Source organism: Lutra lutra, chromosome 4, assembly GCF_902655055.1.
Source record: "Lutra lutra chromosome 4, mLutLut1.2, whole genome shotgun sequence".
NCBI classification, from domain to species: Eukaryota; Metazoa; Chordata; class Mammalia; order Carnivora; family Mustelidae; genus Lutra; species Lutra lutra.
Genome location: NC_062281.1, coordinates 91,118,586 through 91,262,764, shown reverse-complemented (window position 1 = coordinate 91,262,764; position 144,179 = coordinate 91,118,586). Strand labels below are relative to the sequence as shown.

The 144,179-nt window shown below is 40.6% G+C and overlaps 2 protein-coding genes, 2 long non-coding RNA genes and 2 pseudogenes across 6 annotated transcripts; 3 read left to right on the top strand and 3 right to left on the bottom strand.

Moving 5' to 3' along the window:
• Positions 1-35,091: 35,091 nt before the first annotated feature.
• Positions 35,092-103,983, top strand: VPS45 (vacuolar protein sorting 45 homolog). Of its 3 annotated transcripts, none has more exons than XM_047723727.1 (15): positions 35,093-35,383; positions 36,019-36,153; positions 38,906-38,966; positions 42,813-42,892; positions 43,996-44,064; positions 44,186-44,323; positions 45,431-45,541; positions 49,034-49,168; positions 49,614-49,727; positions 50,130-50,297; positions 58,931-59,089; positions 59,512-59,619; positions 60,405-60,526; positions 73,149-73,280; positions 101,321-101,381. In XM_047723727.1, the coding sequence occupies exons 1-15, from the start codon at positions 35,291-35,293 to the stop codon at positions 101,364-101,366; spliced, it is 1,671 nt and encodes a 556-aa protein (XP_047579683.1). In that variant the 5' UTR covers positions 35,093-35,290; the 3' UTR covers positions 101,367-101,381. The 3 variants fall into 3 exon arrangements, with proteins under 3 accessions (XP_047579684.1, XP_047579683.1, XP_047579682.1); XM_047723726.1 differs by lacking the exon at positions 101,321-101,381 and adding an exon at positions 103,345-103,983 and having other exon boundaries at positions 35,105-35,383; XM_047723728.1 differs by lacking the exons at positions 50,130-50,297; positions 101,321-101,381 and adding an exon at positions 103,345-103,983 and having other exon boundaries at positions 35,092-35,383.
• LOC125096786 (60S ribosomal protein L35a-like) lies at positions 46,164-46,513 on the bottom strand (annotated as a pseudogene).
• LOC125096788 (uncharacterized) lies at positions 98,720-100,106 on the bottom strand. The gene is made up of 2 exons (XR_007126392.1): positions 99,780-100,106; positions 98,720-99,745 (listed from the first exon to the last, which is right to left on the bottom strand). It is a non-coding gene; the product is annotated as an uncharacterized LOC125096788 (long non-coding RNA).
• LOC125096787 (uncharacterized) lies at positions 100,765-110,475 on the bottom strand. Its single transcript, XR_007126391.1, has 3 exons — positions 109,881-110,475; positions 107,120-107,256; positions 100,765-101,362 (listed from the first exon to the last, which is right to left on the bottom strand). It is a non-coding gene; the product is annotated as an uncharacterized LOC125096787 (long non-coding RNA).
• An 83-nt stretch (positions 110,476-110,558) lies between these two features.
• Positions 110,559-119,329, top strand: PLEKHO1 (pleckstrin homology domain containing O1). Its single transcript, XM_047723729.1, has 6 exons — positions 110,559-110,829; positions 111,401-111,547; positions 116,017-116,157; positions 116,822-116,926; positions 117,299-117,400; positions 118,508-119,329. Exons 1-6 carry the CDS (start codon positions 110,800-110,802, stop codon positions 119,207-119,209), a joined length of 1,227 nt encoding a protein of 408 aa, XP_047579685.1. The 5' UTR covers positions 110,559-110,799; the 3' UTR covers positions 119,210-119,329.
• Positions 119,330-127,130: 7,801 nt separating this feature from the next.
• On the top strand, positions 127,131-127,565 carry LOC125098575 (translocon-associated protein subunit gamma-like; annotated as a pseudogene).
• The last annotated feature ends 16,614 nt before the right edge of the window (positions 127,566-144,179 follow it).

Genomic DNA, 144,179 nt, shown 5'->3' with positions numbered 1-144,179 from the left:
TATTTATTTATTTATTTGACAGAGATTATGCGCAGGCAGAGAGGCAGGCAGAGAGAGTGGGGGAAGCAAGCTATCCACTGAGCAGAGAGTCCATGGCGGGACTCGATCCCAGGACCCTGAGGCCATGACCCGAACCGAAGGCAGAGGCTTAACCCACTGAGCCACCCAGGTGCCCCAAGTTACAGGTTCCTTATGACTTTTCATTGCACATTTGTACCTAGCAAGGAGGAATCTAATGAATATTTGTTAATAAATTTTTAAAAAATCTACGTGACATGAAAGTGATATATTAAATAATATTGTCATATTTTAAATGAGGTATAGGGTCAGTTCCAAATAATACTTGTCGGTGGTGACAGCCACCCGCATTGCACTCATTAACCTAGTCTTACTGTCTCTGGCTCAATGCTCTTGGCTGTCCCACAGAGCCTGTTATTGATGTACTCTTCCTTCCACCTCCATAAAATGTATCTGTCCTATTTTTTATTTCCTCAGGGCCTAAGGTTTCAGGTAACAAATCAGACAAACTAATTTTCATTAATAGAGAACAGTAATTGGAGAAGCCAAAGGGAGCACAAGCCTAGGCAATAAATGTGCACTTTTCATAAAACATGGTGCTTTTTCTGATTATAAAATACATGCACCTTATAGAAAAATTTTAACCACAAAAAAATAAAGAAAATAAACACTACGCCACAAAAACCTCATACAAGTCAAATCTTTTTGGTTTTAATATACTGTGACTCAACTGCCTCAGTTTGAATCCCACTTCGGCTACTTTTGAGCTGTGCGACCTTGGACAGATTACTTCACTTCTCTGTGCCTCAGCTTTAGCATCTGTAAAATGGGGGTAGTGATAGTATCGGTTATTGCTCTGAGGATTAAATGAGTCAACATGTGGGGGCACCTGGGTGGCTCAGATGGTTAAGTGTCTGCCTTTGGCTTAGGTCATGATCCCAGGGTCCTGGGATGGAGCTCCAATCAGGCTCCGCACTCAGCAGGAGGCCTGCTTCTCCCTCTCCCACTCCTCCTGCTTGTGTTCCCTCTCTCACTCTGTCTCTCTCTGTCAGATAAATAAAGAAAATCTTTTAAAAAAATAAAAATTTAAAATAAATGAGTCAACATGTGTAAGTGCTTAAAACAATCACTGGCACATAGTAAAGTCTATGTAAGTAAACACTTACATAGTGTTTACATAGTTTTAACACTTACTACTATTGTTTTGACAAATATACTCCCAGACAGATCAGACAGACCAACCAACAGACAGCAAAGGGGTATGTGTATAAACACACATATGTTAAAAAAATACGGAAATCATCCTTTACCTGTACTTTTCTTATTTGTTTTTATCACTTAAAAGAATAGCATGTAGGGGCGCCTGGGTGGGTCAGTTGGTTAAGTGTCCTACTTTTGATCTCAGCTCAGGTCTTGATCTCAGGATTGTGAGTTCAAGCCCTGCATTGGGCTCCATGCTGGGCATGGAGACTACTTAATAAAAAATAGATAGGTAGATAGATAGATAGATAAAAGGTAAAAAGGATGCCATGTATATTTTCCTACATTTTAATATTCTCCATCAGTAGCTGTTTCAAGCTTTTAAACCTGTGGGCAGAATTCAGACTTTGCCTTTTGTCCACCAGAATAGCATTATTTTATAATTTGAATGTTAGTGCTTTCAAGTGGAGCACGAACACTCCAGTTTAATACAGACCATTCACCAGCATTTTACGCTCAGGTACATCACATACTTGGTCTGCTGGCTAAGCACTTGAAGACATTTGAGATTTTACCCCCAAGATGACTTTTAATAGTTACATATTCTTTCATTCTATGACTAGGCTATACTTTACTTAAGCAATCTCTATTATTACACATTTGACTTGTTGTTGTTGTTGTTTTAAGACTTTATTTATTTATTTATTTGTTTGAGAGAGAGAGAGAGCGAGCGCACAAGCAGAGGGAGCAGCAGGCAGAGGGAGAAGCAGGTTCCCCACTGAGCTGGGAGCTCAGTGTGGGATTCAGTCCAGGACCCTGGGATCATGACCTGAGCCAGAGGCAGCCAGCCACTTAATGAATGAGCCACCCAGGTGCCCCTGACTTCTTGTTTCTATCTCACTATCATAAATAATGCTGTGAAGAACATCCCCAAATACAAATCTTTCTTATACATCTTGGTCTCTTTTTCTTAGAAAAATTTCCCAAAGATAGAAATGCTGGGTCAAAGTTTGAATCTGTTTAAGAGCTTTAATACAATTTACTGAATTTTCTGACAAAATATTGTACTACTTTACATTTCCACCAGCTCATTTCCTTGTCCAGTTATGGATACTGGTATTTGCCCAGAAAAGGTCTACTAATCAATAATATGCATCTTTCAAATATGGCCTTTTTGAGGACAAAATATTTTTTCCTCTGGCCATCAAACTTCATTCTTTTCCCTGCTATCTGGCCAAGTAAGCCAAATAGTTGGGGGAAAATAGGAATCCGAGCTATGTCCTCAAATGATATCCAATATTACCCAAGTGACTCTATGCCTCAAAGAACTTGCTTGTTGTAAATAACAGGCTAAGATACGAGACAGCTTCAGCCTCTGCTAACCGCTATGATTAAGGCATAAAACTAACATTAGTGTAATTATTATTGTGGGTGATGATAACTGCAGGAGCTATCATCGCTGCACACTTTATTATAGTTAGGCACGATTACTACATAATAAGCACTTCATTAATCCTCACAGTAACCCATGAGATAAGTAGTATTACAAGTATTATAATGGGCAAAACTGAGGGTCACATAGATTAAAGATACTTGTCTCAAGTTGCACTATCAGCAGCAGCAAAGCCAGAATTTAAGGCTTGACTAGTCTTAAGTCCAAAAACCATAATACTAAAATGTCTCTAAGCATATTATTATCATTAATAATAAATCCTTCATTTAACACTTTTCTTTTCTCAAAAGGCTTTCATATACATAGTTTGGTGCTGTTGATGATATGTCTGTGGGATTTGATGAAGAGGAATCATGATCAATTCATTGATTAAGTAACTGAAGCAGTCCGTTGAAGTATAATAATAAACACAAAATCTCCCAGGTCCCTTGCTGTCCATTAAAGTCATAACACATACCATACCTGCATTTAGAACTTAAAAAGTACTCACATAAGCACTTCTAGTTTGATGTAGATGGCAGCACTATAGATCTCCCACACACTTAGACTTCTCCTAGCTGCAGCCGGAATGCCAATTACAGAATTAAGACGGGAGTTCTGGTCTACTCCAACCCATCCTTGTTCAGCAAGTTTGTTCTTTTTCTGTTCTCCAGCTGACAGAGCTACTTTAAAAAAAGAAATCATTTCTGCAAACATTTGAAGTGGCTCATCCCTCTAGCTTTTAGCATAATTGGCCTCTGTCAAAATCTTCTAGAAATCTGTTTTCTAATGCTTGAGTGCAAGTTCTTGAGTCATTATATAAGTTTTATGGGGTTGTTATGGCATTAGATCAGGCCAAAAATATAAGCATGAATGTAGGCTTTGACCTATCAGAAATAATATATATTAAATATTGCAGTTTTAGTGTTTTGTATTTACTTAACTGCCTTTTTATTTTTTTTATTTATTTTTTTTTTAAGATTTTATTTATTTATTTCACAAAGAGAGATCACAAGTAGGCAGAGAGGCAGGCAGAGAGAGAGAGGAGGAGGAAGCAGGTTCCCTGCTGAGCAGAGAACCTGATGCGGGGCTCGAACCTAGGACCCTGAGATCATGACCTGAGCCGAAGGCAGACGCTTTAACCCACTGAGCCACCCAGGCACCCCTTAACTGCCTTTTTAAAATGTCAACCGGATTTAAAGTACTAGTAAGATTCGTAGCATAACTTATTTTAGCAACTTTCACCATAAGATCAACTGCAATAAAAGCCTCTGTTCTGGGATGCCTGAGTGGCTCAGTCAGTTAAATGTCTGCCCTCAACTCAGGTAATGACCGCAGGATCCTGGGATTGAGTCCCGCATGGGACTCCCTGCTCAGCCTGCTGCTCCCTCTGCCTCTGCCTGCTGTTCCCCCTGCTTGTGTGCTCGCGCTCGCTCTCTCTCTCTCTCTCTCTCTGACAAATAAAGTCTTCTAAAAAAATAAAATAAAATTTTTTTCAAAAAAAGCCTCTGTTCTGGTAGCTCTCAACCTTTTTGGTCTCAGGACCCCTTTACATTGAGAACCCCAAGGAGTTTTTGATTATGAGGGTTAGACCTATTGATATTTACCATGTTAAAAATTAAAACTGGGACTTTTTTTTTTTTTAAGATTTATTTATTTATTTATTTGACAGAGAGAGATCACAAGTAGGCAGAGAGGCAGGCAGAGAGAGAGGGAAGCAGGCTCCTCGAAGAGCAGAGAGCCCAATGCGGGGCTCGATCCCAGGACCCTGAGATCATGACCTGAGCTGAAGGCAGAGGCTTTAACCCACTGAGCCACCCAGGCGCCCCGTGGAACTTTTTTTTTTTAAGACTGATTTATTTACTCGAGAGAGAGCACAAGTGTGAGCGGGCAGAGCGGCAAATGGAGAGAGAGAGAATTCTTAAGCAAACTCCCCACTGAGCACCTCAAAAGTGAGATATTTTTAAAACTATATATTAATTCATTTAAAAATAAATTCATTATATGCTAACATAGATAACATTTTAAGAAAAATAATTATATTTTACAAAATAAAATTTTATAAGAGGATGGCACTATTTTATATATTTTTAAATTATTTTACATTTTTGCAAATCTCTTTAATATATGGCTTAACAGAAGATATCTGGATTCTCTCTCCTATCTGCTTCTACAATCAATTTGTTATGATATGATATATTGTTTGAAAAGACTGAAATATTTGAAGAAAATCCAGCCTCACAAAGATATGTAGTTAGAAAGAGAAGGAATATTTTAATGGCCTTTTCAAATAATTGTGGGTATTCTTCTTTGATACTACCCCAAAACTTAACAAGTAGTAGGGGTTTTTTTGTTTTTGTTTTTAATATTTTGTTTGTTTACTTGAGAGAGAAAGCTTAAGGGGGATGATGGAGAAGCAGGCTCTCCACTGAGTAGGGAGCCTGATCCCAGGACTCTGGGATAATGAGCTGATTTGAAGGCAGACACTTAACCAACTGAGCACCCAGGTGTCCCAACAAGTGGTAGTGGACTCCGGGAACCAAACGGAGGTTTACAGAAGGGCGGGGGGTGGGAATATGGGGTAACCAGATGATGGGCTTTAAGGAGGGCGTGTGTTGTGATGAGCACTGGGTGTTATACGCAACTAATGAATTGCTGAACACTACATCAAAAACTAATGATATGCTGGCTAATTGAACATAATAATAAAAGAAAAAAAATAAAGTTATGGTATAAAAAAATAAATAAAAAGGAAAATGTTAGTTGCAATGTGGAATCTGAAAGCGTATCAGTGAACTTTTCATACTGTTACATTAAAACCCATTAGTCCGGGGCACCTGGGTGGCTCAGTGGGTTAAGCTTCTGTCTTCAGCTCAGGTCATGATCTCAGGGTCCTGGAATCGAGCCCTGAGTCGGGCTCTCTGCTCAGCGGGGAGCCTGCTTCTCCCTCTCTCTCTCTGCCTGCTGCTCTGCCTACTTGGGATCTCTCTCTCTGTCAAATAAATAAATAAAATCTTAAAAAAAAAAAAAAAGAAAAAACCATTAGTCCAGGGGCACCTGGGTAGCTCAGTTAGTTAAGCGTACAACTCTTGATTTTAGCTCCAGTCATGATCTGGTCTTGGGATCAAGCCCTGTCTTGGGCTCCCTGCTTATCGGAAAGTCAGATCAGGGATTCTCCCCCTTTTCCTCTGTTCTTCCCCCTGATTTCTCTCTCTTGCTCAGACTCTCTTTCAAGTAAACAAATTAAAAAAAAAAAAAAAATTAGCCCACTTTGTTCTTTGTATAGATCTTTTACTCATGCTTATTTTGTAACATCATGCTTTGATCTTTTCAAAAATATTGGGTCACTGAATTATGCAGATCTTCCAAATAAATGTTAACACATTTCATTTTACAACATCAAGATATTATGTTTATGAAAATGATCTGATTAGAAAATCTGTAAGTATTAGGAACCTGTCAAGTTCACAATGACAGCATAATTTTTTCTAAAATTGCTACATTTGTTCGGAAGCCCAGAGTTTATAATTGACAACAAATGTGATCAGTTGTTTACCTTGAAGTGGCAGGCTCAGTTTGTTAGTTTTCAAGAAAGTGTCCACCATATACTTGTCTCAACCATAGACTCATCAGTTAGTCATTCCTCAAGTAAAAATGGCGTCCATGGCCAAAAAAGTAGCTAGTTCAGCCCACAATTCAAGCAAATGCACAAATGTTTTTCCACAAGACAACCATCGCACTTTGGTATACAGCAGAAGTGTTTATGTGTTCTTATTTCATCCCCCAAAATATCAAAAATAAACCTACTCAGGGATCAACATTTAATAAAATAATTTCTTCGGGGCACCTCGGTGGCTCAGTGGGTTAAAGCCTCTGCCTTCGGCCCAGGTCATGATCCCAGGGTTCTGGGATCGAGCCCCGCATCGGGCTGTCTGCTCCGCAAGGAGCCTGCTTCATCTCTCTCTCTCTCTCTGCCTGGCTCTCTGCCTACTTGTGATCTCTGTCTGTCAAGTGAATGAATAAAATCTTAAAAAAAAAAATTTTTTTTTAATAAAATAAAATAAAATAATTTCTTCTGCTTCATCAAGATCAGTCTCAAGTGAAACTTGTCTTTCTGTTTTTTATTCTTCTTCCTTTCTTCCCTTCCTTTCTTCCTTCTTCCCTTCTTTCTTTCTCTCCTCCTTTCTCCTCTTTTCTTCTTTCTTTCCCTCCTTCCTCCTTTCTTTCTCCTTCCCTTTCTTTCTACAAGTGACTGGCACTAAAGAGTACAATGACCACTGAGTCATATCGTTTGGGGCCACTGTTAATTTGTGTTAAGGGACTAGCAGTTTTACCTACCACTGCTATTGCAACATCAATGTAATATCAACAGGAGTTGGGGGGGAGACCTAGCATGTCTAAAAATTTTTTGAAAATAATTTTTCACCTTGCAACTCCCCTTTAAGGGTCTCAGGGACCATCACTCTATTTATTGCTTAGTTCAAAAGTATTTTGCTTAAGAAATTACACCCTAACTCAGCACATATTAACTTTTTGGTTATTTCATCAGAAATATTCCATCAGAATCATTCCTACAATCTTTTCCAATTACTGAAAACTTTTCTTTAAAAAGCCACTTTTTTAAAAATACCAGAATATTGTTTTAGGCAACTCTATGACGCTACTTACATTGTCCTATCATTCTCTGATCCTCTCTTCTACTTCCTTCATCTACCTTTAAGGACTCTTGTAATTACATTGGGCCCACCTAGATAGTATTCTTGCTATCTCTTTTTAACTATAAAAATTTTATTTTTGCTTTTTCCTATTTTATTGAGATATGGTTGACGTATAACAATGTATTAGTTTTAAGGTGTAAAAAACAATGATTAGATATACATATACATTGTAAAATGATTACACAATATAAGTCAACTAATAAATTTAGTTAACATTCATCACCTCACATAGTTACATTTTTTTTCTCGTAATAAGAACTTTAAAGATCTACTCTCTTAGGAACTTTCAAATATATAATACTGTATTATTAACTACAGCCTCATGTACTCTTTTATATTTAGAGTCAGCTGATAACAGCCTTAATTCCACCTGCAAACTTCATCTCCTTTGCCATCTAACACGACATAGTCACAGGTTCTAAGGATCCTAATCCTAATGCAACCTCTTTGGGGAGTTGGGCGTTCCTCTGCTTATAACGGGAAGCTTCACCTCTGAGTTAACCATGTCAAAAGGAGGCAGGCACCAGGGCCCAAAGGTCCTGTAAAACCTTCATGTGCTTTGTAATTTCTCAGTTCTTCTTTCTGGTAAGTCCCCAAAGTGGTTTATAATAGCATCCTTAAAATGAAAAAGGCCTGTGAGGAGTGAGCCATGGGGGGGACACAGTATTCCAGCCCAGAGCTAGACTCAGGAGGGATTGAGCCCAAGCGTGTAGCATCTGGGGAGAAAAAGGCAGCCCATCTCTCTGAAGCCTGAGCCTCAGAGAGAAGAGCATGGGGTGTAAGTGTGAGTGGCATGGGCACACTCACTTGCAAAATACAGTGACATTTAGAATATCTATTATCCTCTAACACAGATCAGTCAGCTGCCAGGGCTGCAGTTCCCAGAAAAGAGAAAAAAACAACATGCCAACTATACCCTTAGCATTGGGGCTGTCGTGTATATATGTATATTTCTACTGTCTTCCTTTAAGGCTTAAGTCTGGTTTGTGGTAGGTACTCTATTAATATTACCACGGTGTGCCAAGGGGTTCAAGTCACATCTTCACAACAAACTTGCAGAGCAACTAACAATATACCCATTGGATGGATGGGGACACTGAAGTCTAGGGAGTCAAGACACACAATTGGTGTAGTTGTAAACCCAAGATTGAGATCTCAGCTGCTTTGGGTTCAACGTTGGTGTCTTTCGGTGACATCACACTGCCTCCCTCATGAAATATCTTTGCCTGATACTTGCTCACCCATTGTTCTCTTTCGAGACTTCACCATTTAACTATGTTCATCACTATAACTTTTGTGACTGTTCAATATTCAGAGGGATAAAGCCATCATTATGTAATCAATCACTTTTGTGTTGATCATAAAGCAAGCTGTGGTGAATATAAGAAACATTGTTTTAATGGAATGATTCACAAGGGAATGAATCCAGAAAGCAAAAGTATGAAATTAAGATATGCTTTGGTGATTTTCATATGGATTAAAGTCATTAACTCATCTTACTTAAAAAACATTTGTCCCACAACAATTTAACAATACCCACAAAACTGAAGAATTTGAGCTCAGATGTCTTTAATTCCTTCCTAGAGTTGAATTATTCATCAGGTTTTAATGGAAGAAACATAAACACTGCTGTCCGGGCCTTTAAAAATAAGAGCGAACCACTTTTCTGTTGCTCATAGACATCCTATAGATACAAAATACAGCAATTTTTAAATAAAGGATTTTCTTTACTTATGGCTATTTTCAAGCATATATGAGAAAATAAGGGCTAGCAAAAATTACATCAGATATGGCCCATTCAACTCAACATTTTATTTACTTATTTATTTATTTATAGATTTTATTTATTTATTTGACAGAGAGATAGAGAGCGCAAGTAGGCAGAGCCCAGGCAGAGGGAGAAGGAGAAACAGGCTCTCCACTGAGCAGGGAGCCTGATATGGACTAGATCCCAGGACCCTGGGATCATGACCTGAGCCGAAGGCCGCCACTTAACTGACTGAGCAACCCAGGCACCCTCAGCTCAACATTTTATGTAATGAAAATAGTACTGCAGATCAGTTCCCAAGAAAGCAGGCTAGCTGTCCCTGATTGATCTCAAAATATTCAAGAAGTAGCACAAAATGCCATTCCCTTGTTGTTGTTGTTTTTTTCAATAAAAGTTGTTTATCTTACTGCTCATTCCTTAATCTGAAGAAAAGGACTGTTTATGGATTGTGAATTGAACACAAGAATTAACCTTGTGTAAATGCCACTAAAGGGACAATAAAGATATACACCTACAAGAACAAATAGAATGGGAGAAAAGATAACAGCAACTAAAATTTGAAGGTTGGATAATAAATATCTATTTTAGCAGACTTGACACCTTAATACACCAGTTTCAAACCTCATCATACATTTTCATTTTTTTAGTTAAAAAATTACATGACTATTCCCTAATTATGAAAAACTCAATATGCTGGGTATAATCAGGACAGAATAGAGTTCTGGACCATGTTCTTCTCACACTATGACTGAAGTTGGCATCTGCTTCTCTTTTGTAAGCCAGATCAAATTATTGCCTCACGGTCTTTACCTAAATATTGCTCATAAATCAGATATTTCCCCATCCTGGGCCAACTAAACGAAACAGAGGATTCTACGCATTCATCCATTTTCAATTTTACCTGTTTTGCAAGGTGTTTTAGGTATCCTGGATACTAACCCTTTCAGATGTAAACTCATACACACAACCCCCAAACACACCCTTTGCAAGTGTCTTCTAGTATGTGGCCGTTTTTCCTCTGTTTATGGGGCTTTTGTTGGAGATGGGGTTTTACTTTAATGTAGTAAAATTAATCTTTCTTTTTCTTTAAAGTTTGTGCTTTTGGTGTTTGATTTAAGAACACATCTTTGGTTTAAGAACAGAGCTTCCTAGTCTTGAACTCAAAATTTTAAGTTTTACTTCTTATTTTTCACATTGATGTCTTAATTCTTTTTGCCTTAACATGTGTTGTATAGCTTTTAATTTGGTTAGTGTTTGCCTACTGTAGCTTTTCCTATAGTTTTAGTTTGAAACATTCTTTGTTATTTTTTAAAATAAAATCTTTATATTTTACATGTATTGTAAACATCATATAGCTCTTTTTAAAAATCTAATGTTATTATTTTTAAACATTTTTTATAATATAAATATAATATGAAAATAATATGTTCTTAGGTATGCCTGTTAAGTGTCTGCCCTGGGTTCAGGTCACAATCCCAGGGTCCCGGGATCAAGTCCTGCATGGGGCTCCTTTCTTGGTGAGGAAACTGCTTCTCCCTCTGCTTCTGTCCCTCCCCCTTCTTGTGTTTTCTTTCTCTCTCTCTAACAAATAAATTAATTAAATCTTTTTTTTTTTAAAGATTTGTTTATTTGACAGACAGAGATTACAAGTAGGCAGAGAGTCAGGCAGAGAGAGAAGGGGAAGCAGGCTCCCTGCTGAGCAGAGAGCCCGATGCGGGGCTCGAGCCCAGAACCGTGGGATCATGACCTGAGCTGAAGGCGGAGGCTTTAACCCACTGAGCCACCCAGGTGCCCCTAATTAAATTTTTTTTAAAAAGAAGATAATATGGGGGCGCCTGGGTGGCTCAGTGGGTTAAAGCCGCTGCCTTTGGCTCGGGTCGTGATCCCGGGGTCCTGGAATCGAGCCCGCGTCGGGCTCTCTGCTCAGCGGGGAGCCTGCTTCCCTTCCTCTCTCTCTCTGCCTGCTCTCTGCCTACTTGTGATCTCTGTCTGTCAAATAAATAAATAAAATCTTAAAAAAAAAAAGATAATATGTTTTTAAACATAGGAGCTTAGTTTATTTATTTTGATTTTTGCAATCATTGATATATTTTGGTTACTTTCCACCACCTTATATTTTTGCTCTTTAGACTTTTTTTCCGTATCATTTTCCCCTCACTTCCTATTCTCTATTGTATTGAATGGGTTTTCCTTATTTCTTCTTTCTCCTGGTTTAGTTTCTAAGCTATACATTCTATTTCCATTTTTGAAAGTTGTTATACTTAATAATTTTTCATGCATACTTTTAAAAAAGATTTTATTTATTTATTAGACAGAAATCATAAGTAGGCAGAGAGGCAGGCAGGGTGTGGGGGGAAGGCAGGCTCCCTGCTGAGCAGAGAGCCCCATATGGGGCTGGATGTGGGGCTGGATTTGGGGCTCCATGCTGGGCTCGTTCCCAGGAGCCTGGGATCATGACCTGAGCCAAAGGCAGAAGCCTTAACACACTGAGCCACCCAGGGTCCCCTCCTCATGCATACTTAACTGACAAAGTCTAAAATCATGATGCTTTATAGTTTTTGATTTTTAAGTTTTGCTTAGGGAGGTTATTACCAGTACAAGAATAAAAATATTCTTTATTTCCTTGTAGTACTTTAATGATTTTTATACATTTTGATTGTTAATTCAGCTATAGTTCTTTCTATATAGGGTTTCAAGGAGGGACTCTACCTTTATTTTCCAAATGGATAGCTAATGGTCTCAACACCTCTTATACTGTCCGTTTTCCCCCATTGATTTAAAATATAACTTTTATCATAGAGCACATTTCCATTTATACATGGGTCTCTTTCTGTACATTCTACTCTATTCCAATCTATTTTTCTTTCTTTGCCATTATGAAAGTATCTTAATTACTCTTCACAGTCTAATATTTGAGACAGCAAGTCCTTGCAGCTTTATCTGCTACCCACTGTTCTCTTAAACAACAACAACAAAAACCGTTCTTTATTGTTTCTTCTTGTCTATATTCTCTCTTCATATGTCAAGTCCTTACCCTCCCAAAAGGTCCCATCAAGTTTGATTGCGATCACATCAAATTTAGAGATTAATAGGAGAGATTGACATCGTTATAATATTGAATTTTCCCATCCAAGATTATATCATCCCTTCATTTATTCAAAATGTCTTAAATTGTCTTTCATGAAATATTTACAGTATTTTTAAGGTAAGTCATGTATTTCTTGTTGGGTTTATACTCTTGTTATTCTTATCAATGGAATTTTTTCCCACTACATTTTTTCATTAGTTATTGCTGGAAAGATGTCGATTTGTTTACCTTATATGGAGCCATTTTATTGCACTCTCTTGTTAATTCTAGTTAATGTTTCATTTGTTGCCTTACATTATCTAAATAGACAATCATGTTGCCCGCATATAATGATTTTTGTCCCCTCTGTTCTAATACTTATTTATTTTTGTTTACATCAGCTAGGGGGGAGTAGGAGAGAGAGAAGCAGACTCTCCAAGGAGTAAGGAGAGCTCGATGCAGGACTCGATCCCAGGACTCTGGGATCATGACCTAAGCCAAAGGAAGCCACTTAACCGAATGAGCCACCCAGGCGGCCCTTAACTAAATTTTTTAACAGATGGCTCTCAGTTGAGGCAATTTCCTTTCCCTAGGTTAGAACAACTTTTATCAGGAATGGAAGTTGAAATTTATCAAAAAAATTTTGAGCATCTTAGAAAATTATCTTTTTATTCTTTATTCTTCCAACATAATGAACATATTCCCTAATGTCAACCACACATTCTACATTGCCTCCCTGGAATTAAACCTATTTGGTTAATTTGACTCATTCAATTCGACAAAAATGTATGTACCTAATATATGCCCAAGCACTTGGCATGTTTTAGGGAAACGGCAATGATTTCTCATAGAGCTTATGGTCTAGCAGATGTCTACGATCTATTTTCCTTTTAATCCACTGCTGAATTTAAATTACTAATATTTGATTTAGTGTTTTTATATTTATATTCATAAATGAGATTGATGTGAGTTTTTCTTTTTTGTGCTGTGCTTTTTCCTTTCCTTGTCTTGGTTAGGTTAACCTTATAGAAATATATTGCAAGTGTTTCCTTATTGTCTATGCTACAGGAATGTGTAAGTAACAAATGAATTACTCTCTCTTTTTTTTAAGATTTTATTTATTTATTTGACACAGAGAGAGAGAGCACAAGTAGGCAGAGAGGCAGGCGGGGCGGGGGGAGCAGGCTCCCTGCTGAGCAGAGAGCCAGAAGTAGGGCTGGAAGTAGGATGGATCCCAGGACCCTGACACCATGACCATGATCATGACCTGAGCTGAAGGCAGAGGCTTAACCTCTGAGCCACCCAGGCACCCCTGAATTACTCTCTTTCTTAAAGCTTTTCTATAACCTGCCCATAAAATCACTGAGACCTGGGGTCTTTTCTTCTCCCTTAAATTTTTTTTTTCATTTGTGGTAAAAAATACATAAATAAAATTTACTATCTTAAACCATCTTTAAGCATACAGTTCCATAAAGTATATTCACATCAATTGTGCCCTTTTTCTTTCAAATACATTTCTTTTACTATTCCTATTTTAAGTTCATTATTTTACTATTCCTTTCGCCATTCCTATTGTAAATACATTTCTTTTAGTTCCTAACTGCTTCTATGATTATTGGTCTGTTAGATTCTCTACCTCTTTGGGGGGTTACTTTTGGCTTGTATTTCCCTAGAAATTCCTTTTTCACTTAGATTTTAAATGTATTTGCTCTAAAGCAGTACACAATAAATTCTTATGCTTTTTAAGTCTTTACTATTTCCATGACTATGTCCCCTTTTCATCACCAATGCTATTTTTTTTTTTTTGTATTTTCTCTCCTTCTTCATCTGTTTTTCTCTTTTCATCAGACTTGCCCAAGGTTTGTCTATTCTCTTGGTCTTTCCAAGAATCAGTTTGGATACTCAAATCAAGTATACGCTTAATTGCTTTCAACTTCATTATCTCTTTTCATTCCATCACTCTGCTTTTTTAGGTTTGTTGTTGATGTTCTTTGCTTATTGAGTTCAATATTTGGTTCATTGATTAACATTGATATTTCATGTTTTCTAAGTGCATTTCTAAAGCTGTATGTTTTCTTTTTAATACTACTTTCTGTATGCTGTAGGCTTTGCTATGTAATATTCTCTGTGTTGTCTTTAATTTCAATTTTTATTTTCTTTTAACCCAAAAGTTATTTATCATAAGAGTTCTGTTTATCTTACAAGCAGATAGTATTGTGGGTTTTTTTTAGCTACTTCTTTTTGGAGATTATATATATATCTCCAAAGGAGATATCTCCAAAGGAGATATATATATATATATTCTTCCACCCCTCATACTCATTTCCACCCAGAGAACCATCCCCCCACTTTGGGGCAAACTATTCCCAAGACCTGCCCCTATTGTTGGCCTAAAGATCAGTATGTCCTCTCCAGCCGGTGGACCTCACATTCATTTCACCCTGCTCTGTCTTCTAAGAGTCATTTTACATATTTGTCTTTCTCACCAGCTGAGGTCTGTGGGGAAGGAATCCAGAGATCTGTTAGTACTACATTTTGAAACAATATTTCTCAACGGGAGGTCCAGAGACCTTTTGCATCAGAATTACCTTGTGATACTAATTAAAAGTATAGTTTCCAGAGCCTGTCTCAGATCTATGAAGTCAGAATCTCCATTTTTAACAAGCATGTCAAGTACATCTATTCTAGCACAGTAAAGTTGAACAACGACTGGTCTACACGATTCCCTGGTAAGCTTTAGTAAGTTCAGAGCATGTAGTTCAACATTTAGTAAGTTCAGAACTATGCCATACAAAGAATATTGAACAAACCTAGGATGTTTAAAACTAGAAAAAAGACCTGGTGGAAGAACACAAGAGATGCCACTCCTATAAAAGATAATTTAAATGTATTTCATATAGCTTTTATTTTCTTTTTTAAAGATTTACTTATTTTAGAGAGAGAGTAGGGGAAGAGGCAGAGGGGGTGGGAGAGACAGAATCCTCAAGCAGGCTCCCCCACACTGAGCATAGAGCCCGTCGAGGGGCTCCATCCCCTGAGATCATGACCCAAGCTGAAATCAAGAGTCCGCCAGTGGCCACTTAACTGACTGAGCCACCCAGGCACCCCTCCATATAGCTTTCAAAGGGTAAGTCCAACGGTAAAAATTAGACAAAAACAGTTCTTGGCTCTAAAATAAAGAATAGATTTTTAACAATTTGAACTCCTCAAAAATGGCATAGACTTCTTATGGATTAGTGAGTTCACTCCTATTTGATTATCTTAGATAATAAATGACTTTGTGCCAGAGATGAAGAGAGACTCTTACATCAGACCAGATGATTTCTACATTCCCTTCCACCTCTTAGGATTCTTCAGATTCTCTAATTTTAGGTTCATGAGCTCAGTAACAGTTAAAATCATTATAACATTTCCAGATGATACAGGAGGCATGTTTCTTCATAGGGAAGGGTCCAGATGTACTTGGTGATTTAATACAACATATACAAAAAAATTGGTCTAAAAACATTAGTTTCCCACAATTATATTTTATCAAATTTGAGAGTTGTTAAAGGTTTAATTTGGATCATATTTCTGCACCTATATGTGACGGCTAATTCTAAGAGTTAAAAACACAAAACTTATCAAAATCAGGTGTGCAGTGACCAAATAAACTCATTCATTGCTTACCTGAAAGTCAAGGATATGTGGCAAAGAAAACTACTTATAACAATCCAATATTACAATCTGTCTACAAGATAACTCATCTACTCCATCCATCATCATAAAGGTGAAAAAATGTGATTTTAAAAAATCTGAAGCAGACCGGGCACCTGACTAACTCAGAAGATCTTTCTACTCTTAATAACGAAGTGGCAAGTTTGAGCCCCATGTTGGGTGTAGAGGTTACATAAATAAAAGTTTATATATATTTTTTTTTAAATATTTTATTTACTTATTTATTTGACACATAGAGAGACAGCGAGAGAGGGAACACAAGCAGGGGGAATGCCAGGGAGAGAAGCAGGCTCCCCGCTGAGCAGGGAGCCCAATGTAGGGTTTGATCCTAGGACCCTGGGATCATGACCTGAGCGGAAGGCAGACACTTAATGACTGAGCCACTCACATGCCCCACATAAATAAAATTTTAAATAAATAAATAAATAAATTCTGAAGCAGAGACAAGATGTATTAACCTGTGAAAATGGTTCTTCTATCGGGTGCCTTTAACTTGATTTAAAGAAAGAAAGAAACTCAGTATCAACACAGATAAATTATATATCACTATATATATGTAGTGGTTGTAGTCAAGATCCCTAAACTGAAAATTATCCAGCATTGCCAAGGGGGATCAGTAATAATATCAAGGATTTTTAGATTCAGATTTCAAATTCTCATTGAAAAAAAAAGTTATTACTTGTTTTTTAAACTAACTTCTCAAAATTAGAAATATTATTCAATAGACACATACCAAAGTTGAGAGAAATTTTTGGGAAAAGGAGACAGAAAAGCATTGTAATTTTCTAGAGAATTCTGCTAATATTAGAATTAAAACTTTTTATTCAATTAACTAACATATAATGTATTACTGATTTCAGAAGTAGAGGTAAGTCCTATAGAATACCCAGTACTCTTTACATCATGTGCCCTCCTTAATGCCCATCACCCAGTTACCCCCATTCCCCATCCTCCTCCCCTCCAGCAACCCTGTTTGTTTCCTATGATTGAGTCTTTTATGGTTTCCCTCCCTCTCTGATTTTGTCTTTATTTTTTTCCTCTCTTCCCCTACGATCCTGTTTTGTTTCTTAAATTCCATTTATGAGTGAGATCATATAATTGTCTTTCTCTGATTGACTTATTTCACATAGCATAATACCCTCTAGTTCCATCCATGTCATTGCAAGTGGCAAGATTTCTATTTTTTTTTTTTGATGGCTGAGTAGTATGCCATTATGTATATATACCACATCTTCTTTATCCATTCATCTGTTGATGAACATCTGGGTTGCTCTATTTTCAACTTTTTGAGGAATCTCCATACTGCTTTTCAGAATGGCTGCACCAGCTTGCATTCCCACCAACAGTGTAGGAGGGTTCCCCTTTCTCCGCAACCTCGCCAACATCTGTCATTTCCCGACTTGTTAATTTTAGCCATTCTGACTGGTGTAAGGTGGTATCTCACTGTGATTTTGATTTGTATTTCCTGATGCCGAGTGATTTTGAACATTTTTTCATGTGTCTGTTGGCCATTTGTATGTCTTCTTTGCAGAAATGTCTGTTCATGTCTTCTGCCCTTTTCTTGATTGGAATATTTGTTCTTTAGGGATTGAGTTGATTATGTTCTTTATCGATTTTCGGATCCTAGCCCTCTATCTGATAAGACATTTGCAAATATCTTCTCCCATTCTGTCAGTTGTCTTTTGGTCTTGTGGACTATTTCCTTTCCTGTGCAAAAGCTTTTTCTCTTGATAAAGTCTCAATAGTTCATTTTTGCCTTTGTTTCCTTTGCCTTTGAAGACATAGAATTAAATGTTTTAATCAGATAGTAATTTAAGTACTTTCTTCTTTTTTTTTTTAATTTATTTATTTATTTGACAGATAGAAATCACAAGTAGGCAGAGAGGCAGGCAGAGAGGAAGCAGACTCCCCACGGAGCAGAGAGCCTGATGCGGGGCTCGATCCCAGGACCCTGAGATCATGACCTGAGCTGAAGGCAGAGGTTTTAACCCGCTGAGCCACCCAGGCGCCCCTAAGTACTTTCTTCTTGTACCTTATATCATCTCCAGTTTGTGTTGTTACAGCCCTGCATATGTTCAATAACAAAAGCAAACGAATTATATATCTTGCATAATCAGTATGTTGCAACATTAAGATCAGACTAATAATACAAATCCACTCCAGTGCCAATTTTTAAACTTCCTGCAATCCTACAGCAAGTCCTTAAGAATATAAAAATGTGAACAAAAAGCCTTTATAGTTATCTTACAGAAGGTATAAACATCAATTACAAAGAGATATAAGGTAGTATAATTAACATGATTACAAAAGCATTTCTAATAAAGCAGAGAGAATAATTATATTGCTTGTAGTTCTACTCTGAGTTCACTGAACCATTAAAAACAACTTCAAAAACAATCCAATACAAAGGCAAATCCCTATTATGGAAAAACAATAAATGTAAAGTATGTTTACCTTTTGAATATTGATCTGGCCTTCACTTTTCCCCAACCCGCACAGCCTGGTCTTAATTCCTATAGCACACAGGATGCATTGGAAAAGAAAGAAGCTAAAAGAAGCTATTGCAGTGTTTTAGGTGAGCGGCTCATGCGTGATGCGTGATAGCAGAGGAAGTGAAGGGGCAAAGGCTGCTTTTCCTCAGTTAATGGCAGCTTCATCCTTCTAGCTGTTCAGGCTAAAAACCTGGCATCTTGCTGGGACCCCTCTCTCACATATCCTTTATCCAAACCGTCAGCTAATACACTGTCCCAGTCCCCGGGATCCATCCTCCCTCACTATCTCCATCTCCCTGGCTAAGACCTCCTATCGCTCACCTGGATTATTGTAATGCTCCTAACTAGTCTCCCTGCTTTATACCTTTGCCCTCTGCACTTTAGTCTCAACCCAACGGCCAAATTGATCCTGTCCTCAAAGCTCTTCCATCTCATTCAAAATTTTTAAGTCAGGGGCGCCTGGGTGGCTCAGTGGGTTAAGCCTCTGCCTTCAGCTCAGGTCACAATCCCAGGTTCCTGGGATTGAGCCCCCCATCGGGCTCTCTGCTCACCGGGGAGCCTGCTTCCTCCTCTCTCTCTGCCTGCCTCTCTACTTGTGATCTCTCTCTCTGTCGAATAAATAAATAAAATATTTTAAAAAAAATTTTAAGTCAATGCCCTGACAACAGGGTCTACACACAGTTTCCCATTATCTATCTTTGCCCCTCACAGTCGCAGATCCAGCTATACTGACCACTTTCTGCTTCCAGGAACAGGCCACTCCCACCTCGGGTTTTGCAATTGTTCTTCTTTTTAATTGGAAGATTCTTTACTTAGAGAGCACTTAGGTTATTCCTTTCATCTCCTTCAGGTTTTTGCTCAATGACTACTGTTCAGTGAATAATTCCCTAGACATCCTATTTATAACTGCAAATCTTATTCATCCCTATCCCACCATGTCCCTTTGTAAAACCTGTTTTGTTTTTCTCTGTATAATGTATCATCATCTAACCACCATAAATTTTAGTTATTTTCTTTGTCTGATTATCCTAAGTTGTAAACTTCATGAGCTTAGGAATTTTGTCTGTTTTGTTCACTGCTCTATTTCCACAGCTAGCACATAGTAGGTGTTCAGTAAATGCTGGTTGAAAGAACAAATATCCTCCACAAATCCTCTAGTAATGAGTGTTGAGAACTAGGTGCTTCCACAGATGCACCTATGGCAGGTGGGGTGGGGGGACTTCATACCAGTGCTAAAGTAGATGTATGACATTATTAGATTTATATGAATATACTGCTCCCAGAAATTGTACAAGACATGTACAGTATGCAGATACAAAATGAAGAGAATGATTTCCGTATGCAAAATCTAAAACTCACAGATTTACCAACTAAGTTTTCTAGTCCATTCCCTTCATTTGAAAGACAGAGGTCCCGTGAGCTTAAATCATTTCTGAAGTGCACTCAGATATTAGTAGTAAAATATACTATAAAAAGATTATCTGGCTCTCAAATCAGTGTTCTTTTCACTCTATCATGGCAAATTTGAGTGCTCCTCTGACCGGGAGTTGAAGCAGTCTATAGCATCTAAATTTAAATTACTATATTACCAGGAAATAAAGAGCTTAATTTCCCAAAATTACTCCTAAATTAAGCCATGGGTGAGTCTGAATGTTGCTGTATTCCTTCAATGATAATTGGAAATTTAAGAGGGTAAAAAAAACAATTTCACCATTAATTGTATATTTTGTGCCATAAATAGAGGAGACTCATTTGTAGTCTAGTATTCCTGCTAGAAGTGTGGATTCTGGTGTTCACACCTCCAGATTCAAATCCCAGTTTTATCACTTATTAGTGGAAACCTTCTTAATCTCCCTAGACTTCAATCTTCTCCTTTTTTAAAAAGAGGGTAACAGCACTACTTACATCATTGAGTTGTTTGTAGGAATAAGGCACAGAAAGTACTCAGCACATAGCCTAACACATATATATTCACATTGACAGACCTATTGTCAATGGCAATCAGACATGAATAGAAGTTATAATCATATTTCCACCCTTTGAATTTTCAATGTGATATATTTATCAAACAAATCTCCCAAATTGAATGCTTGTTGATTTGAACCTTACAGCGTTTGTCTATTGCCTTAAGAAATGAAAAAACTGGAAAGCAGTCAATTTATGCAACAATTCAGTAAGATTTAAAGCCAAAATCAGATTAAACTCAACATTATAGCATCTTCTAATCTATTTTGACCAAAACAATACATTTTTCCTCAATCATGTAACCATTACTCAGTGGGCCAGCATCAAATGTTGGAGCCTCTGTGGTTATTGATACCTTCATTGTGGTCCAAGGGCGCCCTCTGTCGGATACTGAAGACATTCAAAGCTCAATTACATGCTTTTTGAAAGCTAACGCTTTCCTCCGGTAAATAATTAACCAACAATTTTACGACGCTAATTCTCTCTAATCACAGCTAGCGCATAAAAAAAAAAAAAAAAGTCATGTCATTTGTTACGAAAGCAACAGATCAGTAAAGTCTACATCCCTGTAATTTACCTAGGAATTTGGAAAGAAAACCCATGATACTTTTCCCAGAATTTATCCCGTATCATTCAGTAAAAATTATTGGCATACATTATCTGGATCTGTATTTTGATCTCTTTGTACTGTCCATGTAAAACTCTACACTTTACTTAACATGCCACTGTAGAAGTTAGCCCAGTAATGAGTATCACCAACATTAAATATTCAGTGGGTATCTTCTGTGTACAGGACTGTACTGGGTAAAAAAGGAGAGAAAAAAAAAATCTATCCTCAAAGAAAGGACAATCCACTTTCTAAAACAGGATGTACAGAAAGGATATGTACAAAGAAACGTAGTAAAATGCCCACTGAAAAGGTATGCTTCTCTAGAGGTTTCAGGCTGGCTCAGTCAGAATAGCATGCGACGCTTGATCTCAGGGTCTTGCGTTCAAGCCCCACATGGGATGTAGAGATTACCTGAATAAAAAAACTTAAAAGAAAAAAAAGGGGGGGAGCACCTGGGTGGCTCAGGATATGATCTCAGGGTCCTGGATCAAGCCCCACATTGGGCTGAGTTATCTGCCTACTTGTGATTTCTCTCTCTGTCAAATAAATAAATAAATCTTAAAAAAAAAAAGAAGAAGAAAGAAAAAAGAAAAAAAAAAGGTGAGTTTCTCTCAACTTGCTCCTGTGTCACCTTAGAGAAGTTACTCAACTCAACTTCTCTGAACCTGTTTCTCTGCAACATGGAGACAATACCTCAAGGTACTGAACTTTCCTCAAGGAAAGTTGCAAAAGCTGAGATATTTATAAAGGCCTCGGCACATAGTAAAAGCTCAGTAAAAGGTGATTGCTTTTATTTATTAATATTATTATGAGATAGGGCGCCTGGGTGGCTCAGTTGAGCACTGGGCTCTTGATTTTGGCTCAGGTCATGATCTCAGGGTGCTAGGACAGAGCCCCAATTTGGGCTCGGGGCTTAGCATGGAGTCAGATTGTCCCTCTGTCTCTCTCAGTCTCTCTCACTGTTAAATAAATAAACAAAATTTTAAAAAATATATTAAGGGAAATCCTGAATAACCTCTACATTAAATTTGTTTCAAACAGATTTTTAAACAAAATATTTTGTATCTTATTTTTCAAAACTAAATATTCTTTTTTTTTTTTAAGATCTTATTTATTTATTTTACAGACAGAGAGCACAAGTAGGCAGAGAGGCAGCAGAGAGAGAGAGGAAAGCAAGCTCCCTGCTGAGCAGAGAGCCCAATGTGGGGCTCGATCCCAGGACCCTGGGATCATGACCTGAGCTGAAGGCAGAGGCTTTAACCCACTGAGCCACCCAGGCGCCCCTAAATATTCTTTCTAGTGCAGAAAAACAAGTAATCCTGATCAAATGCTTGATCAAGTCAATAATGAGCCATTGCTAAAGGAATTATTTCAATATAAAAATATAATTAAAATTCCTTTACCACTAATGAAATTTAATGATTTATAAGAACATGTATTTTCTGGTACTTACTTCGCATGGCTTGAAACATCTAAAATCTTAAAAAATAATTTCATCACATTTCACAGTCATTTATGTTTCTAACACAGAGAGTAACTCAAGAACAGAATTATGATCATAAAAGAGATCTTAGCAAAATTCTAGTTCAATCTTTTTTTTTTGAAATAAGACTTTATTATGCATCTCATTAACACTACACTTCTAAGCTCACTTTGTGAATTTTAATAATTTCTCAGGGAGGCAAGCTCCTGAAAATGTGTCTGTTTATTGCTATTTTACCTTCATTACCTCCCTCTCTAATGTTCTTCCTTTTTAAAAATTTTTTTATTTTTTTAAGATTTTATTTATTTATTTGACAGAGAGAGAGCACAAGCAAGGGGAGTGGCAGACAGAGGGTAAGGGAGAGGAAGGCTCCCAATTGAGCAAGGAGCCCGATGTGGGGCTTGATGTCAGGCCCCTGAGGTCATGACCTGAGCCAAAGGCAGATGCTTAACCAACTGAGCCACCCAGGCACCCCTCTTTTTTTTTTTTTTTAAATTGACGTATCACTGACACATGTTCCATTGGTTTCAGGTGTATAACATAGTGACTTAACATGTCTGTACCTTATGCTATGATCACCACAAGCACAGCTCTCATGTGTCAAGTATTTTTATATTCAGTTTGTAGGTGGGGAAGTTGTAAACAGTAAAACTTAACATCATTCAAAATACTTGCGAAGAGGGACGCCTGGGTGGTTCAGTGGGTTAAAGCCTCTGCTTTCAGCTCAGGTCATGGTCCCAGGGTCCTGGGATGGAGCCCCGCATTGGGCTTTCTGCTCAGCGGGGAGCCTGCTTCCCTTCCTCTCTCTCTGCCTGCCTCTCTGCCTACTTGTGATCTGTCTGTCAAATAAATAAATAAAATCTTAAAAAAAAATACTTGCGAAGAAAAAGTAAATCTAGGCTAACAACTGCATGTATTATCTCACTTAATACTCCTCCTCAGCCTGAGGTAGGTGTTATTTTCTCCATCTACAAATGAGGAAACTGAGGCAAGGAGTGGTTATGTAACTTGCCAAAGTCCCACAGCTGGGATTCAGCAGAACCCAGTCCAGTCTGCCTGATTCCAGAGCCTGCACTCTTAACCTCTACATATAGTTTTCTTAAATATCCCTGAGTCTAACAAATAAATCATTGAATAAATTTAAAAAATGGGGGGAGAGTATAGCTCTTTTTTACAGAGGAATTCCAAACAATAACTGCAGAAGAAATGAGGAAAATAATTACCATCAGGTAAATATCAATGGTGACAGGCAAGAACCATTAATGAATTCCAGTTAAAATTAGGTATAACACGTATGATGAAGAAATAGGATATCCGCAGCACGTCAAGGAATCTCTCCGTACATTTTTATTGATTTTTGCTTTAAGTATATATTTTTTAATTGAAGTATAATTAACATACCACATTGCATTAGTTTCAGATGTACAACATATTGAATCAAGTCTATACATTCCTCAGCGCTCATAATGGCAGGAGTCACCATCTGTCACCATACAACATTATTACAATATTGTTGACTATATTCTTTATGCTGTACTTTTCATCTCCATGACTTGTTTATTTTATAACTGTAAGTGTTTACCTCTTAATCCCCTTATATCTATTTTCATATATTATTTACAAGGAGAAAGATAATTTTAATGGAGAAACCCAGCAGACACCACCTAAGGAAGTGATCAAAGTTGATATCATCACAGAAAGATGAAATCACCCAAACTATTGAATGTGCAGACAGAGCCCTTCATGCAAATAAATTTTTACTTAATGATTTATTTTTTTAAAAGATTTTATTTATTTGACAGGCAGAGATCACAATTAGGCAGAGAGGCAGGCAGAGAGGAAGGGAACCAGGCTCCTTGCTGAGCAGAGAGCCAGATGTGGGGCTCCATGCAGGGCTCAATCCCAGGACCCTGGGATCATGCCCTGAGCCCAAGGCAGAAGCTTACCCCACTGAGCCACCCAGGCACTCCTTACTTAATGATTTAAAGTGATTCATTGTTTTTGCTACTATAAAGTTCAGTACTAAACCACCATCTGTGACGAAAGCTTAACAAATTGTTTGATTTGAGGATGGGCAATCACTAAGCCTCTGAAGGAACTTGAAGCATATTTTTCCCCAGTTTTATCTCCATGAAAATTGTATGCTTTACAAATTATGAAGCAGTCCAATTCTTCCCATCGACACTTCTGTTATTGTATAGTAATGCAAGATAAACTGATTATGGAAATTATATTCAGAAACCATAGTTTACAGATTCTGAAACTGATTATACTTTAACATTTTCTTGTCAAAGGGGAATAAAGTATGTCGTATGTAAAAAATAAGCCAAAGGTGTATCTTGTGATTTTTTTTAAAAAAAGACTTTATTTATTTATTTGCCAGAGAAAGAAAGCAAGCACAAGCAGGGGGAGCAGCAGACAGAGGGAGAAGTAGGTTCCCTGCTGAGCAAGCTGGACATGGGACTCGATCCCATGACTCCAGGATCATGATCTAAACCGACGGTGGACTCTTACCTGACTGAGCCACTGAGGCTTCCGTACCTTTTTAATTTTAAATAATCAAAGCTGGGGACACCTGGGTGGCTCAGTTGGTTAAGATCTGCCTTTGGCTAAGGTCATGATCCCAGGATCCTGGGGCAGAGCCCCACGTCCTGGGATCCCTGCTCAGCTGGGAGCCTGCTTCTCCCTCTCCCTCTGCTCCTCTTCCCATTCGTGCTCTCTCTCAAATAAATAAAATCTCTAAAAATAAATAAATAAAGTTGCTTTTTTTTTTTTTTTTTAAGATTTTAGTTATTTATTTATCAGAGAGAGAGAGAAAGCACAAGCCAGGGGAGCGGCAGGCAGAGCAGGCAGAGAGAGAAGCAGGCTCCCCACTGAGCAAGGAACCCCACATGGAACTCCATCCCAGAATTCTGGGATCATGACCTGAGACAAAGGCAGTGGCTTAACAGTCTGAGCAACCCAGGTGTCCCTAAAGTTGCTATTTACTGAGCATTTAGCATGTTCCAGGCACAATTTTTCTGCATATTATTTCATTTAATTCTCATAATAGGCTCACAAACTTTAGGACTATCACATTTTTTTTTAAGATTTTATTTATTTATTTGACACACAGAGCGAGATCACAAGTAGGCAGAGAGGCAGGTCGGGGGGAGGGGGAAGCAAGCTCCCTGCTGAGCAGAGAGCCCCATCGGACCTTGATCCCAGGACCTGAGATCATGATCTGAGCCGAAGGCAGAGGCTTCACCCATTGAGCCACCCAGGCGCCCCTATCACAGCATTCTATAAATATATAACTATTTTATACAGAATGTTTACATTCTGCATCTTAACAATGTACAAAATATCACTACCACTGACTTCAATGGAACTTCAAGGGCAATGGAATGAATTACTAAGCCTTAAGTAGGCATTTTCCTTCTCCTCTAAAATGTTATAATTGTCCAACTATAGATATAAAAGAATGCAGTTTCTTGACACATATTATTTAGATTGATTACTGTCTAAAAAAGCACAAATTTCATGGACAAGATTTTCTCTCATTTTTTCTTAAAAAATGCATAAAATGGAAAACAATCTTATACAGAAGTCTAAATTATAGGTAAAGAAAACAGAAGTGTCACAGGAGAGTGACAGTGAATTTTCAAATATTAATAACTTACAGGATTTGCACGTGTTTCACTGGTTCACTGTTTTCTGTATTTTAAATTGTAATGTATTTTAAATATATTTAATATATTTAAATTAAGTAACATTTTAAGTTAATAGAATCTTACATAGATTTTTCTCATATGTATCCATTTAAAGTTCACATTTTCATTTTAATATAATGTAATTGTCCCTCACAATATATTATTTAAAATATAACTTCTAAGAAACTGTACCAGTCACACAAGCATGCTTAAATACAGCCTTAAGAAAAGCATGCATTAGCAACAGGCCTCTGAGGGAGAAGATGATTTATGTATTGGAAGCCGAGCAGCTGGGAACGCCTGGCCGGCTCCGGGTGGAACGCCGCCTGCTTCATGTTTTCCTTGTCTCCCTCGCCTCAGAAGCAGCCTGTAGTTAATCAAGATAATCCCTTTAAATGTGCTTGCCTCAACTCTAAATTCTATACTGCTTGATGGGGCATATCCTACTTTTCTTGCTTATCTATAAGACTTATAATTGACATATAACTCACATTCCTTCTTGTTTATCTACAAGACATATGGTTAATGTTTAACCTACTTCTTCTCTGTCGGTTGTTATCTTGTATCTAATAAATAGGGGACTGAGGAGTTGTTCTTGGCGGCAATCCTTTTCGTGGTTGTGACCTGCTTGCTTTCTCTGGCAGCTGAGTTGTCTGTGCCTCATTCTCCTCTGTGCTGTGAGGAAGCAGCAAGCGGCACCTGACCAGGGACCAGAAACCAAACAGGAGAAGAAGCCCCAACGTGTTCGTCTGCACAGGTCTGCATGGGTCCGCACGGGCGGCTGCACGGGCGGTGCCTTTTTCCCTGCTGGTGACTGTGGGTACTTGGTGGCAGGGTATGGGTAATCTAGAGAGCAGAGACCAATATCACCCTTAATTAAGTACGCTTGCTGAGACAGCTCCTAAAGGCGGGAGGAGCAAAAGTCAGCAAGGGCCAACTTTTGGAGCTCTTAAAAGTAATCAAAGAACACTGCTCCTGGTTCCTGACTTAGGGACTTTAGGCTTACAGACTTGGGAGAAAGTAGGTCATGAGTTAAAACTTTTGCATGCTAAAATGAAAGCCAGTTCTGATTACTGAGACCTATTTCGCTCCGTTCTGGATCCTTTACAATCCTCTGATTCGGAGAGCAACAATGAGTGTTCAGGAGAAACTAAGAAAGAGGAACCTGAACATGCCATCCTGGAGGGAAAAGAAATTACTAACGTCATGATGGAGGAGGAATTTCTTCCCCCTCCTCCTCCAATAACAGAAAAAAAGGAGGGACCGGTTGTTGCTGTGCCACCACCATGGGCTCTGCCATCCTGCCAGAAGGTGCCATTTAGTGAAAAGAATGAAAAATCCATGCTATCAGCCATTCAGAAAGGCCTCCTTGAAGCAAAGCGAGCAGGAGACCTGGATGCCTTACATATTAACGTCCCAGTTGCTATTAGAGAACATGTCGCTCCAGGACATGATCCTAACAACCCTAATGGTATCTTATGAGGCCGTACATGAGCCATTTCCCTTCAAATTACTGAAAGAACTAAAACAGGCTGTGCAAAACTATGGAATTAATTCCTCATTTAAAACGGGAATCATCCAAGACATCGCAGAAGGCAATCGATTTATTCCGATTGATTGGTCATTACTAGCAAAAACAGTCTTATCCTCAAGTGAGTTTTTATAATTTAAAACATGGTGGCAAGACCATGCGGAAACAGCGGCTGCCCATAACAGCTAATAATGTTCCTATTTCCATTGAGTAGCTCATGGGTGTTGGGCCATGGGCCCAGGTGCAAGATCAGGTACAAATGAATGATCAAGCTGTTGAGCAGCTCCAGCATTGTTGTTTGAGAGCCTGGGAGAGAAAAGAAGCCCGGGGAGAGAATTGCTCTTCTTTTCAAAAAGTGGTACCGGGTCCAAAAGAACCCTATACTGATTTTATTGCGAGATTACAAGAAGCTGTTAAAAGACAAACCATTTCAAAGCTGCTGATACTGTTCTTCAGCTGTTGGCAGAGGAAAATGCCAACGCTGATTGTAAGAAATTGATAGCACCCTTTAAAGGAAAGGGAACATTGACAGATTATATTAAGCTATGCCAATTGGGAATAGAGACCTATAAAGCTGATTTGTTAGCTCAGGCAATGGCTGCTCTGATCACAGGAAAATTTAAAGGACAGTGTTTCAACTGTAGGCAGACAAGGCATACTAAAGTTCAGTATAGGCAAAAAGGAAAATTCCCTCCACAAAATGCAAGAAACAAACCACTAGGTCTCTGTCCTAAATGTAAAAAAGGAAATCACTGGGCAAATCAGTGTCATTCCAAATTTCATAAGGATGGCTCCCCTCTTTCGGGAAACTTCCTTTGGGACAACCCCTCAGCCCCAAAAGAAAAGGGGGCCAATTCTCCCTTAACACCCAACTTCCAGATAAATGTACCATTTTCAATTTATTACATGCTATGCCTGGTAGTGCTGGATTAGGTATTCCTATTCCCAAAGATCATCTCTTAATGCCTGCCAAGCTTCCCACTAAAATTCCAACCAATATTTTGGCCCTTTACCAAAGGGAACCACTGGGTTACTTTTGGGGAAATCTGGCCTTACTTCAAAGGGAGTACTAGTTCACACTGGCGTTACTGATTCAGATTATACAGGTGAAATTTCAGTGATGTTAACTACTGCGGCTCCACACAGTTTTCAAAAAGGAGATTGCACTGCCCAGTTGCTACTTTACCCTATTTCCAGGGTCAGTTTAAAAAACAAGCAAAGCAGGGCGCCTGGTGGCTCTGCCCCACATCGAGCCCCACATTGGGTTCTCTGCTCGGCAGGGAGCCTGCTTCCACCTCTCTCTCTCTCTCTCTCTCTGCCTGCCTCTGTGCCTACTTGTGATCTCTGCCTGTCAAAAAAAAAAAAAAAAAATCTTTAAAAAACAAGCAAAGAAACTCCAACAGGTTTGGGAGCACTGGAAAAACTGGGGCATAATTAACTGAGAAAATCTATCTAGATACACTGATTTGTCTTTTTAAATATAATTTGTCTTTTAAAATACAAGGAAAAGAATTTTCAGGTCTAATTGATACCAGAGCTGATGTCTCTATTACAAGCTCATTACACTGGCCTAAGAAATGGCCATATAATATAACTTGTCTTCTGTTAATATCATGGGATTAGGACACGCTAGCAATGTGTGTGACAGCTCCAATATTCTTTTCTGTGAAGGACCAGAGGGTCAAAAGGGCTATCTGCAGCCATATATTGCGGACTTGCCCATTAACCTTTGGGGGCGAGATTTACTAAGTCATTGTGGAGTCTCTCTGGTTAGACCTTCCCCTAAAGAGGATTCCCAGATTTTTCACGAAGGGCCACTGATCCTGAACCCATTAAGTTAACCGGAAGAGTGACAAACCTATTTGGGTGAAGCAGTGGCCCTTAACACAAGAGAAATTACCTGCTTTACAAGCCCTAGTTGAGGAAGAGATATGAAAAGGGCATACTAAAGAATCGCACAGGGCGCCTGGGTGGCTCAGTGGGTTGGGCCACTGCCTTCGGTTCAGGTCATGATCTCAGGGTCCTGGGATCGAGTCCCGCATCGGGCTCTCTGCTCAGCAGGGAGCCTGCTTCCCTCTCTCTCTCTCTGCCTGCCTCTCCGTCTACTTGTGATCTCTCTCTGTCAAATAAATAAAATAAAAATCTTTAAAAAAAAAAAAAAAGAATCGCACAGTCCTTGGAATTCGCCTTTGTTATTTAAAACAAAACAAAACAAAAAAAACCAGGAAAGTGGAGACTTCTAACAGACCTGCATGTGGTTAATTCTGTTACCAACCCATGGGGTCTCTCCAAACCCGTATTGCCTTCACCTAATACAGTTCCACTAGAATGGGCAGTGATTCTCACAGATTTACAGGGTTGCGTTTATACTATACCACTTGCTAGGGAAGATTGTCCCCATTTTGCTTTCACAATTCCCAGTGTGAATTTAAAAGAACCAGCCAAATGATACCAATAGAAAGTTTTACCACAGAGAATGTTAAATAGCAGGAATCTGTGGCCAAAGTTACACCGCCGGTCAGAGGTCAGTTTCCACAAATTTTATCTTACCCATTATATGGATGATATATGATGTGAAGCCTCTGATAACGTACAATTGCAGGACGCATTTAATACGCTTCAATTACAACTGGAAAAATAAAAACTAATTATAGCTCCAGAAAGAAATACAAACCACCTCACCTTTCTCATATTTGGGGTTCATTATGAACAGGACCTCAATTAAACCACAAATAGTTCAAATGCGTAGAGATAAAATTACGACCTGAAATGATTTGCAAAAATTATTGGGAGATTGGATAAGACCTAAAATTGGAATTCCCACTTAACCTTTGCAGCATCTGTTTGCCTCTCTGAAGGGAGATCCTAATTTGAACAGCCTTAGGACCCTATCAAAAGAGGCCTTAAAAGAATTACAATTTGTCGAAACCCAAATTCAGTCAATGCAGACGGATAAAGTCCAACCTAAAATACCCTTAAATCTTACTTTTCACACCCCACATACACCCACCAGATTAATTATACAGGAAGAACTAATCATAGAATGGATTTTTCTTCTAAATAATACTGCTAACACACTCACTATTTACATAGACTATATTGGTAGCATTATTCAATTAGGAAGAAAAAGAACTTGCCAAATACAGGGATATACAATCCAAAGGTTATTGTTCTGCCTTTAAATAAGACACAAATTGAAACAGCATTCCAGATAATTTAAATTGGCAAATTGCCCTCAGTGGCTTTACTGGAAACACTTCTTCTCATTATCCCTCTTTACTTATTGTTTCTTTTTTTAAAACGTAATGCTTTTGTCCTTCCTAAAATTACTTCTAAAAATCCAATAACTAATGCCCCTACTTATTTTTCTGATGGCTCTGTCAAAGGCAAAGCCTGTTTCTATGGTCCTACCTCAAAAATCATATTTACTATAGGTCTTTCAGCACAGAAATCAGAATTAATGACAGTTACTGCATTATTTCATGTTTCTTCTGCATTTAATCTGTTACCTGATGCTTTATACGCAGTATATGATTTTTTTTTAATCATTTTTTTCAGTGTATGTTTTATAGCATATAGAAACTGTCACTGTTTCTACATCTGATATACTATGATGGCCCTCATCACAGTAGCTGTAAGTCTTCGGGGATGTTATGCACAAACAACTTCACTTACTGGGCTCATATCCCTAATCCTCCCCTGCTCTGTCCAGTAGAATGGGGAGAAGATATAATACCAATTTATCTGAATGCCTCAAAATGGGTACCTGGAATTTTGGGTCCTAGATTGCCATTATTGCCCCAAGAGGAGAACACAAACATTAATCTTGGGATATTGGAGCAGACCAATATGTATGGCAATCATTTCAGTTGCCTTATCCTTGATGATCAAAGATTGGTTGGTGACCTCTCTACTAACAGTGGTCTGACTAAAGTCCAGTTACATTTACTCTTCATTAAAGGATTCCAAGCCAATGAATATCAGGGTCCAAGCTATAGCATAGCAGCAACCACCCCTCCCCCCCACCCAATGCAGACTGACACAGATGTGGTCTGATGAGGGAATTTTTACCAGAGGGTAGTCGAGCTTCTTACCCCAGGGTCCTTATTAATAACCTGCGGAATTGTATGGGACTGGTCCCCTAAAGGGATGGCAGTCACCAAATGCAGACCCTATTTCTCTCAACGGAATTTAAAATGACAAGTTTTTGAACACCTCATCTTAACCACAAACCTTAACTTGGGGAGATGCACCTCTGGTCTGGCATGGGCAAGGACTTTTGGCGCCATCCCCTTTTGCTGATTATCATAAAAGACAAGAATTTATGGAAGGTCATCACCGCTTTAAGTCACCTTAGAGTCTGGAATGGCTCTTATATTTATCAGTCCACTAGCTATGCATTCATCTTTTTCCTGGTGAGAAGAATGGGTGAGAGCATGTGTTAGAGATCCCTACGTTTTTTGTCATTGGAAAAATGACTTTCGAGTATAACAAAAGAGAAATAAACTGTCCCAAATGTAAAATGTTCACCTGTGTGAACAAGAATGTTTACACAGACAATTCCATTATTCTCAAAGCTAGAAGAATAAGCATCCGGTTACCAGTGAAACCACTGTTTGGGAAAGCTCTCCAGGTAGGCATGTACTTTTTAACAGTTTTGAAGGCCTGGGTACGTAGAACAAAAAGATACCCCGGGCTGTTTATAGCAGCTGTTTTAGGAATTAGAGTCATTACTGCTATGGCTACCACTGCAGGAATGGCCTTGCATCAGACTGTACAAACCACACAGTTTGTACAAAAGTGGCATGAGAATGCTAGCAAAGCTTGGAATCAATAATCACTGATCAAGGATTAGATGTAAGAATCTCTGATTTAGAATCAGCCGTAATGTATATGGGGGATGGTCTTCAAAATACAAAGCTTAAGGGCACCTGGGTGGCTCAGTGGGTTAAAGCCTCTGCTTTCGGCTCAGGTCATGATCCCAGAGTCCTGGGATCGAGCCCCGCATCGGGCTCTCTGCTCAATGGGGAGCCTGCTACCTTTCCTCTCTCTGCCTGCCTCTCTGCCTGCTTGTGATCTCTGTCAAATAAATAAATAAAATCTTAAAAACAAAAACAAACAAAAAAAAAGCTTAGGCTCCACCTTTCCTGTGACTGGAATGTTTCTTCCTTCTGTGTTACTCCCTAACGCCTATAACGAATCAGAAATATCGGGGAACAAGATTTGCTGTCATATTACCAATTATTATGCCAATAATTTAACTTTAGATTTAAAACAGCTTCAAGATCCTATTCAAGGCATTACTCACTCATCATTACAATCAGTTCCAGGCATGAGTTTTGCACAAAGTATTGATGATAATCTGTCTGATCTAAACCCTTTGGATCAGACAAACTGTGGTTTTGGCCTTATAGGTAGAATGATTATTCTGTTTATCGCTTTAATCTTTTTATGCTTAGTCCTCAGATGTGCACAAAAATCCTTCCAACGACCGATAAATCGGGAAGTTGAAAAACCGACTTTCCTGCTTCTGCACAAGCAAAAAGGGTGGAAATGTAACTGTCCCTCAGAACAGTGTATAACTTAAAATATAAGAAATTGTACCAGTCACGCAAGCATGCTTAAGTATAACCTTAAGAAAAACACGCACTAGCAACAGGTCTCTGGGGGAGAGGACGATTTACGTCTTGGAAGCCGAGCAGCCCTGGGGAACCCTGGCCCACTCAGGGTGGACGGCCGCCTGCTTCATGTGTTCATTGTCTCCTCTGCCTCAGAAGCAGCCTGCAGTTAATCAAGATAATCCCTTTAAATGTGCTTGCTCAACTCTATTCTATACTGTTTGACCAGGCATAGCTTGCTTTTCTTCTTGCTTATCTATAAGACAAATCAACAGAACACATTTTCTTGTTTATCTACAAGACATGGTTAATGTATAACCTTCAGCTCCTCCGTTGGTTTTCTTATATAGAATAAATACAGGACTGCAGAGGAGTTAGGTGGTGGACCCCTGCTCCCTTTCTCTTGTAGCTAACTTGTTCGTGCCTCATTCTTTTGTGCGGTTGGGAAGCCACAATAAGACTTTTCTTTCAAAATATAATTCAAAAATTGATAAAAAGCCCAGTGCATCCCTCTCTTGCTGTCTCTTCAAAAATATTTTAAAAAGCCTAATGAGAAGTTTTATTTACACGGTAGAAAAATTGAGAACATTTTTCACAATTTCAGAGGTGATGAAAGTACAATATTTTATGTGGCTTCTGAGCTCCCTTAAAGGATTTGATAACTGCATAAAAAATTTTATAATCTTGATAGCCAGACTAATGTTAACGTGCTCTCGGTTTAGTTTTAATTGTATACTTCTTAAAACATAATAGAACGACTGATTTGGTAATGTTGAATCTATTGATAAAAGTGACCCCAACAAACACTGGTCATTATTTAGTGGAAACATTTACAAGCAATTACAGGTGCTGATGCCCTGCAGTTGTCCTTTTTCTCTGATTTTTCAATTCCCTAACATTGTCCCCCCTTTTCGAGAAATGGCATAATGGAGAGAAGACCCTCGGGGTACTAAACACAAATGCAGACATTTAAACATTGATGGCTTTAAGATTCATTTTGTGGTTAAGTTTTTGTTTCTTAAAATTTGTGAGTTTTCCCTTAAAATCCTCGCGCTACATTGCTTTAGCCCCACCGGCCACGTGCCCCCTCCCCAACCCATTTCCGACTTAACTGGGCTTCTGCCCACAGTTTCAGGGACCCGGGTTCCTCGCACCAGCTCAGCAGGACCCCGCACAGTCCAGTCGCCCAGAGCGCCAAACCCGGGGTCCCTCGCGCACCCCGCCAAGTACCCGCCGCGGACTCTGCTCCCCGCCCTCGGGGTGGGGGGTGGATCAGAGGCCGCTCCCAAAACATCCTTAAGGGCATTCCCTTTGTTCGTTCATTCAACAAATACTCCGGTTCACTCGCCCCTCAGTCTTCAGAAAACCAATTCGGGCCTCGCTCTGCAGGAGTACCGTCTTCGCTTTGTTAACGACACGATGAAGCCAGGGAGGACGAATCTCGGCCATTACTTAGCAAATACCTTCTCGAGCGGCCGGTAGCATTGCGCCAGCTCTCTTCCCTTAATCCTTCACTTAATGGCAAACAGTGACCACGGCTGCACTCTGCGGTTTTTGCCTCCAAGTCTGCTTTACTCCAAGTTCCTCCACGACGCGAGAGGCTACCCTCTCTCCAAGCCAGCAGGAGAGACTTCCGGGGGGCAGCCGGGGCAGCCGGGGCACCCCGGACTCAAGACCCGCCGTGGTCTGGGTCCAGGCTTCAAACAGCTCCAGGCTGGAGGTAGGGAGAGAATCACTTCCGAGAGCGGCGACCCAGAGGGGGGTCTCAGCTGGATTTTTCCATTCAGGCGGGAGGCCCCCTCAACCGCCTAGCGCAGCGGAACTACAACTCCCAGCATCGTAGTAGCTGCCCGGACTTCCGGAAGCCAAGGCCCGGCGGGGAGGAAGCAGCCGAGACCCGGCCAAAAAGGCCGGGGGTTAATTTATCAAGAAAAAAGGGGGCGGGAAGGACTGTAGGGTTAGCCTGTCAGTTCGCCACCATGAACGTGGTTTTTGCTGTGAAGCAGTACGTTTCCAAAATGATAGAGGACAGCGGACCGGGTATGAAAGTACTTCTCATGGATAAAGAGACGGTGAGTTTGCTTTTGCTCAGTATTTGTTTGTGAGGGAGCTTTCTCTCATAACAGCTACTCCCACTCCGCTGTAGGATTTAGTGTTTAAAGGTTTTGAAGCGAGGGTCAGTTCTGTGTGGAACTAAAAGGTGGTAATAAAGCTTGTCTAGTAGGTTTGAAGTGTAAATAGCTGTAACTACCACCAGAGATTTCTTCATCTATCCGGAACAATTTATTGGAATCAGAAGTCCTTTCCTAAATGTCTCTGCCAAGAAATAATATGTGAGACAGGACACTTGGAAGACTTTTATTTCCAGTCAGCGTTCTGTTTTTAAAACAAAGCTGTTAGTGTTCAAGCTGAGATGACAGGTTATTACTTGTTGGTCACAGAATTATTTAAAAAAAAAAAATCACACTCTAAGGTGATGGGAAAAAAATTTTTTTTTAAATTTATGGATTGTCTGTGTTGAGAGAGAACATGTTTTTCATTCTGGTACATTACCTACATGTTTTGGATGTTCAGTAAATGTTACTACATGTTAGTATTTGCCTTATCCAGCCAAGTATTAATGGAAAAAAAATTAAGTCTTAGGTGTTGCTGCTTGTTTATATTATTTTGACTAGCATAATGATTAGTTAATTCTTCTTCTTTACAGACTGGCATAGTGAGTATGGTATACACACAATCAGAGATTCTTCAGAAGGAAGTGTACCTTTTTGAACGCATTGATTCTCAAAATCGAGAGGTCATGAAACACCTGAAAGCAATTTGTTTTCTTCGTCCTACCAAGGTACTGAGCTGTCATTTGCCCAGGCAAACACAGAGCACCCTGATATGAAAGCATTAAGAAAGCAAAATAAATTTGTATTATCATTTGTGGCATCATAATTAACCTGGTTCATCAGAGTTATAACCTTGACTCTCCTGCTTTCCACATCTCAGTTTACTCCTTAAAATCAGTTTTTCCTCCAAGATGCCTTTTGGGTTCCCAGCTACTTCCTAGACCACTAACTATCCTAGCAGAGACCCACTTCACTTAATTTCTGGATTAACCTCCATAACCATCACACTGAACACCATTGCCACTTAATCTTATATACTTAATGTACCTACACCAATATCTTGAGTCTGTATCATTTTATTCACGTGTATGCACAGGAAGATACATATAATGGCTCAATTTTACTTCCATGATTAAATCAATATTTAGTAGCCCAGCGCTCAGATCCCTGCTTTAGCTGGTTTGCCCTGCCCTTATGTATCCAGCCTCCTGTGTCCAATCTCTGCACCTCCACTCTTGCCAACTAGGCCTTTTTATCATCCCTCTATATGCTCGTTCCTCTTCTCTATTTGTTCTCTTCCCCTAATTAAAGGTTCTTTAGCCTTCTGTCCATTTTCATCCATCATCTTCTAAATCTAGGTTGAGTCCTCCTATAAAACTCCTATAGTATTTCAATCTTATTTTGTATATTCTCTTTACATACATGATCTTTAACTCCAGTGCACTCTTTTACCATGCTTGTATATTATGTACTTTCTGAAATACAAATGTCATGTCATGTCATGACACCCCCACTTGAAATCCTTGAATGACTTGTTGTTTTTATGCTAAAGGCAAAACTCTTTAATTATGGTTCTGTGTGGTCTGGTTCCTGTCATTCCTACAGCCTCATTTCAAACCATTGCCCCTTTTGGTCTTGGCCACATTAATCTTTCAGTTCACTTTATTCCATCATGCCACAGGACCTTTGCACAGGCTTTTCCCTCTGCTTGGAACTTCTTTACTTCCTCTAGCAGATCTTCCCTGGTTTTGCTGACCAAGTCAAACCCTCCTCTTGTTAGCACTTACAGCACCATCTTCTTCTCCCTTTTGCTTTTGAAATTGTATATGGTTTGATCAATATTTGTCTCACCTACCAGCAGTAAGTTCCATGAGAATAAAGATGTTATCTGGTTGGTTTTGGGTTTTTTTTCCACACTATTATGTCTCCAGTGCCTGCTACATGGTGGACCTTGATAAATAGTTCCTAAATTAATGAATATATTAATACTGTGTTATAGTCATTTCCAGTTGTTTCACATTTGTAGCTCATGAAATTTTGGTGCTGAGAGGGATCTTAGAGATCATCTGGTCCATCATTTCCTAAGATTTTTCATTAGAGAACCTCTTTATACATATATAGATAGATAGACACACTCTCTGAAAATAAAAATGTCAGGTTTTCTTAAGATTTTATTTGTTTATTTGAGAGAGAACACAAGCAGAAGCAGGGTGAGGCACAGAGAGGGAGAAGGCTCCCTGCTGAGCAGGGAGCCCAATGCAGGGCTCGATCCCAGGCCCCTGGCCCCTGGGATCATAACCTGAGCCAAAGGTAGACACTTAACCAACTGAGCCACCCAGGTGCCCTACTAAAAATGTGTTCTTAAAAATGACTTTTCTTTGGGGTGCCTGAGTGGCTCAGTCGGTTAAGCAGCTGCCTTTAGCTCAGGTCGTGATCCCAGGGTCCTGGGATCGCGTCCTGCATTAGGCTCCCTGCTCAGCAAGGAGCAGGCCCCCGTTTTGTGCTCTTTTTCTCTGTGTCAAATAAATAAATAAATAAATACTAAAGAAATAAAAATGACTTTTCTTTAATATTATGTTGTAAAGTTCATTTTAATGTATTTTTAAATCTAAATGAGTTTTCAAAAACTTTTCCCATTTAATAGGCATTAATAGGCAATGTGCATTTCTTATATTACTTTTAGTTCTTTAAGGAAATGTATGATTTTTTAAATATTCAAAACTGTATTGCATATCATGTTTAGACTAGGGACCAAATTCATGTTGAAATTTAACTGTGTTAATAGTATCAAAAATAGATAAAACCTGCATTATGATCTTGTGTAATTGGAATTCTTATGTTTTGGCCATATAAAAATCAACTTATTTTTACTTCTAAATTTCATATTTTACCTTTTTTTAAGATATATTTATTTTATTTGCGAGAAAGAGAGAAAGTGTCAGGGGAAGGGGCAAAGGGAGAGGGAGAAAAAGAATCCCAGGCAGACTCCTCGCTGAGTGTAGAGCCTGACACCAGGCTTGATCTCATGACCCATGAGATCGAGACCTGAGCCGAAGGCAGCAGCTTAACCCACTGAGCCACCCAGGCGCCCCTCGTTTTGATATTCTATCTAAGAATTTTGATTAGATGAATAATTTATAGACATAATTTATAATTTATAATTTATTATAAGTGGCCTGAGGCAAATATGCAGAATTATTATTAGTTTTATGTTATACTTCAACATTTGTATTTTTAATACTTTTAAATCTTAATTTGGCCACAATGGTGCAGCTCATTAATATTATAGATGATTCCAGATCATTATTTAACATAACTCTTTTTCACTTCCAGCCCTTAGCCCTGCAACATACACTTGAAATCTAGACTTCAGCACTCAGTAGATTCTCAGTAAATACTTAAATAAATCAATGAACAATATTATTTTTTCAGTTAAACAATTCTCACATATTATTTGTTTATTTATTTTTTCCTTTCTAGGAGAATGTGGGTTATCTGATTCAAGAGCTCCGGAGACCAAAATACAGTATATATTTTATTTGTAAGTATATTATTTCACTTATTCCATCATGTAACTGTATCCTAGCTAATTTGTTCTGTTGGACACTTCATATCATTAATAAAGTAACTGAATCAGTCACTATACGAGCCTGATTTTTTTATATCCTTTCCAAGTATTAAAAGTCCTGTAACCAACCAATATTCTGTTTTAGAGAGCTAAGTGGGATTTTCTTCGTCATTGACTGATTAGGTAAAAATTACTTTTTAAGTTTTACTTTGCCTATCAGTATTCTTTATGAGTCAAAATTACAAGTAGCCAAATTTCACATCCCAACCTCTGCAAAAAGAAAACAAAGCAAAAAGTGTATACTTATTCCTGTTTTATACTTTTATGAACTGAGGCATAGAAGCTGATTTCTTTATATGGAGGAGGATATGCTTGAGTTTGTTGGAAAAGCAGAGATTTACTTTACATCATACCAGATGAAAACATTCCACTTCTCTTTGCTACTTTATGTAATACTTAAAAGTACAAGTCATCCAGTAAATATCTCTTATGTACATAACTTTTGGGAGGGAATGGGGGGAAGACAGAGTCCTGGAAATAAATTAGGTTTGTGGTTACTGTACATTTTACATGATTTTTTTTTTCGATGTAACACATTCTGCTTTGGAAGTTACATCCATTCTCCTCTAGATGTCATTATTGATCTTCATGGATGAGTAAGTCTAATTTATTTGGTGCCATTTCCAAAACCAGGGATAAACCTTAACTCTCAGTATGTAGGACATTGCAAAATTTTAAAGCTTACTTGAAGGCTTTGGAGTTTTAGGGTTTAGATTATACTCTAAAATGTACTTACTTTCTACACTATATGCTACAATTAAATGATAGTACCAAAAATTAACATTTGTGATAAGACAGTATTTTATAAAGAACTTTCTCATATAATTATTTCATTCAGCCCTTACAACAACCTCAAGAGGTAAAAATTGGCAATTTAATTATTTTCTGCCACCCTAGTGGTGTTATTGTTGTTTTTCTTTTGGCTAATAGTCACAGGCTTAGTTTTATAATTTAACTTTTTATTTGAGGCAATTGTAGATTCACATATAGTTGTAAGAAATAATACAGAGATCCCATTTATTCTTAAACCCATTTCCCCCACTGTAGCATCTCACATAACTATAGTACAATACCACATCCAGGATATTGACATTGATACAATTAGGATACAAAACATTTCCATCTCCATAAAGATCTCTCATATTGCCCTTTTATGCCAGATGCACTTCCCTCCCACCCAACCCCATTATGAGCCCCTAGCAACCACTACTCTGTTCTCTATTTCTATAATTTTGTCATTTCAAGAATGTTACATAAATGGAATTATATAGTATATAACCTGTTGGGATTGGCTTTTTTCACTCAGCATTCTTGAGTTTCATCGAGGTTGTGACATATATCAATAGTTCATTCCCTTTTATAACTGAGTGGTATTCCATGGTTATATGTAGTTATACCAAAATTTGTTTAGCTACCCATTGGAGGATATCTGAGTTGTTTTCAGGTTTGGCTACTACAGATAAAGCTGGTATAAACATTTGTGTATAGGTTTTTGTGTGAGTATGAGTCTTCATTTCTTTGTAGTACATAATGTCCAGGAGAGCAAGAGAGCAGTTGCTGGGTCATATGGTAGTTCCATGTTTAGTGTTTTAAGAAGCTGCTAAATGTTTTCTAGAGTGACCATACCATTTTACTTTCCACTAGCAATGTACAGGTGATCCAGTTTCTTTGTATCCTTATGAGCATTTGGTATTGCACTTATTTTTTATTTTAGCCTTTCTAATAAGTGTGTAGTCATTAGAGTATTTTTAGATAGTCACAAGCTAGATACTTAGGAAAGTGTAGAAACTTCTACTTAGAGATGTGTGCGTATGTGTGTGTGTACGCACACATATGAATATATGAGAGATTCCCTGTGCTGTCGAATTTAAGTAGACATATAATGGAATCACTTCTTGTGCTGAGTCTCTCAGTTTAAAATTGAGCAGGTCATGAGATGAAAGTCTACTTCTTTGAGGCAGCAGTTGAAATTAGTAACCAGTAACACGATGTCTTTTCTTCTGGTTCTAAAGGTTGTTTGATTTGCACTGTGAATCTGTGAAGTAGAAGAAAAAAATGATATATATTAAAGTAGCACTAAAGCCTAGGAAAAACAGGCTCTTGGGACTTGGGTAAAGCAATCAATTTCACAATTTTATTTGATTAAAATAAACTAAATGAGTTTATATGTAGTGATTACATTCATTACAAACTTTCAACACAATTTATATCAACACTAAATTGGCCTTCTGCTCATATAACTTTTTTATAATTTCATTTTTGTATTTCTATGTCTACTAAATATGTTGTTTAATAGGTTCTTCCCTTCCTTTATTTAAAAAAAAAAACCCTCTTATGGACTTCTTCAAATGTATACAAATAGTGTAATAAATCCCAGTGTACCCAACACCCAATTTCAAAAGTTGCTTTGCCCATGGTCTGTCTTCTTTTAGCTATACTACTGCCTATTCCCCGACCAGTGTTATTTTGAAGGACATCTAAGGCATCATATGAGTTCATCCCTAAATATTTCAGTATGCATCTCTAAAAGATAAGGACTTATTTTACAAAATACCATTATTAATAAAAAATAAAATCCATTATTATACATATTGAAATAATGAAAAATAATTCCTATTTTCAAATACTCAGTGTTCAAATTTCAGATTCTCTTACAGTTTTGTTTTTTTCTTACTGTTTTTGTATTGGAATTATGATCGTAATAAGATCCACACATTGCTGTTAATTGATACGTTGTTTAAGTTTCTTTAATCTTCTATAGGTGTTTTTTCTGTCTCTCTCTCTATCTCTCTCTCTCTCTCTCCAGTGCAATTTATTTATTGAAGAAGCTACGTTGTACTGTTATAGTATCTCACAGCCTGGGTTTTGCTAATTGCATCCTGATACGGTAGTTTAACATATTCTTTGCATTTTAAAATATTCCTGGGTCACCTGGTTGGTGCAATTAGTTAAGCATTGACTCGGCTTAACTAATTGCAGCCGGCTTAACTAATTGTTTCGGCTCAGGTCACAGTCTCAGGGTCATGGGATCAGGCCCCATATCGGGCTTTGTGCTCAGTGTGAAGTCTGCTTCAGATTCTCTCTCCTTCTCCCTCTGTCCCTCCCACGTGCGTCCTCCCTCTCTCCCTAAATAAATAAATCTTATAAATAAATACACAAATAAATAAATAAAATATTCCTCTGCCCTTTAGTTCTATAGATTGGTACTTAGATATAGAAGCTTAATTAGATTCAGATTTGAGTTCTTCTTGGCAAGAATATTTCATAGTCAGTGCTGTGTGCTTTCACTGATTGTCTCTTATTGTGATATTAGCATCAGTTGATGCTCAATACCTAGGTATTGATCCATTAGTGGTTGATAAAAATGAAGATGTTTTAATTCTGTCATGATCATTCCTTCTTTGTTTTTTAGCTGGAATATTTCCATAAGGAGAAATTTCTCCTCATCTACTATTTGGTTATCTGTGGTATAGTTTGTATTTAAAAGAATAAAAACTCACTTCTTTCCCTTTATTTGCTATTTTCAGTATAATGACTTGGTTTCCTGGCATCCTCCAATGCCTACATGGTGGTCTTTTTTTGAAGTATTATGAATTTATGGATTTGAATATATTTGTGCTAATTTCAGTTCAGAGGTGTTCGACTGTGACATATGCCACAATGTATACCAAACTTCACTTAATCATTAGGCTCTTTTATGTCTAATTGGAGCAAAAGTGATCTCCTTTGAGTCAGCCACAACTCATATATCTGTTTCAGATTTCAGTAATGTGATCAGCAAGAGTGATGTGAAGTCATTAGCTGAAGCTGATGAACAGGAAGTTGTGGCTGAGGTTCAGGTAAATGTATTAGTCCTCTAACACATCTCTTATATTGGCCCTTTTTAAAGATTTGAATCTAACATAAGAAAGGTGCTGTCTCAAAAGAAGGGAGGCTATTGATCAGACATTATAAATGTGCATTGCACCAAACTATACTCAGAAAGTTTGTAAGAGGTATCAAATTGAGTGGGAACAGAATTAAAGGAGTCAGTGGGAGTAAGGGGATTGGACTGGTACTAGATCCTACTGAATGGATAGAGAGAGTTTCACAGGGTTGGGAACAGAGTCAGGTATATTCTGTGCTAGCTTTTTTTTTTTTTCCTATGCTAGTTTTTTGAACCACATTATAAGAATGTTCATCTTCAGGGCTATGTCTGATTGGAAAAGAACAGGAAGTAAAGGATGTGAATGAGGTTTGTTAAAGTTCTGTTTGTGATTATCTTGCTCTGGGAAGGAAAAAGTAGACTTTGTTGTTAGGTTAAAACTTGGTAACTCCTAAATATTCTGCATGCTTTATAATACATCACATCAGAACATGTCATGTTACCTTTTACTTCTTTAATGCTTTAGTGTTCTTGAATACATTTATCACCTCATAAATGATAGAAGAATAGAATAGGACAGCAAATAAACAAGTTTTGGATTTTAAAAAGGATGTGCTAAGTCATAAATGAATAATAATAATAATAATAATAATAAAAGGAATGACCTATTTTAAAACATATTCTCCCTCATGTTAATACACTGTACAAAAAAAAGAATAGACTGAACAATGAAGTTCCTTTTCATCTGTGTGTAACATTGTATATCCTGTAGCAGTGTCTTATTTTTACTAATTGGTAAGTGTACACAGGTCTCCAGAAATGTAGTGTACACACTTCTACAGCTTTTTTTTAGAGGATTTATTATTATTATTATTGCTGCCCTTTTATAATTATTTTATTCCCCCACATTGACTATTGCTAGACAGTTATTAATTAATCAGTTTTTTATCTCTTTTATACCTGCATTTCCTCAAATTTGATTATACCACATAGTATCATATCACATATGAAAATATTACTGTCTGATACAGTTGGAATTTATGAAATAACTGACTAATCTTGGTGCTTTGTTTGCAGGAATTTTATGGTGATTATATTGCTGTGAATCCACATTTATTTTCCCTCAATATCTTGGGTTGCTGCCAGGTATGGAAGAAAAAGATAAAAAAATAAGTTTATTTATCAGGTGGGAGTTAATTCAGCAAGTAATTGGACTTGTAAGAAAAAATTCAAATCTTTTCTCTGAATATGCATTTTTAACAAAAAGGGTCGAAATTGGGATCCAGCCCAGCTATCCAGAACAACTCAAGGACTGACAGCTCTCCTTTTATCTCTGAAGAAATGTCCCATGATTCGTTACCAGCTTTCATCAGAGGCAGCAAAGAGACTTGCAGAATGTGTTAAGGTATGGCTTTCCCTATCCCCAGTTCCAAAGCATCAAGACCATTCATTCCCTTATCATATTTCAGAAACTATAGCAATATTTTTTCTACAACCAAGGAGGTGATGTGTTAGGTTTACTGGCAAAGAGGTAGATCTTTGTAATTAAAAAAGCAACAAACTAGGGCTAAAATTTTTAGACTTAACTCAAGAAACATTTGCAAGCTAAATAAGCTAAATAGTTATTTTGATCCAATTAAGCCATTTGTAAAGTAGAGTTTTAAATCCTAACCTCTTAAACAAGATGCTACCAAACTTTTTTAAGCCTTTGAATCCTTTTCGGAAGGCCTATGAATGTGCAAAGAACTATTGTTAAATGTGTTTTTTATGTATTAATTTTCTGGTTTTCGTTATGGAGTTTTCTCAAAAAGTTGAAAATAGAGCTACCCTATGATCCAGCAATTGCACTACTGGGTATTTACCCTAAAGATACAAATGTAGTGATCTAAAGGGGCATGTGCACCCCAACGTTTATAACAGTGATGCCCACAAAAGCCAAACTATGGAAAGAGCCCAGTTGTCCATAAACAGATGAATGGATAAAGAAGATATGGTATATATATATTATTTGTATATATTGTATATATATAAAAAATACATACATACACATAATGGAGTATTATGCAGCCATCAAAATGAAATCTTGCCATTTTCAATAGCATGGATGGAACTAGAAGGTATTATTATGCTAAGTGAAATTAGTCCGAGAAAGACAGTTATCATATAATCTCACTGATATGTAGAATTTGAGAAATAAGGCAAAAGATCGTAGGGGAAGAGAGTTAAAAATGAAACAAAATGAAACCAGAGAGGGAGATAAATCATAAAAGACTCTTAATCTCAGGCACACTGAGGGTTGCTGGAGTGGAGGGGGGTGGGAGGGGGGTGGCTGGGTGATGGACATTGGGGAGAGTATGTGCTATGATGAGTGCTCTGAATTGTGTAAGACTGATGAATCACAGACCTGTACCCCTGGGGCAAATTATACATTATATGTTAATTAAAAAAAAAGATTTCTGTTTATATTACCAACTAATTGGTTGACCAAACCATCTTCCTCTCTCATCCACAGCAAGTAATAACTAAAGAATATGAACTGTTTGAATTCCGGCGGACTGAGGTGCCTCCATTGCTGCTTATTTTAGATCGTTGTGATGATGCCATCACCCCGTTGCTAAACCAGGTGCAGAACCCTTTATTAGCATAATAGAAGCATGATTTCAAGTGGTATTCATCAAAATGCAGATGTGGAGTAAACAGAATGGTCCATGTACTTGCCTCTTTATTTTCAGTTTTGTGGGGTTTTTTTGTCTTGTGTTTCCTGGTGGTTTGGTATCCCTATTCTTCCAGCCACAGTCATCTTTGGTTCTTTCTTCTGCTTCATCTTTCCTGTCTCCTCCTGCCACCACCTTCACCCCAGTCAAGACAACTTCTAGATTCTGTAGCTTCTCCTTTTACAGTGTCTATCTGTAGTTTTCCATTCTTACTACCAGTACCTTTGTGTAGCCCTAATCTCTTAAAGGAATACTGAAATAGTCATTTACCCATTCCTCACTTTTAATTTTTATTTTATTTTATTTTTAAAGATTTTGTTTGTTTGTTTGACAGAGAGAGAACACAAGCAGGGGGAGCAGCAAGCAGAGGGAGAGAGGGAAGCAGGCTCCCCGCCGAGCAAAAAGCCTGATGCAGGGTTCGATTCCAGTACCCTGGGATAATGACCCGAGCTGAAGGCAGACGCTTAACCAACTGAGCCACCCAGGCACCCCTTATTTTATTTTTTTATACAAGATCAAATCTACACTTTTATTTATTTACTTTTCAATAAGTTTAAATCCTTGAGGATATAGCATCGTATGGATTCTATGTCCAGTGACCTTAGCATGAAGGTTGCTTAAGAATTTGACGTGAGTCATGCCATTGTTTCCATGATTATGAGTTACCTTCTCCAGATTTCTCTGGTTTTGCTCAGTTTGCCACCAGGAGTCACTGTGTTATTCTTTGCTTTGTATACATAAGCACATCTCTTGCCTAGATAGAACTTAGTTTCATCTTGAGCATGAACACCTTCAATTTTAAGAGCTGTATGCTCCCTCTGGTCCTGGAGATCCTGCTTATACCCAGCAAAAATGGCCTTATACCATAGCCTTCCAGACATATTTATTATTTTAGGAGTCCTGTTCCCAGCAGACCTCCACAGGCTCCAAGATGGCTGAAACAGGCCTTGATTCCCCTCTTTTAATTTCTTTCTACTCTAATATATTTCATTGACACACTGCTGTTAAATCATTTTTCCTAAAGAACAGTTCTGATCTTACTACTCCTGGCTTAAAAATCTTCGTTGGTTCCCATTTGCCTACTAGCTTAAATACAGATTCCTAAACTTGGCATCCAAGAGCCTTCACAATATGGGCCCAGCCTTAACCTACAGCTCACTACTGTGCAGATATGTTGTGTGGTTTCTGGCCATCATTTTATTCACTTTGTGACTTATGCCTAAATGTTGGAATGTTTCGAATATCTTCTCTCCCTATCTTCACCTATCAATATTCTTCTCCTTTAAAACCACTCAAAAATCTCCTTAAAGCCTTTTATTCTTTTAGTCAGACATGTTCTTTTTCCATAAAATTACTGCAGAACTTTGTCTTTCTTATGTCTTTTGCTTTATTTACCATGTTGTACCTTTGATTGTTTTCACACAGTCCTTCAAGGCAGACTCTGTCTTACTGTGTTTGTTCTTCAAGTATAAGAATTGTACTTCATACAAAGTAGAGGCTTTATTAATAGTGACTTTGAATTCGTAGGGAAAGACATAGTTAATATTTCAGTTTCTTCCCAGCTTATCTTCATGTTAATGCTAGGAGAACTCTGTAGCTGTGGAGTGCAGCTTCTCTATAATAGGATAGCCTTATAGTCCTAAAATACAAAGTAATATATGTTCACTCAAGAAGTTTTGAAAATATAAAAAAGTGGAAAGATAAACGAGTGCCTGTGAATCTATTTTCTAAAGAAAAACAACCATTGGGGCACCTGGGTGGCTCAGTGGGTTAAGCCTCTGGCTTTAGCTCATGTCATGATCTTAGGGTCCTGGGATCGAGCCCCACATCAGGCTCTCTGCTCGTTGGGGAGCCTGCTTCCCTTCCTCTCGCTCTCTGCCTGCCTCTCTGCCTACTTGTGATCTCTGTCTGTCAAATAAATAAATAAAATAAAATCTTTAAAAAAAAAGAAAAACAACCATTTATTCAACCAATTTCACTGAAGACCTATTATGTGCCAGATATTGTGTTAAGTATTGGAGGTAATGGGCTCAGTCAATTCAGTGACTCATGATCTCTGCTCAGATCTTGACCCCAGGGTCATGAGCTCAAGCCCTGTGTTGGGCTTCATGCTGGGTGTGCAGCCTACTTAAAAAAAAAAAAAAGTATTGGAGGTAAAAGATTAAAAGATGCAGTCTCTATTCTTAAAGAGCTCATGATGGGGAGAGAAGTAACTGATCATTTTAATAATAGAATAAGTACTAATGGTAGAAGCATGAACAGGATGCTGTGTGGAAGCATAAATATTTTGTTATACATATTTTGTGTGCTCCCACAAAACTTGCTTTTTTCTGAAGATATTATTTACTATTTGAGAGAGAGAGAGTGCATGTGCACACGTGCACAGCAGGGAGATGGGTCGAGACAGAGAATCTCAAGCAGACACCTCGCTGAGCACCAGGGCCCTACTCTGGGCTTGATCTCACAACCCATGAGATCATGAACTGAGCGAAAACCAAGAGTCAGACACTTAACCAGTGAGCCACCCAGGTGCCCCTGAAACTTGCCTTTTTAAGGATTCATTTGGCAAGTATTTTAGGAAATGAAGCACCTTCTCTTATAACCTTAAGTTCTTCCTTAATAAATCTAGTGTGCTTAAGATGAAGTAAAAGTATATAAATATTTCTGGCATTTAGATTCTAGATTTAGAAGCTAATTTGTTGGAAAATACTTAGTTTTGTATAATGGACTTATGACTAAAAAGAACCCATTCTCCATAAATGGTGAGGAGGCAAAATTTGGGGTTTCCCCATTCCATTTTCACCAAATATGTTCACATTTTGTAAAAAGGAAACCAATCCTTCTTCACAATTCATATTAAGTAAAAATATGAAATAAAATGGATTCAGAGGCGAAGCTTCCGAATATGTGTGTTTTGATCAACTCACAAGGTTTGTTTCTGATAATATTAGTGTTCCCAGGATAAATATAGCACCACTCAGATCTGCAAGAACACACTTCTCATGCTGCAGAAAACCACAGAAGCGTACAGGAAATGGTACAGCTTGTAACTGCAGTACCAATATAGCCCTATCTGTGAAGCCAAAAATATACTCTTAATTCACAGGCAAAAACTGAAGCTAATGATAGATCTAATTTGTTTTCTTTCTATCAGGAATATTAATCTTGTTGCCCTTCTTCTGAAAGTGTAAAATCTACAAGTATTTTGACTTTTAGTTTAACCAAATTATGAGTCTTAATGCTTAGTAGAACACAAAATATTAATAAAAGTTGAACTAAATAAAGAAACTCTGTGTAAGGAAGACTAGTTGCTAAGAATGTTATCCATTTTTGTTTTCCTGAACATTTACTATTTGCATGTTTTGTCAGTTACCAATTTTTTGTCATAATTCTTCATTTAGTGGACATATCAGGCCATGGTCCATGAACTACTGGGCATAAACAACAATCGGATTGATCTTTCCAGAGTGCCGGGGATCAGTAAAGACTTAAGAGAGGTGGTCCTATCTGCTGAAAACGATGAATTCTATGCTAACGTAGGTGGTTAAAATTTTTTTTAATTGTTTTTAGTTGTTTTTATGTAAGAAGGCCAGTATTGACTTGTTCGAATGAGAACAGATTTAGGATTTTATGTGGAAGGATGATAGACGCATCCTGTAGATAAACTATCTCAAGAGAAGCTGGAAGACTTGGATTCCGACCCTTTAACAGTGTTTTTTTTCTTCATAGAAATCACATATTTAGCTTTGTATTTTTAAAATTAGAACCCAATTTATTTACTTCCTTCCCTTCTGTAGCCCTTTGTGAGAATAGTAATGGTATTCATCACCAGTGTCCTGGCCAAATGTCCAGATTTGGTCATTATAATGGAATTTCTTGCCCTTCGATTCTGCCTTCGGGATTCTTTTTCTCTATTTCTTTTAAATGGCCTGAAAATCAGACTCATTGATAGAAATGTGTTTCCAACTTCCTTTTTCACAGAATATGTACCTGAACTTTGCTGAGATTGGTAGCAATATAAAGAATCTCATGGAAGACTTTCAGAAGAAGAAACCAAAAGAACAACAAAAACTAGAATCAATAGCAGACATGAAGGTAAATTGAACATGTTCATGGATGACTAACATGCAAGACTTTGGAACTATTCATGTAAGCAACATTTCTGGAATATTCTCAGTCTGATTTCTGACTTGATTCATTTTGTTTGGTTTGAGACAATTTTCTATACTATTTCTCTTTAGGAAACAGTATAGTGGAAACTTCATCACAAGCCATGTACTTCTTTCCATTCTTCATTAACCTTTGGACTACTTAAAGGGTCAGTCTACGACATGTACCAGTTCTTCTCTCTTAAAGCAGAAACAAAATGCCATGGGATTGAAAGTCATAGATGCCTTAGTCTGGGCAGAACAATTCCTCCTTATTTTTTCCCTTCATGCATGTCTGTCCTCAGTCAAGAAATAACAGAACCCCCAATTGCTGTTTTTCCCATGGCAGGCCTTTGTTGAGAATTACCCACAGTTTAAGAAGATGTCTGGGACTGTGTCAAAGCATGTGACAGTGGTTGGAGAGCTGTCTCGGTTGGTCAGTGAGCGGAATCTGCTGGAGGTTTCAGAAGTTGAGCAAGAACTGGCCTGTCAAAATGACCATTCTAGTGCTCTCCAGGTATCTATTCAGTCCAATTTGATGAGCACCTACTATGTGTAAGGCACTGTGCCAGGCAGAGCAAGAGATACAAAGGCAAGTAATCCTTCTTCACCAACATGGAATTTATAATCTAACAAGAAGTTGAGCCAAGAACACAGATTAACTTTATTTAAGATAGATATAGGAACCACAGGAGAAGAATAATGTGCAATAGCAAAGGTTTCAGGCAGTTAACTGGGTATTTAGGAGGGCATCCTAATCTATTAGGAAGAATACGAGACTAAAATCAGAACATCTGGATTTTAGCCACTTGCCACCTTCTGGCTTTGTGACCTGGAGCTGTTGGCTTAATTTCTGAGCCAGTTTCTTCATCTGTAAAGTAGGTGTAATGATATTTATCTCACAGTGTTGTGAGGAAGATTTTAAAAGATACAATATATGTTAAAATGCACTAAGTCTTTTATTATTGTACACCTGCTCTTCATTCCATGAACATGTAAATGCCTGCTACATGTACATTGTGCTATAAGGATCCAGAAGTATGAAGAAGAAAAAGATACCATCTTTTTCCTCAAAGAGTTCACACTATATAGTAGGGAAGAAAGAAATTTAAACCAGGAATTACCATGCTGTAAGTGCTATGATACTAGAGGTATTTACAAAGGGATATGGAAATACAGAGGAAGGACAACTGTTTCCCCTAAGGATGATGCTTCTTGAAGAAAATGACAGTAGATTTGGGTCTGGACAAATAAGGAGGAGGGTACCAAACAGAGTAAAAGTGCACCAGCCAGAGAGAAGAGGGGAAATTCTTGGCAGAGAGAATGCAAGCATGGATATGTGAGGGGAGAAAAGTAAGGGAACAGAGAATAGTGCTGTGTAGCTAGTGCAGGGTACAAGATGAGGAATGGTCTTAGATAAGCCAGAAAGACAGCCTGGGGCCTGATTATGGCTATTGAAAGGACTTTGGGCTTTAATCTTAAAATGTTGAGAACTACCAGAGCATTTTAGAAGAAAAGGAACATAATCAGAACCTTGCCGCAAGAAATTTACAGTGTTGTTGAAGGGAAAAAACTAAAGCACAAGAAACATTTATGAGGTGTTTCAAGGTAATAGTTAATTAAGTCAAAATTGTGATGCTGACTATAATTAGATTTGAGGTTATCAGGGACAGTTCCGTAGAGAGGTGATATATTAAGATGGACCATCAAGAATGAATAGAATCTGGGGGAGGATTTCAGTCAGGGATAACAGCAAAAGCAAAGAGGCTGAAGTATGCAGAAAATAATAAACTGTGACCTGTTGAAGAGTGGGTGTGGAAGAGAAATAGGAGATAAATTGAATCGGTAAACAGGAACCAGTTTATGAAGAAGCTTGTAAGAGGAATTTGCACTTGCTGAGATAAGCAGAGAGATCCATTGTAGGGCCATATGTAGAAAGTCGATATGATGAAAGCAGTATGTAAGGAAATTTAATCTAATAAGGATGCTTTGGAAGTGAAAAAACTGAAGTTAGGGTAGTAGACTCATAGTGATAGTACTAAAAATGTTCCGTAAGGGCAAATCTGAGAGACAGTTCAAAGGGAGAAAACAACTTAGCAACAGATTGGATACAAGGATAACTAGACAGAACAAATCTAATAATTCCAAGGTTCCTGAGAAATGACATTGTGGTATCACTCGCAATAAGTCGCTTGGGAATGAGAGTCCTTTGGGAGGTAGCCATTTCTAAAGCACTCACCATAAGACCATAAGAAGTGCATTTTCTTATTAATAGGACCCAATATTCTACAACTTAGTCTCTTTCTTTCCCTGCTGCAATTCGATTTGACTTTATAAAATAAAACCAGCCTGGTATAATGGAAACAACACAGGCTTTGGAGCCAAACTGTCCTGGCTTTTATCCTGTCTCTACATACCAAAGTTTTTTTTGAAAAAAAAATTACTTATTTTGCCCAAGCCTCAAAGATAAAGATTTCAAACTAATAGACTGTTACCAGGATTCAGTGAGATCTGTAAAATGCTTCACATGCAGTAGGTGCTTGGTAAATGTTGGTTCCCTTCCTCTAAGCATAATGCTTTAAATATATCATGTAGCTAAAATAAATAAATCTACCCACCTGTGGTTGCTTTAGTTATAGTGAGGTCTTTACTGGGATTTAGAATTTGTTACTTTTTGATGTTTATTAAGATTTCCTCTGAAAACACCATCAGTTTGATAATTGTAAAGATTCTACTTGCTTATCTTTATGAAAAGTACTTTTGTTAACACTTTGAATTTTATCCCTGTGTTCTTAAATCCTTTCAAAGAACTTTTAGGCCGATTTTATTATTTTTTAAATTGTATTGAATTCTAATTCTTAAATAGATGATATAAGTACTTGGTGAAAGAGTATGTAGTAAAAACTCAGTCTGTTAGTGATCTCACCTGCATCCTTACAGTTATTCTGTATATGCGCAAGTCTGGGGGAGTGGATCTTCCTCTCTTTTTTAAATTCAAATAACAGCATACTTTACACATAGTTCTGTATATTTTGATTTTTCACTTAACCATGTATCTCAGAGACTGTTCCAGATCAGAACCCAAACACTCATTCTTTTTAATCACTAAAATAGTATTCCTTTATAAAGATGGCAATCTGTTTAACTTGACCAACTTACTTGAAACAGTACTTACTAATAACAGTTTGCAGTTTTGTGGGCCTCATAGAAGTATTCCTATGAAAACTTTTTTTTTTAAGATTTTATTTATTTATTTGACAGAGAGAGAGTTCACAAGTAGGCAGAGAGGCAGGTAGAGAGACGGGGAAGCAGGCTCCCTGCCAAGCAGAGAGCCTGATGTGGGGCTGGATCCCAGGATGCTGGGATCATGACCTGAGCCGAAAGCAGAGGCTTTAACCCACTGAGCCACACAGGCGCCCCCTATGAAAACTTCTTATTTATTTTTTCCAAGAAAAAAAAATTTTCTTTTCTAATTTATTAAATAAAAACAAAATGTTGTCCTATAATTATATATAATATATATTATACATATTAAATATAATTATAATTAAATATAAATTTCCTTCTGTTTCTTTATCTTTTATTTTTCCCTTTCAAACAATAAAACCAAACTTAACCGCCTGCCAGTTTTAGTATCTTTATTTGTGTCTCTCTACCATACAAAAAGCAGTTAGACAAGGTTACTATAATTCCTTGCCTGGGTATTTGAACTCTAACTCATAAGAAATATGAATATTTCTTATTCACTTTAAAAGAAAAAAAATACTTTAAAATATGAATTCCATTTGTAATCCACTTTATATTTTAAAAAGTTATCCTTTGAAGGTTTTCTTGCCCATGTTATTAGGGTTTTACAGTGAGCAGTTGATTTGGACTCCCCCACCATAAAGGATTTCTTTGGTAACATGATTTAAATAGTCTATAAAGGGAGCTTTTGTTTGATAATGAGTACATGCCAGGGGCCTGACCCCTAGATGGGTTATAGCATTCCTTGGCTTGACCTTAGATGATAATACGTCATGAAGTAATGAATTGAGGTTTTTGAGCAGAGATGACGTTTGCTTTACTGAATAGTAACTATATCATGATGAAGGGAAAAAAATTCATATATTGCTAAAAAGTAACTTATAAATTGCTGCCACTTCTAACCAGTTATCCTACAGGCTAACAAAAATTTTATTTAGAAGAACTTTCACTAGAACCAAACTGCAACATTCTACCATTAAAACATATCTACAGCCTTGGAAAAGACTCATTTGATCAGTGAGGAAGATTTTTTTTTTTTTCATGCCCTGAAGAGATATATCTTCAGAAAGTAAGCAGTTTTCCCCCCATTGTGTGTCATATCATAGCTTTTCATTTAGAAGGAAGAACTATTTTTATATCCTCCTTTCCTGACCTTGGGTAAAAGACCTCAAATCATCCTGTTAAAGATACATAGTAAAGATTCAATAAATACTTATTAGAAAAATGAAGAGGAAGAGTTCTATTTGAAACAGTATAGAGCAGTGGCTAAGAGCTTGGGACTTTGATGGCTTGGGTTTGAAAATTTTATTAGTCTTTTTGCCTTTAAAATGGGGGAAAATTACAGTACTTACCTTAAAGATTTTTGTGAGGGTGCAGTGAGCTAGTATGTGTAAAGCACTTAATATGGCACCTGGTTCTTACAACATTCAATAAGTAATAACTGTCACATTATCTGTATTATTATTTGATGATACATTCTGTTTTCTTTATGACATCCAGGACATTGTTTTCTAATCTACTCATCACCTCAGATCTCTTTCTCCCTGATTTCAGAAGGGTTTTCTGCTTCTCATTAAAATCATGAGAGGGGCGCCTAGGTGGCTCAGTGGGTTAAGCCTCTGCCTTCGGCTCACATCATGATCTTGGGATCCTGGGATCGAGCCCCGCTTTGGGCTCTCTGCTCAGCAGGGAGCCTGCTTCCCCTCTCTGCCTGTCTCTCTGCTTGCTTGTGTTCTCTCTGTCAAATAAATAAAATCTTAAAATAAATAAATAATTTTTAAAAAATAAAATCATGAGAAAATTATTTGGGACACATTGAGATGACAATTTTACTTTCATCAGTTAAGGATAAAAATGATCATTTTCTCTTTAAACTAACATTTTTCCAGTGTTTCAGACAGTGTTGACCAGCAGAAGACCTACAATAAAGCTAAATTTTATGTTGACTAGTCATTAAGGAAAAGAATACTGACTCAGATGTATTTACCAGGCAGTGGAATTGGGTCCTGCCTACTTTCTGTCATTTCTATCATTTTTCCTAGATAAGCTCTCCCACAACCCTGTTCTCTCAAACTGTTAGGCTCATTTTTTATCATATCAGCATGTTGAAGGCTTCTGCCAATTTTGTCTTGCTATTCTAATCTGCTGGCTTATAATGTTATTCATTGATGATTTTACTACATTTATGTGCTAGTAGATAACAACAAGAAAGGGTTCCTGTTCTGGAGGTCAAATTAAAACAAAAAATAATAAAGACTATTTTTTCTTGTGACTTCATCTGTAATTATAAAAATTTGTTCTTGTGCTGCTTCATCATAGTTTTGGCAGAAGAAAACAGAAGAGTAGCCCAAAACAATGGAAGGATCTTTAAATATCAGAAAAGAATTGTTTTTTAATTGATATTTTTTGAGTGAGCATTAGCTCCTTTTTGAAACTTGACCTTCAGAGAATGAGTTTTTGCTTTTCTTTTCCTATTCATTGATTAGGCATATATGAATGTTAGAATTCAGTGAATTCTGTGTTTGAATCCTATCTTCTTAAGAGGACAATAGTTTTCTTTCACTCTTTACTCAGCCTCTGTATTGTGAAATGTACTTTTCTCTCTTGAAAGTCTCAAGGCTTATGGAAAATTTAATAAGAAAAGAGAAACCAATAGTTCATTATGTAATTCACTCATATTTCCAACATATAAATACCACCATGTAGCAGATATCTGCTGTGTAATTAGAAGTCTCAGATTGTTTTCTCCTCTTGTCTGGTTAGTACCCTGGAATGTCAATATAACGTATGCCACTGGCAGGCAAGTTGATGAGTCAAGTAGCCATGAGTGAAATCTTCAAAATCAAGTCAGAGGATAACATGGGATTCAGGCAAACAAAAATGCCCTTCTTCAAGGACTTACATAACTGAAAGAGAAGAAAAGAACTTAGCTTGTACCTACATGTTTCCTTTCATGAGTAAATAGATAAACCTAGCTGGAACCCTGACCTGAGTCATGGGTTGGGCCCTAAGGGATCAAAAGTAAGCAAAGTAATCTACTCAAAGTAATCTTGGATCATACCCCGCTACATCCTCAAGAGAGAGTGAAGAGTCAAGCCAGGGACTCTAAATACAAGCACCCGTTCTCAAGGAAGACAAGTGTATTCTTTACTGGGAAACAGCAAAGAGTGAAGATGCGAGTGAAAGTAGTTAGAAAGGGAGCAAGAAGGGTGCAGGCTGATTGGGGCAGTCTTTGTCCCTATACCAGTTTTGTGGTTTCAGCAAATCTGAGAAATTGAGTAGATTTAAGGTAAAAAGAGAGTGATCCCAAGGGCAGGAATTGAAACATTGTGCTATTTAAAAAGTGGCAAAAGAGATCCCACTTTAAAAGATGTTTTAAACTGGGTGCCTGGGTGGCTCAGTGGGTTAAGCCTCTGCCTTTGGCTCAGGTCATGATCTCAGGGTCCTGGGATCGAGTCCTGCATCAGGCTCTCTGCTCTGCAGGGAACCTGCTTCCTCTCTCTCTGCCTGCTGCTCTGCCTACTTGTGATCTGTCAAATAAATAAATAAAAATCTGTTTAATTTAAACAAAAAAGATGTTTTAAACTTAGGCTAAGTTGATTGAGAGACATAAGACATAGGGTATTCTTACTTGATAATAATTTGTACTCTGAAATTTCTTCATATTATGATAGAAACACAAAGTGGCAAATTTGAGCAGATATTCTAAATAGTCTGTATTCTGTGATTGCGCTGGAAAGGGTACTGCAAAAGAAAAAAAAGTAAGGAAATTCTTTTGACTGTAGGGTTTAAATCTAAAAAAAAGAAATAAATGTCTTTCCTTTTGATTCCTTAAAGACAATGCTAGGGAAATATTCACTCAGAAAAGCAACAATAGAAATCCTACCCAGAGACCTTCCTACTTGAGAGCCACCTGGGAGCTTTCCCATGTCATCATAGTCCTCTTTGGTGTGAACAGAAGAGTTCTTAAACATTAGGCCTGGTTGTTGTAAAGATCAGGTATGTGAAGGCTTCTCATAAGTTGTAAAGTTCCATTTGGATGTATGTCCTCAGACTCTAGTGCCCTCCAAGGCTCTTGCCAGTCTTTCAACCCAACCCATTCCTTTCTCTGATTTCCATATTCCTGTGAAGAGCATCTCCTCTTTTAGTCTCGCAGACTAATTCTAACACTTAACTGATTCTTTAGGGTCTTTTGCAAATGTCACCTTCTTCATGAAGTCTTTCTTGATTCCTCAGAAACCAGATGTACTTTTCTTCACTCTGTGTCCCCTTCCCTGCATTGTGCTGATTCTTTCTGTTTCTTGGGGTTTTTTTCCCCCCTGCATATATATATTTCTGTTATAATACCACATATGTTTTCCTGAAAAACCTCCTCCCATTCTGTAAAATTATGTACTAAAAATAAACAAGTGTTATGGGAAAATAGGTTTATAAGCAGGTCACTTAAAATCTATGTAACTAAAAAAAATCTATATAACTTTGTAATCAAAGCCCTAATAAAAGTAGTGACAATCCTAACAAAAATTTAATGCAGTTAAATCTCCACAGGCATTTGCACCTAGAAATATACTCCGTCCACCTTTTGTAGCCTTCCTTATTCCTGGGATTTACATTTTATTCTTCAAGATGTAAAGTCAGAAAAACTTTTGCTTCTCATACAAACTAGTTTCACCAAAATTAAAAATACAATATGGGAATATCAGTCAGTTTTTCACTGTCATTTTGTTGCTTTTTAACTCAGAGAAATATCTTTGCATCCATTTTATTTGCACTTGCCCTTTCCCCAGATAGCTTAATACAGTGGAAAATACAACAGTTCTTCAAGCTACAAAACCAGCTACTTCTTGCAGAAAACTCTCGTATAGGATTTACATCCTTTTTTCTTAACATAGAGTTAAAGCTTCCTCTTAAAGAGGAAGCTTGACCCTATTCCCTTCTTAATACTAACATGCTGGAAAAACTGCATATAAACCATTATACCTTCTGTGTTAAACTGACACCATTCCCATATTTAATGATCTCGTACAGTTAAAGTGCATTCAAGAAGTGTGCTTTGTAGCAGAATAGGCTATAATTGTTTCATTCCCCTCACCTCCTTGTCTGTGAACTCACTAAGCACAGAAACTGTGTCTAACTCACCTCTCTATCCCCTCCAGTGCCTGACATAGTGCCTTATCCTTAGAAGGGAATAACAAAGTAGTTCTTGGCTTGAATTAATTTGTTCTGCTGCATAGTAAACATAAATATTATACTACGGGGAAGTTCCTTAATGTGAGGATTGGCAAAACCTAAATGATTTTGTCTGGCTTCCTTTGCTGTCAATACCTGCCCTGTTAGGATCACAGGTGTTCACTTTAGAGATTACATGCTACATACTCATATCTCTGAAGGCCATAAGGAGACATATTGTTACATCCGATGGTTCTTGGAGATTAAGCCCCATCAAAACTCTACCAACTTGTCTCCCATTTCACTGGTCAGTCACTAATGCTAAGCAATAGTTTTGCAAGGCAGTGGGTCAGTTCTCTTATGTGCTTTGTTGATTGAAATGGTGGAAATTGTATATGTTCCTTGTTTCAGCAAGGAAGCTGTAGGCTTTCCCACCTGAGACCATAGACTATCTCATCAAAGGAAAGAAAGAAGGAACTATCCATAGTTAAGTTCATTTTTGTCCTAAAGCAATTGCAATGGGAATTTTTTTCCTTGTTTAATTCTTATCTTAGGCAAAGGCATTCAATTTTCTGTAGTTGAAACTAATGCTAAACCTATAACCTGTACATTGCCATAGTAGTAATCTTAGTCATGAACTCCAATGCATCACTGCCATTCAATAATTATTAGACCTAAGATCTTATACATCACTTAGGTGAAGGGGGGATAAATATCAGCTCTTTCTTTTTTCAGAATGTAAAGAGGCTCCTGCAGAACCCCAAAGTGACAGAGTTTGATGCTGCCCGCCTGGTGATGCTTTATGCTCTACATTATGAGCGACACAGCAGCAATAGCCTACCAGGACTAATGATGGACCTCAGGAATAAAGGTGTTTCTGAGAAGTATCGAAAGGTAACCATTTCTATATTAATCCCCACCAAATAGCTAGCAACTCGATTATTATATTCTTAGCTCTGACAAATGAGAACTCATACTGGGTTTTTTTTTTTTAAGATTTTATTTATTTACTTGACAGACAGAGATCACAAGTAGGCAGAGAGGCAGGTAGAGAGAAAGGAAGGGAAGCAGGCTCCCTGCTGAGCAGAGAGCCTGATGCGGGGCTCAATCCCAGGACCCTGAGATCATGACCTGAGCCGAAGGCAGAGGCTTTAACGCACTGAGCCACCCAGGCGCCCCCCCATAATGCTTTTACTTACAGAAATATATAACTTTGTCCTCTCATGTCTTCATTTCCTTAATAAAGGCATTTTCTTATGAAGTGAGTTTCCTGATCCCCAAGCAATAAGAGGTGGTTTCCCTTTTTTTCCTAATAGCTTGTGTCTGCAGTAGTTGAATATGGTGGTAAGCGGGTCAGAGGAAGTGACCTCTTCAGCCCCAAAGATGCTGTGGCTATTACCAAGCAGTTCCTCAAAGGATTGAAGGTATGGCATGTTCTCTGTACTTTCCTAAATGTGAATCAGTGGAGGCCCCTGCATCTGAGGGTGAATAAGTAAGATCTTCAGAGTAACTTCAGGATTGCTGCTGATTTAGTACTATGTCAGTTAAATTAAAGCAGACATCCTCCCAAACGCTTTCTGTATTGGAACAGTATCAGCACTGGACCAAACAGCTGAACAGGGAATAATAGAATATTTCCAGGAAATATCCCAGAGTAGAAAACAGTTCCGTTAGTTATAGCTGTTTTACTCCATTTGTTTATCATTTAAGATTTGTTTGGTAGTTTTCTTGGAAGGATATTAAAGATGAAGCAAACAACTGTAGATCTTTTTAAATTACTATTTTCTTAAAATGGCAAAAAAAAAAAAATTAGTTTTAATCTGCAAGCCTTTCCTACGTTTCCAGAAATGTTTCCATTTTCTTGAGTGTTTCCAGACTCCTTTTCTATGTGGTCTTTTCCTCCTACTTGCTCTACCTATCATATAACATTTTCACAAAAGGGTAAGAATCACTGAGAAAATGATAAAGGATTTAAGCAATTCCATTTTTTAAATTCTTTTATAATAGCTAGGCTTAAATTACAAAGTATTTTTATGAGATTAGAACATTTCTAATTGATGAAAAGAAAATTTTAAATTATTTAACCGTAAAATTCCCATTTGAATCCATCCTGTGAAATCCCTATTGAGTGCCTGTCCTTCTCTGATGAGTATCACTGTTATTCCAAGTTTCCCGAAAATGATATAAGAATCATCTTCCCCTGTCTTAGGGAGTAGAAAATGTGTATACTCAACATCAGCCTTTCCTTCATGAGACACTGGACCATCTCATCAAAGGGAAGCTTAAGGAAAATGTGTACCCTTATCTAGGCCCCAGCACACTCAGAGACAGGTAAGATAACCAAGATATCAATAATGAAAACCAGAAACACTAATAATATAGGAAACGTGGAGTATGGTAAGAAACAACTAAGATGTTGCTGCTCTACTCCTCCTTCCACTGTTGTTTCAGTTCTGAGAATCTTCTGGTTTTACGTGTGTCAGGGTTAGATATAAATTCACCTGCTAAGCCTGCAAGATTATTTCTTTTGGAATAAAGAAACAGGTGTTTTGAAGTATCCCAAATACTTGTATTCTGTCCTTTGGTATCAGATGAGTTTACTTATGCCATTTAAGGTTGAGTTCCATGGCATTTTAACATTTGGAGTTTCAAACATAACAGCCAAATATAGATCTGCTGCTTGGTTGCCTTCCAGAGCAGGTTGTTACTATTTTTGGTGAGGACTAGATTTTGCCAAATGTGGCCAGCATACAACTGAGACCTAATTAACAGAGGCCATTTGTTATACAGAATCAAAGGATGGCTTGCTTTTGGGGTAATAACTGAAGGAAGCAATTAATTGTCATTTTAATCCAGTGGTCTGTCAGGTTTGGTTTTGTTTTGTTTTAAAGATAGTATTTATTTATTTGACAGGGAGAGACACAGTGAGAGAGGGAACACAAGCAGGGGGAGTGGGAGAGGAAGAAGCAGGCTTCTTGCCAAGCAGGGATCCTGATGTGAGGCTCGATCTCAGGACCCTGGGATCATAACCTGAGCTGAAGACAGACACTTGAGCCACCCCAGGTCCCCCGGTCTGTCAGTTTTAGTAAAAGAAAACTCCAGATCAACTTACGTAGACCAACCTGAAATTTTAAATGTGCACAAAGTCTACTTTGTTACAAATTATATTGTGTATTTTTTTTTAAGTGGAACCACATATTACAAAGAGCCTAATATATGTAATGGAATCCTATCGGATAGATTGATGTGTGAATTATTACTATTGGTAGAATTCTTCTATTATTTCAGCTAATCATAACCTAAGAGTCTTGGAAGAATAGTGTTTTATATATATAATAAACTTCTGAAAGGAAAAGATGACTCTTTCATACGATAAAATGTATTTTTTTTTCCAATTTGTTCTTTTACAAAAAACAAAACAAATTTGGTAACAGAACAGAAAAGAAAGATCTTTTTAAAAATCCAAGGTTGAGAGGCAGAATATCTGGAGTTAAATTCAGACAGTACATTCATTCAGATAAAATGTTTAAGGACCTTGATGTCAAGATTCAGAAATACCAACTAAGTGAAAAGTACACAAACCAGCCTAAAGCTATTTACCTATCATAGAGGCTTTTCAAAAAATAGTATCACTCTTTTAACTGGCCTTCTAATTAATGTATGACAAAAGTAAAAATAGTACTTTTTTATGAATTTCATTTAAGAATTATCAAACAGGAAATTTGCTATGTATTGCTAAAGAGACACCATAGACCACCAGAAAAGTATATTGTGTACGTTAGTTCATAACAGCAAACCTTTCTAATTTGGGTGATTCGTTTCCAAATAAAGCTCAAAATGATGCTTTTCCAACAAAATGCACATTTATCAGTTGTCAGCATCTGTTCGCATTTGTCACTATTACCTAAATACAAATATAGTTAATAATTCAATTGCTCTGTCCTTTTATATAACAAATATTTTTTGAGTGTCTTCAATATGTCAAAAACTGTTGTAAATGCTGGGGAAATAGAACAGGAGAGACAGGTTACCTGACCTTAAAGGAACTTACATGAAGGAGACAATAAGCTAGTAAACAAACAAAGAATATAATTTGAATGAAATAAGTACTATTGAGGAAATAAGCTACAAAGTAACTTTATAGAGGTCAGGGGCCTGCTTTTAATGGAGAGAACCTCTCTGAGGAAATGCTATTTAAGATGAGCTTTGAGGGGCGCCTGGGTGACTCAGTCATTGGGCGTCTGCCTTCAGCTCGGATCATGATCCCAGGGAGGGTCCCGGGATCGAGGCCCCCATCAGGCTTCCTACTCAGCAGGAAGCCTGCTTCTCCCTCTCCCACTCCCCTTGCTTGTGTTCCCTCTCTCACTGTGTCTCTCTCTGTCAAACAATAAATAAGATCTTGGGGAAAAAAAAAAAGATGAGTTTTGAATTAAAAGACAGAGCCAATCACAAAACAATTAAGAGAAAAAGCATCCGAAGCAGAGGGAACATCTGAGCAAAGGCCTTGAAGATAGAACTTGGCAAGTTCATGGAAAGGAAAGAAACCCAGTGTGGTTGGGGCATAGTGAGTAAGGAGGAAATAAGTTAAAAAAATAAGTAGGGGCTGGATTACATAGGGTCTTAAGAAGGGTTTTAAATTTTAAATGTCAGAGTAAACCACTGAAGACCTTAGCATGTAGGTGACATGAACTGAATTACTTATTAAAGGATCACCCTCTAGAGAGAGTTGGGTTTTTGGGGGGTTTTTGGTTTTTGGTTTTAGAATGGATTTTTGAAGGCAAAAATAGAAGCAGGGAGACTACTTAGGAAGCAGTTGTAATAGTCCAGGTAAGGAATGAAAGAGGTTTAAATAAGGAGGCTAGGAGAGAAAGAATCAATAGACTTATTTAATAGAGTCATCTACTCCACTAAAGAGACTATATACTCTTACCCTCTTACCGTAGAGTAAGAGAAAAGTCAAGAATAACTCTCAGATTTGGGAGGGGTAGGTCAGGAATCAAGTTGTTAAGTTGTAGATGTAGATATATAACTTGTAGATAACAATTAGAAATGTTAGATAATAAATTGGGAGTCAACAAGATTTTGGTGATATTTAAAGCTATGGGATATAAGATAGATAAGATCACTTAGGGAGAGAGCATAGAAAGAGAAAAGAGAGCCCAGGACTGAGCACTGAGTGGAAGACATGGAGACTGAGGAGGAGACAGAAAGGTAAAAGGAAAACCAGGAGAGCATAGTGTCATAAAGACCAAGAAGCAAGTGGTAACCTGAGTCTGGTCTTCTGAGGTAAATGTGCAAACAGTGAGGAATCCATCATATATGGCAACATGAAGGTCTCTGGTGACCTATTCCCTAGTTTCCACGAGACTGGAAATAATTATAATACAAATTACAGTTACAGGATGTAAGATAAAATAGAGATAACAAATGTATGTAACACTTTTAAAGAAATTTTGCATGAAGATGTCAGAGAAACGGGTGGTAGCTAGGAGAGAGTGTGTGCTCAAGGGAAGAGATTCTAGAGCATATCTGATGAGACTGTAATCTACTAAGAATTACCCTAAAGAAAGAAAAGTTGAAAATGCAGAAGAGAAAGAGGAACTGCGCAAGTGAAGTCTGTACTGGATCCAGAGCATAAGCAGAGGAGCCTTTGATAGAAACAGAAGTACTTTCTTCTTTTTAACAATTTTGATGGTGAGAATATGGGACCATCTAAGCTGATTGCTTCTATTTTCTCAGTAACATACTCTGTCCACTTATCAACAAGGTAGTGGGTAAAAAGAGGAAACATTGTGAAACTGTCATCTTGCAGACCAGGAATTTAATTTACTAAAGAAATTTAAGTAGGACTTCTAGCCAAATTGAGTGCCCATTTGAGTTTTATGGTCATAAATTTAAAATGGTGGGGTGCCTGGGTGACTTAGTCAGTTAAGTGAGAGACTGTTTATTTCAGCTCAAGGCATGATCTCAGGGTCTTGAGATCTAGTCCCAAGTGGGCTCCACGCTTGGTACAGAGTCTGCATGTCCCTCTCCCTCAGCCCTTCCCTCCCCAAATCAATAAAAAAAATAAACAAAAATCTTTAAAATAGAGCCCATGAACCTAGTTGTGTGGTTTTCTCCAGCAACTTTTGGCTGTACTGGATTAAATGAGGATAAGGCTGGTAGCTAGGCACAACCTGGATTTGGGGAATTGAAAACAGAAGGAGGGTATTGGATGATAAAGTATTGTTGAGTGAATTAGTGGTCTTGATGAGGTCAAGAAATATTATAGTAGAAGTATTAGTTTAGGTGAAGTAGAAGTTGAGGAGGTGGTTATTGAAGAAAGAGATCTTGAGGGCGCCTGGGTGGCTCAGTGGGTTAAGCCGCTGCCTTCGGCTCTGGTCATGATCTCAGGGTCCTGGGATCGAGTCCCACATCGGGCTCTCTGCTCAGCAAGAAGCCTGCTTCCCTCTCTCTCTCTCTCTGCCTGCCTCTCTGTCTGCTTGTGATCTCTCTCTGTCAAATAAAAAAAAAAAAAATCTTAAAAAAAAAAAAGAGATCTTGAATTCAAGATGTCACAGTGCAGATGCTTATAGTGAAAGAGTTTATGTTATAATCATGGGTGTTGGTTATGAGGGATAGAAGAACAGATCATCTTGGGTGAGAAGACCAGGCTGTGAGATGAGTAATCCACATCGATGTGAAAGTCACTGAAAATCCTGAAAGGAATAGCAGTGACAAGGAGGACAGTAAACCAGAGCTAAAGTCTTCAGGGAATAAGAGAGTGACCAGGAAAGGAGGTCAGGAGAAAAGAGTGCAACTGCATCATGAGCTTCTAACATAACGGAGACATTGAAGAAGGCAGCGAAGTTGGTTGCGAAACAACAGGAGGGAACACAGAAGATACCTGTGCCACCTTCTGGCCCTGCTTTACAGCAGGTAGACCGCAGAGGCCTTGAAAAGACCTACTGAACAATTCTGCTTCTATAAGTTTGCTGTTTAGATATATTGTGCAAGTACACAAAGACATATAAATAAGGATAGTTACCAAAACATTATTTGTAACAGTTAAAAAAAAAAAGCCCAAAACAAGCTAAATATCCATCAATAGAGAACTGGTTACCTAAATTACAGTATTACAGTAGAGTGCTATGCATTCTTAAAAAATGCAAAACTCTTCATGGGGTGATCTAAAAAATTTCTAAGATATATTGGATAGAAAAGCAGAATGCTATAATATCCCTTTTGTGTAAAAAAAACCAACAACAACCCAGTCTAAGCATAAATGCTATTAAATACACATGTGTATATAAGCAAGTCTGCTCAACTGTACATATATACATTGTATGTAATATATATGCAAGCACACATATGTTTATGTATACTGTGAATATTTTGGAAAGAACAAGAAGGTGTTAATAGTGGCTACCTCTGAATATTGAGGCAGTAGTTAGTTGTATACATACCTGTTTTGCCCATTAGATACTGATATTGTATTAAGTATCATAATCTTGAAGTAAGAACTAGGTTTTATAATATTTGGTTTTTCACAATATTTAACACAGGTATTCGATAGGTGTCAAGTTTCTCACGTAGGCATCTATAACCATTGCTATGACAAGGTTTACAGTTGGAAGATTTAAACCAGAGAATAAATTTGGTTGATGTTACCAGAAAATTTGGATTTTTACAGTTTGCCAGTGATGCTCCATAGTATTTTGGCTCTACATCCCCTTGGCCTCACTCTCAGTTCTAGCCATTGTCTTGGATCATCACTTTGAGGATAGTCATTGATTTTAGTCATCTTTGTGGTAATTTAAGTCTCATCATGATAGAATTCCTTGTTTGTGTTGTTATTAGGAAGTATCAAAAGAGATGTGGCAAGAATACAACTTTGAAATCAGGAACGCCTATAGAATTGTTTTAGCCCTTAGCTATTAAATATGTGGTTAACCTGTTTGGCAGTATAGCCATATCTACAAATTGAGTTTTGATCTTTCTTCTGCAGATGGGACTCCCACATATCCTATTTAGCAGGCTCATTTTTCTTTCTCACTCCAGAATTGCTCCTTGTCCCTCATAAAAACAAGCAACTCAAACATTTGGTGAGAAAACGGAAGCTCTCTGGTCAGGCATTCCACAGTCAATTCAAGAAGGAAGTACTTTTTTACATTTACACAAATGTAGTGGAATCTTTTGCAGCAGTTCATTTTGTTTCTATAAAGACAGCAGTCCTTTTCCATCAGCCTGTTCTCCTATAGTAAATGCTCATAAGATCTTTATTATCTCTAAGAACTCAAAATTTTTAATTTTAGCCGTAAGTGTAATGGTCCACAAAGTAGATAAAATATTGCCTCTTAAAAGTGTAAGATTTTCTACTTAGTTTATTCATGTATAGAAGTAATGATTTCCAAAACTTTCATATGGGGAAAAATGTTTTTTTTTAATAAAACAAGATGTAAATTGGTTGAGTTCTCAAGGTGTCCGTGTATATCTATATGCAACATGAATTGGCTGCTGTTTTCTATCTAATGTATGCTGCCTGCATTAATTAATGCTTTCAGTTGCAATAATGAATTGCAGAGCACAGGAACATGTGTACAAAGAATTGAACTTCTGTATTCCACGTAGTTTCAGTCATTGTGTAAAAATGATTTGTTGTGTATTTTGCCATTGGCCTCATCAGAACATCTACTTTTAAAATTCACCAGGGAAAGGAAATAAAAGGGAAAATGTTAGGGTTGGTTGTTTTTGTTTTTGTTTTTTTAATTTCTCCATCAATGTTCCTCGTTAAGCCAACTTGAATAAGTAGTAGGAGGTTCAGGAAAACATTTATTAATGTTTTCATAACCAAACGTGACACAGTCATCTTTGTTAGGTACACAATTAAGTCAAGCTGTAAGTCTATCCCAGTGTCTAAGTTTTGTCCTTATATTAATATAACCTACACCCACAGTTACCATCTGCAACATTTTTCTTCCCTCTCCAGTAATATGAAAACACTCTGGCACCCTGAATTATCAGACTAAAGGATAGAGTTCTTGCACTCTTCCAGGAGCCTGCTTGAGTTTCTTCCTTCCCAGTGCTTGCCTTTCTTTTCCACAAGAGACAGACGTACTCTTCCAGCAGATTATGGGGAGAGGGCAGCTGTAGAGAAGCCACATCTCTTTTCCAGGATGATCCTTGTCCTTGTGCTCTGCTGGTTTTTAAATTGACTTCCCAGATCAGGAGCTCAAAAATGTTACTGTCTGCTTCCTCTCATCCGTCCCTGTACCCCTGCAAGGGAGAAACTTCCTTCCCTTCTTAATGAAATAATCTATGCAATTCATGAGTATGTACTCAAGGTAAACTGCATAATGAGTGTCAGCCTAGGGTTGCCCCTCAACATAAAGAGTATTGCATATGGAATCTCACAGTAAAAAAATACTCATTTTCTGAGAATAGAATTTCATTTCAGCTTTGAGGATTTTATTACTCCTGAACGCCACTGCCTTTTTTTTTTTTTTCTGTTTCCACCTAGGCTGACACCCAGATAGTTACAACACAGACCAAACAATTGACAGAATGTCTTCGGTCTTTTTGGTAGCACATTCTTGCAACATTGGATTTTTTTTTCTCCATTCTCCACATCCTTTAATGAATATTAAACCAATTATGTCTATATTTGAGAAGTCAGTATTATCTCAGCTCATTGGTACTTCTAGAACCAACATAATGGGAAGAATTAAAAATTGAAATTTGGTGTGGAAAAGAAATTGTATCTATCCATGAGGGTAATACTATGATAAAGGTTGCAGAGACTCTTGTCAGTATTTAAAATTATAGCCAAATGTGGCTTCGTTGATCCCCTTACGAAGTCTATCCCTGAAGAGTCTGACAAGAGCTGAATTTGAGTTTTAGCTGTTATTCCCTTTCCCCTTCCGTAGAAAGATTAGTCAGAACTGAAACAACACCTATCAGTTGGAGAAAAAGAAGAGAACCTGTATTTTGCCTGAGTATTCAGTCCCTGAGTAATTAAGAGTTCATCATACTCAGTGGAAAAATATTACTATCATAATCATGCAACATTTCCTAAGCAAATGACCTTTCTCAGCAAGAGAAAGCTGGCCAGTAACTGGAGGCAAGGACTTGAAGGAAAAAAACCTTGATGGTGTAGAGTATTTTAGTGATTGAGGTAATGCTTTCCTGTAAGCTACAAAGAGCCTCTCTCCCTGCAGCCTAAAGCACTAGATTACTATTAGATTAATAACTTAGCTTTAAGGTTGGTAGCTACTCCTCTATGATACTAGAGGAAATCACACAATTACAGAATAGTGCCACTACAGATTCATTGTTTCTAAACTCACTTGGGCCTTCCCAGATACTCAAACTTCTATGCATCCTTAATTCTTTCTCTTTTTCTCTTTCTCCACATCAGTTTTGAATGTTTGCCATTTTCTCCAAATCACCTAACCCACCCCAGCCCATAGCAGTGTTTCCTAGAGGAAAAAAATGAATCTGCCAGACATTAACTCCTTCAGTGTCTAGCCCCCATATTTATAAACTTATTTACATACACCTACCTTTATGTCCTTCCTCCATTCTAAAGGAAATACATCCTTTTTTTTCCTATTTAGAGCTAATCATTCTGTCAGTGCTCTAGTTTTAGACTCCTACCATCTCTTCTGAAGCCTTCCTATGTTGATTATTTGCTTGCACCCTCTCTCTCCCTGCCTCCTATATTTTCAACTTCTCATCTAACTACTTTCCCACAGACTACAAGCATACTTGGGTTTCTCCTATTAAACAAACAGTAAGTATAAGACCCTTGAACCTGGATGTTCCTCTAACCTTTCTCCTTTCTTTCATAGTCAAGCTTCCTGGATAAAGTCACTGTCTTCTTCAGTCCACGCACCCTGGCTTCTAACTCCACTATAATACACCAAGACTTCTCTTACAAATTCATATACAACAGCATGTGCAGTGTCTCTTTCAGTCCTCACCTTATTTACCCCACTGTTCATTTCCACAGTTAACCATTCAGTTCTTCTTGAAAGTCACTTGTCCCTTGGCCTCTCGCTTCTGGTTCTCCTCCTACCTTTCTGACAGTTTCCTTCTCAGTTACCTTTGCTGGCTCTTCATTGTGTTTGGCCTGTAGCTGTTAAACACTCTCCAAAGCTCTGTCTTTTGATTCTCTTCTCACTGTACGTGATCTCCCTAGATCAAACTCATCTATTTCCATGGCTTCAGCTGTCACCTATATTCAGGGAAATCATTGGGCCTCAATGTCCAGATACATGTTTAGTAGACATCTCTGCTGAGATGTTCCACAGGTATCTCCAACACATGTTTTTTTCTTACTTTCAGGAAATCAATCTTGCTTTTTTTCCCCTCAAACCTTAACCACTACACCTAGTCACCAAAACCAGAAAACTTAAAGTTATCATAGACTGATCCTTTATTCTCATCTTCCACATTTAATCATTGACCAAATATTGAAGAGTCCCCCCGCCCTTTTTTTTTTTTTTTTTTTTTTTTTTTGGTCTCCTATATCCAGTCCCTCCTCTCTACTCCTGGTATTTCTTTAGTCCCATTTTTCATCATATCTTTCTGGAAGTATTACAGTGGCCTTTTGTTCTCCAGCTTTTCCCACCTGCTTCCCCCAATTCATTCTCACAGAATTGCCAAAATTGTCCTTCAAAAACAAATTCGAGGCAACCCTCTTGAATCCCCGTCCCTCTTCGGGAGCTTTGTACTGTCACTCAATAAACTTTGCTTTGTGGATCTCCAAAAAAAACAAATTTGATCGCGGTAACCTGTTAAAACCCTTTAATGACTCCCCCATGACATATAAGACTCAAGGCCTTCCATGGTCTGGCCACTGCTTATATCTCCCTCTCGTTCTCTCACTATGTCTCTGATTTATCTGCTTCATTCCACAGGAGTTAAGACAACTTCAAAGTTTTTATCCTAAGCAACTGAAAAGATAGACTGGCTATCAACTAAAATGGGAAAAGCTATAGGTGAAACAAGCTTGGGGGAGATTAGGAATTTGAACATTTGAATTGAGAAATTTCTTAAATATCCAAGTAGAAATGTCTAGTAGATAGATATTTAAGCCTGGCATTTAGGAGGCAGTGCTCTATCCAAGAGAGACAGAGATAGAGATTTGGGTGTCACCAGCAGAGAAATGTATTTAAAACCATACAACTTGGGTGTGATCATCTAGGAATAATCAGTAAGTTTAATAGAACTTTCTACAATGATGGAAATGTGCTCTATCTGTGCTATATTATAAGGTAGTCATTAGCCACATGTGACTGTTGAGCACTTGAAATGTGGCTAGTTCTACTGAGGAACTGAATATTTTATTTTAATTAATTTAAATTTTAAATAGCCATATGTGGCTAATGATAACTACATTGGGCAAAGTAGATCTAGAGAGTAAGTGTAGATGAAGAAGAAAGGAAGACCAGTGACTCCACCATTAAGATGTCAGGGAGATAAGATGAAGCCATCAAGGGACACTGAAAAAGAGCAACTAATGAAGTGAGAAATCCAAGAATGTGACGTCTTGGAAACCAAGTGAAGAAGGTATATTGAGGAAGAACAAGTGATCAACTTAGAAGGACCAAAAGCCTTGATAATACATGGTGCTGAAAGGATGTGGAGAAACAGGCATTTTCCTGAGTTGCTGGTGGAATGACCTCTGTGGAGCAATTTGGTGATATCCACCAAAATTTAAAATGCACACTAGATCCAAGATAAGGGCAAGGAGCGGAACAATGCACATAAAATGCTTTTATCTGTGTACGTGTGTGTGTGTGTGTGTGTGTGTGTGTGCGCTCTATATGTATATGTACGTATGTGTGGTGTGTATATGTGTTTGTGAATATGTATTTATACATATATTTATGTATTATACATATATTTACTTACATATACACATATATAAAGGACACATAAGAGACAAGTGGTAGTGTTTGCCTTTACATTGCCTCTACATTGAAACTGAGGTGCAGGAGCACCATGGTGGGAGGGAAACTCACTTTTTTTTATAGTATACCCTTTTGTGTTTTATATTATATGCAAACATTTATCTAGTCAAAAATAGTGTATTTTAAAATAATAGGGGTACCTGGGTGTTTCAGTTGGTTAAGCTTTTGCCTTCAGCTCCAGGCATGATCCTGGGGTCCTGGGATCAAACCCCACATCAGACTCCCTACTCAGTGGGGAGCCTGCTTCTCCCTTTGTCTCTTCCACTACCACTGCTTGTGTTCTCTCTCTCACTCACTCACTCTTAAATAAATAAAATATTTTTTAAAAAATAAAATAGTAAAAATGATTATAGAATATATAACAGTAGGTAACTCCTAAGCATTGTAGTACTAAATACATTGTTTCAAGTAAGTAGTCTTAAATGTTTATTTTTTCTTAAATGTTTATTTTTTCTTAAAAAGAAAATTTGTGGGGTCCCTGGTGGCTTGGTCAATTGGGCATCCGACTTTTGATTTCAGCTCAGGTCATGATCTCAGGGTTGTGGGATTGTGCTCCATGTTGGGCTCCATGCTAAGCATGGAACCTGCTTGGGATTCTCTCTCTCCCTTCTGCCCCCACTCCCCTGGCCCTGCTCATGCGCTCACACTCTGTCTCTTTTTCTCTCTCTCAAAAAAAGGTAAGTTTAGTGTTTAAAGGCATGATTTTAAGTTTCAGGCATTTCACACAGAAATGCCATGGTTGATTCTCTACCTAATTAATTGCAAAATCTACCTAATTATTTGCAAAATAACCACCTCTTCATCATTGGGCGCCTTTTATTGGGTATCTCTGCAATTCAGAGATTATCTGAACATTTTTAATTTTGGCCATAATATCTGATTCTGTTTCTGTGAAGTACCAGAAGAATAAATACTCTCAGTTAATCCCTTCAAGGTGTTTTAAAAAGAGACAAACAGAAAGGAAATGCAGAGGTTTCCATGATTTATACATAAACCTGTACTATTAAAGAGGTTTCTATTTAACTTTGTGCTATAACCTCCAAAATGAATGCTTCTCCTTGTAGTTTTAAATAACGTCCAGTAAGTCATTTAACAAAATTACTGGCTTGCTAAGATTAAGTAATTTTATCTTCTTTTGATGGCATGAGAAAAGAAAAACAGTTTTGAAATGATATAGTCTCCTTCTTGTTGATATCTACAGAAGGGCCAATAGGAGGCCCTTACTTTTGTTGTTACAAAGCTGTTCTGATAAAGATTGGAACACAGTAAAACTACACAGTGCTACCCAAATGAGGCGAGTGGCTGAGCTGATCTATCAGTATGTCCAGCATCAAAACTCTACTCAAGAGTTTTTTGTTTGTTTGTTTGTTTGTTTGTTTTTCTTGGTTTATCAAAGGATTTGAGAACAAAGATTTTAAGAAGAGGTGGAGTCCCCAGAAGTGCTATTCATTTCTGTGTCCCATTCTCTTTTTACACTCAAAATACTAAACATTTCTAGTTTGCATCTTAAAATCCTAATATACTGGTACTTTCCAAAATATTTTGAAGTCCTTGGACAGAGGCCATTGTGATGACACTGTACTAAGTATTTGACAGAGGGCTTATATATGAAAGGAGTTGTGTAGTACAAGTACAATTTACTGCTCTATTGATACCAATGCACAGTGAAGTACTCTGCAGCCTCTTGAATATAAAAGAATATTTCTACATTTGGTTCTAACATACACTATTGTGCTATTCTGAAATCCAAAGCACAGAAATTATAAGACATCCGCTCATAAACAGAAAGCAAATCACTATTCAGCATTTCCTGCTCTGTTTCCTGCCAATTTCAGATCATTAAAACTTTTTTAAGCCTTTTATTCTATTCTGCTTTAATTCTGCTTCCTCCACCAAAAATGAAAGATTTAGAAATTAAAACTGTGCATATAATAGCAACACCAAATTTGCCTTTTTCCCCTCTTATCCTATGATGTTAACTTTCTTTATTATTGCAGACCTCAGGATATCATTGTGTTTATAATTGGAGGAGCCACCTATGAAGAGGCTCTAACAGTTTATAACCTGAACCGTACCACTCCTGGAGTAAGGATTGTTCTGGGAGGAACCACAGTGCATAACACGAAAAGGTAAGGGAGAACATTCAGTCCTACAACTCTGTTCTCTTTCCTAGAGAGTAAAGCTTAAATTTATAAAGCTGAATAAATTGCTGGTAGACCAAAATGCATCAGTTCATAGTGTAATAGAGATGAAAGATCTAACTCCATTAGCTTCATAAATCACCCAGTTAGGTCAAGGACCTAAAGAGTGAGGACTAGCCTATACCATTAACAATTTATATTTCCTGTATTCAAAGAAGAAATCTTTTTTTTTTTAAGATTTTATTTATTTATTTAACAGACAGAGATCACAAGTGGGCAGAGAGGCAGGCAGAGAGAGAGGGGGCAAGCTGGCTCCCTGCCGAGCAGAGAGCCCGATGCGGGGCTTGATGCGGGGCTTGATGCGGGGCTTGATGTGGGACTTGATGTGGGGCTTGATGCGGGGCTTGATCCCAGGACCCTGGGATCATGACCTGAGCCCAAGGCAGAGGCTTAACCCACTGAGACACCCAGGCGCCCCTCAAAGGAGAAATCTTATAACCACACACTGGCACTTTGAAAATACTGAAACATAATGGTATTGAATTCTGTGAGTATTTCTCTTTTTGTTGATTAATTACACTCACCTAATATTTAGTAAGAAGAATACAAAGATGAATAAGATAAAGATCCTCAAGGAAATCATTTTCTATTAGGAAAGATAGAACATAAAACATAACAAAATAAGTGTCTAGAGAGACAGACCAAAGAGCCATGCATTATCAGAGTGACTAAGAAAAATTAGCAACTGTTTCATGGAGAAGGAGGTGCATAAACTGAACCTTGGGTAGAAAATGGACATGAGGAAGAGAACATACTAGGCAGAGTTCACCACATGAACAAGTTACAGAAGCTGTAGGCAACAAGCATAGAAAAGGAACAGCAGGGGCGCCTGGGTGGCTCAGTGGGTTAAAGCCGCTGCCTTCGGCTCAGGTCATGATCCCGGGGTCCTGGGATGGAGCTCCGCGTCGGGCTCTCTGCTCAGCGGGGAGCCTGCTTCCCTTTCTCTCTCTCTCTGCCTGCCTCTCGGCCTACTTGTGATCTCTGTCTGTTAAATAAATAAATAAATAAATAAAAGGAAAAAAAAAAGGAACAGCAAATAGTCAACCAACTGGAATGTGCATAATAAGTGAGAAGGTTGGCTGAATGCCATAATTGTGAAAGGCCTTGAATTCCAGGCTGAGGAATTTTTACTTTCTTGTGTAGAAAATGAAGAATCATTGAAAGTTATTTAAGGAGTAAAATTACAAGTCGGTCACAGTATTTTAAGAAGATTAATTTGGAAATTAAGGGTAGGAAAGACAGGAGGAAGTGACTAGAGAAGCGTGGCATGATAGTTGAATTTAAATGATTGGAGACCTTGAGAGATCCATGCTGAGCCATGCACATACACATGGATATATTGGGAGTCATTAGAGGTGTTTATGTACTTTTTCCTTTTGTGTTATTATTTGGCTTTTTAACATAACTGTTCCTCTTTATTATGGAAGTAATACACGTTTATTCTGAAATTCTTTTAGTTCAGAAAATGTAAAGAGAAAGAAAACAGCTCCCATAATCTCTCCACTGTTACACTTTGATCTTTTCAGACCTTTTTTTTCTAAGCCTGTTTAAACATTTATGTGAGTGTATCAGCAGAAAAGGGATCTCTTCCACATTCTGTTTTATGACCTGAATTTTGTAGTGTGTGATGTAAATATAAACATCTTCTGGTGTTAAGTATATAATCATTCATTCATTAAACAAATTATTAATTGAAAAGTAAGATAACCTGGGTTTGAATCTTGACTTTCCCTCTTATTGTTTGTGAATTTAGGCAAATTACTTAAACTGTTTGTCAGTTTCCAAAGCTTACTGGCTGTTTATGTATTTCTTTTTGAATTGCCAGTTCATATTCTTTGCCCATTTTGCAATTGGGGTATTCTTTTTTCCCCAGTAATTCTTATTAATTATATTATATATATACTTGTGTGTGTGTGTGTGTATTACATGTAATTATATATATTATATAATAATTTTATTATATAATTACGGGTATTGACCATTTGTTACATCATTTTACCAATCATTTTCCTTGTTTGATGTTTTTGTTTTATATTATTCACAGTATTTTGTTGTATAAAAGTTTTATTTTATTATATTTTATATTTTACTTTATGTAGTCAGAACTACCAGTGATTTCTGCCTTTGGTTTCATACGTAGTTCTTTCCCAGCCAAAATTATATAAATACTAACCTCTATTTTTTCCATCATTTTTAGGACTTGCATTTAAAGTTATAGCTTTATAATCTATCAAAATTTTATTTTGTAATAAACTATGTGGTAGTTTATAGAATTTTATAATTTTATAATTTATAGAAATATTACATATACTTACATACTTCATTACATACAGAGAAGCATACAAATTATAAGTAGACCACTCAATAAAATATGACAAAGTGAATATAACTATGTAACCACCACCCAAACCAAGTAGTAGAATGTTACCAGCACTTCCAGCAGTCTCCCTTATGCCTCATGTCCCCTCCTTGCCACAACTCCCACAAAATAGTCCCTGTTATGATTTCTATCACCGTAGATTAGTTTTACTTGCCCTTAAAGAATACTTGTTGGATGAATGAAGAAACGGTAAAAGTAATCTATTTTTGCCTTTCTCACAAAAAATACGAGGATCTTGGCAGGATCCTATGAAGGATCTCTAATCACCTTCCTCCCAACTGACAAGATTTCATTGTCCAGCATTTTGGTTCCATCTTGTTTTTATAATCCCCAAATTAATCATCATCATTATTTTCTATTATTATTTCTCTAGATTTACCCATGTGTTTGCCCATTTCCCCTCCCCCCACTTTTTCACCCTGGTCCTTTCTATCCAATCTTCTCACTAAAAACATCCTTTAGTAGTTCTTTCAGCTCCTGGTCAACTTGATTTTTTTTTTTTCCTAAAAATACCTTAGTATATTAAGTTTATAAATCCAGAGTGATATTTTATTCTCAGCACTTAAAAGTTAGAAGACAATGGAATATTATTTTTAATTGTTGCTGTTAAGAAGTCTACTCTCAGGGGCACCTGGGTGGCTCAGTCAGTTAAGCCTCTGCCTTCAGCTCGGTCATGATCTCAGGAGTCCTGGGATTGAGCCCCACATCGGTCTCCCTGCTTGGCGGGGATTCTGCTTCTCCCTCTGCTCTCTCTCTCTCTCTCTCTCTGTCAAATAAAATCTTAAAAAAAAAAGTCTACTCTCAATAAAATTGTTTTGGGTTATAGGCAATATATTCTACTTGGATTCTCTTTAGAATTATCTTTTTGTCTTTGGTGTTCTTGTTCCAGTATTATGTATCTAAATGTGGATTTTTTCTTATTTATGCTACTTGGTGTGAAAATCCATGTTTGCCATGATTACTGGAAATTTTCTAGTCATTATTTCTTTGAACATTGCTGCTTTTCTGTTTCCTCTGTTCTCTTTTGGAACTCCTATGAGATATATGTTAGGCCTCCATCTGTTCTTCATCTCTCTTAACCTCTCGTGTATACATCCATATCTTTTGTGCTGCCTTTTGTGTAATTTTTTAGATCAGTTTTCCAGTTCAATAATTCTGTCTTCATCTGTGTTTAATTTGTCCATTTGGTTTTTTTAACTTCAAAGATTATATTTCTATGCCTGTAAGTTCGTTTTGCCTCTTTTTCAAGTTTGCCTGATGTTTTTGTTAATTTCTTCTTTCCTCATGTTTTCAAATCCTTCATTTTTCTTTAATCACATTAATTCTATAACCCCAAATACTTTCCAGTTCTTGAACAATTAAATAATCTTTTATGTAAAGGTAAGAAAGCGAGGCAGCTTTGCAAAAGCTTTAGACTAGATTCTTCCAACTAGCCAGCTTTGGTATTTCTTTGTCTGACCTAACAGTATGCTAAGCAGTACACTGAATTATGTTTGAGCCAATAGCCTTAGCAATAGAAGACTTGATAAAATCTTGAACAGGATTGTTCACTGGCTCTTACCAATAAAACTTTTTAAGAAGGAGGGAGTTACTATGGTAATTGCCAACCTGGAAAAAATTTAGTTAATGTTTGCAGTACATAAATGATCCAGAATCATGTGTTTACCATTTATATTTATAAAGATACAACCTATAGCTAATAGGTTAACAGTGAAATTTATCACTATCAGTAAAAGAAAAAAATAGGGTCACTTGGATGACTCAGTGGGTTAAGCATTTGCCTTCGGCTCAGAACATGCTCTCAGGGTCCTGGGAGCGAGCCCTGTGTCAGGCTCCTTGCTCACAGGGAGCCTGCGTTTCCCTCTCCCTGTGCTGCTCCCACTGCTTGCGCTCTCTCACTCTTTCTCTCTTAAAAATTAAAATTAAAAAAAATAATAATGGAATTTGTATTTTGGAGATCATTTATTGTAAAGGCTTAAGTAATCAAAAGCAACTTAGCTTCAGCTTTTAAGGGGAAGGCTCCATTTTCATGACGAATATCGTCTATCTTGGGTATTACTAGCATATTGAGTAAGATCACAATTCTTAATATATTTTGAAATCTTAGACTCTCGCTAAGTGGAAAGGTTAGTTTTTTTTAAAATCAGTTTTATAACTGGATATAACGAGGCTAGTGTGAGCTAACAAAGAACCTTGATTTGGGGGAGAAAAAGTTTAATAATTTGTTTCTGTGAATTGTTAGGGTTTCATTTTTGTGCAGGGGGCTTATTGTAATATGTAGGTTATTTTTTAAGGAAAAGTCCACAAAGGAGTAAGTGACACACAGCATGGACCCCAAGAGCTCTACAGCACAGAAGTATTATTTTAAGAGACTGGTGATCTGGGGCGCCTGGGTGGCTCAGTGGGTTGGACCCCTGCCTTCGGCTTAGGTCATGATCCCAGGGTTCATCGGGCTCTCTGCTCAGCAGGGAGCCTGCTTCCTCCTCTCTCTCTGCCTGCTTCTCTGCCTACTTGCGATCTCTGTTTGTCAAATAAATAAAATCTTTAAAAAAAAAGGTTAAAAAAAAAGAGAGACTGGTGATCAGGAAACAGTATACTTTTAGATGTGAGTGATGAGTGTCCTTGGAATCATGTTAAATATGATATAGGCTGTCCCACAAGGATATGGATTAGTGGAGTTATTGGATTTCCCAATAAACGGGGGGAAAAAATCACGTCTTGTAGCTGGGAGTGTGATGTGCTGCTATAGAAACTGTCCTTCTGGAGTGGGAAATGCCTGTTGCAGTATATTTCCAGGATACAGGTCACTTGATTTCCCTGATTTCTTAAGTAAAAGTTGAGATCACTGCAGGTTTATTCTGCATATCTTGATTCTGCATATCAGATCCTAGCACCACCACTTACTGGTTTATGATTTGGGACAAGGTACTTAATGTAATGGCAGATAGGTCAAAATTGGTCTCTTGCATCCTAGAAACTTACATGTACCCTAACCTCTCATGTTGCAATTTAAGTAACCTTCATCCTGTGATACCTTCTGTTTCTAAAATATATCAAGATTGGGGGTGCCTGGTTGGCTTAATTGGCAAAGCATGCAATTCTTGATCTTGGGGTCATACGTTTGAGCCCCTCATTAGACAAAGAGTTTATTTTTTAAAAATTTTTTTACTAAATAAAATACATCAAGATTACTGTGTACTGAAACAAAATCTCAGTTGTAGACAAAAAATAAAGATCAGAAAGCAATTATTTCTTCTCTCCCTTGTATATTTCCAGAAATTAATGTAATTTTTGGTGAGATAGGGGCCTTTATATAAGTCAGCTTCATCTTAAGCCATAAGATATCTGAAGATATCACTTCAGTTTCAAAAGAAGATATACATTGGTTGAATCTGAAATTCAACTTGCCATTCAAAGTTATTTGAATTCAAGCTGCTCTTTCCTAAGTACCTTCTTTTTTTAAAATTGAGGTATGTTAGTTTCAGGTGTGCAGCATAATAATTTGATATTTATATATATTGCAAAATGAGCCCCACACTAAGTCTAGTTAACATCCATCACCACATAGTTAAAAAAAATTATTTTCTTGGGACGCCTGGTGGCTCAGTTGGTTAAGCTGCTGCCTTTGGCTCAGGTCATGATCCCAAGATGCTGGGATTGAGTTCCACGTTGAGCTCCTTGCTCAGTGGGGAGCCTGCTTCTCTCTCTGCCTCTGCCTGCCACTCTGTCTGCTTGTGCTCGCTCTCGCTCTCTCGCCCTCTCTCTCTCTCTCTGGCAAATAAATAAATACAATCTTCTTTTAAAAAAAGAATTTTGGGGAGCACCTGGGTGGCTCAGTGGGTTAAGCCTCTGCCTTCAGCTCAGTCATGATCTCAGGGTGCTGGGATCGAGCCCCACATCGGGCTCTCTGCTCAGCAAGGAGCCTGCTTCCTCCTTTCTCTCTGCCTGCCTCTCTGCCTACTTGTGATCTCTCTGTCAAGTAAATAAATAAATAATAAATCAATAATTTTTTTTTCTTATAGTGAGAACATTTAAGGTTTACTCTCTTAGCAACTTTCAAATTATACAATGCAGTATTATTAACTATAGTTGCCAGGCTTTACTTTACATCTCCATGACTTATTTTATAAGTGGAAGTTTGCACCTTTCGACTCCCTTCACCCATTTCACCCACCTCTTCATCAGCTGCCTCTGGCAAGTACCAATCTGTTCTCTGTATCTGTGAGTTTGGTTTTGTTTTATTTTGTTGTGCTGTGTTTTAAAGTCCACGTATAAGTTAGATCATACAATGTTTGTCTTTCTCTGTCTGATTTATTTCACTTAACATAATGTCCTCAAGGTCCATCTGTGTTTTTACAAATGGCAAGATTCCATCCTTTTTCATGACTGAATATTATTTCATTTCACACGCACGCACGCGCACGTGTGTGTGTGTGTGTTTATCCATATTTTCTTTATCCATCCATCTGTTGATGGACCCTTAGGTTGTTTCCCTATCTTGGCTGTTGAAAATAATTCTTCAGGACACCTGGGTGGCTCAGTCAGTTAAGCATCTGCCTTTGGCTCAGGTCATGATCTCAGGGTCCTGGGATGGAGCCCCACATCTGCTTCTCCCTCTGCCTGCTGCTCCCCCTACTTGTGCTCTCTCTGTCTCTCACTGACAAATAAACAAATAAAACCTTAAAAAAAAAAAAGAATTCTTCAATGAACATGGGGGTCCATATATTTTTTGAACTAGTTTTTTGCTTTCTTTGGATAAATACCCAGAAGTCAGGTTGCTGGATCATATGGTAGTTCTATTTTGAATTTTTTTGAGGAAACTCCATACTCTTTTTCATAGTGGCTGTACCAATTTACCTTCCCTCAACAGTACACAGAATTCCCTTTTCTCCACATCCTTAACAACACTTATTTTTTGTCTTTTTGGTAATAGCCATTCTAATAGGTATGAGGTGATAGTTCATCCTGGTTTTGATTTGCATTTCCCTGATGACTACTGATGTTGAACATCTTTTCATCTACCTGTTGGCTTCCTGTATGTCTTCTTTGGAAACATGTCTATCCAAATCCTCTGCCCATTTTTTAATCAAATTGTTTGGGTTTGGTTTTTTGTTTGTTTTGTTTGTTTGTTTGTTTGTTTGTTTTTTGCTATTGAGTTGTATGAGTTTTGGGGTTTTTTAAGATTTTATTTATTTGTCAGAGAGAGAGAGAGAGAGAGAGAGATTGAGCACAGGCAGACAGAGAAGCAGGCAGAGGGAGAAGCAGGCTCCCTGCCGAGCAAGGAGCCCAATATGGAACTCGATCCCGGGGTGCTGGGATCATGAACTGAGCCGAAGGCAGTGGCTTAGCCAACGGAGCCACCCAGGCATCCCAAGTTGTAGGAGTTCCTTATGTATTTTGGATAGTAACTCCTTATTGGATACATAATTTGCAAGTATTTTCTCCCATTTAGTAGGTTTTTCATTTTTTTGATTATTTCCTTTGCTCTGCAGAAGCTTTTTTAGCTTGCTGTAGTCCTACTTGTTTATTTTTGCTTTTGTTGCCTTTCCTTTTGGTATTAAATCCAAAAAATGATCACTAAGACCAATGTCAGGAAGCTTACTGCTTATGTTTTTTTCTTCTAGGAGTTGTATGGCTTCAGATCTTACATTCAAGTCTTTAATCCATTTTGAGTTTATTTCTGTGTATAAGATAATGGTCTAGTTTCATCCTTTTGCCTGTGGCTGTCTAGTTTTCCTAATACTGTTTACTGAAGATACTGGCCTTTCCCATTGTATATTATTGCCTCCTTTGTCATAAATTAATTGGCCTTCCATGCATGAGTTTATCTCCAGGATCTCTATTCTGTTCCACTGATCTTTGTGCTAATACTGTACTGTTTCAGTTACTATAGCTTTGTAATATAGTTTGAAATCAGGGAGCATGATGTCTCCAACTCTTTTCTTTCTTAAGGTTGCTTTGGTTATTAGGGTCTTTTGCAGTTCCATACAAATTTTAGGATTATTTGTTCTATTTCTATGAAAAAATGCCATTGGAGGTTTTTTGGTTTTGTTTTTGTTTTTTTGAGAAAGAGCATGCTCATGAGTGGGGAAAGGGGCAGAGGGAGAGGGAGAAGCAGACTCCCTGCTGAGCAGGGAACCCAATGCAGGGCTCAGTCCCAGGACCCTGAGATCATGACCTGAGCCAAAGGCAGACGCTTGACCAACTGAGCCGCCCAGGCATCCCGCCATTGGAGTTTTGATAGGGATTGCATTGAATCTATAGATTGCTTTGGGTAGTATAGATATTTTAACAATACTAATTCTCCTAATCCATGAGCATGAAATATCTTTCCATCTATTTGTGTCTTCATTTTCTCTCATCCTTTTCTTACAGTTTTCAGTGTATAGGTCTTTTCACCTCCTTCATTAAATTGATTCCAAGGTGTATTATTCTTTTTGATGCAATTGTAACTGGGACTGTTTCTCAATTTCTCTCTCTGATAGTTCATTGTTGGTGTATAGATATGCAGTGGATATCTGTATATTGATTTTGTATCCTGCAGCTTTACTGAATTCTAATTTTTTTTGGTGGAGACTTTATGGTTTTCTATATAATATCATGTCATCTGCAAATAGTTTTCCTTTTGACTTTCCGATTTGAATGCTTTTCTTTTTTCTTGTGTAATTGTTCTGGATGGGACTTCCAATACTATGCTGAATAAAAGTGGTGAAAGTGGACATACTTGTCTTGTTCCTGCGCTTAGAGGAAAAGCTTTTAGTTTTTCACCATTGAGTATGTGTAGGCTTGTCATAGTGACCCTTATTATGTTGAAGTACATTCCCTCCGTACTCATGCGATTGAGAATTTTTATCCAAATGGTTGTTGAAATCTGTCAGATGTTTTTTTCTGCATCTCAGGAGACGATTTGGTCATAGGATTTTTACCATTCATTTTGTTAATGTAGCATATAAGTATCTTCTTTCTTTAAAACAGTTTTTTTGTGACAATATTTTTCAGTAATTCAGGCTTGTTACAAAGAAGCAAAGTTCTACAGGCCTTCTGTAGCTATATGATTTGTTTTTATAGGGTCTGCTCTGATTAGGTGTAACTATGATTATCTTTGTTTGGATTTAAACACCATTTAAAATAGAAGGCATGTATATGCTGCTAAGACACCAGCGAATTTTGCAGAAGCTAATTACCTCCTTAGCAACATTCTTAATAAAATTGCCTTCTGGATAAAGAGAGACAGTCAATATTTTCTTCTTTCTATAGCCATATGAAGTTTAATATGAATTTTGCATTGCTTTCCCCTCTCCTTTTGTACGTAATGAAACACAAAAAAGATAATAACCAATCACAGGGACCTCTTTAAAGGCGTAATTTTCATGCTTTTTTGAAGGCAGAGAACCTGCCCCGAAAAGGGATCTGGGTAGCGGATTTCGCAGGGCTCTGAACACATGCAGCAGGTGCCTGCCCTAAGTGGGTCCGTGCAGGTTTGCAGTGTGCACACCGTGGTCTCCTGTCTCTGTGCTTGCCCTTCTTATGGACTTACCCGCCCCCAACTTCCTTCTTCATTTGTCTTGTTAGTCATACTGCCCCTCAATTGCAGGGGAAGGGGGAGGAATACATCAAATTTCAACTTCTAGGGACGCCTGGGTGGCTCAGTGGGTTAAGCCGCTGCCTTCGGCTCAGGTCATGATCCCAGGTCCTGGGTTCGAGCCCCACATTGGGCTTTCTGCTCGGCGGGGAGCCTGCTTCCTCCTCTCTCTCTGCCTGCCTCTCTGCCTGCTTGTGATCTCTGTCTGTCAGATAAATAAATAAAATCTTTAAAAAAAAAAATTTCAACTTCTAGGAATAATATATATGACATGAGTTGTTCTATAGCACAACAGATATTTCAACAGTATCTATGAGGAACAGTCAGAAGTCATTTTGCCTGAGTTACAAGTTCTAGGATACATAAATAAGAATATATTGAACACACGAGAATAGCATAAAGTTAACAGTTCAGCAGATATTTACTGAGCATGGAATACCTCCATGAATAAAGCACAGATCCTAACCCTCGTGAAGCTTACATTTTAATGCAGAGGGGACAAAAATAAACAATAAACTTAATAAATAACTAAACTTTATAGTAGTTCAGAAGGTGATAAATACTGTGGAAGAAAATATCAGAGCAAGGTAGAGGGAAATTAATATTGCATGAGAGCTGTGGGGATAAGTTACACTACTCCATATGGTGTCAGGAAAGACCTCGTTACGAGATTTGAGGAAAGACTTGAAGGAGGTGAGGAAGCAAACTGAACAGATGGGGAGAAGAACATCCCAGGCTCAGTAGAGCTATGTCCTAAGGCACAGTCATGCAGTGGGTCTAAGGAGGCTGGAGAGTCTGGGAAAAGGAGAGGGAAATGCAGTCAGAGAGGTATCTGGGGCCTCACAATAGAGCGCCCTGTCGACTGTTGCGAGGGCTAGGTTTCACTATGAGTTAGAGAGCATTGTCGGGTGTGGGCTTTTTAACAGTTTTATCAAAATGTAATTTCTGTTACGTTATATACAATTCATCCCTTTAAGGTATACTAGTCATTGGTTTGGGTATGTTCACAGATGTGTACAACCATTACCACAGTCCATTTTAGAATCTTTTCAACACCTCAGAAAGAATTTCCCTCATGCCAGCCCTAAGCAACCACTAATCTATTTTCTGTTTCTATAGATTTCCCTGTTCTGAACTTTTAATTTAAATGGAACCATGTAATAACACAGTCTTTTGTGAGTGGTTTCTTTTACTTAATATATGTTCTCCAGGTTCATCCATGCTGTAACCTGTATACTTCATTCCTTTTTAATGCTGAATACATTTCATTGTATGAATTTATCATATTTTGTTTATCCGTTTGTCAGTGATGGACATTTGAGCTGTTTCCACCTTTTGGCTGTCATAATAACACCGCTATAAACATTTATGTATAAGTTTTTGTGTGTATTGTAGATTTTTGAGCAGAATCTTGAAATCTGACCTATTTTATCAGGATCACGCTGGCTATCAAACCTAATACGCTTAAGAGAAATATTATTTCTCTTAAATTTCAAAATAAACATGTGTTACTATAAAAATGAACATTCTTATGTGTATTTAAATGAACAATACCAATTATTTATTCACCTACAATAGACTGGTCTGTTAATCTAGTTGTGTTTCTGATGTACATGATTCTACCTTGCAAATAAATGAGCATCTTGGTTAGGGATTTGAGCTGGCTTGCCTTATCACTTCACAAGTCAATCAATATTAAAGAGTTCTAGTCCCTGCTGGCCGCAGTTGACACTTTAAGTTAGCTCTGTGAGCTGAGAGGCCAAGAACCAGATCCATATGGATGGAATTGTTCTCCCAGGAGAAGAAATCCCTCTGTCTTCTCAGAATTCAGGATAGAAGTTGGGGGGAAAGAGGGAAGCTCGGTAGATGTATTAGCCAATGGTGCTGCCATTGCCTGAACCCCACCTAAGCTTGGGTGAAGAGAGCACTTCAGTCTCCAGTGCTATCAGTTTAATTAAGAATTTTGACAGGGAAGAAGGTCACCTGCTAGAAGGTGACCCTAGATTAACAATCCTCTTACTGCCAGATTCTCTTTGGAAACAATAATAATAATTACACATAGTAGGTTCTCTGTAATACTCCTGGGTTCAATTAAACTCTCTATATGCCTGCAGAATACTTAATGGTCCTTTTTTTCAGTTATTTTCTGAAAGCAAATACAGATGAAGAAAAATGAACTTTCTCCCCCTCCCAAGTAATTTCATTATAATAAAAAAATTTAAATATTGAAAAAGAATCTTTCAAAACAGTACAACTAAAGTTAACCACTATCAATATTTTGGCATGTTCCTTCCTGTTTTTTCTTTACCTAAAGTTTTTTGAATTTTTTCTTTTGTGTTTTGTTTGGTTTGGTTTGGTTTTTATGGTTTTTTTGTTTTTTTTTTTTTTTGCTGAGTGTGGAGCACAGCACAGGCCTTGAACTCATGACCCTGAGATCAAGACCTGAACTGAGATCAAGAGTTGGACGTTTAATCAACTGAGCCATCTACGTGCTCCAGGTTCTGTTTGGTTTGTGAAATAATTAGGATCATATTGCCCATATCATTTTCTACTTGTTTTCTTACTTGTAATTATATCGAGAACACTTTATATTGTAATTATATTGAGAACACTTTTCAATGTTATTAAAAATTATTTAAAATAATCTTAATAGCTTATAGCTATTTCACTTTTAAGAATGTATTTTTAGGGGCGCCTGGGTGGCTCAGTCATTAAGCATCTGCCTTCAGCTTAGGTCATGATCCCAGGGTCCTGGGTTTGAGCCCCGCATGGGGCTGCCTGCTTGGCGGGAGGCCTGCTTCTCCTTCTCCCATTCCCTCTGCTTGTGTTCCCTCTCTCGCTGTGTTTCTCTCTGTCAAATAAATAAAATCTTTAAAAAAAAAAAAAAGTATCTTTAGGGTCACCTAGCGGGGCTCAGTTGGTTAAGCATTCAACTCTTAATTTCAGCTCAGGTCACAATCTCAGGATCATGAGATTGAGCCCCACATCGGGCTCCACTCTGGGCATGGACCCTGCTTAGGATTCTCTCTCTCTCCTTTTGCCTCTCCCCCAACACTTGCTCATACTCTTGTGCTCTCTTTCTCTCTCTCTCTCAAAAAAAAAGAAAATGTCTATAACCATTACTATTAGACATTTAGATTGTTTATAATTTTTGTTTGATATAATGTTGACAAATATCTTGTATATTGATAAACCCTTGTCCCATCTCTGATTATTTCCGTAAGACAAAAGTACAGTGAGGCCATCTTAAATATTACTACTAGAAGTATAAATTGGTATAACTTTTCTGGAAAGCAATTTGACCTTATATATTCAAAGATAAGGTTAACTGCAAGGCTCTTCTCGTTGAGGCAGTGCTAGTTTCCTGATTTTTTAGAATCTCTGGGTCAGGCAGTGGAAATGTTCTATATCTTGATTAAGGAAATGGTTACACAACTGTAGAAATTTGTCAAAATCATTAAACAATGCCCTAAAATTGGTAAATTTTATATCAACAAGAAATTAAAATTTTAAAAAACAAAGTACTGTAGTATCAAACTGACACTTTTTTCTTGATATAATCAGAAAGATTAAAAAAAGAAATTTAAAAAGGAATAGTTTTCTTACTATGTAATTCAGTGTTTTTTAATGCCATTGCTCTAGAACTAATATCTAGAAGATATTAGCTAGTATTATGAGTCATGTACTTGGAGAAACACTGATCATAGCAATTCCTAAAAAGGCAGTCATGATGATACCAAGAACTAAAATTTATTTAGTACATACTATGTGCTAGACATTATACCTGTGCTATCCAATATGGTAGTCACAAGTCATGTGTAGCTGTTGAGCACCTGAAATGTGGCTAGTCTAATTTGAGGTGTGCTACAGGTATAAAATATATATCAAATTGCAAAGACTTTGTACCAAAAAAAGAAGTGTAAAATAGCTCATTAATAAATTTTAGAAGTTTATAATGTTTGGGATTTTGGGTTAAGTCAAATATGCTATTAAAATTAATTTTACCTTTGTTTTTTACCTTTCTAATACAGTTAGAACATTTAGAATTACACAGCAGCTCACATTTGTAACTTGCTTTACATTTCTCTTGGAGTGTACTGCCTTACCCATTCAGTTTGTTTCAGTCTCCTGATGACCAAACAAAGTAAAAATTTTTATTATTATCATCAACTTCATTTTTCAGATGAGGAGATTGAGGTTTTAAGGAAGTGAAAACCTTGTCCAAAGCCATGGAGCTAAATAAGTGACAAAGCTGAACTTGAACTGTTTGTTTCCAGTTTGTTAAGCACTCAGTTGAAATAATATTTTAAGAAGATTTATCTAGCTATGATTATTTTATTTTTTTTAAACATTTTATTTATTCATTTGACATAGAGAGATAACAAGTAGGCAGAGAGGCAGGCAGAGAGAGAGGAGGAAGCAGCCTCTCCATGGAGCAGAGAGCCCGATGCGGGGCTCAATCCCAGGACCCTGGGATCATGACCTGAGCCGAAAACAGAGGCTTTAACCCACTGAGCCACCCAGGCGCCCCTAGCTATGATTATTTTAATCTCTTACTTATAAATGTCACTTATAAGGTAGGCAAAATTTATTTTTACCAAATGGATGACATGTGAAGCTTTCTGCCTGCTAAGAAATATTGTAAACCAAAGGTGGGAAAGTAGTACAAAAGTGAGGAATCGTGTAGTGTTTTTTAAGATTTTTGTCATCCACATGTAATTAAGAATGAGATTTAAGACAGCATGGCTCTTTGAATAAAAATGGTTAACTTGATGATTAACTAGCTGCAGCTGTTAGTTTCACCACTACCTAAGATGATGCCTGAGTGTTGGTAATAATATAACCCTAACAGAGTAAGTCAGTAACAATATAGACAGTACAGGGTTTTTTTGTAGAGAGTACAGTTTAGGGCTTAGAAAACAGTTGGCATTTTGAATTAATGTAAATAAATTACAAGGTAGGAGGAAGCTGCTTCATATCATCAACAGGTACTTTATAGATTTCTACCTAAACAAGTAACACTAGAAACTTGGACCTTCTCCTGTAACCATGAGTTGGTTCGATCTCTGAATTATTTACAGAAAAATTAGGATCCTGTAACAGAATTTGCATTTCAAAGGAAGAGGAATCCAGAGGACATTTCTTGTTCACTTATGGACATTTCAGTTTTGAAACCATTCAGTTTCAAAACTGTTGGAATCCTCACTGTCTCTGTAGAGATGCTGGGGGAGGGGGGTTACTTTCCTGCGGGGACTAGAGTGTTAGCCACCGTTGCAAGAGTCATGATGGAGTGTATCACGGGTCACTGACGAGCATTTATTGAGTGCCAGTGATGTGCAAAGTTTTGTGCAAGGTGCTAGAAAGATGAAGGCATGTTCTATATTTCTAAGGATTTCAGTGTCTAATGGGAAAATAGACATATAAATGAATAACTCTAATAAGATGCTTTTTTAAAAAAAAGCTGAATTTGGGACACCTCAGTGGCTCAGTCGTTAAGTGTCTGCCTTCGGCTCAGGTCATGATCCCAGGGTCCTGGGATCAAGCCCCCAAGTCAGACTCCCTGCTCCTCGAAGAGCCTACTTCTTCCTCTGCCTGCCACTCCTGTTGCTTGTGCTGTCTCTCTCTCTCTCTCTGTTGCTCTCTCTGTCTCTGTCAAATAAATAAACAAAATCTTAAAAAAAAAAAAAATGGATTTAACCCAAGAGTCAAATCTAGGCCTGTCTCAAATCCAGTTTATTTGTGCATATGGAACATATATTTTTAAAATTAAAAATCACTTTTCATTGCAAAATCAATACATAATACTTGTAGGAAAAAAATTTTAATAACAGCTGAGCAAAAAGCAGATAATAGAAATATCCACACTGCCACCATCCCACCATGGGAAGTGTCAACATTTTGAAGTACATATAGCCTTTGAGACCTTCTTTATCAATGTATACACAAACATTTTTAAATAAAAGGGAATATGCTATACATATACTTTCAATAAAAATACTCAAATATATCATTTTTTTATAGTGACTGCATAGCATTCTGTTGCCAGATTGTGCCCCAGTTTATTCAACTGGTTCTGTTTTTTGTTCATTCAACACTTTCTCATTCAACATTGAGCACCTACTGTATTCCAGGAGCTATTGTAAGACTGGATTTACAGGGGTGAACAAAATTATTTGGTATTGTTTATAATTTTTCATGCTTATAAATAATACTGTAATAAGCATTATTTTATGTACATCCTTACATACCTGCCCAGTTGTTCACTTGGGATAATAATAGTTGAATACATACTATATATGCCGGACACTCTGGTGACTTCATTACATATATTTTCTCTTTTAATCATGATCTAAGAATTAATATTGTGATTCTGTTTTTCAAATGAAGAAACCAGAACATGGAGAAATGAAGTAATTGGTCTTAGGTCATACGCCAAGGAAGTGCAAAGCTGGAATTCGAGTTCAAGTTTGTGTGATCCTAGATTCATGCACCGCTAGCAATGTTGAGATGAAATTACTGCCTTGGAAAGCATAAACGTTTTTTTTAAGTAGGCTTTTTACCCAACATGGAGCTTGAACTCACCACCCCAAGATCAAGAGTCGCAGAGCATAAACATTTTAAGATACTAAATTACTAATTTGCCAGCCAGAAAGGTTTTACCAGTTTGAACCTTTACTCCATACCCTTGCAACAGAGGTCAGCTGCTCCTGATTCTTAAAAATAAGGTTAAACTTAAAAATCAACAATGTGGGGGTGCCTGGGTGGCTCAGTCGGTTAAGGGGCTGCCTTCTGCTCAGGTCATGATGCATCGGGCTCCCTGCTCAGCAGGGAGTCTGCTTCTCCCTCTCCCTCTGCCTCATGCTTGCTCTTTCTCTCAAATAAATACAATCTCTTTTAAAAAATCATTAATGTGTATGGAGAAGGTTGGGTACTCTCTCTTTCTCTCAAATAAATAATACAATCTTTTTTAAAAAATCATTAATGTGTATGGAGAAGGTTGGGTTAAAAAAAAAAAAAAAGGAAAGGAAAGAGTTTATTTCAACTCAAATACAGGGAAAGAAGAAAGAAGCAGATAAACAGCATGAAGCTGAGAGACCAGTAAATGAGAAAGACACAGAGGCAAGAGAATCAGAGATAGATACTGTCTGGTCACAGAGCACCCCTCATCCCCTTCCCACATCCCTCCATCTCACCCCTAGCCCCTTGCCATCTGGTACACCTTTCTCCTTTGCGTAAACTTAGTTGAACAGTTTGTCTCTTGTAGCCAGAATGTTGCATCTTAGGAAGATGTTCTTATCTCTTACAAGTTTATAGGATATGCCTTTTTGTGTAGTATGTAAGACCCAATACATACTTGTTTATTTGTTTCGGGCTTTGTTGGGTGAAACAATAAAAGGTTGGAAATGGAAGGAAAGTTCAACATTGCTAACTCTATGGAGTGACACAAAAGTGAGTTGTTTTCTTCCTATACTATCTACATTTCTATGTTTTTTATAATAAAAAATACGAAATTATTCAGCAGATTTTTAAAAGTCAACAATTTGGGGCGCCTGGGTGGCTCAGTGGGTTAAGCCGCTGCCTTCGGCTCGGGTCATGATCTCAGGGTCCTGGGATCGAGCCCCGCATCGGGCTCTCTGCTTGGCGGGGAGCCTGCTTCCTCCTCTCTCTCTGCCTGCCTCTCTGCCTGCTTGTGATCTCTCTGTCAAATAAATAAATAAAATCTTAAAAAAAAAAAAAAAGTCAACAATTTGATGTCATTGGGATTATTAGGTACTAAAGTAGTTGGTTATCCTCGGCACAGGCCCAAGTTGTCATTCCCCCACCAAAGCTGTATGACCTTCTACAGCAGAAAGACACATCTGTCAGGATACCTGTTCTTTCACTGGGATTATCGTTAGAGTGTCTGGGCTGAATAGGACCTGTGATTTACAGATCACCTTTTGGTACCGTTTGGTCTTTTATTTTTTTAATATCTTTTTTAAAATTTAAATTTAATTAACATATATTATTAGTTTCAGAGATAGAGTTCAGTGATTCATCAGTTGCGTGTAATACCCAGTGCTCATTATATCACGTGCCCTCCTTCATGTCCATCACCCAGTTACCCCAATCCCCCCACCCACCGCCCCTCCAGCAACCCTGTGTGTTTCCTATGATTAGGAGTCTCTTATAGTTTCCCTTCCTCTCCTATTTCATCTTGTTTTATTCTTTCTTCCCCTATGATCCTCTGTCTTGTTTCTTAACTTTCATATATGAGTGAAATCATAATTGCCTTTCTCTGACTGACTGAATTCACTTAGCATAATACCCTCTAGTTCCATCCACATCGTTATAAATGGCAAGATTTCATTTTTGATGGCTGAGTAATATTCTATCGTGCATATATACTACATCTTCTTAATCCATTCATCTGTTGAAGGACAGCTGGGCTCTTTCTGTATTTTGGCTGTTGTGGACATTGCTGTTGTATTGGCAAAGAAGTCAAACTTTCACACTTGCTGATGACATGATACCCTTTGGTCTTGTTTTGTTTTTTAAAGATTTCATTTACTTGTTTGACAGAGAAAGCGTGTACAACTAGGGGGAGCAGCAGGCAGAGGGAGAGGGAGAAGCAGCTCCCCACTCAGAGAGGAGCCCCCGCAATGTGGGGCTTGATCCCAGGACCCTGGGACCATGACCTAAGCTGAAGGCAGGTGCTTAAGAACTGCGCCACCCAGGCGTCGCCCACTTTGGTCTTTTATTTTTTTATTATTATTTTTTAAAGATTGTATTTATTTATTCGACAGACAGAGATCACAAGTAGGCAGAGAGAGAGGAGGAAGCAGGTTCCCTGCTGAGCAGAGAGCCCAGATGCAGGGCTCGATACCAAGACCCTGGGATCATGACCTTAGCTGAAGGCAGAGGCTTTAACCCACTGAGCCACCCAGCCGCCCCCACTTTGGTCTTTTAAAAGGCAGTATAGCATACAAGTTAAGAGCATGGGTTCCAGTACCAGATTACCTTTTTTAAATCTCACTTTTGCCATGTGTCCACTTACACGGCTTTACCCAAACTACTTAACCTTTTTCATGCCTCAGTTTCTCAGCTATAAAAGGGAGGTCATAATAGCTCTCTCATATCATTGTTGTGACAACTGGATAATAGAATATATAGAAAATGCTTGGAAGTGGGGCGCCTGGGTGGCTCAGTGGGTTAAAGCCTCTGCCTTCAGCTCAGGTCATGATCCCAGGGGGTCCTGGGATTGAGCCCCACATCGGGCTCTCTGCTCAGCAGGGAGCCTGCTTCCCCCCTCTCTCTCTGCCTGCTTGTCATCTCTGTCAAATAAATAAATAAAATCTTTAAAAAAAAAAAAAAGAAAATGCTTGGAAGAGAATCTGGCACAGGATAAGCACTCTGTTACTGGCTGACACTGCTACTGTTACAATTCTTCTATTTGGGGGACACAAAGCAAAAGGGACTTCAGATATGATTCATCATCACCCTCTGTGTCATGACCTTTATCTCCAAATCACTTGTTTTGAAAACCTTGACTTCAACGTAATTCAAGAGCAGAATTACATTATTATCCCAAGTAGGAATATACTGTGGCGGTGATGACATTTACTAGGAAGGTAGCCCCATTGCCGGATGACCTTTGTGGTCGATGAGGACAAATATTTTTAGTAGCTCAAGTTCCATTTGTGCTCACTTCCAGTGTTGCCTTTGAGGCTGCTGGAGTCAGCACCTCTGTAACTCATAGGTGTGCAGAGTCTTTGGCAGCCATGCTTGCTACCAGTAGGTTCTTCGGGGCTTCATTTCTTGTGTTTTTTTATGGTGGCCACCATTCTACTATCGTTGTGGTGGCTCTGATGGATTGATGTGGTCTTGAGTGTTCCCCATGGTGGGAAAATATATCTCTAGCTCTTTTTGTTTTCAGATGATAACCCCCTTTCAGACCTCTCTGTAAGTAATATTATAGGCAGTCCTGTCCTTGAGGAGTCCATCTTTTCCCTGTGGACTAAGAGGGTAATCCTTTCTCCTCACACGATACCCCAGTGAGTGATACACGTACAATGCCACATACATCATGCAGAATCCCACTGGTTGCTTTTTTGTCCTAGTTCTTCTCAGTGGGAGAAGAAATAAAGCCAAGGGCTCTTTTTTTATTTGTATTATTTTGTTTTGCATTTTGTTGTGTTTTGTTTTTATAAGTCAGGTGTCCAGTACTAAGGTGGGAACTGGGAAGGAGTAGCTACACTGTTTAACAGGCAGTTAATATTGTTTGTAAGACAGTGTCATTGAATAAAGTAACCTCCATGGAATTGGTTATAATTAAGGAAATATTTTCTGTCTTAATTCAGCGTTTCCTAAGGTCTGTCCTAGAAAAACTATGTTCAGTATTTATTGGGTATTCATAGGTATTACCTTAAAAAAGGGTTCTATAGCCAACTAAATTTAGAAAATACTCTATCCTTCTCTTGGAAAGTCACAGTTCACATTAGTATGTTAAAGATTCTGAGACACTCCAGAGTAAAGAAACCCATTCAGCGTTTTTTTCCCTTTATTGTATTTTAATGTAGTTTTTTATATTTATAAATAAATATATGTAACATACAAGTTAGAAAGCATAATAATATAATGAAAACCCTGGAATCCTTCACCAAACCCAAGAACTAGAAAATTGCCAATAACATGGATCTGCTTGTATTCCTTCCTCTCCAATGATACCCCTTACCTCCCTACAGCAGGCAAGCACCATGCTACATTTTGTATTTAGTTCCCTTGCTTTGGTGGGAGATTTTTATCACTTACAAAAATAAGTGATAAAATTTTTTTCTATAGAAAAAGAAATAAAATATTATTTCTATATATTTCTAAACAATGCATTATTTAGCTTTGCTTATTTTTGAACTTAAAAAAATGGTTTCATTTTTTTTTACTCAACATTGCTTCTAAGATTCATCTGTATTGTACCATGTAACCTTTGTTCACTCATTTTTCAGTGCTATGGAACATTTTACTGTGTGAACATACCACCATTTACTTCTTCGTTCACCTGTCCATCTACATTTGAGTTGTTGGCTTTTTGTTTAGTTTAGCCTTGTCTTGTTTACTATTATTGTTTCTAGCAAAGAGCAGCAAGACGAAATGTAAGCCAAGGATATTGACAGATAAGGTATGATTATATTGTTTAGGAGCAAGAGGAGAAATATTTATTGAGTAGCTGCTTTATACAAGACATTATTCAAGTCAGGGTCTAAAATACAAAGAAAATAAGATGTCCTTATCTTTGATGATTGTGTGGTTCAGTGGAGGGCAATCAAAAAATTTTTTATTTCTCAAATCAGGACATAATTAGTCTCAGGGACACAAAAAGGTACAAAATAAACATGACGCATCTTTTGGAGAGTCCATTTTCTTATAATCTGGGGAGATGGTCAGAGATAGAGTTAAATAATTAAACTGATTAGTACCTTAAAATATGTTTACATCAAAATTTAAAAGGTCCTTTTATGAAAAATAACAAAATTTGTATGGAGTTTTAACAAAATACCAGACCTCAAAGAAAGGGGTAAGGTCATAAACCAATTTGGACTGTACCCTTGAGGCTAATAAATTCAGGGGCACCTGGCTGGCTCAGCTGGCAGAACATGTGGCTCTTGATCTCAGGATCATGAGTTCAAGCCTCACATTGGGCATGAAGCCTACTCAAAAAATAATAATAAATTCATTCTCTTCTGTTGTTAGGGGTTTTCAGGCACAAAAATTTGAGAAGTGTTACTGGGTATTTACCCCAAAGATACAAATGCAGTGATCCGAAGGGGCACCTGCACCCCAGTGTTTATAGCAGCAGTGTCCACAATAGCCAAACTATGGAAAGAGTCTAGATGTCCATCAACAGATGAATGGATAAAGAAGATGTGGCATACACACACACACACACACACACTCTCTCTCTCACACACACACACACACACACACACACACACACGGTGGAATATTGCTCAGCCATCAAAAAAAGGAAATCTTGCCATTTACAATGATGTGGTTAGAACTAGAGGGTGCTAAGGGTGCTTATGCTAAGGAAAATAAGTCAGAGAAAGACAATTAAGATCTCACTCATATGTGGAATTTAAAAAACAAAGCAGATATCATAGGGGAAGAGAGGGAAGAATAAAGCAAGATGAAATCAGAGACAAACCATAAGAGAGTCTCAACTCTAGGAAACAAACAGGGTTGCTGGAGGGGAGGAGGGTGGAGAGCTAGGGTAACTGGGTGGTAGGCATTAAGGAAGACATATGATGTAATGAGCACTGGGTGTTATATACAACTGATGAATCACTGACCTCTACCTCCGAAACTAATAATATATGTTAATTAATTGAATTTAAATAATTTTTTTTATTTTGAGAAGTGTTAATGCATGTAACTTAAATAAAATATGTCCTAAATAAGAAATAATTCAGGCAAAGTAATTGGGAAATACTTCACAGAAGAGACAACATTTGAGCTAGAGCTTAAAGAATAAGTTGGATTTCCATAGGAAGAGAAGTCAGGGCTGAGGAACAGCAAAATTGAGGACAGGAACTTAAAAAAAAAAAGAGGAACAGCACATTTGCAGAATAAGGAGGATTTCTTTGTGGGTAAATCATATATACAGTGAAGAGCTGTGTATAAGATTCCTACTGTTTCAGATGTTGGTGCTGAATGCCAGTGGTTTTCCTTGCTCCTGATAAAATTGCTGTTGGATATTTAGGAAATATTTAGCATGACAGGTGACATTTAAGAAGAGGTCTTAACTTTTTTTAAAAAATAGGAACCTGGGGGTACCTGGGTGGCTCAGTCATTTAGGCATCTGTCTTTAGCTCAGGTCATGATCCTGAAGTCCCAGGATCGTGTCCCGCCTCCGGCTCCCTGCTCAGTGAGAAGCCTGCTTCTCCCTCTCCCTCTGCCACCCTCCCTGCTTGTGCTCTCTCATTCATGTGCTCTCTCTCTCAAATACATAAAATAAAGTAAAATGGAAATATGAATCTGATTCAGGTGTTCACTCAGCAAACTCTAAATTTAGCATCTATTTTTTATTACGGAATCACAGATCAGAAAGATATTACTCAAGATGTACATTAACTTGGGGTGCCTGGGTGGCTCAGTGGGTTAAAGCCTCTGCCTTCGGCTCGGGTCATGATCCCAGGGTCCTGGGATCGAGCCCCGCATCGGGCTCTCTGCTCACTGGGGAACCTGCTTCATCCTCTCTCTCTCTCTCTCTCTTGCCTCTCCGCCTACTTGTGATCTCTCTCTCTGTCAAATAAATAAATAAAATCTTTTTAAAAAAAAAAAGTACATTAACTGGTAAGTGAAGCCATTAGAAAAGAACTCCCCAAGCTCTCACTGCCACCACCCCCTCTGCCATCTGTCCCATCCACTGGGACCAGTGTTCCTAGCCTAGCTCAGCCCCCCACATAGGCACCAGGTCTCATCCCTCACCTACTCCAGGATATCACTCTACACTGACTCCTCTTTCCTCAGTTTTTCCCACGCTAGTGGATCATTCATAAAAGCATAGAAACATACTGACTTCCTCCCGCTCCCCGCCCCCGCCTCTGCCTTTAAAAACCCTTTACTAGCCTCCTTTCTCTTTCCAGGTTCTGTATCATTTCCGTGTTCTCTTTCGTAGCCAAAAGTCTTGAAGAACGGTTTCTAATCATTGTCTCTGATTCCTCTCCTTACATATTCTCTTGAATCCACATATTCTTTTAAGCCTCAATCTGCTCAGGCTCTCACCCCCATCACTCTCCAGAATATTCCTACTGTGGCCCCCAGGGACCTCCGCATGGCTAAACCCAGAGTCAACTTTTAGCACCCATTTTACTTGACCTGTCAGTAACATTTGATCAGTCTCTTCCCTTGGAAACACCTTTATCTCTTAGTTTCCAGAAACAATAGTCTCATGGTCTTCCTGCCTCACTGCCTGTTCCTTCTCTGTCACTTTGGTTCATTTCGCCTATCTTTAGAATCCCTGGAACTCTGTCCTTAGACCACCTCTCTTCTCTATCTATACCCACTTCCTTGGCAATCTCTTCCAGGCTCATGGCTTTCAAATCTGTCTGCTACTGACTCCTAAATTTATATCTCTCATCCAGAGCTTTTCAGCCTCAGCACTGTTCGTGTTTGGGACCAGATAAGTCTTTGTTGTGATGAACTGTGCTGTGCTTTGTGGGACGTTCAGCAACGTCCCTGGTGTCTAGGCAGTGGTGCCAGTGGCATTCCACCAGTTACAGCAACCAGAAATGTATCCAGGCCTTGCCAGATGTCCCCTGGGGATAAAATCATATCTCTCTCGCACCTCTCCCCATTAAGAACCACGGTTTCTAGTCTGAACTTCTCCCCCAAACTCCAGATTTGTATATTCAGCTGTCTACTTGACACTTCTGTTTGAATGTCTAATTATCCATATTTAACATGATCAAGACCAGGCTTCTGATACATCTTTCTAAACACGGTCCTCCCTCAGACTTTGCATCTTAGTCCATTGCGTATCCATCCTTCTAGCTGCTTAGGCCAAAAACCTTGGTGTTTTCTTGACTCCCCTCTTTATCTCACACCTACATCATGATTCATCAGAAAATCTTAAGATGCTTTCCTTCAAAATATGTCTAGAATCTGAAACCCTCTCACCACTGCTGTCCTGGTCCAGAACACCACCATTTCCCACCTGGATTGTTACAACTGCCTTACCCTTGACTCTACAGTCTCATCTCTGCACCGAAGCCTCCAGGGGTTACCTGTCTTACTCAAAAGTAAAAATCAGAATCCTTACAGTAAGCTACCAGGCCTTATGTGATCTCATCTTCATGCTCCCCTTCATCCCCTTCCTTAACATCTCGGTTTTATCTCTTACTACCCAATACCTTCACTCCAACCACACTAGCCTCCTCTCTGTTCCCTGAACACACCAGGCCTCAGTCCCTTTGTACTTGACCTTCCCCCAGATAGCTTCCCTTGCCCCATTCAGGTCTTGGCTCAAATGTCAGTTTCTCAGTGAGGCCTTCCTTGACCCCAGGATTTAAAATCTCACACCACCAATACCACCTCCAACTCTCTTTCAACGGCTGTATTTTTCTACATAGCACTTTCTTCATCTCATGTGCTATAGAGAGGCAGTGCCACGTCATGCTTAGAAAAACAAACTCTGAAGCCAAATTACCTCGGTTTGTATCTTGACTCTGTCACTTTCAAGATGTAAGACCTTGGCTTCTCTGAGCCTCACTTCCTTTATAAAGTGGGATAGTTTTTATATCATGAGAACCTCACATACAGTGATATGAGCTCACCATTATTATTACTGGTGTGTTATTATTGCATTTTACTTATTAATTTCATTTATCTTCCCCTTCTTCCATTGGAATATAAATCCCGTGAGGGAAGAATTTTTTTTTTTAACTTATTGCTGTATTCACAGCTTCTAGAACAGGGCCTGGTACATAGTAGGCAGTTAATAAATATGTGTTAATCAAATTGTTACCTCTGGAAAGAGCAATGGGGAGAAGAAAGATCCAGGAGACTTGAGCTCTATGTGTACTATTTAAAACTTTTGCCAGAACAATGTATTCATGTATTACTTGTATCCTCAAAAAGCTTGTAGGCTTATGTGAAAAAAAGACATGTAGACAAAGGAATTCCTAGAGGATTGCTAATATGAGAGTTGAGTTGTAACAGATGCAAAGTTCAGATAAAGTACCAAAGGGTGGGGCCACCTTCCCAGCGAGGGAATAGTATGTGCAAAAGCAAAGAGGTATGAGACACAGTAGTACCTCTGACAGCTGGAAGCAGTGGAAATTGAGAGGACTTGTTCTGGGCTATTAAACGTTCCATTGTATCCTTCTCTCTCACCCACTCCTATCTTCCAGCATCTCCAGCTAAGTGTTTGGCTATAATTAGAAAATTATTACTCCATTAAGGCAAATATTTAGGGTTTTTTTTTTCTCATTCTTTTCCAGAAGGTCTTTTTCTGGGTTCCTGCTTCCTATAAATTCCATTAATTTTGTTTCATTACACCACTTAACATTTGATTCTAGCTTCCTTTGGTGTCCTTGGTTTTTTATTAAGAAACTCACATATAGGGCGCCTGGGTGGCTCAGTTGGGTAAGCGACTGCCTTCAGCTCAGGTCATTATCCTGGGGTCCTGGGATTGAGTCCCACATCGGGCTCCCTGCTCAGCAGGGAATCTGTTTCTCCCTCTGACCCTCTCCCTTCTCATGCTCTCTCTCTCAAATAAATAAAATCTTAAAAAAAAAAAAAGAAACCCACATATAACTTCTATCTGTGGAATATAGTGAAAAAGAGGAAGATATAGATGATAGATCAATTGTCTTATTATATAGCTTTGTTTAGGAGCACAGTTGTTCAACTCAATTACTTTAATAATTAAAATCTAAAATCCTTTAAGTTTCACTTTTCAGTCTTTGGTAAGGAACTAGGGATTAACACCCTAGTTCCTTACCAAAGACTGAAAAGTGAAAAGCCTCTTTTTCCAATACATGATGCAAGAGTTTTTGAGATTGACTTTTTTTTTTTAAGATATATTTATATATTTGAGAGAGAGTGTATAGGGACATGGGTGCAAGTTGGGGGTGGGGGGGAGGGAGGGAGAGAGTCTCAAACAGACTACCCCGCTGAGCACAGGGCAGACCGAGATCAGTCTTGGCGACCCATGAGATCATGACCTGAGCCAAAATCATAAGTCAGTCGCTTCACCTACTGAGCCACCCAGACGCCCCTTGATGTTGACTTTTTAAAATCAGGGCTTTGGGGGCACCTGGGTGGCTCAGTTGGTGAAGTGACAGACTCTTGATTTTGGCTCTGGTCATGATCTCAGGGTTGTGAGATCGAGCCCCACCTCAGGCTCCAGGGTGGGCACCTACTTAAGATTCTCTCCCTTTCCTTCTGCTTCTGCCCACCTCTAAATAAATAAAATAAAATAAAATCAGGGCTTTTTTTCTGCCCACCTTGCTTCTCTCCATAAAGTTGGAAACGATGACATCACAACCAAGACAAGCAGTAGCATTAACCCCCTCTGTTAGTTCCTGGTACCATCTTCGTTTATATGCTGTCTCACATTCAGTTGTGATTGTGTATCTATTTCTAAGAGTCCTTTAAAGGTAGGAATCAGGGAAGGGAGGGAAAACTGAATGGGAAGAAATCAGAGAGGGAGGCAAACTGTGAGAGATTCTTGACTCGGAAACAAACTGAGGGTTGTGGAAGGGGAGGGGGGAAGGGGGGAATGGGATAACTGGATGATGGGCATGAAGGAGGGCATGCGATGTGATGAGCACTGGGTGTTATATGCAATTAATGAGTCAGTGAACACTACATCAAAAACTAGTGATGTACTGTATGTTGGCTAATTGAATTTAAATTAAATTAATAAATCTCAATGTGCCCCCCCCAAAAAAGCTAAAAAACAAAAATCATTCTTCTGTTGTTGTGTTTTTAAACATAGTCTAAATTTGGGGTATAGATACCAATATGTTCCTCGCCCATAATTTTTAAAGCATTCTGCAGTGACTCATCAAAGTCCTCAAATAGATAGTTTTTTAAAAGTCACAAACAAAATTAGACTTGGCAAATATAAATAGTCTTTTCTCTTTGCCGTCAAGAATATGGGGTCTTGTTGATACACAGAGGAGGATCCTGAAGTATAATTTCAGTGAATTTACTTCTTTTCTTTGCACTGGTTGCAGAGTCTGAAGTGAAGCAGAAATCACCTGGTAAATTCCCGTAGGGCTTCTCAGCCCATTTGTTTCGTTCTTACTGTAAGTCACCAGTCAGAGACTTCTTGTGTTCTCTCTCAAGAAAGCAATGCTCCCTCATTCCCTGATACTTGTTTTCTGCCCTTGAAGTGTCTCCAGTCCAACTGGCCAAAAACCGGGCCACACAGAAGTGCCTGGATTTCAGTAGCGAAATAAATAAATTTCACTTCTACTCCTTTCCCTCTATTTCATCATCTTTTTTTTTTCTTCTGCAAAGGAGTTTGGAATTTAAGTCCTCCAAGTCCAGAATCTGCCAGATCTAAAAGTGCAAAACAATGGTAATGATAAGGTACCTACCTGGTCATCCCTCCAGCCCTCTGCTACAGACCTGTCTCCCCAGAAAGACACTTACCACACTACCCCCAGACTCCAGTATCAAAGCGAAGGCTCTCTGGCCAACGTGTAGCTATTTAAGATTTTATTTATTTATTTGAGAGAGAGAGTGAGTGAGCAGGAGGGAGAGAGAATCTGAAGCAGACTCCAAGCTGAGCACAGAGCCCAACTCAGGGCTCAATCCCACGACCACAAGGTCACAACCTGAGCTGAAACCAAGAGTTGGATGCTTAATGGTAGCTATTTTAATGAGTTCATTTATTTAGGATGCCACTATTGGGGCCCTACTAGATATCAGCCTATGTGCTAAGCCCTGGAGATCCAAGCTGAAGCCCTAGACCCACCATAGCTCACATAGCTCACAGTCTAGTGCAGTGGACAGTAACAGGGAGAGGACCTGAGGAGTAAGAACACAGAGCGAAAATACCAGGATATTAAAGAGAGTTGCAGGGATGAGAGGGATCCGACCAGCCTGAAGGAGTTTGAAAAGGCTTCACAGAAAAGGTGACTTTCAGTCCTCGCCTTAAAGGATAAAAAGGATTTCATCAGACAGAGAAGGGCCGTCTGTCGTTTCAGACACAGGACTTAAGAGCACAACATACAGCAGGGAAAGCTCAGGAGGTATTTGGGGGAGAGCAAGTGGCTGGGCGCTGCTAGGCGGCCTGGTGGGAAGTGGAGCCAGACGAGTGAGCAGCAGTGTGCGTAGTACCCGGGGCACAGGTTCCAGAGCCTGAACTTGAAGCCCAGCTGAGCCACTTCCTGGCTGCAGTGAACTTGGCAAATCCCTTCACCCCTATAGCTTGGTTCCATCATCTTTCAAATGAGGATAATAGCATCTTGTTCACACATACATATACACATACACATGTGGCTTAATACAGTTATCAGGAACAAAATAAATACAAGTGTTAGTTAATTATGAGGATACATTATGAAGGGCCTTGAATTTTAATCTGTACAGTATTCTGTAAGCAAAAGTAAGGTTTTCAAGCTGACGAGGTGAAAGTACACAATAAGATACCATCTGTGTTTTAGAAAATCAACTCTGGTGCCACTTTGCAGAGTCCCCCAGCTGAGGAGGAGACTAGAGGCACAGTCCACGTTCTGAGGCCATTTTAAGAGTCAAACAAGAGGTGTTGATGTAACATGGTTCTCAATTAATAGGGCAGACTTGCCCTTAAAAATTCTGGGTCCGGGGCACCTGGGGGGCTCAGTTGAAGTGTCTTTTTTTTTTTTCCAAGATTTTATTTATTTGACAGAGACAGTGAAAGAGGGAATACAAGCAGGGGGAGTGGGAGAGGGAGAAGCAGGCTTCCCACGGAGCAGGGAGCCTGATGCGGGACTTGATCCCAGGACCCTGGGATCATGACCTGAGCCGAAAGCAGACGATTAACGACTGAGCCACCCAGGCATCCGAAGCATCCGACTTTTGATTTCAGCTCAGGTCATGGTCTCAGGATCGTGAGATTCAGCCCTGCGTCAGGCTCTGAGTTCAGCGTGGAATCTGCTTGAGATTTTTCCCCTCCCTCTTCTTCCCTTCTATTCTTCTCCCCACTTGTGCTCTCTCTCTCTCTAAAATAGATAGGGAGATGGATAGGTAGATAAATTTTTCAAAATTGGGGTCCTAACTAGAAATTTCAAACTGGAAATCTCAGTCTTAACAGATCTTATAGGTTTAATGCTAAAAAAAACAGGGAGAAGCTTGGGGAAGAGCACTGAGGGGCATTCCTTCTAGTCCACAAGTTTGAGTGTTCAACTGATGCTTCTCTTCTGCACCCACACATCAGACCAGTACCTCTTGAATACTAATCATGATATCCTTCATTCACTTCTATGTCATGCGCAAGATAATCTATTTTTGGAGATGCTTTTTTTTTTCCTTTGAGTAACCTCCAATCTACTGCTCAGTTTCCTAGAGGAAGTTCTGGCTTCTGGACTGCACAGCCGAAGCAGGGAGAGCTCTCAGGTGACATCGAGGTCAGCAAGCAGAAGATGAGATGGTGACGGCGAGGTGAAGAGAATGGCGTGACTTCCCCCCTGACGTCGCCACAGGCTTTCCCCGCTGACCACAGGTGTTGGAGAAGAGCCTTGGGTTTTGTGCTTGTCGTTCTAACCCAACTCCAAGTAGTCTGCTAATTCGTGGACGGTTGACACAGACACCAAGACTCCCAGTGATGAGCTGAGAATAAGTCTGTGCCCCAGCCCACTTTTCTCGTGGTTTTCTTATCAGATAAACAAAGGTATTCCTTGTATTTGACAGCACAGTCACTTCAGTTTCTGACGAATTTTGTTGGGATCTTACTTGAAAAAAGGGTTATCAGAGCTCAGAGGGGTTTAAAAAATAATCATTTGATGCTCACGCTATGCATCCTCTCTTCTCTTGACCCCTTTTACTTTTCATTAACCACATTCCTACACACTTCATTTTTTTGAAAACTCATCATGTTTCTGTAAAGAACCATCCAAAAATTGTTCCTACATTGCAGTTTTCTGTGGCACTGAGAAACCATGTATGACTACAATAAAAATCCATTTTGTGGAAAGATACAAGTTTTTATTTCTTGGGGGTTAATAACTATTTATGGGAATTCATGAGATGAGGGATGAGTTGGCATTATACCAGACATAGAGAAGGCACTGCTTCCATCCAAAGGATATTTAAAGTATGTCAAAGCAAATGATAAATTCTGGTGTCAATTTCAATTCTCTTGAAAGCAGTAGTTGTGGGGATGTCACTAATGCCAGGAAGTTATGGCATCCTCAAATCATAGCAAAAACAGCATAGCACAATCCCTCACTAGTCTTCTGTAAGCCCTGTATATTTTTTTTACTTTCTTTTGATGTTGAACATAAAATATTCGGTAGCCACAGACAGCCTAAGTTCAAATCTGTCAAAGTTGTCAGGCTTTGAGAATGCTGTTTAGTCTCCCTGTGGCTCAGTGTCCTCATCTGTAAAATAAGGGTAATAGACCTGGAGGGGCTGTCAGTTAAGCACCCGACTCTTGATTTCAGCACAAGTCATGATCTCAGGGTCTTAAAACTGAACCCCACGTTGGGCTCCATGCTCACTGGGGAGTCTGCTTCTCTCTCCCTCTCCCTTTGCCTCTCTCCCTGCTTGTCCACTCTCTCTCTCTCTCAAAAAATCTTTAAAAACTGAGAGTAATAGGGGCGCTTGGGTGGCTCAGTGGGTTAAGGCCTCTGCCTTTGGCTTGGGTCATGGTCCCAGGGTCCTGAGATCGAGCCCTGCATCGGGATCTCCCCTCAGCGGGGAGCCTGCTTCCTCCTCTCTCTCTGCCTGCCTCTCTGCCTACTTGTGATCTCTGTCTGTCAAATAAATAAATAAATCTTTTTAAAAAATGAGAGTAATAAAGTACCTTCCTCCTAGGACTATAAGGATTAGATAATATATATAAAGCACTTAGAACACTGCAAACACTAATAATAGACAGTAAGATTGATTCCTGTCTCCAACCTGGGGATACAAAATCAGTATACAGAAAGATCAGATTCCCGTCAACTCTCCCACTGCACTAATCAGTAGCTCAAGAAATAAGGGAAAAAATAAAAGCCTTTCTAGCCATCTCCCTTTTCCCCATTCCCTCTCCCTTTTCTCCATGGTTTGTTTAACTCACACTCATGTGAAGCCCTAAGACTTTGTCATATTATAGCTAAGAGCTAAGATCTAATTTCCTTTCCTTTTTTTTTTTTCCTTTGTGGGTCACTTTAGGTACATTTTTTTAAAAATTTCCCTTTCTTATATTAAAAAAGTGAAACTGCCTTCATTTGGGGAGTTATTATTTTAATTGCAGCATTTTATGAGTCACATAGTTTTTTCAAATAAACAAACTTCCTTCCAAGCAGGATTATGTGTGCCTCCCTTCCTCTTGGCAAGATAACTCTTTGGAGTAAGAAGAACAAGAACAGACACTTCTCTGGGACACCTGGGTGGCTCAGTTGGTTAGGTGGCTGCCTTCGGCTCAGGTTGTGATCCCAGGATCCTGGGATCGAATCCCACATCAGGCTCCCTGCTCAGAAAGGAGCCTGCTCCTCCCTCTGCCTGCTCTGCCTGTTCTGCCTGCTGCTCCCTCTGCTTGTCCTCTCTCTCTGACAAATAAATAAAATCTTAAAAAAAAAAAAAAAAAGAAAAAGAACGGACTTCTCGGGGCACCTGGGTGGCTCAGTAGGTTAAAGCCTCTGCCTTTGGCTCAGGTCATGATCCCGGGGTCCTGGGATTGAGCCCCGCATCGGGCTCTCTGCTCCGCAGGGAGCCTGCTTCCTCCCCTCTCTCTCTGCCTGCTTCTCTGCCTACTTGTGATCTCTGTCTGTCAAATAAATAAAATCTTTAAAAAAAAAAAAAAAAAGAACGGACTTCTCGGGGTGCCCGGGTAGCTCAGTCAGTTAAGCAACCAACTCTTGATTTCAGCTCAGGTCATGATCTCAGGGTCAAGGCATCAAGCCCCGCCTTGTACTCCCCATGTGGGGAGTCTGCTTAAGGTTCTCTGCCTCTCCCTCCACCCCTGCCCCCACACACGCCCTCTCTCACTCACTCTCTCTAAAATAAATCTTAACAACAACAACAAAAAGAACAGAATTTTCTTAAATCATTCCTCCTATTATTTGCCTGTTTCCATTGTGCCTACCCAACTAAGGATACCAAGAAGTGTAAAAAGTGAGCCTTACCCTCAGGATGTCTGATGCCAGAAGGTGGCATTTCTGGGGCACATGGGTGACTCAGTTAAGCAGCTGCCTTTAGCTCAGGTCATGAGCCCACGGTCCTGGGATGAAGCCCCGCATTGGGCCCCCTGCTTGGTGGAGAACCTGATTCTCCCTCCTCCTCTGCCTGCTGCTCCCCTACTTGTGCTCATTCTCTATCTCTCTGTCAAATAAATAAATACCCTTTTTTTTTAAAGTTGGCATTTCTTTATTAAGGGTCAAAGACTTACATACATTTTTAAAAATATTTTATTTATTTATTTGACAGAGACACAGCGGGAGAGAGAGCACAAGCAGGGAGAGTGGGAGAGGGAGAAGCCTGCTACCCACTGAGCAGGGAGCCCAATACAGGACTTGAATCCAGGACCCTAGGGTCATGACCTGAGCCGAAGGCAGACACCTAACAACTGAGCCACCTAGGCGCCCCTTACGTACATTTTTTTTTATATTTTTAAAATATTCTTTCTAGAGACAACCCAGCATGCTCACACGTGAGTTGTGGGGGTTGGGGAGAGCATCCCAAGCAGACTCCATGCCCAGTGCACAGAGCCCAACTCAGGGCACGATTTCTCGACCCTGAGATCATCACCTGAGCCACAGTCAAGAGTCCAGTGCTTAGCCAACTGAGTCACCCAGATGCCCCAAAGACTTAAACGTTTTCAAGATTTACAGAGCTGATTACATTATTAGTGGCCCTTTATTTTTACCCTTTAAAAATAGCATTTTCCTTGACGTCTCATGTGCTTTTAATGACTCTCTTCCGTAGATTGAAAGGCCCTCATCAAATATCCCGTTTACAAAGCCAAGGCACTGTTTTTAGCTAACCGTTTGGACAGCAAGTTTTTGCCCAATAAACTTGCAAGCAGCAACTCAACAGTCCTATCGCTGATAGCTCCTTTCTTGCTCCCTTACGGGGAGTGGCTTATTAAACAGTCAAGTGAAGAATAAAGTTGCTGGAGTTGCGTCTTACCCACAATGATGCCATTAGGGAGGTCACCCCATCACAAGTCCTCCTGGTATCTTCGCTCCACCAAAAGAAAGAAATTGGCTTGAGTCGTCTTTGTGGCTTGTGTGTATCATGGTATCAAGCTCACTGAGGAGACAGTGCTGTGACAATGCGTTAAAAAAAAAAAAAAGCACCAGTAAATTCTCACTCTGAGATTTCTCACTTAAGAATTGATCCTTGGGGGACGCCTGGGTGGCTCAGTTGGTTGGACGACTGTCTTTGGCTGAGGTCATGATCCCAGGGTTCCAGGATCGAGTCCCACATTGGGCTCCCGGCTCCATGGGGAGTCTGCTTCTCCCTCTGACCTTCTCCTTGCTCATGCTCTCTCTCACTGTCTCTCTCTCAAATAAATAAATAAAATCTTTAAAAAAAAAAAAAAGAAATGATCCTTGGAGGGGCACCTGGGTGGCTCAGTGGGTTGAAGCCTCTGCCTTCGGCTCAGGTCATGAACCCAGGGTCCTGGGATCGAGCCCCACATCGGGCTCTCTGCTCTGTGGGGAGCCTGCTTCCTCCTCCTCTCTGCCTGCTTGTGATCTCTGTCTGTCAAATAAATAAATAAAATATTTTTTAAAAATTTAAAAAAAGGGGCGCCTGGGTGGCTCAGTGGGTTAAGCCGCTGCCTTCGGCTCAGGTCATGATCTCAGAGTCCTGGGATCGAGCCCCCCATCGGGCTCTCTGCTCAGCGGGGAGCCTGCTTCCTCCTCTCTCTCTGCCTGCCTCTCTGCCTGCTTGTGATCTCTCTGTCAAATAAATAAATAAAATCTTTAAAAAAAAAAAAATTAAAAAAAAGAATTGATCCTTGGAAACAGCCCCAAGTCAAAGATCCCAATTCAGGTGCCACGAGGTTCACCTGGTGAGAGAGAAGTCAGCTGAAGAACAGGCCTGGGATGAGTGTGGCCCAGGGAGAGGGGTATGAGTAACAGGACCACGGGAGGCAAAGCGAAGGGAGGTAGGGGCAGGACAGTAAGAGGAGGCAGAGAAGCAGTACAGGTTAGTGAGAGAAAAATCCAGAGATTTATGTAACATCTTCAGGAGCAAATAGGCAGGAAAGGTTCTCCAGCCCACATGCATCTGTTCTGGAATCTGAAAATTACTTGGGAGGGTTCTGATATTTTACCAGTCCCTCTGCCTAATGTTCCACAAAACTCTAGCACAAGGACCCCAGTACCTTGCATACAGCAGACACTCAAATATTCATTGACTTTTCAAAAGAGGAGAAAGGAGGAAGATGGGGCAAATCATGAAACATTTGTCTCCCATAAGCCAGAATCTATTTAAATTATAAATCCAAACCGCTCTCATCCGCCTGGCCAGCAAGCCCTCAAAAGAGCATGCCTCCTACTTTTTCCTCCCCAGTACACTGGGACATTTTGCTTCCTCATTTATGAAGATACCCTAGATTTTCTGATTCCCTTTAAAGCACTTTTTCAACAGGGAGCGAGAAACAGAGATGGTGGAAGGGGAGAGGAGTATGTGTGTGTACAAAGCCTAAACAGTGGACTGGAGTCAGAACACCTGGATTCTAATCCATTTAGCTAGTAATTTGCTGTGTAAACTTGGGCAAGTGGATTGATCTGCCATGCCAATTCCTCATTTTCCAAGTGGGAATAATATTTATTCTGTATACCTCACAAGTTGGCACTAAAGATTTAAAGAAATGATATATAAGAGCATTTTGAAAGGCTAAATGTATGTATCGGTCTAAAATAGAGGAATTAATTACTCTGGTAAATGAAAAGAGGCTAAGAGGAATATCATTGAGATTAGGAGGAAAGGAGGTGACTGGGGAAAGAGAAAAGCCCCTCCTTCATTTGACAGATGCCAGAAGAAGGCAAGACCGCCCCATTCCTGAAACCACAAAATTGGTCAATATTTTCTTTTATCTTGAGACACCTCCAGAAGAAAATGTTCTTCATTTTCCCTGCTCTTGTGTGCCAGGGATTTGTATTCATTTTGTGGTTACTGCATGTCTACCATATGCCAGGCAATGTTTCTGTTAGCTTATTATCATTCAATAATTAGCCCTAGAGGGCAATATTTGCAGATTTTCATAGGACTTCCACAGGTCATCTCCTATATTCCACTAACTTTCCTTGTTGATAGAATTGGCAGTTCATCCCTCACCGTTTAATATGTTGAGGAACAGAGTCCTGACGAAATTCAGTGACTTGGGGTGCCTGGGAGGCTCAGTGGGTTAAATGCCCGACTCTGGGTTTCGGCTCAGGTCATGATCTCTGGGTGCATGATGGAGCCCCGCATGGGGCCCTGCGTGCAGTGTGGAGTCTGCTTGTCCCTCTCCCTCTGCTCCTCTCTCTCTCTTTCTCAAATAAATAAAATCTAAAATTTAAATTAAAAAAATATATATTCAGTGACTTGACCAAAGGCCACAAAGTAGTGAAGATGAAACTGGTACCCAAACCTGGGTTTCCTGACTCCCCACCTGCCCTTAAATATGTACTGGAAAAAAAATGAAGCTAAGATGTTGGTCTGTGAGCTCCGAGGCAGATCTGGTGTAGGAGGCATCAGCAGAGGTCTCTCCAGTCAGGGCATCCTCTGGGCACAGAGCCCTTCCCTCCACTGGACTGGGATGGGGTGCTTCCAGGTGAGGGCAGCAGAAAGAGATAGCGAGGAAGTTTTAGCCTCACCTGGAGCTTATATTTAAAGCCACATGGTACTCTAAACAATGGCTTTGGAGACGGAGAAATGTACTCCCGCCAGTACTTACCGTGTGTGTCTGCATATCCCTGGGCCATCCCGAGTCTCACTCTTCTCCATGAGCAATGGAGATCACACGTATGTCCACTTCGTACTTAGGAGGCTCAAAGAAGGCCTGAGGCTTTGCAAACTGGTAGCAATGTAGATTAATACGAACTCCACTCCCCCCGCGCGCCCCTACCCATCCATACCCCCCTCCTCGGGGCACAGAAAACTTTTCCCCAATACCTGACCTACCCAGGCCACTATCTCCACCACCCAGGGAGTGTGAATTCCAGATGCCGGTTCTCCCTCAGGCGAGCGCCCTCCCACCTCCCGCTCTTGCTTTTGTTTCGCCTTTGGGAGGGAGACCATCTGGACTAGGTTCTCTCGGTCTTGCTAGATCTCTCTGCATTATCCGTTCCTGCCACCTCCGCGGGCGGTCCGGACAGGTCGGGCGGGTCGCTGTCTCGGGCTCCACCCCCGGCTCCCGCCGCAGGTGCGAGCGTGGGTCCCGCGCCCTCCCCACCCCCCGCCCTCGCCCGGGGAGCCGCTCTCTCCGGCTGGGTTTAGGTCTGTCTTCTTCACCCTCGGCGAGTCAGAAACAAAGGAGGGGGGGTGGGGGAGCGCACCATCTCCCGCTCCGCGATTCGCCCTTTATTCTGAACTCGCAACGTCAGCGGGCCCGCGGATGGAACCGCGGGGCGCGGGCCGGGGAGCTGGCGGCGGGGGCGCGCGGGGGCCCGGGCCGCGTGGGCGCCGGGATGGAGGGCGCCGAGGGGCGGGGAGCGGGCGTGCGTGTGTGCGAGTGCGAGGGAGGCCGGCCTTTAGTGTAACCGGAGCTACAAAGAAGGGGAGAGTCCGGGAGAGGGAGGGAGGAGCGGCGGCGGCGGCGGCGGGGGGCAGCTCCGCCAGCCGGCCCCTTCCCCCCGCGCCCGCGCCCACCCGGAATGATGAAGAAGAACAATTCCGCCAAGAGGGTGAGTGCGCCCGCCGACCGCCGCTCCCAGGACCCCGGCCCCGCGGCCCCGGCGCCGCGCCGGGGGGCTTTTGTGTGCGGACTTGGGTCGGGGGCTTGGACTTGGCTCACTTTGCGCCCGCCCCCCGCGCCTCCTCCCCCGGGCCCGGCCGCCGCCTGCGTGCGCACGGCTGCGGCCCCGAGACAATGAGAAATAAAATAAAATGCCGTTCATCCCGGCGCGGCGGGGACCGAGGCTGCGGGAGGGGGCGGGGGACCTGGCGGCCAGCCGGAGGCCACCCTCTGCCCAGGCCGGGCCCCGGCGCCCCCTCCTCTCGCACTTGGAGTTGTTTATGTCGGGGAAGCTGGAGGGCGGCGGGGCTTGTGGCGGGGGGAGAGTTGCCCAGAGTGAAAACCTTCCGAGAAGTGGGGAGCGAACTCGGGGCGCCCTGAGTCCAGCCTCTGGGGGCTTGGGGGGGCGGTCACGGGAAAGCCGGGGACAGGGGAGCCGAGGGGGGTCGTGAGGGCCGGAATGAGACGGGGAGAAGGCGACAGCCACCTAACCGGAAGGTTTTGCTCTTGCCCTGGGCCAGGGGCTTCAGGATGGCAACCATCCGTCCGCACCGCCTGAGAAGGTCGGCTGGGTCCGGAAATTCTGCGGGAAAGGGATTTTCAGGGAGATCTGGAAAAACCGTTATGTGGTGCTGAAGGGGGACCAGCTGTACGTCTCTGACAAGGAGGTAGGTGCCCTTTGCCTCCTCTGTCCCCGTTTCCTCATATTCCCCCGTTTTGTCCCCTACAGGAGACTCCCCTACCTCTGTTTCCTCCTTCCCTCGCCCCCTATTTTGTTCCAGAGGCAAGTTCAGCAGTTCGGTTGGTCTCTACCCCTGTCAGATCTGCAGAAAAAGGTTACCCTTTCTCCAGAAGCCCCGAGTAAGAATTTGAAAGTTGAGCATGCATCTTAACTTAATGATTTTGCTTTGCAAACACCTATCCGACAAGGACGATAACCTCCCTCCCAAGGGGTCCCAAAATTCGAAGTGTCCCCTGCTGCCCCCTACCCTATCCTAGCAGCTAGCTGAAGGTGGGATTTTTTTTTTTTTTTCCTTTGCCCTGGCTGCTGAAAAGGCATATGCAGGTCATATCACAAGGGCAGCTGCCCCAATCACAGAGAACACGTGCGCAACCCTGGGTCAGTCTCATATGACCTCAGGCAGAGTATCTGTGAGGGGTAGTTATTTCTGTTGAAGCCAACATTCCTAACCAGTATACTTCCCACTCCATTTAAAAAAAAAAAAAAAAAAAAAAAGGCAGCAGCAGGAAACTCATTCTCCACTCTCTTCCTAACTTCCCCCCATTTGTATCAGAAAGCAGACAAATGGAGTCAGGAACCCCTGTCTGTCCCTGGGTAGTTAAAATGAAAACCACAGTCCACATTCAGAACCTGAGTCTAGCTCACTGAATCCACACTCTTGTCCCTTTTATCTCTATTTCTTGAGATCAGTACCACCTGAGAAACTGTCATTGCCCTCCAGGAGTTGGAAGTCATTCCAGTCCCTACTTCTGAGACTGTGCCCGCATTGGCTAGGAGGCTGTGCTGTGCTCCCCTGGTTGGGTGGCCCTTCCTCCCCCAATCCTGTGTCCCACCCAACCCACTCCCCCCGCCCTGGGCCTAACTGGGAAGTCCACCCTGATTTCTAACCTCTTCTGCTTTCTGCAGTAGACTATATTTAGGTAAATAAATCCTTTTATGGTATTGAAACAGACACATGCGCAGTCCTAGAGAAAAAGTATTCATCTGAACACAACGTGTACCTAGCCCAGTAGGGGAGAGCTGAGCTGTGCCCAGGCCCAAGCGATCCCTCTTCTGGGTGTTTCAACCTGACAGTTTAGGCTAAGCTGGGAACTTGGTGATGGTGGGCAGTGAGAGAAGGCTTTGATAGTAGGATTTCTTTTTAATGGCCACTTCCACCCCATCCCAAATCCTATAGAAGGTTTTTCCACAATTTGCTGGCTTTCCAGTTTAAAAAATAATAACGAGCAGGTGTCAAAGTGTATCTCTTGTCTTCCCCGAACTTCATAATGGCAGGAAACTCTGGTGAGCAATCAGGGAGAACTTCCCACAAGTCAAAGGGGAACCATGAGAACAGTGAAAGGGAAGAAGGAACAAGACCTCTTTTCTTGTTTGTGTTTGTCTGAAGAACAGAGCCTGGAAGCAAAAGAGCGTGCTTGCTCCCTGTTTGTGGAGGAAGGAGTACAGAGACGGGGGAAGGATGGAATGACCTCAGCCTCCAAGGCTTGGTGTCCTGTGATTCAGGAACATCTGACCCATCATGGGGCCCATTGCCCCCTGCTGAGGAAGAAGAAGAAGTGGGAACAAGCCTACCATTACTCCTCTTCTTTGGAGCGCATTTCCATGCTACAGTGGGCCTGGACTTAGGGTGAAGCAGACAGAGGACTCTAGGCTCTATTCTGTCCACTTCCCACAAGCTCCAGAGCAGAATCTATTAAGTTTCAAGATTTCTTTTTAAATGGAAAGTATAATGTTTGTAATTTAGGTGCTAACACAAGAATATTCCTAACTCTGTCCCCTTGAAATTTCAATAGTCTTTTTTGTTACTTCTCATAAAGGCAGGGTCTCCCACCACCACCCCCATCAAAGAAATCCTTCTGTATGGTTGTTATGAATCACTTTCCTCAGTCAAAGGGCATCTTATGATCATGGGGTTGATGTATAGGAACAGAAACTAGATCTTGGGGAGATCTCCTGGTAGAGGAAACTGCGTTCAGGGTATCTTTTTTGGCAAGGGAAAATCCCTTTCTGTGGGCCCAGGGGAAAGGAAGGGTTAGCTTTGGAAGATTAGTAAATGAGACAGGGCGTTTGGTAGAGGAATGGACAAGGGTCTCAAAGTTGTCCTTCTTCGGTGGGAACAGTAATCTCCTTGTCCTGCTGTTTGTCTTGCCCCTTCTCCTACCACTGCCCTATCAGGGCCTAACTCTGTCACTGTCTCCTTCCTGGGGTTCCTCGTCAGCTGTGTCCAGGACAGAATATCCCCCCTCCCTTCCCTTCCCTTCTCCCTTCCCTTCCTGTAAGAAAAACAGAACAAGTAACTCTGTCCCGTGGCTCCATACACACACCCAGCACTTTTCTCTCTAAGAGTTCTGGATGCTGCTGATAATCTCACGTCTGAGGAAGAAGGACAAGAGGTCTGAGGCATCATCCTCCCTCCCTGCCCCACGTTTCTGGGAATTGTTCTCAGACACCCCTTGTTGACATCTTCTCCACTGCCATGCACAATCCTCCCGGGCCTCTGGGTCACTTACCAGCCCAAAGCCGGGGAGCCCTGGAAAAGGGAGAGCCATGGAGAAAGCTCGCCAGGCCGAGGTATAGGCTGCCATTGACCCCAGAGAGGCTGTGGGATGAGCCCTCCTCCTCTGTGTCAGCCCCCTGGCCCCAATGGCAAGTCCAAGTCCCAAGGACAGGCAGGGGCAAGGCCAGAGACTGGCCGGGGAGTGGAAGAGAGAACCACTCCCCCACTTCAAGGCTGCTGAGAACTAGGAGAGTAGATGAAGTTCCTCTGCCTGCGCACAGCTCAGGGGGAGTGTAGGTGTCTTCCAGGAGAGGTATGAAACTGCTTTTATCTGTTTGTTTAGTCTTTTTTTTTTTTTTAAGGATTTTGTTTATTTATTTGACAGAGCAAGTAGGCAGAGAGGCAGGCAGAGAGAGAGGGGGAAGCAGGCTCCCTGCTGAGCAGAGAGCCCTATGCAGGGCTCAATCCCAGGACCCTGAGATCATGACCTGAGCCGGAGGCAAAGGCTTAACCCACTGAGCCACCCAGGCGCCCCAGTTTGCTTAGTTGGACAAGCACTGGTGCTTTTCATCTCTCATCCCAGGAAATCAAAAACAGCTCATTCCCAGGCTCAAATGGCAGAGGGTGAAAGCGCTTTCCAATCCAAGTCTGCTGGTCTGAGACGGTGACTAAGTCCCTCTCCTCTTGCAAGCCAGAATAGTCCATAAGCCACAGCTTCAGAGCCCCAGGACTTCAGGGGAACACCTTAGCAGAGAGGAGAAACGACAGAGAGGTTTCAGACAGACGTTGGCAGAAATATTACTGGCATTTGCTTTGTGGCTCTCCGCAGAGGCTGGTGGGGTCAGAGGAGGTAGAGAGAAGTGTGGTCTCTGTTGAGACATTGGGCGAGAGAGTGAAGGGCCAAATGTTGGCTAAAGGTGAGAAGGGTGCCAGAAAGGTGCCATAAGCAGGGAGGGCTCCATGTAGACACAGAGGAGAACTTCCTGGCAAGAAGATGCTTAGGCTCTCAAACTGGAACCATGGAAAGAAGGAGCAGAATACGAGTCTGAAATTTCCTCCTCCGGGGACAACCTGAGTGTATCTTGTCCAGAGAGAGGTGGATGACTTAAACGGCTCTTGAAGCCTGCAAGTTTTCTCAGTAGCTCGGAGGGCAAACTGCAGGTGTATTTTTTTGCTTGTGTGAACAAATAACACAGGGGACTGTTGTTTCTATGGCTCTGAAGCTTCTGAAATGAAGGAGGTTGATGACTCTTTAGAATAGTATGTATTTGAGGAAGGAGTAAGGTCAGGGAAGAAAACCTGGCTGACTCAGTCAGGGGAGTGTGCGCCTTATGATCTTGGGGTTCTGAGTTCGAGCCCCAGGTTGGGTGTAGAGATTACTTTAAAAAATATTAAAATCTTAAAAAAAAAAAAATAAGCGACAATGTCAATATTTAATAAGATGGGGGAGACCAGAGGTAGCCTTTGCTTCAAGACACCCCATGATGCTGACCCTGCTTTTATCTTCTCCCTTGGGGCAATCAACAGCCATCCTGGTCTTGGTTTCTTCAGGATGGTAGGATTAACCTGTTAGCCTCTACGTAAGCCATGTCTTTTGAAGGACATAATGGGAGACAGAGTGAAGAGAGACATCCTGGGGCTCTGGAAACAGCTTAGCTGAAGAGAGTGGGGCTAAGGGGTTTGCATGGAAACCCACCTGAAGAGTCAGGGCTTGAGGGCTCCCCCAGGACCGTGCCCACTGTTGGACCTGTGTGGGCCTTGGGTCAGACAGCTCTCCTACCCTGACCCCCCCCCCCCCATTAGGTTATCCTGCTTCCCAGGACCTGTCTAAATGAACAGTCTGAGGAAAGGCATGAGGTCGTTTTATCCTCAGCACCTCCCTTCTGACCCTCCCCCAGGTAAAAGATGAGAAAAATATTCAAGAGGTGTTTGACCTGAGCGACTACGAGAAGTGTGAAGAGCTCCGGAAATCCAAGAGCAGGAGCAAGAAAAACCATAGCAAGTTTACTCTTGCCCACTCCAAACAGCCTGGCAACACGGTATGTCGCGCCTGCCTCCTGGGCCCCCAGGGAACGCAGAACACCTCAGCCCTTCAGGTTCTCTCCCGCCACTCTCGGCTCAGAGGCCCTGGGCTTGCCCTCCTGCCAGCTTTTGTTACTTAACCCGAGAATATCATGGCCGTTTCCCATTCTCCAGGCAAGCCAGCCTTTGAACTGTCCAACCACAGAGATCATCTCTCTCTCTCTCTCTCTCTCTCTGTCTCTCTCTCACACACAACAAGCACACAAACATCAGACATCCCTTGGAAGAAAATTAGTTTTCCCTGTACCCTGATAGGTGAAGTTCTGAATCGACTTTCTCTGTCTGAAGGGACTCAGGGAAGTTCCTGTAACTTTCTGTTTACTCAAGCATTTAAAGATCTTTAGTTTAGTACCTGTCCTTTATTATTTATCAAACGTCCTATAATTATCTCCAATGACAAGGTAATATCCATTACCCTTCCTAGCTCTTCCTTGGTCATTTCTAAAACAACCTCTAAGCTGTGGCATATTTTAGGAATAGAGGCTGGTTTCCTTAGGTTAGGGATGACAATAGAAGCAGAATCTCTCTCCTAAGAACTGGGTCTAATTCCTTATTTCTTCACTGTCATAGTGAGGCACCAACCCTAAAACGCTGGCTGAACCAAGAATCTTCCCCTCACAGGCTCCCAACCTGATCTTCCTGGCCGTGAGTCCAGAAGAGAAGGAATCCTGGATCAGTGCCCTCAACTCAGCCATCACGCGAGCCAAGAACCGCATCTTGGATGAGGTCAGGGGGGCTCATCTGGAGGGGAGGAACACCAGGGCAGAGGCAATGACCGTGACTCACTTAAAGGGTCAGCTTTTGGGGTGGACCACTCTTAACTTGCTAGCTGCCAGAGCTAGACTTCTTTAGCTCCCTCTGCAAACCCCATTCTCCCACCTTCTGAGTCTCTCTGCTAACTCCTCTTTCTGTGCTTTTTGAGGCCGGGGGCCAGCCCTGGAGCCCCCACACATACAGTAGAGGCCTTGCCCTTGGATTTTCTCAGAAGCAGTTAATGGGGTGGGTTCATTTCCTGGTCCAGGCATGTTCAGGCCACAGGGGCTGCAGGGGTAGGACAGTCTCTGAAGAGCACCCAAGACTCACAATGCATCTCCTCAGGTCACCGTTGAGGAGGACAGCTATCTCGCCCACCCCACTCGAGACAGGGCAAAAATCCAACACTCCCGCCGCCCCCCGACTCGGGGACACCTGATGGCCGTGGTACGTAAGACTGTAAGAAAATAAAAACTCGTTGAAGGGCCGACTCCGTGTCGGTCCGTCTCAGATAAGACTGTCCAGCCCACCAGAGGCATCTGTAGTACCAAGGTCAAAGACCAGGGGAGTCCCTTCACCCCGTCCCCCTGCCTGATTCCTCCAAATCAAAAATACTTAGTTAGCACCTACTATGAGTTCTAAAGTCCTTGCCCTCAATAAATTGATCATTCTTTGTGGAAAATGGGATCTACCTCAAGGAAAGTGAACACAGAAGAGGCGAACCCTGTACCATGGAGTAGAAGCTATGAGACCGTGGCCTGCCTGACAGGAAGCAGCACTGAGTCATGTAGTCACCTCGAGGCTCACTGTGAATGCCTGGAATTTGCAGAGTGCTGCTTCCTGTCACTGTCCCCGCTCTCAGTCTCTAGGGAGAGAGGCAGTCGGGGGTACTAGAAAGAACTCGGGATTTTTAATCGCACAGAACCAGGTGGGAACCTAGGTTTGTGATTTACTCTCTCTGTGTGACTCCCTGAAGCCACCAGTCTTCAGCAGGATAGGGGGGCAGTCACCATGCCTACCCTGAGGGGCTGCTAGGAAGAATGAATAATTGAAACAACATGTATATCAGTATACGTGAGGTGCTGAATAATGCCTGCGTTATTTTTTACTATAGTATTCTGGAACTAGAACAAGTTTGACTTGAAGGCAGAGGGTACTGAGCTTTAAAGGGCATAGGCAGTTCGAGGACACAGATGGAAAAGGACAGTGTATGTGTGTGGACGCTCCTGTGTGTGTCCAACCCAGTTTGATATGTAGAGTCCACAAGACAGAGGGGAAAAGGTGCTCTCTGGGAAGTTTATAGTAAAACGGAGAATATGGGAAACAGGCAGGAGAAGTTCCTGTAAATCACAGGAAAATGAGAAGTTCCGATCACTATCAAGAAACAGTAAGAAAGTCCAAGGGCTCCATCAGGATGGGGTGCTTCTCATTTAGGGAAGGCACCTTGAGGAGGAAAAGGACCAGTTTGCCTCTCTCTTTCAGATAGTCCCTCCTGAACCGCCTCCTGATGGCTGTTCCCCCCCCTTCACACCTCCCTTCTCCCTCTCTCTCTAGGCTTCCACCTCTACCTCGGATGGGATGCTGACCTTGGACCTGATCCAGGAGGAAGACCCCTCCCCCGAGGAGCCAAACTCTTGTGCCGAGAGCTTCCGGGTGGACCTGGACAAGTCCGTGGCCCAGCTGGCAGGCGGCCGGCGGAGAGCAGACTCAGACCATATCCAGCCCTCCTCGGACCGAGCCAGCGGCCTTCCCCGATCTTGGGAAAAGCCAGACAAAGGGGCCACGTACACCCCACAGGCCCCAAAGAAGTTGACCACCACAGAGAAAGGCCGCTGTGCCTCCCTGGAGGAGATCCTGTCCCAGCGGGACCCTGCCCCAGCCCGCACCCTCCAGCTGCGGCCCGAAGACCCCCCATCGCTCCTTCCCCCACACCCGGGCCAGCTGTCCCGGATCCAGGACCTGGTAGCGAGGAAACTGGAGAAGACTCAGGAGCTGCTGGCAGAGGTTCAGGGACTGGGCGATGGGAAGCGAAAGGCCAAGGACCCCCCTCGGTCTCCGGATTCCGAGTCGGAGCAGCTGCTGCTGGAGACAGAGCGGCTGCTGGGAGAGGCGTCGTCAAACTGGAGCCAGGCGAAGCGGGTGCTACAGGAAGTCAGGGAGCTGAGGGACCTGTACAGACAGATGGACCTGCAGACCCCCGACTCCCACCTCAGACCCGCCCCTCAGCACAGTCAGTACCGGAAGAGCCTGATGTGAAGGAAGGGGTCAGCGGCTGGGACTTGGGGGCGTGGGGTACACAGACTCTTATCAACAGGTGTTGCGCAGGATAAAGCTTTTTTATTTACCTCAGTCAAAAAAAGGAAAAAAAAACACACAAAACTCGTTGCTCTTGCTGCTGCCCAACCTTCCTGCCACCCTCCTTTCCTTCCTTACCCATGGCTGTTTTCTCTGACACCTCAGTTGCCTCAGATTTGAGGAGGTGACCCCTGCATTAGTATTAAGAAGCTTTTACCTAGATGAAGAGGGAGGGGGTGGAATAAAGGCATAGTCTGGCCATTTACACACACCACCCCTCTGAGACACAGCAGGGAACGTTCTGCTGCTCCCAAGGACATGTATAAGCTAAGTTTGGCAGGGGAGGCTTTTTCTCTTGTGTCCCATTCCAGGTTGTCAATCCGAGGGTGAAATTTCAGCTGTCTAGCTCTAGCCCTGGGGATGTGGAAGCCATTGCCAACTGCACACACAGAAGTGAAACCTGTCCCAGCCCTGAGTAGGATTTGTGGGGACCCCCTACCACCACCAGACACACCAGCTTCTTGTTCATATCATCTGAGACCAAGCAGCCTGGATATCTTGTCTGCTTGGTGTCATCATTTCCCACACCTTTCCCAACCCCAACTCAAAGAACCAGTGTTGGACAGTTGGGATGGTGTGATCCTTCCGTGAGGGGGTGCCCAGTGCAGGAGAACTAGGGGCAACTGACCCCACAGAAGAACGGCTCTAAGAACGAAACTGATTTGCAATGCAAGCTGGGCAGGATTGAGGGGAAAACCAAACGTGTGCCCAGGTTCCTCTTTTGGCCAAGCTAGGGTTTCCTGTAGCCTCTCCCTCTCCTTCCTCAAACCTCTTTCCCAACACTCATCAGGCCCTGACTTCAGCAAAACAGCTCTGCGCTCACGCCACCACCCTCCTGGCCAGGCTCCCTTGCATTCTTGTCAACACGAGAGCTCACACACTCATTCTGTTTAGTTTGCGGCTTTCCTCTGCAGTTCCTTAGATCAGGTTAGCAACAGTGACAGGGGCCAGAGAAGAGCTGTGAAGGCAAGAGCTGAGTGGGGTTTGACAAGAAGGGAACAGGCTCACGAATCCGCTAAAGGGGTTAGAAACCACTTGGAAGTGTACGCAGCCCTTGCTAGCCCCTTGACCCTCTCCCCTAGATCTCCTCTCGCCTCCAAGAGCCAGGACCTAGCACTTCTCTTGTGGTAAGAGGGGACGTGGGGGACAACTTTGGGACAGACTGCCTGTTGGCAGTGGCAGTGAAGTGGCCCTGATGTGACGTTCAGGAAGACACAGGAGGAGGGAGAAAAGGAAAATCCTCTGGGTGAAGTGCAGACCCTTCAGTTCCCATTCTTCTGCTCTGGTGTTGCCTCCACATCCCAAGTAAGCGAGATGGGAGGCGTCTCCGAGTTCCACGGTCTCTATGGGGGAAGGTGCTTGCACCACGCAATCCTGAAGATTTTTCCCCCAGATCTAGCTGTGGTTCTTTAAACAACTTTAGACATATTCCTCTTCCCCAAGGAATATGTGTCCAATTTGAGTGAAAGCCACCTAAATGTCATCCCCAGGGTCTCCTAAGGTAGCAGGAAGTCTGGGTCTGCAGACTTGCCATCCTCCAGACAGGCCTCACTCTCCTAAACTCACACGGTCAGGAGACCCACCTGTCGTCAAATCATGAAAATCAAGGTTAAAATATTTCCTTGTAGAAGTCTCTATCTTTGTATACATTTTATTTTACCAGCACCCTCCCTCTTCTTTTTCCTCCTGGTTGCTCCCACATAATAAGAAAAAGACCAAAGTGAGGACATGTGCAGCCCCATGAGTCAATTCCCTGTGGCTGCCAGAGGAGGTAGAGGACACAGGGAGGCGCTGGGAGGAGAATGACAGGTGAGGGGAGCAGAAAAGAAAAATCAGGCCCCCCGGAGACTAAGACCTAGGCACCAGAACCGAGTCACAGGGGACCGAAACGAGCCCAGCTTTGGAACCAAGCAGATTTGGGTTCAGAGTCTGACTTTTTTTGCCATGAGGTCCCAGGCAAGGCACCAGCTGTCTGAGTGTCAGTTTCCTCATCTGCAAAATGGAGAGCTCTTGACCGGCAGGCAAAGAGGACATAGGAAAGTGCCGGCCATCTGGCCTGTAAGTAACCGCTAGCACTAAGCAAGTGGTCACATGGGCCACATGCCCACCGGCCGCCGTGGTAGCTGTGCTCAGGGAAATGACGCGGTAGGCTGGGGACAGCAAGGACTAGGAGACCTAGGGCCTGGGCTTGATCACTGCCACTTTGTCCTAGTCCGGGAGCCAGCTGAGTCCACGCTCCAGGCAGCGGCCACGCCCCTTCTTCAAGGAGAGACAGGACCAGGCACGGTGCTAAGGTTGGAGATAGAGAGGGGGAGCCCCAAATCTCCTGTCTTCCAGAGCTGGGAGATGAGCACCAAGCCAGCCTTCCCACTGGGACCCTGAAGGTGGGCCGACGGGAGGACAAGAGCACCGGGAGCCCAGCTTCCCCTCTCCCAGACCTCTCTCTCCACATTCTATCAGCCCCATCCTTCACTTCCCATATTGCCTCCACTCCCTCCCAGTTGCAGGGTTCTGGAGTAAACGGGTAGATGAAGCAGGGGGCTGTGAGCCAACTTGCTTATCACACAATTATGGGGGGACCTGCTTCAGGATGTGTAGTTTTTCTTCCCTTCCCTCTTCCATCAATTGTGCTATATTCTTTTCTTACACAAAGGAAATGGAAAAAGGAGAATCTTTTGGGAGGCTCTAGGATGGGGAGATGAGGAAATCCAGGACACAGAGTTGAAGCAGGGTAGGGAGTGGAGACAGGTGAAGAACTCAGTGCCATTTCCTATTTCAAGGACCTTTTCCTCCACTTGGTCTGTTCTTCCGCACTCATTTGTGAAGTAGGGGTTTGGGGAACAGGAGGATAACGTCTCAGGTGCTGACCTGAAGAGTTGATGGGTTCCTGCGCATGCTGTCTCACAGAGCTGTAGGCTGTTTAGGGTGAGAAGAAAAGGGGAGAACCCCACAAGTTTCACGAACTCCTGCTCCCGCCTTCGGAAAGCATGCGGTGCTGAGCCTGGAACGCTGACCCCTGCTCCCAGCCCCTCTGTCAACAGTATATTCTACTCATTCTCCCCAAAAACCAGTCCCCCCCAAATCTCTCCCTTTTCTACACCTCATAGGCAAGCCGACCCAGCCCTATTCCACCCCCTCGAAGCTCGGCTCCAGCCCCCTCCCCTTCTCACTCCCAGCCCCTGCCTTTCGTTTCTCTTCCTTTCTTCCAAGCACCCAGTCTCCCAGCTACAGCAGCCAATCCCCAGCCTGCTCTGGAGCCACACCATATAAGGAGAGGTTGGAAAGAAACCCGGGTAAAGGCGGGAGCAAACACAACACACACACACACACACACACACACCAGCACACTCACGCACCCAAGAGTTTAAGCGCCTTTCTGCATGTGATCCTGTGTCTGCCCATCTGTGGGTATGACACCCGTCTCACCGGTCCCCGTCCCTGGCTCACCCCACCCACAGAACCAGGAACTTGTTTGCTATTCCCCGCCTTTATTCACGCCCCCCTGAGACCATCACTCCAACCAGTTGCCTCTGACCTAGATTTTCTGCACTAATTACAAGCCTAACGACATCTAACAAACACCCAACTTAGCACAGCTGAGACCCTTGAGGTCAATTAGTACAACCCAGCTCAGCTCAGGAAATGAGAGATGGAGCCAGTGTCTCACCCCAGCCCCAGCCCAAACCCGGCCTTGGAAGCAGGCAGGGCGAGAATGCAAAAATTAGCAGAACCAGTTTAAAAATAGGATCTTGGAGAGTTAACAAATGTGCGGAAAACTGCGTTAAGATTGGAAAGAATACAGATTCCCAGTTCCTCCGAAGTCATCAGGAGGGTAGAGGTTGGTACAGCAACAGGAACGAGGCACATAAGGCAGTTTTCTTTTTCTTTTTTTTTTTAAAGATTTTATTTATTTGACAAAGAGAGAGATTACAAGTAGGCAGAGTCAGGCAAAGGGGGGGGGGGGGAAGCAGGCTCCCCGCTGAGCACAGAGCCCAATGCAGGGGATGCAGGGCTCGATCCCAGGAACCTGAGATCATGACCTGAGCCGAAGGCAGCAGCTTAATGCACTGAGCCACCCAGGTGCCCCCAGTTTTCTTCTTCTCAAGGACAGTTTGGAGAAGAGTAACTCCTAGAAGAGTGGGTACCACTGGAATCTTGATCTGCACCCCCATCTCCAACTCTTAATCCCTCTTCCTCTTTGCTTCCTGCTTTGGACAAGTTGGAGTGGTCTCCCCTGTCTTTCCCGCTGGTTTGGAATAACTCTGAAATCACCTCCTTCTTTCAGAAATGCTAGATTCAGCCTCGCCCTTGCTTTTCCTTCTTCCAGATATTAAAACGATGAGAGCGAAGAGCCCTTTCTTCCGGAGAAACACAGAAAAGTGTAACATAATGGTGAACAGGCTGGGGTTAACGAGGTACTCCAATGACGCCCAATTACTGTCCCCAAGATGAAGGCTGAGAAGGAACAGTCAGTAGTGGTAGAATCGGGTGGCTTGTGCAGTTTTCCCACCTGGTAGGACTGAGAGACACAAGGGCAAGACGATGGAGCAGGGCAGTGTGGTCCTCTGTTTGCTGGGTTCCTTTCTGAGGGTGGCAAACCAAGGCAGTTGACCAGCTGTCCTAACGTCATCCCTAGCGCTGGTGGCTGTGTTGGGGTGGGAAAGGAAGGAGAAGGCGAGCGAAGTGCTCTTTGCCCAAGTGGGGAGAGGGACTTGGAGCCACCTACCTCAGGAACAGAAGGTTTCCCTTCCCCCAACCTTCCCCCAGCTCAGGCTGTGGTGGGCGGCACTCTACTCCCACCCTGCCACATTCCACAGTCCAAATGGACATGGGGACATGGCGACCAAGAACCAGGTGGGCAGGACAATTCCCAGAAGCCTCATGTCTCTGTAGACGCCTCCCAAATTCACTTTCCAGACCCCACCCTGCCTCTGAGATCAAGGCACTTACAGCCACGTGCCCATCTGAGGTCTCTAGTTCAGTGTCTAACAGGCAGCTCAAACTTAAATAAATGTGGGAAACTCTTACGTAATGGTCCTTGCTGAATCACCCTCCTTCCGTGCTCTCTTGGAGTGTGAGTTTACTGTTCCTCTGCCGGAGAGGCATTGTTGTTTCTCCAACCACCATTTGAATCTGGGTTTGCCTTGTAACTTGCTTTGGCCAACAGAATGTGCCATTGTGTAGGTCCCAGAGTTTGGACCCTGAAAGGCTTTCAGTCCCCTCACTGCATGGAAGAAGCTGGGCTTCTTAAAGTCCAGTTGCATATGTGGAGCTTGAGCGAGCATTCTTGAGGATGTGAGGACACCTGGGGAAAGGGGCCCTGAAACCACATGGAATCATCCCAACCTCCAAGCCTCCACACACGCAGTGGCTAAACGTAGCACACCACGCAAGACCATAAGACCCACTGTCCCGTCGATCCATGGGATTGTGAGAAATGAATAAATTGTTGTGTTAAACCACTAAGTTTGGGGTGATGTGTCATTCAGCAGTAGATACTGAAACAGAAATTGGTACTCAGAAGTCGGATACTACCATAATTAAACATAACTAAAACACATGGCATTAGCACTGAGCCCAGGGAGCAGACAGAGGCGAGCAGGGCAGGCAGCAAGAAGACTATTAGTCTGGATAGGCAGGGAGGAAATTGTTATTGGATGCTTAAAGGAAGGGTCATCCGTGCGATATAGCAGTGGAATCATTTATGAAACTGTCACCTGTGGTACTTGGAAAATAGAAAATGAACCCAATAAACTTGTTGGAGGTGGCTAAGGGGGTTTCCAAGCAGAATGCTAATAATACCAGTATGTTTTTCTTCGCTGTAAATGATAAGGTATTGAAAGAGAAAGAAACTAAGAAAGGAATCAGTTTGCAAGCAAAAATGGAGGGAGAAATAATAAAGAGAACTGTTTCCAACCAGAAGAAACTGGAGAAACTGAAACCTCTGGGCACCGTTGATGAGAATATAAAATCGTGCAACCACTATGGAAAACAATATGGTAGTTCCTCCAAAAAACAAAAAGAGAATGACCACATGATCCAGCAACCCCACTCCTTGCACAGACCCAAGAGAATTGAAAGCAAGACCTTGAAGAGAACACCCATGTCTACAGCAGCATTGTTCACAATAGGCCAGAGATGGAAGTAACTCTTGTGTCCATCAAAGGATGAATGGATAAACCAAATGTGCTACATACATATAATGAAACAGTATTCAGCCTTTAAAAGGAAGAGAATCTGTCATATACTACAACATGAATGAACCTTGAGGATATTTTATTTTATTTTATTTTTATTTTATTTTCTAAGTAGGCTTCACACCTGGTGTGGAGCCCAACACAGGAAACTTGAAGACATTATGCTAAGTCAACCAAGCCAGACGCAAAAAAACAAATACTATATGATTCCACTTATATGAGGTAGCTAAAGTAGTCAGATTCACAGAAACAGAAAGTAGAATGGTGGTTCCCAAGAACTGGGGGAAGAGGGAAATGGGGAGTTGTTGTTTAATGGGTACGGAGTTTCTGTAGGGCAAGACGAGAAAGCTCCAGAGCTGGGCTGCACAACATTGTGGATATGCTTAATACTACTGAATTGCATACTTCAAAATGGATGAGATGAGTGGTGCCTGGGTGGCACAGAGGGTTAGGCCTCTGCCTTCAGCTCAGGTCATGGTCTCAGGATCCTGGGATCGAGCCCCGCATCAGGCTCTCTGCTCAGCAGGGAGCCTGCTTCCCCCTCTCTCTCTCTGCCTGCCTCTCTGCCTACTTGTGATCTCTGTCAAATAAATGAATAAAATCTTTAAAAAAAAAAAAAATGGCATGACCCCCCTGCCCAGTTCCTACACCTAAATTGTTTGCAGACCTGAAATCTGTTGAATGAAAATGTGGATGAGTCCCTAGGAGGAAGGACCCTACGACAAGTACATGTTGTAATAATTCCACCAGCCCTTCTCCCAAAGGGACTTAACAGCCATTTACTCGGGCAACTGGAACTAGGGGAGGGGGAGTATCCAACAGGACATAGAGTCTGAAATAAGCCTGATATTCAGAGACCTGAAATGTCACTGTGGACATGGACTACTTTGTGGACTGGACTGATGGGCTCCTGGGCCATCAAAATGGAGTCCTGGCTAAAGTCCATCCTAAGAAGCTCCACGGGTCCATGGCCCCACCTGGTGGTCGTTGCCCCATTCCTGAAGGTGTAACTGGAACTGATTTTGGCTATTCGGAAAGCCCCTACGTTGGGTGTGTTGTCTTGTGTGGTAAGAGCTATCACAGTGGGGAAGCTTCGGAATTTGCGCCTCTCTCCCCACTCTCAAGGCAAGATGGTAAATAAAAAACAATACCGCAGGACAAACTGGTGGATGCCAGAGAGGAGGAGAGTTGGAGAGAGGGCAAGAAGGGTGACGGGCAGGGGATGGTCTAGGCTTCCAATTACGGAATAAGTCATGGGGATGAAAGGGACAGCATAGAGAATACAATCAGTGGTACTGTAATAGTGGTGTTGTATGGTGACAGATGGTAGCTACGCTTGTGGTGAGCATAGCAGACATCAAGAGTTGTGGAATCACTTTGTGGTATATTGAAACTCATGTAATATTGTGTCAACGCTACTTCAGTTTAAAATATGGGCGCTGGGTGGCTCAGTTGGTTAGCGGCTGCCTTTGGCTCAGGTCATAATCCTGGAGTCCTGGGATCGAGTCCCACTAGCTCCTAGCTCTGCGGGGAGACTGCTTCTCCCTCTGACCCTCTCCCCTCTCATGCTCTCTTTCTCTCTCAAATAAATAAAATCTTTAAAATAAATAAATATGGGCTCCACCATGGCTCCCAAAGGTGGCTCCAAGCAGCAGTCTGAGGAGAATCTGCTCCTCCAGGATTTGGGCTCTCAGCCAAGCCCTCCACGTTTTTCCTCAGGAAAGCCTTCATCGTGTCCACCATCCCCATCTAGTAGCACAGAAGAGGGAGGCTACTGTTTCCAGAGAACTGACTTGAAACCTTCTGAAGCTTATATCAGAAAGATGTCTCAAAAGGAAAAAGATGAAAGAATCTCATGGAAGAAGAACGAAGGTGCTGATTATGAAGCTACAACATTCTCCATCTTCTCTAACAACACCCTATTCCTAGACTTGGTCATCATTGCTTTCTTCTTTATACTGATGAACTTCAACCCCACAGTGAACTCTGTTTTGTCCATAAGAGTTTCATCAGGCCTCAGTGCCCTCCTGTCTACTGGCTCCAAGTAGACCATGCCGGCTTTGCCCTGGGGCTGTGTGTCCACGGGTGGCGTGTGGCATATGGAAAAGTCGCAGGGCAGTCAGGGTGAGAGTTGCACAAATGTTTGTACAGTTTGAAAAACCCAACAAAATGTAATTCAATGTTTGTTTATTGATTCTTTTTGACAGACTGTTGAAATTAAATGAATTGAAAGGGGAAAAAAATTGGGATGCCTGGGTGGCTCAGTCGGTTAAGCTCCTGCCTGTGGCTCAGGTCATGATCTCAGGGTTGGGATCAAGCCGCATGTCAGGTTCCCTGCCCCACGTGAAACCTGCTTCTCGATCTCCCTCTGCCGCTCCTCCTGCTTGTGCTTTCACTGTCTGACAAATCAATAAATAATCTATTTTTAAAAGGGGGAAATTAATTTTAAAATATATATTACATATACATGTTATATATATAAAATGGGAGATAAATAAATTTTATATATATATTACTTATATATATAAGTATGGGAGATAAGTAAATTTTATATATATAATAATATATATTATAATTATATATTATATATTAATAATTATTATCAATATTATTTATTATTTATTATATATTATTATATATAGTATATAATGATATATATTATATATAAATAATATATAATAAAAATGTATATAAATAAATAATATATAACTTATATATAAGTATATATTATATATTAATAATTATTAATATTATTTATTATTATTAATTATATATTATTATGCAACAATATATATTTTATATATATTATATATAATATATATATATTTTTTGGAGAGAAGACAGAAATCAGCACCACCCTTAAGGATCGCAAGGGATAGCAGTCTCTATCATACCTGTTTAATTCACCAGTCTGGTTCATGCAGAAAACAGATGCATCCTGGAGAACGATGATGACTACAGCCAGCTCAGCTCAAGCCCTGATTGCAGCTGCCCCATTGGATGTGGTCTCTTGCTAAAGCAGATAAATATGGCTTCAAGTACATGACATGTGGCATGAATGTGACATATGCATTCTTCTGTAACCCAATCAGGAAAAGGACCAGAAACAGCATTCACAGGGACTGAACAACATTCATTTAGGTTTGTCCCCAGGCTATACCAACTCTCCCAATCTATGTCATGGTATATTCAGAAAAGCTCTAGACCATGTGGACATCCCAGCGAACACCACACTGATCCACCACATCAATGATATTGTGCTGAAGGGAGAGCATGAGCAAGAGGGGGCTAGCCCCTGGATGGCTTGGTAAGACACAGTCACGCAAGAGGATGCTGTATAGACTCTATGAAGATTGTAGGGACCTCCTCTGGCAGTAGTTTGGGGGATCCAGGAGTCAGAGGCATGCTAGGACATCTCCTATAAAGAAAAGACAAATTGGGCTGCATATCACATCCACTAGGAAACAATACTTCGTGGACCTCTTTGTTCTGGAGAAACTATGTTCGCTGCCTAGAAACACGGCTCTAGCCCCTATCCTGAGTGACATGCAAGGTGGGGGCTTTGAGTGGGGACTGAGACAGGGATACTGAGCCTGCCCAGCAAAAGGGGGTGGAATGCTGCTAAACACATGGAGCAGGCATATGTGTGGAACTCAGGTGATCTCCGTGGGCACCTCTTGGCACTCTGTTGCCTAACTGTGATAGGAATGGCAAGCGCAGCTCAGCCTGTGAAGGGTGAGGTCATCAGGGGCTCAGACTGCCTGGCGAATAAGGGTTTGGGTTACTCCACCAGGCAAGCCATCAAGACCAGCAGAGATGAGAGTAGAATTTGGAGTGGATAATGGAGCAGGGAGTTATCAGTCACAGCCCCAAGACCAGCTATGGCAATAGCCTGTGGTTAACCCACAGACCATCCTTTTCTAGGTCCCTTTAGGAAGAGAGCTCACTAGGACCCCAGAAAGGCCACCCCCACCCACTGAATGTGTCTGGAGAACAGACCCACATGGTACAAGGGAAGGACTGTTGTAGCCATGGGGAAGCCCTGCTTGGAGCTGTCTTCAGGACAAGAGCACTCAGCTGTCAGCCTCTGGCTGGTAGAAAGTTCAGGATCTGTCTCAGTTTTCAAGCCAGAGCACACTCCTCCCAGGCAGCCCCCCACCAATGACTAAGAGCAACATGAGGGGTCACGAAGGCCCAGACATTTCTGCCCAATGGGACCCCCTCTCACGAGACACCTTGGCCCTGGAGTTCCCCAATGGTTGCCCAAGATATTATCTGCATTTCAGACTGAGGCTCTCCCTGACCAATCCTGCTTCCTTTCCCCTTTTCTTTCCTAGACATACACCACCTCTGATACCTCTTACACTCACCACTCCAAAGCATCTACTTCCCAGAGGACCCAACCAACACACCTTCCTTCCTCTTGCCCTCCCCAGCGCCACTGGCTAACCCAACCGCAAGGTGTTTGGCTCTACCTTAAAAGCATATCTGGTATCTGACCATTTCTCTATCTGTCCTCTGCCAGGCCCTCACCTGAATAACAGCATGGCTTCTCTCTCTCTCTCTCTCTCTGCTTCAACTCTTCCCCATTCAGCAGCTGGAATGTCTTCTTAAAGCAATTCATGTAATTTGCCTACTTAAAATCATCTAAGTTTCATATCACTCTTACAATAAAAATCCAATAAAAATCCAAACTCCTTTTCCTGGAAAATAAGACCTTTTATTATCTGACCCATGCACATCTCCCACCTTATGTTATCCCAATCCAGCCACACAGACCTACTTTCTATTCTTCAAATACACCAACCTCCTTCCCACCTCAGGCCCTTTACCCTTGCTATTCCTCTGCCTAAAAACCCCTCTAGTTCTCTTCCTTAAAATCTTTATTCAAATGTCAGCTCTTCTGAGAGCTCTTTACTGGTCACTCTGTCTCTTCCAATGGAAGCACTCTTTCCAGTGGAATCGCTCCCTGCCATTTCACTATTTGCTTCCTTCAGTTCCTTCCAACAATGACCACAGCCTAATCATTTGCCATTTTTGCCTTTTCATTCTCTCTCTCCTTGAGTAGAATATGGGCCCCACAGGGGCAGGACTCATTCACTGTTATACCCCTAGCACTTTGCACACAATATAGAACATGAGAATTATTTGCAGAATGAATGATGAAATAAAGTCTTACCCATCCCACCCATGCCTCTGCTACATTGATCCCACCATTTACTTATATATTGATATATCTTGATGGCCCCATCACAGTTTTTTTTTAAGATTTTATTTATTTATTTGACAGATCACAAGCAGGCACAGAGGCAGGCAGAGGCGGGGGGTGGAAGCAGGCTCCCCGCTGAGCAGAGAGCCCGATTCGGGGCTCGATCCCAGGACCCTGCGATTATGACCTGAGCCGAAGGCAGAGGCTTTAACCCACTGAGCCACTCAGGCCCCCCTCCATCACAGTTTTTCAATAGCATATTCTTTTACACACAGTAAGAACTAACCCTGTGTGGAAAATAGAACAGGGATGACCCCCAAATTAAGTTAAAAAAAAAAAAAACAACACTGAAGCTGACAGAAATAACCAAGCTAGAAAGCGCCAAAATCTAAATCTAAAATCAGGTTTTGGGAAATGCAATGATGTCTGACCCCAGTGACCACAGGTGGACCAAAGTTCACAGGTTAAAGGCACAGTCCTCACAAGGTTGCCCTCACTTAAGTCACCAGTCACAAATTCAAGGGTCCCACTACCTCCTCAAAATAATTTGCTAGAACTACTCACAGAACCCAGGGAAGCACTGTACTTAACAAGTAAAGGGTTGTTTTGTTTTGTTTTTTTAAGATTTTATTTATTTATTTGAAAGAGCATGAGTGGGGGGGAGGGTCAAAGGGAGAAGAAGCAGCAGCAGTGGAGCCCCACTGAGCAGGGAGCCCGATGAGGGGCTCAATCCCAGGAACCTGAGATCCTGACCTGAGCCAAAGAGAGACACTTACCGACTGAGCCACCCAGGTGCCCCACAGTTAGTTTTATTGTAACAAAAGGCTACAAATCAAAACCAGCCAACAGAAGAGACAAATGGGATGAAATCTGGGAGGGGCCCAAACACAAAGCTTCTGGTCATCTCTCATGGCGTCCTGGATGGCATTACCTCCTCCTGGCTACAATGTGTGACAACCCTTGAGTGTTGCCAACCAGGCACACTTCTCCAAGTCTTTGGTGTCCAGAGTTTTTACTGGGGCTTAATCACACACTGCCCACACTGCTGACCCAGAGTCTTCAGCTCCTCTGGAGGCTGGAACAGATACAGCTTGTTCCAAAGTCATCAAAAATCACCCTGTCACACTGTCCAGTGGCCAACCCACCCCCAGAGCAAAGACACCCTTATGAAGGAGGACTTTCTAGATGCCTAGCAATCCCCTCCCGGGAGCAGAGGGCAAAAGCCATAGTTCTGCTTCAACTCCTCCCTTTACTTTGGGTAAAGTTAATTCTTCACTATGTAGAGGGGTTCTACTGTTTTTTGGTTGTTTTTTGTTTTGTTTTGTTTTTTTAAATTCCAAATCTAGCACTCTGAAAACACTCTTCTGTCTAATCTTTGATCTCTGAGTCATTGTCCCATCCCTCCTCTCTTAGAATCTGCTCCGGATCACATTTGCCCTGGAGAACTAAGAAGGATGAGCAGACCAACAACAAATTATGGCCCCAAGATAGCAAGAGGACTTCTGTAAGCAAAGTCTTCATTATCAAGCAAGAAATATGCTGTTTACGAAGGAAACTATTACAAATTCTTTTTTCACATGATGTTATGGTTTCCGTTAGCAAGGAAAAGACCAAAACAATGCCTGGCAGTGACATCAAAGTAACAGAACCAATCCACTTGACCTTCTCTGCTGATACACCACAGCACCACGGCCTGTAATCCCCTCCAGATCAACGTGCCAAGAAAATTGCCAGTTCCTTAGTGGAATGAAAAATTCAGAGGATTTTCACTGATGGGGGGGGGTATGCATTACACACATGGGTATGTGTGTATGTGGCTTCCTTCTCCCGCTTTTTACAAAAGGCAATTGTGATTATTACCTTTTGAGTAAAAGTTGTCACCAAGCTGTCATTAAAAACAATTTGTTAAATCTTCAAATGGCAAAGTATGTTTTATCTTTGATTGTAACTGTTTATTCACTTTTCTTCCAACTAGATGCTGACCAGCTTACAAAAAGGTACTCAATAAACATTTCATAATGGGGGCGCCTGGGTGGCTCAGTGGGTTAAGCCGCTGCCTTCGGCTCAGGTCATGATCTCAGGGTCCTGGGATCGAGTCCCGCATCGGGCTCTCTGCTCAGCAGGGAGCCTGCTTCCTCCTCTCTCTCTCTGCCTGCCTCTCTGTCTACTTGTGATCTCTGTCTGTCAAATAAATAAAATCTTTAAAAAAAAAAAATTTTCATAATGAATGTCTACACAGGGTTATCGAATTCGAATTTTAGAAAAAGATAGTTACAAATGCACAATAAAAGAACAAAAGCCTAATAACAATAATGAAAGTATAAAAAAGGCATTGAAGTTGTTGACCAAAGAGCCAGGTTCCCACTCTGGCTCTGCCCCTTACTGAGTATTTAACCTTGGGCGAGTCTCAATTCCAAAATCTATTTCCTCATCTGCAAAGTGGAATTTCTCCCATTTGCTCTGCTAACCTCAGAGGGTTAGCATAAGAATCAAATGAGCCAATGGATTATAACGTGTTTTGCAAACTGTAAAATATCTTGCCAATGGTATTTATTTTTTTCAATGAAAAGTTGTTTTAGGGGTTCCTGGGTGGCTCAGTCACTTAAGTATCTGCCTTCACCTCAGGTCACAATCCCAGGGTCCTAGGATTGAGCCTTGCATCAGGCTCCTTATTTAGTAGGGAGCCTGCTTCTCACTTTCTCCCTGCCCCTTTCTGCTCATGCTTTCTCTCTGACAAATAAATAAAATCTTTAAAAAAAATGTTTTTTAGGGGTGCCTGGGTGGCTCAGTCAGTTAAGCATCTGCCTCCCCCTGGGGCCATGATCCCAGAGTCCTGGGATCGAGCCCTGCATCGGGCTCCCTGCTCAGCAGGAAGCCTGCTTCTCCCTCTCCCACTCACCCTGCTTGTGTTCCCTCTCTCGCTGTGTCTCTCCCTGTCAAATAAATAAATAAAATCTTAAAAAAAATAATAATAATGATAAAATAAAATAATGTTTTTAAAGTGACATGCAGCGATGCCTGGATGGCTTAGTCAGTTAAGCATCTGCCTTTGGCTCAGGTGATGATCCCAAGGTCCTGGGATCAAGCCCCGCATCCGGCTCCTTGTTCAGCAGAGAGCCTGCTTCTCCCTCTCCCTCCGCCTGCTGCTCTGCCTGCTTGTGCTCTCTATCTCTGTCAAATAAATGAATAAAATCTTTTTAAGAAATAAAAAAAAAGGGGCACCTGGGTGGCTCAGTGGGTTAAAGCCTCTGCCTTCGGCTCAGGTCATGGTCTCAGGGTCCTGGGATTGAGCCACGCATCCTCTCTCTCTGCCTGCCTCTCTGACTACTTGTGATCTCTATCAAATAAATAAATAAAATCTTAAAAAAAAATAAAAATTTTTAAAAAGTGACGTGCATTTCACTAGGATGCAAGTTATTATTGGGGAAAACAGACTCGAGAATTGCAAGCCTAGGCAGACTAAAAGTTGGGCAGTTCTCTCTCACCTCATCAATTCTGTAAGTAGTCTAGAGGAGACCTATTCCTGCTCTCTGCTTTTTATTATTTCTGTGTATTCTCTGAGTCTCAGTTGCTTTATATCAATCTCTCTGAGCCTGTTATACCATCCACTACCTAGAAATAAAACAGGCCTTCTCACCCTGGATGGTTTGCTGGGAGGCTTATATGAGATCACTGTTGCTAAGGTCTCTTTGCCAGCCACAGGGTGATATACAATTTGGTAGCATTTTCCTAAAGGTGATAGGTAAGAAATTTGGTAATATTTTCCTAAAGGTGATGAACTTTCAGGAATCGTTTAAATAAAGTGCACAGGCTGAGGGTATGAGAGGCTTACTCTGGCCACTGGCTGGCACAACCCAGGAAAAAACAGACTAGGATTCACTGTCTTGGACTGGATCACACATTGCCTTATACAAATTCCATTCTGTGAAGCCCTTAGAAAAAGTAAAATAGGTCCTTTCACATCCATTGGCTTATTCAACCTTCCCAGTACTTGTGCCAACCAAGACTTATTATGCCCATTTTACTGATAGGGGAACTGAGGCTGGAGATTTTTCCAGAATCATGCAACTGGTAAATGGGTACATCTGGGATGAACTCTTCCAACAGCAGTGGGAGAAGACAAAGGTGCTTAGATAAAAGACATGGCCTCACACAGATGGCCCATTTCTCATTCTTCCCTGACGTAACTTTCTATTCAAGCCATTAAACCTATCTTCTGTCTTTTACAAATCCTTCATGTTTCTCACTCCGGCGAGGGTGCCCAGAGGAACCACTATGATAGCAGGCAGATTTAGATACAATAGGGTGACAGCTTTGGAGGGGCAAGAAGACATTTCTACAGGAGGGGAAGGTGGTCAGCGTTCACACATCCTCCCCTGAAAAAGCTCTAATTGCTGATGGAGTGGGTACTGTCTGTTAGAAATGCCCAGCTCTTGGGGCGCCTGGGTGGCTCAGTGGGTTAAGCCGCTGCCTTCGGCTCAGGTCATGATCCCAGGTCCTGGGTTTGAGCCCCACATCGGGCTCTCTGCTCAGCAGGGAGCCTGCTTCCTCCTCTCTCTCTCTGCCTGCCTCTCTGCCTACTTGTGATTTCTCTCTGTCAAATAAATAAATAAAATCTTTAAAAAAAAAAAAAAAAGAAATGCCCAGCTCTTATGTCACATTCCCATTCTACACATGGGCCCAAAGGTCTGTATAAACACCCACTGCTCTCCCACCTTTGCCTTTGTAAATATGTCACCTTCAGCCTTAGGCAAGTCAAGAACATTCCTCAGTCACAAAAATGCTAGGGATCCCTGTTCACGTGTAAACCCCTTTTCACTACCTAGAATTCTTCCTTCATTAATTCATGTGTCTGCTCTTATTTAAAATCTAATTCAAATATCAAAAATTGGAAACAGCTCTTAAGTCCATCAGTCTAGAGACCAATATAAATAATGATAATACATTAATTCAATGGACCATTAAGCAGTCATTAAAAACATTAAAGTAGATGTGTCAAAACTGCCAGAATACAATGTTTCAGGGAACTAGTAAAGGGAAGAGCAGGGTGCACAGTATGTTCCCGTTTTTATAAAAAGAGGGATATTAAATATTTTAGTATTTATTTCAATACAAATAAATATTACTTTTGCAAAAATATTAAACACAACACATACCTCATTTTATTGTGCTTTGCCTTTTTTTTTTTTTTTTTAACAAATCGAAGGTGTGCGGCAGTCCCGCGTTGAGCAAGTCCATGAGCACCATTTTTCCAACACCACTTGCTCACTTCATGTCTCTCTCACATTTTGGTAATCCTCACAATATTTCAAACCTTTTCATCATTATTTTATTTGTCATGGTGATCTGTATCAGTGATTACAACTTGCTGAAAGCTCACATGATTGCACTTTTTAGCAATGAAGTATTTTTTAATTAAAGTATGTACAATTTTTGAGATACAATGTTATTGCACATTTAAGAGACTAAAACATAGTGTAAACGTGTCTTTTAAAAGCACTGGGAAACCAAAAAATTCATTAGACTCACTTTACTGCAGTAATGTGGAACTGAACCCACGATATCTTTGAGGTATGCCTGTGTTAGAGAAGGCAGTTAGGCTCTGACAGGATACCTGGAAATCAGCAATGAGAAAGTCATGAGCAGCTGTCAGGAAGGTCAAAAGTGTGTCCCTACAGCACACCGCAAGAATCCGGATCAAACTAGACCAGCCAAGATGGCCAATGCCATCACAGGAAACCCCTAACCAAATTAAGAAAAAAACTGGGAAGCCCTGCCTCCCATCCCAAGTAGTAAATATTCAACCCCTTAGGTAACGATTCTCAATAAAAGATAGAAACCCAGCCGTCAGGGCACACAGCTCTCTCTCCCGTGTTCGTAGTTCTCCTATCTCCAGAGTGTGTTTTCACGTTAACAAACTTCTCTGCTTGTGTTATTCATCCAGTTTTATGTGTTTGTTTTTTAATTCATTCTCTGACAAGACCAAGAACCTTTGGCAACTCCTTTTGGTCTGGCTGGATCAAGGCTCCAGGGCCCAGGGTCTCCCCAGTTCGCCCAGCAACACCCATATAAGTTTACACTGGCATAAATTTCTACAAGAGTACATAAGAACTATTAACACTGGGGGCACCTGGGTGGCTCAGTGGGTTAAGCCTCTGCCTTTGGCTCAAGTCATGATCTCAGGGACCTGGTATCAGCCCAGCATGGGGCTCTCTGGTCGGCAGGGAGCCTGCCCCCCCACCCCCACCGCCTGACTCTCTGCCTACTAGTGATCTCTCTTCATCAAATAAATAAGTAAAATCTTTATTTAAAAAAAAAAATAACTATTAACACTGGTTGTCTTTGGTTGAGGAGACATATTTTCATTGTGTATCTTTGGTACTGTTCAATTTTACCACAGCATATATTAATCTTTCAGTTAAAAAACAACTTAAAAAAATGAACTCAATCTATTTTTCCCTCAAGAGCTTTTCTTGTCCATCCTCCTTCTAAAATGTCTCCTAAATCTCATTACCTCCCTCCCTCACCCTCCACTGTCCCAGACTAACTGTCCGGGATTGACTGTGCTTTGTTCCTGGAGACAAAAATCTAGAGGAGGTATATTTTTTTATAAATATATATAATTATTTTAAAAGAATAGCACTTTTAGAATAGCACTAAGTATCCAGGATGATTAGTTTAATTGAAAGCTATTGAAAGGCAAATTTCCGGGGCACCTGGGTGGCTCAGTGGGTTAAAGCCTCTGCCTTCGGCTCAGGTCATGATCTCAGGGTCCTGAGATTGAGCCCCACATTGGGCTCTCTGCTCAGCGGGGAGCCTGCTTCCTCCTCTTTCTCTCTGCCTGCCTCTCTGCCTACTTGTGATCTTTGTCTGTCAAATAAATAAATAAAATCTTTAAAAAAAAAAAAAAAGAAAGGCAAATTTCCAGTCACACCCATATTCAGGGCAATCTTGAATTACAGAGTTGTCTGAAGGTCGATTTGTTTGCTTTGATGTTTGCTTTGAGTACCAAACTGCTGCTCAAGGTTCTGTCCCATCACAAACGCCACCAGCTAACTCCCCTCCCCACTGCTGGGACAGTTTTGTAATTAGTCTCACTGATTCCATTGTTTCTCTTTCTCCCTTTCCATAAGCCATCCCCACACTGCCATCTGAACCTGCTAAAATTTAAATGATACTGATATTCCCCATTGCCCCTGAGGTAAAATCTACTTTCCTTTACTTTTTCTTTTTTTTTTTTTTTAACATTTTTGTTTTATTTCTATTTGTTTTCTAAAATCTACTTTCTTGGGGGTGCCTGGGTGGTTCAGTCATTAAGCATCTGCCTCAGTCGTTAAGTGTTTGCCTTCACCTCAGGTCAAGATCCCAGAGTCCTGGAATCAAGCCCGGTATCAGGCTCCTTGCTTCAGCGGGGGAGCCTGTTTCTCCCTCTCTAACTCCCCCAGTGCTGTGTTCCGTCTCTTGCTGTCTCTCTTTGTCATAAATAAAATCTATAAAGAAAGAAAGAAAGAAAGAAGGAAAGAAAGAAAGAAGTACGTAAAATCTACTTTCTTTACATGGCTTACAAGAACCTCTGGATCTGGATTCTTCAGCCTCAGCCTCCTCCCCGCCTCCTCCCCACTAGAAGCCTCGGGGCCTGGCCCTCCCCCAAACTCCAGCTGAGCTGAAGAGGCAATGAACTTCCTGCTCCCTGAACAAGCAGAGTGCGCTCTCTGGCCCCCCAACTCTTTGTATCAGCTTTTTGCTCTTTGAGGACCCTCCCCACCCGACCCACCAAACTTGACTGCAGAGCAGTGACCACAGGCATTCCTCTCTGATGATCGCCTCCCACCTGTTGGAACAAGCATCCTTTCTATTAAAAGTGATAAATATCCTCTAGTTCACATGGCAGATAGTTCTGATTGTTACTTTTGCTTTCAGCAGTCCTCTAAAAAAGAAAAGAAAACCTATATGGCATAGAGGGTGAGAAGAAATCAAATATTAAGGCCAAAAATTAACTCCTAGCAGCCAGGCAGAAGTTCTTTACATCCAGACTCCTACAAGGTCAGGTTCTTTATATCCAGACTTCTACAAGGTCAAGTTCTTTACAGATTTCTACAACGGATCCTCCTGTCATAAACCCAAAGGTCTAGCAATCTAGGTTCACATCAAAGGTGTGATAGCCTTTCCAAGCTTATTCAGAAATCTGTGAATCTCTTGGATGGCACTTCCTCTCCCACCCTGACCTCGAAACCCAGCCCTGCTTTCATTTTGATCTTCACCAGGGGAATTTTGTGGGCGCCTGTGCCCCAATAGAGAGTACTTTTAAAGGCTTCAGCCTTGGACTGAAGAATTTAAATTTCTTCATGTATGTCCCCCAACAACACAGAACAGAGACAAGATTTTTCTGGTTCTTTTGTCATGTCTGCACCATACCCCTTCCTTAAAATCTGTCATATACACCCGGATAACTCCAGTTAACAATGAATTCCCCCTGTATTCGATGGTAACTGAATTGTCTTGAATTCTTCTCTAACAACTACCAAAGCACTTTCAACAAAAGGTGAACGGAAAAATACCAAGCTGGGGGGGTGGGGTCAAAAGATTTAGCTTCCAGAAAGTCAAGAGTCTGCCACTAACTCTCTATGTAATCTTGAGCAAATCACCCTTCCCGTCCTCAGTGCTCCCTACAGAATAAGGGTGGAGTACCAATCTCGACGGATCTTCCAGGCTATGGGTCCACGACTCTGAGCTCCTCAAAGTTCAGGAGCACAGTCCACATCCTTTCTCAAGACACATAATGAGAGCTCTATTAAGACTTGAATGAAAGCCATTGACGAAGAGGTTGCCTGGCCCCAGCCCTTCTAGGCCAAACCAACATGCAACAACAGATGACTCTGTCTTCCTTGAAGAGCTCTCTATGTTTACAAATGAGTCTACAACTTCACTGATACAAACCTAATAACTTTCAATATCTTGTTCTGCTGGAAAGTTATTTCTTACAATAAACTTACATCTCTCCATATCAACCTTCAAGAAACCTGGGAAACTATCAATAATGGCTTAAAGCATCAGCTTCAGATTTGCCTTCTGTCCTCTCACTCTTGAACTCCTTTTTGCCGGCAGCACTAGCTCGGAAAACAAACACTCATGCTAGACCACTGATTTGTCAGGGTCTCAGCCTTACTGCCCAGACCCCCACTGTCCTCACTAGGTAAGCCATGTGATTATGTGAATCATTGATCAACACCCAAGGTGCAAAGATAAACAAAAACAAATACCTTTCCACGAATTTCACTTAGAAAACCAAGTACAACGGCAAAAACAAAAACAAAAAAGGAACACCCACACCCACAAAACAAAAAACAACAACAAAAAACAAACAATTTTTTAAGCTTTGGGGGATGTGGGGAGTATGGAAGTCTCAAGAGCTGGTTTCCGAAGGGCAGCGCATACCAGACAATGTGGTACAAGAGGCTCCCGGCTGTTGTGTCAATGAAGCCTTTCAGACCTTCCACACTACTTCACTTGTTCCCCTAAAGTAGCGCTTGCTGGAAGCTCAGCTCTCAGCTGGCGAGAACAGTGAACCTTGTGCCATTTGTCTATCAACTTCTTTAAAAAGAAAAACCTCCTGTACAGCTGTCTTGTTTTGCATTCTCTCTTCTGTACTTCAGTACACATAATGACAAACAGTGGAGGCAAGGGGCTCTTTTAAAACTGTGAAGAAAGAAGAAATAAAAAAGTACCCAGAAGTCTCTGTTTTCAGCTATTGGAGGAAAGTTTGCAACCCATAGAAACCAGCACTAAAAAAAAAAAAAAAAAAAAAAGTCAGTCTTGAGCACTGGAAATAAACAATAAGGCACTCTTCAGGCTTTAGGATATTAAGAAAAAAAAAAAATGGTGCACAGCCCATCCCCATCCATCCTTTCCAAATCAAACAATACAGCTTTTCAAAATTTGAATGTAAAAATTGTTTTGTATGTTAATTGCACCTCAGTGAATTAATTTTTTTTAAAATCTTCACATGCAACCAACACTATTGGCACTACCATAGAAGAAGTATTGGTGGGTGGCTCAGTTGGTTGGACGACTGCCTTCGGCTCAGGTCATGATCCTGGAGTCCCGGGATCGAGTCCCGCATCGGGCTCCCGGCTCCCGGGGGGAGTCTGCTTCTCTCTCTGACCTTCTCCTCGCTCCTGCTCTCTCTCACTGTCTCTCTCTCAAATAAATAACAAATAAAATCTTTAAAAATAAAAAAAAAAAGAAGTATTGGTGCAGATAATCCAAAGCAAATATTCCCAAAGGCATTTTTTTTCCAAAAGTGTTTTTTTTCTACATTTTTTGTAGCGATTAATAGAGCCTACGGAGCCTAAAAGAACTGAAACTAAATGGTTTCTTCAAATAATATTTAAAAAAACAAGACCTCTAGGGGAACTTGGGTGGTTCAGTTGATTAAGTGCCTGTCCTCAACTCAGGTAATGATCCCAGGGTCCCGGGTTCAAGCCCTAAGTCAGGCTCCCTGCTCAGCAGGAGCCTGCTTCTCCCTCTCTTCCCGGCTTCTGCTCTCTCTCACTATCTCCGTCACTATCTCTCTCAAATAAATAAAATCTTTAAAATTAAAAAAAAACTCTAATGTTGAAAATTGGTGTTTAAAGGAATACTGTTTTAAAGGAACTATCAATATGATTCACTTAAAAAACAACGTCTTTGGGCGCCTGGGTGGCTCAGTGGTTTAAGCCGCTGCCTTCGGCTCAGGTAATGATCTCAGGGTCCTGGGATCGAGTCCCACATCGGGCTCTCTGCTCAGCAGGGAGTCTGCTTCCCTCCGTCTCTCTGCCTGCCTCTCTGTCTGCTTGTGATCTCTCTCTGTCAAATAAATAAATAAAATCTTTAAAAAAAAAAAACGTCTTAGGGGCACCTGGGTGGCTCAGTGGGTTAAGCCTCTGCCTTCAGCTCAGGTCGTGATCTCAGGGTCCTGGAATCGAGCCCCGCATTGGGCTCTCTGTTCAGCGGGGAGCCTGCTTCCCTGTCTCTCTCTGCCTGCCTCTCTGCCTACTTGTGATCTCTCTCTCTGTCAAATAAATAAAATCTTAAAAAAAAAGTCTTAATATAGCAAGAACTCAAATGAACTGATAAGAAAAACCTGAGAAAGTGGCAAAGTAAATTATAAAATAGAAAATAGCCAAAGTATGAGGAAATGTTCATACTGAATAATAGCAACCAAAGAATTGATATTAAAATAAAATAACTTTTTTTTTTTGTCTCTCAATTTAGAAAAAAAAAAATGAGACTACTTCGGTGCTAGTGAATGCCTTGAAATGGGTCCTTTTACCCATGATAAGGTACAAATGGGACAACCCTTCTAGTATGCAATTTGTTAAAATATATCAATATATCATGAACCTTAAAAATGTCTATATTCTTCAGAATGGCAGTTCCGTTTGCAGGAATTGGACCTAAAGAAAATAATCTGGTTCTGGAGAATGGTATAGAGTTTCCTCAAAAAGTTAAAAATAGAACTACCCTACCAACCAGCACTTGCACTACTAAGAATTTACCCAAAGGATACAAAAATACTGATTCAAAAGGGTACATACACCCCAGTATTTATAGCAGCACTAACAACAGCCAAATTATGGAAAGAGCCTAAATGTCCTTCGACTGATGAATGAATAAGAAGGTGTGGTATGAGGTGCCTGGGTGGCTCAGTCATTAAGATTCTGCCTTCAGCTGAGGTCATGATCCCAGAGTCCTGGGATCCAACTCCACATCGGGCTCCCTGCTCAGCAGGAAGCCTACTTCTCCCTCCCCCACTCCCCCTGCTTGTGTTCCCTCTCTCACTGTGTCTCTGTCAAGTAAATAAATAAAATCTTTAAAAAAAAAAGAAGATGATGTGGTATAGGGGCACCTAGGTGGCTCAGCGGGCTGAGCAGCGGAGTCCGGATTTCAGCTCAGGTCAGGACCAAGCCCCACCTCCAGCTCTGTACTCAGCATGGAGTCTGCTTACCCCTCTACCTGTGCTCTACCCCTCCCAACCCCCCCCACTCTCTCTTGAACTATCTCTAAAATAAATAAATAGTTTTTATTTTTTTTTTTAATAAATAGTTTTTTAAAAAAAAGAGATGTGGTGGGGCACCTTGGTGGCTCAGTGGGTTAAGCCTCTGCCTTCGGCTCAGGTCATGATCTCAGGGTCCTGGGATCGAGCCCCAAGTCGGGCTCTCTGCTCAGCAGGGAGCCTGCTTCCTCCTCTCTCTCTGCCTGCCTCTCTGCCTGCTTGTGATCTCTCTTTCTCTGTCAAGTAAATTAAAAAAAAAAAAAAAGAGAGAGAGAGAGAGATGTGGTATACACACATACACAATGGAGTATTACTCAACCATCAAAAGAATGAAATCTTGCCATTTGCAATAATGTGGATGGAGCTAGAGTATATTATTATAGTAAGTGAAATAAGTCAGAGAAAGACAAATATCATATGATGTCACTCATGTGGAATTTAAGAAAGAGATGAACAGGGGAAGGGAAAAAAAACAGAAAGAGAGAAACAAACTATAAGAAACTCTTAACTATATTGGGGCACCTGGGTGGCTCAGTGGGTTAAAGCCTATGCCTTCGGCTCAGGTCATGGTCCCAGTGTCCTGGGATCGAGCCCCACATCGGGCTCTGTGCTCTGCAGGGAGCCTGCTTCCCCCTCTCTATCTGTCTGCCTCTCTGCCTACTTGTGATCTCTGTCTGTCAAGTAAATAAAATCTTTAAAAAAAAAAAAAAAAAAAAAAAAAAAAAAAAGAAACTCTTAACTATAAAGAACAAACTGAGGGTTGATGGAGGGAGGTGGGTGGGGGATGGGCTAGATGGGTGATGGGCATTAAGAAGGGCCCTTATGATGAGCACTGGGTGTTTTGTTTTTTTAAGATTTTATTTATTTATTTGACAGACGGAGATCACAGAGAAGCAGGCAGAGAGAGAGGAGGAAGCAGGCTCCCTGCTGAGCAGAGAGCTCGACATGGGGCTCAATCCCAGGACCCTGGGATCATGACCTGAGCCAAAGGCAGAGGCTTTAACCGACTGAGCCACCCAGGTGCCCCTGAGCACTGGGTGTTGTATGTAAGGGATGAATCACTAACTTCTACACCCGAAACCAATTTTAGCATATATATTAACTAACTAGAATTTAAATAAAAACTTGAAATAAAAAATAAAAGTAAAGATTTTTATAAATAGAAACAGAGTATAGAGCCCCCCCCAAAAAAGAAAACAATCCTGAATATGAAAAAGTTTGTTCACAAACACAGGCATACCTCCACTGACGAATGGATCAAGAAGATGTAGTATAGATATACAATGGAATATTACACAGCCATTAAAAATGAAATCTTGCCATTTGCAATGACGTGGATGGAACTAGAGGGGATTATGCTAAGCAAAATAAGTCAATCAGAGAAAGACAATTACACCTGATCTCACTGATATGTCGAATTGAAGAAACAAG

Coding starts and splice junctions, on each gene's coding strand:
- PLEKHO1 (XM_047723729.1), top strand. CDS start 110,800: ATGATGAAGAAGAACAATTCCGCCAAGAGG. Junction 111,548..116,016: donor TGTACGTCTCTGACAAGGAG/GTAGGTGCCCTT, acceptor ACCCTCCCCCAG/GTAAAAGATGAGAAAAATAT. Junction 116,158..116,821: donor CCAAACAGCCTGGCAACACG/GTATGTCGCGCC, acceptor TTCCCCTCACAG/GCTCCCAACCTGATCTTCCT.
- VPS45 (XM_047723726.1), top strand. CDS start 35,291: ATGAACGTGGTTTTTGCTGTGAAGCAGTACGTTTCCAAAATGATAGAG. Junction 59,090..59,511: donor TTTCTGAGAAGTATCGAAAG/GTAACCATTTCT, acceptor TTTTCCTAATAG/CTTGTGTCTGCAGTAGTTGA. Junction 73,281..103,344: donor ACAGTGCATAACACGAAAAG/GTAAGGGAGAAC, acceptor TCTACTGCTCAG/TTTCCTAGAGGAAGTTCTGG.